At 42.6% G+C, this 124,059-nt stretch overlaps 6 protein-coding genes across 7 annotated transcripts in view; 1 reads left to right on the forward strand and 5 right to left on the reverse strand.

The window, feature by feature from the left end:
* PHC3 (polyhomeotic homolog 3) overlaps positions 1-14,567 on the forward strand; it is a 22,889-nt gene extending 8,322 nt beyond the window's left edge. Inside the window, exons 7-14 of the mRNA XM_080349638.1 lie at positions 1-684; positions 2,127-2,277; positions 3,361-3,614; positions 4,450-4,606; positions 8,460-8,574; positions 9,941-10,091; positions 10,183-10,414; positions 11,823-14,567. The exon at positions 1-684 is cut by the window's left edge and continues 182 nt beyond it. Of these exons, the coding sequence (XP_080205764.1) occupies positions 1-684; positions 2,127-2,277; positions 3,361-3,614; positions 4,450-4,606; positions 8,460-8,574; positions 9,941-10,091; positions 10,183-10,414; positions 11,823-11,977 (1,899 nt within the window). The 3' untranslated portion in view covers positions 11,978-14,567. The remainder of the gene's footprint in view (positions 685-2,126; positions 2,278-3,360; positions 3,615-4,449; positions 4,607-8,459; positions 8,575-9,940; positions 10,092-10,182; positions 10,415-11,822) is intronic.
* Positions 14,568-21,379: 6,812 nt separating this feature from the next.
* GPR160 (G protein-coupled receptor 160) lies at positions 21,380-22,399 on the reverse strand (the record flags this gene model as incomplete). The annotated part of the gene is made up of 1 exon (XM_080349785.1): positions 21,380-22,399. The coding sequence occupies one exon, from the start codon at positions 22,397-22,399 to the stop codon at positions 21,380-21,382; it is 1,020 nt and encodes a 339-aa protein (XP_080205911.1).
* A 13,948-nt stretch (positions 22,400-36,347) lies between these two features.
* On the reverse strand, positions 36,348-38,120 carry CPN2 (carboxypeptidase N subunit 2; the record flags this gene model as incomplete). The annotated part of the gene is made up of 1 exon (XM_080349729.1): positions 36,348-38,120. The coding sequence occupies one exon, from the start codon at positions 38,118-38,120 to the stop codon at positions 36,348-36,350; it is 1,773 nt and encodes a 590-aa protein (XP_080205855.1).
* Positions 38,121-41,743: 3,623 nt separating this feature from the next.
* Positions 41,744-43,462, reverse strand: LRRC15 (leucine rich repeat containing 15; the record flags this gene model as incomplete). Its single annotated transcript, XM_080350034.1, has 1 exon — positions 41,744-43,462. The coding sequence occupies one exon, from the start codon at positions 43,460-43,462 to the stop codon at positions 41,744-41,746; it is 1,719 nt and encodes a 572-aa protein (XP_080206160.1).
* Positions 43,463-54,014: 10,552 nt separating this feature from the next.
* On the reverse strand, positions 54,015-58,335 carry GP5 (glycoprotein V platelet; the record flags this gene model as incomplete). Its single annotated transcript, XM_080350096.1, has 2 exons — positions 58,204-58,335; positions 54,015-55,966 (listed from the first exon to the last, which is right to left on the reverse strand). Exon 2 carries the CDS (start codon positions 55,938-55,940, stop codon positions 54,015-54,017), a length of 1,926 nt encoding a protein of 641 aa, XP_080206222.1. The 5' UTR covers positions 55,941-55,966; positions 58,204-58,335.
* A 4,771-nt stretch (positions 58,336-63,106) lies between these two features.
* On the reverse strand, positions 63,107-118,352 carry ATP13A3 (ATPase 13A3; the record flags this gene model as incomplete). 2 transcript variants are annotated; one of them, XM_080349745.1, is made up of 33 exons in its annotated part: positions 63,107-63,304; positions 64,832-64,921; positions 68,820-68,900; positions 69,099-69,187; positions 69,580-69,767; positions 70,417-70,594; positions 71,358-71,430; positions 72,044-72,140; positions 72,994-73,103; positions 73,199-73,241; positions 73,916-73,995; positions 74,079-74,201; positions 74,658-74,836; positions 75,765-75,889; positions 77,072-77,192; positions 77,279-77,432; positions 77,526-77,543; positions 78,586-78,702; positions 79,187-79,337; positions 79,915-79,976; positions 80,900-81,088; positions 81,689-81,846; positions 84,756-84,935; positions 85,928-86,059; positions 86,783-86,855; positions 87,590-87,724; positions 88,644-88,713; positions 90,470-90,550; positions 93,847-93,917; positions 94,233-94,403; positions 95,158-95,331; positions 97,220-97,313; positions 118,062-118,352. In XM_080349745.1, 33 exons carry the CDS (start codon positions 118,097-118,099, stop codon positions 63,107-63,109), a joined length of 3,843 nt encoding a protein of 1,280 aa, XP_080205871.1. The 2 variants fall into 2 exon arrangements, with proteins under 2 accessions (XP_080205871.1, XP_080205870.1); XM_080349744.1 differs by lacking the exon at positions 118,062-118,352 and adding an exon at positions 101,941-101,987.
* Between the last annotated feature and the right edge of the window lie 5,707 nt (positions 118,353-124,059).

The following is a 124,059-nucleotide window of genomic DNA, read 5'->3' on the forward strand; positions in this document are numbered from 1 at the left end:
GGTCTTCCTCCGGCTCCCAGTGGTGTCCAGTCTCATTGCTCACCTATCCACATCCATCCTCCACCTCTAACACTCTCTCCTACCCCATCCCAGTCAGCTCAGCAGTCTGTAGTGGTGTCCCCTCCACCTTCTCACTCCCCTAGTCACTCACCCACAATAATTATTCATCCTCAAGCACTTATTCAGTCACAGGCCAACTCCCTCGTGCCAACAGCTCTTCAGGCAGAGCAGGCTGCTCCTCAGCAAACTACCAGTCCAGTTCGACCGATTGCACAGCCACTTAATCTTCCGTCGCACCTTCCGCTTCCATCTTCCCCGGCTGTACAGATAGGATCGGTAGATCAGCCCAGCTTAGTTTCCCCAGGCCAACAGATCGTGTCCTCGACACCACACCAGCAATATTCAGCCTTGCAGTCCACACCTATCCCTCTTGCAGCTCCTCCTCAGCTGTCAGCATCTTCAACCCAGATTCAACAACTGCCATTGCAGTCTGTGCCGTCTTTACAAGTGCAGCCTGAAATTCTGTCCCAGGGGCAGGTTTTGGTTCAAAACACTTTGGTTTCTGAGGAAGAACTTCCTGCTGCAGAAGCTTTGGTCCAGCTGCCATTTCAAACTCTTCCACCACCACAGACCGTGGCAGTAAATCTTCAAGTGCAGCCATCGGTACCAATTGAAACTCCAGTGGTAAGTGGTAATATTGAAGTCCTTTATTCTTTATCTTCAGCTGTTCTGAAGATCTGTAAATCTGGCCCATTGGCTTCAGATGGAGCTAAACTAGGTGCTAAGACAGAGGACCAGAAGAAAACTCATTGATTACAGGAATGAGTTTTAAGAAAACAGTAGACATCTTCCTCTGTTTTTTGGGGGCTTTTTGTAATGGATTATCAGTCAAGAATTATCAACCAAGATTCATGAGAGTGTAACTTTTGGACCTAAAATCTTAATCTCTTATTGAAATTGCAGAGTATTTAAAGTTAAAAAAGCAAGTAAATGTATGTCAACGCTTACATCAAAATGAGTGTTGATAAATATACCATATGGACTGTAAGCTTTTACCTCTTTATGTTAATAAAAATACAGGCAATTGAAATTTTGAGTAGAAGAATCATCTCTATAGGTAGAGTGAAGGTGTGTAGCAGATTATTAAGATAATAGAGTTCTGGATAATTAATTTTGTACTAATATTGAAAAGATCCTCTTCAGAAAAAACAGGGGAATTTTTGATGCTATCTCGGTGTTCCCCATCACTGCCGTTTAATTTAGTTCAATGTTAGTCTTGGGCATCTGCAGTTTATAGTTGACTGTTTCAGCTTCACTCACACTGCACTACAATAATCTACAGTGAAATAAAATGATATGCATATAATGCTGACATTTAAGATGGCATTGCTATGCTTTAGTGATAACAAGCTAATGAGATTAATGTGAGCAAAAGAATCAACAGCTCTTGTAGGCTTTTTTCAGGCTGCCAAAAGCTTAAGGAAGAAGATGTGCTGTTAATTTTCAATTTATATTGAGAGGGTAATGATAATCTCAACTCTCTGATATTTTATGTAGAAATTGGACAGAAGAGTAGAAGCCAGGTTTGCTTTTGACAAGGTGTTTTGCATCCTAATCTGATAAACTGGCTGACAAATAATTCAAGTAAATTTACTTTAACAGTTTTGAGGAAAATACCTTATAATCTTTTATAACCACTGATGCTGAGCATTACTTTTCTATAATACTCAGTTTGATTACACTGCTGAATAAGATAGAGAACTATTTGCAGTCTTGTCATTATCTTATGAAGCTTGCATTTTGCAGAAGTGTTTAAATAGGTGTAAATAAATATACAGTAAACAATGTAGATAAGACATTTGAAAAATCAAGTTTTCTGATCCATTTGATAGGAAAATTCTTGATGCTTTGCTATTTGTAACAAAATAATTTTGCTCTCATGGACATTGTGATATGCCCAGAATTCAGATTTTTGTATGCGTTATGGAAACTATTATTTTATTAGGAGATTAGCATATTTAAACATTCTAACTGGTAATTTATTTTAAAAATTATATTTATGCAACTCTTTTAAGGTATTAAGATAGAATGGAAATCTCTCTAAAGCAATAGTTTGTTGGATGCAGATTTACCAAGTGGAGAATGTATGTGAAGAAGAGATGCCTGAGGAATCAGATTGTGTCCATATGGCAAGAACACCTACGCCCCCCACTTTGTCTCCACCAGCTATACCCTTGGGGAATGGAGAGACACTTAATTCAGAAGATCCTTTGTCAGGTGAGAGATGTCCAACTAAGGTAGCTGTTCTGCTTAAAAACATCTACTAGCTATTGACTGTTTAAAATAAAAATCTATTACTTTGATATTTTCTCTAATTTAGCGGTATCACTTTTCAATTAAAATAAACTATATGAAATATATTACAAAGCCATGTGATAGAACACATGATTCAGTCCAGAAGATGTAACTTATATATCTGTTTGGATAACATGTAGCCCAGAAATTGCATATTTGAGCTCTTTAGCATTTACTTTTATAATAAAAACAGGAGCGTCAGACTCCAGTTACTCTTTTAAGTGCTACCTGTGTGATATGGGCAAAATATGCTGGTTGATCTGCTGTGAAGATTGATTTTTCAGGGTAGAGGTCAGCAATCAGAAGTTACCATGAGGACGGTTAACTACATTGTATAGTTCTTTGTGGCACCATTTTCTTTAAATGCTGGAGTAAGGAGCTGTTCTAATGTGAAAGCTACGGATTAATATCTTTTTCTTCAGTGAAATGGAAGATATATATGTGCGTATATCAGTTGTCCTGCAAACTAATGTAACTTCCCCTGATGTGCTGAATATAAAAATATATACTATATATATATGTGTATGCACACACTATACATATAGCTGGGTGCTTAGTGGCTTGATGTTGTACAAAACTGTAGCCTTACAGGTTTCTGAGGCTCAAAGCATCCCTGAAAATAAATTAATCTCTTTAGAAATACCTCAGTTGCTCAGTCTTGAGAATCCAATGTTTGAAAGTACTGGTTTATGCTTTTCAGTTGTGGATTTTTGATCGGTGTAGGTGATTAATGGCCAATTGTGCTTATAATTAATAGGTAGTGAGGAGAAGAAAATGTTTACATGATAACTGTTCATTTGTAGAATAGTCTGTCAAGGAAAACCATCTTGTTTTGAAAGTAAAATCCATAAACTGTAGGGAAAATCCTGTGTTACAGGATGATGGGTGCAGGGATGAGTGGTTTATTGCCTCTTGTTTCTAGAATTCTGTGCCAGTGGTTGGACATAAGTGTTGAAAGCATAATATACTTAATTGTTTGGGGTTTATGTTTGGTTTTTTTTTCAGAACATGGGGGATTACCTTCAGTGACATCATCAGTCAGTGCCTCAGTAATTAAATCTCCATCTGATCCTTCACATGCCTCTATTCCACCACCACCTCTATTGCTTCCAGCAGCAACAACAAGGAGCAACAGCACATCAATGCCCAATAGCATTCCTAGCCTAGAAAATAAACCTCCACAGGCTATTGTTAAACCACAGATCCTGACCCATGTTATTGAAGGCTTTGTGATTCAGGAGGGGTTAGAGCCGTTCCCTGTAAGTTTAAAAGTTGCTGTGAATTTTTTACTACTAATTTTTTAAACAAACTATTTTTAAAGATGATGTTATTTGTGGCCAGTAGCTGTATAGGCCTTGAATAATTTTTCAGATGCTGGTTTTGACCTTTTTTTTTTTTTTTTTCCTGACTGGTAACCTGTTTCTTACAGCACTTCAGTGTACTTGTATACTATTTGTATTATCTTGCATATATAATTGGAATTCATGCTACAGTTTGGCCTGCCACTATCACTGGATGACAAGGTACTAAATTAAAACAGAAACACAGTTGAGTAGAAAGGCTATATCTGGAAATAACTACAGAGTGATTTTTTAGGCTACTGTTTGCAATAAGTTTGTTTTAAGTTTGTCTGTCTCCTAGATTCCTCCACTTAAGTGATAGCTTAATTTAAACCTCTGAAATGAGTCTATGTTAAAATGTTAAAATATTGTTCAAAGTGCTGGCAAGCCCCTTACTGAGCTTGGTGTGATTAGTACTTTGTCTGGTAAGAATTACTGTTGAAAATTTTAAATCCACAGGCTGATGAGCCTGCCTTATTAACTAATTTAATGTGTCTCATTTTCCCATGCCTTCATTTCTCTAGATACAATCTGTTTCTTCTTTTGTAAAATGTAATTGCAAACTCTGCAGAGCAGGAATGTATCTTTGTATTTGAGAACTGGTATTTAAAGCTTTGGTACTTTACAATGACGATTCATTGATACAGAATAGAAACTGTGATTCTAGTCTCAATTACAACCGCTAAGTCTCAAATACTATTCTCAATTACTCATTGTTCAGTTAATCACTGTTGCTTTACTTTTATTGCAATAGGTAAGTCGTTCATCTTTGCTGGTAGAACAGCCTGCAGAAAAAAGATTGCTAGTGGAGGGTCAAATCATGAGTGTTGTGTGTGTTGAATCAGACTTGCAGAATACAAAACACGCAGACAACTCCTCGGACACAGAGATAGAGGATATGATTGCAGAAGGTTTGTAGTTTTTGTTCAAATATCCATTTTTTCCCTTCTGTTCTCTATGTATTACAGAATCCCATCCCATCTGTACTGCTGTAATCTTTCTCCAGTCTTTACGCTATCTCTAGTAGAAACTATTTTCAAATGTTTTTTACTAGCTACACATCATAACAGCAATTGCTGTAGATGCACAGAGATGTCAAGCAACTATGCACTTGTCCTCCTTACAACACAGCAGTCTCCAGCACAACTCATGAGCTAGAAGTGTCAGTAGCGTTACCCATGTGTACCCAACATAATCATCATCATCATCATGGACTTTTTAGGACTCAGCAGTCAACTATTTTGGATGTATTACAACACTTACTGTTCAAGCCCAAATGTAGGATACCTCATGAGCATTATGAAATTGGAATTAAACTATGGCCCAGAAAATCCAAGTTAACTCGCGTTTTGTATAAATTCATCCAAGATTTGAAAGTCCAGAATTTTACAACCACCTCTGGATTTTCTCTTCCACAGCTTGAGCAGTTGCCCAGGAGCTGGTTTTAGTGATCTGTTTAAATTTGTCGTAATGCAACTCTTAGTTTCATTTTCTTAAAATAGTTCTTTTCCCTCTTTCATATCAAACTGTAGTGAGCAGGGTAAGAAGGGTTTATTATGGGAGGTGGCTGGAAAAAGTCTGGACAGTGTGTCCTGAGCAGCGGTAGCAAGCGTCACCATAGCTGTGCTTTGACTACTTCCTACTACGCGCACTGTAAATTGTCTTTTAATTAAAACAGTCCACGCCCCTGATCTTTTCTCATGGGAACTCTGAAGATCGCCACACTGATGGCAGGTGTTTGTTACGGTGGTTTCTGCCTTGGTGAATGGTACTGAAGTGCAGTAGGGAAGTTCGCTGCATCCTATGTGTATCTCAGCAAACAAATTAGCCCAAAATTCAGTCTTCTAGATTAATAGATTCTGATGCATTAGTTTTACCCCAGTGATTTATATCCATTACTGCTCATAAGTGTATTGGATCAGACCCAAGTCAAAGATTGCTTTACAAAGCATTCTGAATTCAAGAAGAGTATTTGTTGGTAGCGAAGTGGATATTGTTGGATTTTTTGCTTCAGGTTGATTTTCTTTACTGCTCAGGCAATATGTATTTGCTTAAAACGAAGAGTGTATTTTTACTTGTAGCATGGATTTTTAGCAAGAGCTGGTTTAGCTCGGAAGCACATCACTGAAGTCAAAAACTCTGGAAACCATGCCTGAAAATGAAATATAAAACAGGATTTCCTAAATTATGCCTGATTATATGATTGCATTTACTGGTATATCTCAGTATGGTCCTGAGCCGTTCTGCATTTTGCAGTAACAGCCTAGTTTAGGCACTGGCAGGTATTTTAAGTGCTTTGCTTTTAAACTGTAACTTTCTTTTGATTGTGTTGTAATGAAGTTGTCTACATGGAAAAATGAAGGAACCATTTTTACGGAGTCCATTTTTAAAATATATTACACAATATTCTACTGTAAAATAATTTCAGGCCCATACCTTATGCACAAACCTTTGCATGGGCATGACAGACTAAATTTTGGAAGGCAAGCGTCTGGCGTATGAATAGTAGAGGGTTGCAGTGTGTCTGGAAGTTTTCTAAATCTTTGTTTCATTTAATTTAAAGTTGCTGTTATTTTTTGGTATCATCTCCTAGTGAGTGCTTCCAATTAAGCAGTTCATTGAGAGGCAAGTCCAGTGACATTAAAGCATCAAGCACAAGAAGCTTTAAGAAAAAATGTCATCCAGTGAACTGTATGACTTGTTTGAGATTTTTTTTTTTGTTCTTTTACAGCTTAATGGAATTATACTGCTTTTTCTACACACAAAGCTCATGACTCTGCTTAGTAAATTGCTATTAACTAAAGTTGGTTGCACGATCAAGAGTACAACTTTTTTTATTTAGCGCCTTATTTCACCCAATATATTTCAAACAAAAGGAACTTTCTGCTGTCTGGTGTATCTTCTAAAATATTTGCAGCTCTGTTTGCAATGGTTATTCCGACTTTAATTTGTTACAGTAGATCTTAATTCCTTTTTCAGTAGCATTCCCTAAGAACTTTTCAGTATTAACACTGCGTTGTTTCTCAGATTTCAGATGGCTTGTCTGTTGTTTTATGGAATTATTCAAAGGTTCATGTTTTTGGTTTTAGTTACCGTTCTTGACAGGTGGTGTTAGGTTTATGTGTACAATTTGCAACTCCTCATTAGGTGAGCTAGGAAACATCCAGCATTGAGACACATCCACATATGCAGAAGTTGAGCAAAGGAGATTTTCTGATTACTAAATTAGGGTCTGGTTGCATTTATGGTAGAAACACCTGATACACAAAAGAAAAGGCATCAATTTTTGCTTCACTCTGTTTTCACATTTTTCCACTTAATGTGACCTGATCTGGGAGTGAGATTATTTTTTTTTTAGAGACAGAATGATTTATTTGAAGGATGCATCTCTGGTATTTATTCAGCTTCAGTTGCAAGGTGGGTCAGATTTGGTATGTTTCCAATTTCCAGTTTTTACTTCCTGTGTGATACCAGTTTATGAAGTTGGAGAGTTGCGACTTGGTAATTTTCAGTCTGACACTGCTGGAGGATTTGTTGGCTTCACTTATGTCATTGAGTCCTGATACCTTGTTATTCAAGTAACCTTTTCAGTATTTTCAGCTCTTTGCTGCACTGTTGCTTTTTTATTTGTTACCTTGTCAGCACAGTAGTTAGTGTTAGCGAGCAGTTTAGTGAGTTAAAATCACTATAACAGACTTTTACAAATTCATAGTTATAATCTTTCAAATAAACTTTGATACCTTCCTTTGCATTAGCTGGTACCAGAGCTTAGCAAAGAGTTTAGGGCAAAAAGCTAGTTTGCAATTTTTGCAACTATGTAAAATTAAAAATATGAATGTGTAGATGAATAGCAAGAGGCAAAGTACATGAAACAGCAACTCGGGTATGTTAGAAATGTTGGAGAAACATGTGTTTTTGAACAACGTGTTTTGTCCATGACTGCGGCCATGTGGCATGCAGTTCTTTTGTGCTCATTCAGGCTAAGTAAATGTTACATTTCAGTTTGTGCCCATTGTGCTCCTTGTGATGTATTTCACGGATGGTGCGTGGGAATAAGGGTGGGTTTTTTCCCATGCCAGAAGTCAAGTTGTTTTGCAGATGTAGTGGCATTCTTCTAAATTGTGTACAAACCATGCTCTACCCATGAAATACACTTCTGGCAGAGGAGAGGACAGACATTCAGCATGTAACCTGTGAGCTGCCTTGTTGCCTTGTACAGCTTCTTTTGGGCTTTTCCACTTTTAGTGGTGCATCTCTCAGTTGGTGTTTTGAGTTCTTCACAGGGAGCAGGGAAAGTCCCTCCTCATCTCACCAATAACATCATAATATTCTGCAACAGCAGACTGCAAATTGGTAGATATGATAATATTTTTCTTTCTTAAATGCAGCTTATCTTTTTCATAGATAATGCCTAGTTCCCTTAATGAGCTCTTTATAAGCAATTTATGAGGACTGTAATACTTCTCTTTAATTATTCGCCATGTTTGAGGGCATACTTGCTCATGGATGGCTTGAAATTTAACAAAAAAAGCTGATTAATTGAATAACTTAACTGAAGGTTCAGTTAGGTTCAGTTTGCTCAAAATTTTCTCTATAGAGAGTGAAATCTATTACTTGCTTAGTTTTGAATCATTTTCTGTTAATCAAAGTATTTAATTAAACATGTGAGATATTTGAAAATCTTCCTGCCTGCTTGTGATGGAAATTTGCACATAAGTTTGTGTCAGTGAAACTGATTTCTTTATGCCTCATTCCTTTCTTTAGAGGGACTGGATGAAATAGAAAATGATCTTCTGAAGTGTGAATTTTGTGGAAAAATGGGATATGCTAATAAGTTTCTACGGTCAAAAAGATTCTGCTCCACATCCTGTGCCAAAAGGTACTCTCTAGTTATTGCTTATCACTATCCGGTTAATGGAATAGCACCCAAATAGTATCTGATGTTGAAAAATAAACAGTAAAACATGGACTGCCTTCTACCCAAATTTGTAGAGTATATGAGTACAAGGGACTATGGTAGATTGTAATAAGTTTCAAGGAGATAGACAGTAGAATTGTGGACCTCTTTCCAGAGGGTGCCATGAATGCTGTTGGGCTTATGGGAAGGTGATGGGGATCATTGAAAAGAAATCCATTAAGAGTTACTAAGTGTTTGGAAATCGGTACAGAGGTTCATAGGTCACAAATAGTTATATATTTCTCATATTTGTATTGCCTTTCCCTTGATGTTGAGAAATGTCAGAGAAAGAATGCTGGGCTGGGTGGGCTTTCTTACAGTTTTGTGTGATGCTGGAGAAAAAAACTCACTGAATTCATCTTGGCATAATTGAAATGCTGCATAGACAAAAAAAAATCTTAAATGTTTTCAGTAACAGTGTAAAAAAACCTTTTTTGCATAGAGTAAAATAGAAATATTCACAAACATAAATAGTTTAGTATGTTCTAAAGGTTCTCCTTTCTTGAAAATAATAAGTGATGCCATTTTCTTGGATGTGGTTGGCAGAGGAAAACGGCTGATTTCTGTTTCTCTTTGGGTTAAGTATGCTGGTTTTTATTTTGTTTTGGTTAAGAGAGGAAGAATTCATTGTCAACATCTGTAAAATCTTCCATCATTGCAGCTGGAAAATTGGTATTTAATCATAGATGTTTTAGAAATGGGGAATAGTTTCTCATTTCCAATCACCACTTAGTTGTTTTTTTGCATCAGTGAGCCTTGAGACCACCTTTCCCTTATGTCTGGTGCTTTTTCAATCCCTACTGTGAGACATTTTCATTTTAAGTAGTGGGAATCTCTGTGTTTGACTTAGTATTTGTTGGGATGCCACCAGTGAAATAATCTTAAGAAGGGATTTGGCTCTTTTGCCTCCTTCTTCCTTTGACTGGGTATCGGCTAAGTAGAGCAAATGGATGCAGAAAATAGGTTGCTTTAGGTTTTTAGTGGACATTCAGGAGAAGCAGGATCAGACTGTGTGATAAAATGCAAAGATATTTCTGTAATGGAAAATTTTTAAGAACAGAAGGATGGACATTTTCCAGGGATGATCTAGATGTACTTGATCTTGCATCAAGACAAGAGATTTGAGTAAATGGCCTTCGAGATACCTTTCTGTTATATTTTTTGTGACATCAGTTGTTGTCTTTGAGTAGGCAGAGTTTCTGTAGACAGCAATGTAATTTTATTGTTACTTGATTGAATGCAGTCCAAAAGCTATTAGTGCATTATTGAATATATCTTACTTCTTTAGGCACAGCCTTAGTTGCACTAAGAAATTTGGGCTGTTTACATCAGACAAGACCAGTCGTTGGAATCGGAAATCAGATAGCCAAAGTCTTGGGCGACGCGGGCGTCGACCGAGTGGCCCTGATGGGGCGTCACGAGATCATTTTCTTAGACAGGTCTGTGGAATATTTGCTTAAAACTATGGCATTGCTTTGGGAATTACAAATAAAATATAATACTGTAGTATATTTGTACTGCATTTTCCAGCTTCCAATTACTTATCCATCTGCAGAAGAAGATATGGCTTCTCATGAAGATGCTGTTCCGGCTGCCATGACCACCCGTCTGCGAAGACAGAGTGAAAGAGAGAGAGAACGTGAACTTAGGGAACTAAGAATTAGGAAAATGCCAGAGAGCATTGACTTGCTACCTGTGGTGCAAGCTGACCCGTCCGTATGGACTGTTGATGAAGTCTGGGCCTTCATACATTCTTTGCCTGGTATGTGCAATAACTTGCCCCAGTTTTTTATAACAGTAAAGCTCCTTTCTTTCTAGCATCAATGTGATGAGGAGGCGGTGTGGCAACAGCACTAATCTACTCATTAGTTGGTGATAAAACTGCAATGTGATTTGTTTCCTCTTGCTTATTCCCTCAGCACAAATCCCATGTTGATAGAACTAGTCCCTCTTCTGCTGTTGCAGCCCAGCTGGTGGGGAATTAGAGCTGTTCCTCCACACTTTTTTCCCTTTATGTTTTTCTTCTCTCCTTACTTGCTGCTTATTCAGTAGAAGAAGCAAGAAGAGAGTTCTTTCCCTTTATACAACTGAAAAATTTGAAAGACCTGTCCTGATATAAGTCACTAAAAAAGAAGCAAGTTTCTTCTATAAAGCTAAACTGCTGGATCTGGGTTTTTTCCTGTATTCTATAAACAAGGTAATCTTGATTTTAAACAAACTTCTCTCTGAGAGAGAAGGAAAGACCACTGGATTGAGAACATAAATATATTTAAACCAGGAAAAACGTGGCTGTGGGGAAAGAAGCTTCAAATAAACAACTGACAATGAGTGCTCTTATTCATGGTGTTAGAAGATGTTTGTCCATGTTACAGAGCTGCCTTACAGCCAGGCATAACTGGCTGTTTCTGCTTAACAGATGTCCAGAACATCTTTTGAGGAACCTTTTGTTTCCACAGTGTTCTTCAGTGGAAAGGGGCCCTCAGTTACCCATAAGAGTTCCCTTTCTTGTGTTGTAGGCCTCAGTAACCTGAGATCATGTTATTTTATGTTCAGGAAAAGAGTTTGCAATTTTAAACACCTCCAACTAGTTAAAGTTGCCCTAGTGAAGTGACTTACTGCTATGTATAGAATATTCACTGTGTAACTGATGATAAATGTCTTCATGAGACAGTTGTGCTAAAGCCCATAAATCAAAATTCTGTTTACTTAACCAAGTGGTGGTAACATACAAATGGAATTAACACCTTTTGGAAATTGTAGCTAAGTGAATTTTCTCACTGAGTTGTACATAGCAGTACAATATGCATATATTTTTATTGATGGAAAGAAGCCACTCAAATTAATGCTCTTACTTGATTCTTATTTCAGTGGTATTTTGCCAGTCTCTTGCAATTGTGAGATTATGATGGTTGTTTGTCTTAATGAAATGAGAAAGCTGTCTTTTCTAGGAATTACCAATGAGTAATTCTCTAATAGTTACAGTGTAATTAGTGGCTGTAGGAAGAATTACTTTCAGATTATCTTGGAAGTTACTGTCCTAATATTGAACTCTTGCATGTACCTAAAGGCGCAAGCACTGGAAATGTATAGCTGAAAAGCTCTAGCGTGGACAGAGTCATTGCACCTAAGAATGCGTATTTCTCACCCAGTAATTCTTTGTTGCCTTGTAGGTTGTCAGGATATCGCAGATGAATTCAGAGCACAAGAAATTGATGGACAAGCTCTCCTCTTGTTGAAGGAGGATCACCTTATGAGTGCAATGAATATTAAGCTTGGACCTGCATTGAAAATCTGTGCACGGATCAATTCATTGAAAGAATCCTAGGGCGTGAACATGAAGGTTTAAACAACAGTTTCTCAGTGACAGAACTGCCAGTAATATGCCAACATCTTCACTGTGGCATGAGTATTACTGTGATGTTTTGTTAAAAATACGGGGGTTTCCCCACATAAAGACTTTAAAATGTTCCTTTGAATTATACCAGGTAGTCCTCTGTAGTTTCCAACAATTATTGGGTTCATGGTAAAGCATAAGTACTTTGAGTTGAAGTGGGAGTTCATGGAAAAACATGAAGTAAAATATGCTGTGATAGGTTAAATATTCCCCAAATTTATAATGTAAATTTAAGGTTAATACCCCAGCACCCACCCAAGTCCAAACACCATTTAAATTGTGTTGCTGTATTCTGAAAGTTTTTTCCCCACATACAGCAGTTTTTGGACTGAAATAACAGAAGTTTCCACAGAGCCTGTGGAAGCACTAGTAACAGTCAAATGCTATGCATTTAGTTGTGCTCTCTGAGTTTCTTTTAGTCTTGAGTAAATTGTTTGTAAGGAGTAGGTTGGCAGCCTGTTTCCCTTGTGTAAGCTTACCCTCATCTCTTCCACTGTAGTATTTTCTTGAAGTCTGGAAATACTGTAAACCACATAGATGTCTCAGCAAAATCCTCATCGTCAGGCTACTGAAATGCAATGGCATGACACTCTTGCCAGAGGTAACAGAAGCACATGTTACTTTACTCTTTGTATGCTGCTATGCACTAAGAGGGCATTAAGTTGTTAGGTATGTAGTTTCGCACGCTGCTAGTTAAACTAGACCAGCAGTTCTCAAATAGGGGTTCAGAGCGGATCCTGAGAAGGTGTGAGAACACTCAGGGTTCAGGTTCCTAAATGCCAAGGCGTAAGGGACTGAAAACTGCAGCCAGGTTGAGACAAGTGTACTTTAAAGACTGAGGGAGAGAAGGGACAGCGTAGCTCAGATGCTCTTTTTCCTGATACCTCTTCTAACTGGTCTTTCCTTGTAGTGCATTCCCATTGCCTCACTGGAAGCTTCCAAGCACCTTTTAGTTGTCCGCTGACTGATGTGAGCTGGGCTTGCTGTAGTCTGAGGAAGGCACATGGTGAGTTGCTCAATGAGCTGCTGTCAGAGCAGGCTGTAGGAGCTGCTGCAGGAGAAGTGCCACCACCAGGCAACTCTGGGACGGATCCCCAGGGGTCCTGCTTTGTCCCTCTGGCAGGAGATTCTGACTTGGATGCTGCGGACCCAGGCAGTGTCTCCTTCCGTCTTCCTTCTCTCGCACTCTGTGTGGAACAAATATGTGTTTCCCTGGTTACTGACACTCTCAGAAGCTGCTTGGGCTCTGAGGCCTTTACATCCCCATCGCCTGTGTACAGATGTTTGTGGATGTATTTTGTACCTTCTGTTCCCTCCCTTTTGCAGCTCTACTCCCCTGATGTACAGACCTAGATCCCTAAGCTCTTGTAGAGGGAAGGAAGGGTATGTGGGCTGATAGAGTGATGTATATTTGAATTAAATATGTGTATGTGTCTGCAAATAATGTATTTTGTCTTTTATGCAAATTAATGCATAATATATGATTGTGTAGGGAAATGTTCAGGGGGCCCCTAAAGTACTCCTGGAAAGAAGAGGAACTGACATAAAGTTTGAGAACTGCTGACCTAGATCTAAAGGAGTCAATGCGCACACACTGGCTGAAAGGAAGGTTTATGACAGGTAGATTAATATGTATATTATTTAACTGAAGATTTAAAGAGTAAATTGGGATTACAGAAAAATCTGTGCTTTATTTTCCTTTAATTAGACTATTGCTTTGTTTCTATTAACAGACTTTCTACCATTATCTTCCAGAGATCATCATTAGAATTATGGTTTTTAGTTACAACTGTTTGAGCTTACTAATAGGAGATGTTATTAATATTTTTATTAACCACTGAAGCTCCAAGTTACGACAACCCATTGCTGTTACGTGCTAGTATGTGGTGAGAGCTCTTATCCAAATGGCACCAAAGGCTTTAAAGGATTAATTGATGTCTGGGATTATTTTGGAGGGAAATTGTTAAGCACTTTCTAATTTGTTTTTTTTCTGTTTTCAGTTATTGTTGTCAAATAAACTTCTTAGTTGGAGGTTCAACATTTGGCAATGCTCATTTGAAAGTTATTCAGATGATGGAGACAGTAGGTTCCCATTTGTAGCATTTCTGTAAGATACACTGTGTAACATATCTATAACATAAGTTCTAAAGGATGCATTCTGTTTTGATGAGCTAACTGAAGACTAAAGATATCTTAGATATTTATACTTTGGCTTTTGTCTTAAAGATTTATTATTTTTTATACAAAAATTTCACTGGCTAATTTTTATTCTGTCTTCTGATTGTATTGTTCTTTGGCAATGTAAAAAGTAGGTATACGTAAATGTGATTTGATAATGGCTTAAGGCATATTTTAAAATGTGGACCTACGTTACAAGTCCTATGTAGACCTACAGTTAATCACAGTGTTGTTACGTGCATGACAACTTCATGGTGGTTTTAATTTTGTTCTGTTAGAGAACTTCTACAACTAGTGTTTATATATGACTCAGACACAATCACTGACAGATGCCGGGAGCTCAGAGTAGACCTGATAAATGCACGTCTGTTCTCGTTCTTCTGGTACGCTACATTTTCTCTGTGGTTTTGGGAGACTCACAGATAGTGAGTTATGCTTTAAATATTCATGAATGCAGCAACTAAGAATGTGGGCCTTATGCATATTGAAAGTTTTTTCTCCTTCACTGATTCTGGCATTAAGCAGGAATTTAAAAGTAGGCACAGCTATACTAACCGATACTGATAGAAATGCACGTGTATTGGAGTCTTTGCCAGTATAGCTGTGTCAATTAAATCTGTTTAAAAAAAAATCACAACTGTACATGAAAGTAGGCCGGAAAACTTCCAAGTGCCACTAAAGTCTACTTCAGAGGTTTTTTAATTCCCTCAAAAAAGCAATATAATACTGAAGAGTAACATTTCCTCTAGAACCATTTTGCATACCAATGGCTTGTTTCTGTTCAAGTGAGGTTTTGCCAGGCTTTTCGTACCATTTTCCATGGATTTCCCCACAAATTAAGCTAGATCCTCTTACAAAAGAGGAAGTATTGCAGGATTTAATTGTCTGGTTTTTAACACTTTCTCCTGCTGGGTGTGTCTAGAATAACTCTTTTTTAATTATCTTTATTTCCTGGGGTTTTGTATTCTGTATTCAGACTGCTGCTGTTGTGGGCTATATCTCATGGTAATCCCTGCAATATTTCAGTTCTTATAGAAAGGAATGTAGGATGCTGTGGGATCTTAGCTCAAAAGGGAGCCAGGTTGGATAGCTTTTTCCCTTCTTTTTTGTCCTTTGATGGCCATCCTACCCTACACCTGAACGCAAACAGCAGCATTAGCTCAGGGCAAAACCTTCTTGCAGAGCACTAGGCTGAATGTGACTGCCACGATTTCTTCCAGTAGATTTGTAACTATTACACTTGCCTCAGCTTCAGAGTTTATTTGGGATTTTAAAGAAATGCAACTGAATGGTCAAAATGGGTATGCAGGCTGCTTTATCGGGCTTATATCACTCAGGAACGCTGATTTGCAGTCAAACCAGAGAACTCCAGCAAAGAAGCTCAGCCAGCTCCACTTATGGAGCTCTCGGCTGCTCCTTGTTCAAAAATAAGCATTGCAAATGAATTGCCTCACATTTGGCACGTTCATACGACTTTATCACCTTGCTTACATAGAGAATGACAAATAACCATCTTGTCAAGTTAAACTGTCAGTTGGCTTGGATCACCAGAGAATGTTTGAAGGGTTTTTTAACAGACTGCATTGTAAATCCATTCTTTGCCCATTAATCCATCATAATTTTTCCAAAAATGAAGTTCTTGATGGAGGCTAAAAGCTTTGCTAGATTCGTGTCAATAAGATATCACAAACAGAATGTTTGTGTCCTGCAAGCATCCATTTCTTCATTCTATCTTGTGAAAGCAGTTTTTTCCCCTAACTTCTTGGACAAATCACAAGTAGGAATCCAGCCTTTTGGACAGAATAGATGGAGTCCATCATAACTGCAGACATGGCAGCAAGAGGAAAGAAACGGGATTAAAAATAAGTATTTGAGTAGGTTTACGATAGCTTTTGAATCACTTCTTTATCTCTATCTTAGCTGTAAGGAAGTGTTCAGGTATAAAACCATTTCTGAACTGTAGCTTGAACACAAGTTTATGTAGTGAGGCTTGGCTGAGTGTAATGTGTCGCTGCCTGGCGTAGTGGTTAAAACTAAGCTGATTTCAGATGACTGCTCTGATTTTAGTGTCACAATATCTGCACAGAAATATACAGCTCAGTAGCTTAAGAAATTCCTTACACATTGACAAATGGATAGCTCTAAGTGATCAGAGAAATCAGTGACAGCTGTACTGCGAGTCCTGCTTTTGCAAATAATTAAGACATCCACAGAACTTATAATATGAGCAGTTATGATTTGTATTGAGACTATTCATATTAAAATTAAGCACATGTGTAGAAGCTTGCAGGGTTATTACCAGTATTGCATAGAGATTTCCTGTTAGCATATATTTAGATATATTGTTGTCACTCACTAGTCAGACTTCTACTCATCAGTTGTTCTAGGCTGCAGATAATGACTCTGCAAAAGAATCAATATAGGATATTTTTTTTTAAACATTCACCAAAATTAGTTCATTAGAGATGGAAACTGACATTTCAATATATTTTGTTTTAAATATACTCTTTCTGTTGAATACTGAGTAGAACAGGTATGAACAGAGCTATAAATGCATAATGTCAATGTAAGGTGTTAATAGTTGCTCATAGTGAATTAATTTTTAAGTCACTCTTATACAGTGAGCTATAGTTTCAGACAGGAAATATTGTGAGGACAAAGAAATTTAAATTCATTTAATGCTTAATGCATTTAAGCTAAGCCTAAATTAAGTTAATTTTAAAAGAATTTGCCTTTAGTCATGAGAATTTATTTAGAACCTGTCAGTTCTATGTAGTTACATCCACTGGATCGCTTTGCATATAGTGACATTTAAGAAAAGAGATGGTAATTGTGATACAGAGAAGTGCCTGATGTGTAGATGCTATATCTACTTTCTTTTTTGAAAAGCTGTCTTTAGTGTAGTCTAAGAGCTGGTGGACAGCCTGTGCCCTGCGATCAGAGCCCTGGACATAGATTGAGTACAAAACCAGGTAGCACATGAATCTGGCTGGTTTGCTTTTACCATCTTCATCACTTCAGAGGGGCTCTATCACATGCCATTTTCTTCTCCATATAGATGTATATATGTTTTTGCCTTGCTGGATGTCAGCTGTGGTGGCTGGAGCATTTTGTGTCCTACTTGTCCCCTGGGTCTCATGGTTGCAACTCCACATATATTCCAGCCTCCATCCTAAACTGCTGTGTAGGTTTGCGTAACCCCTCCATTAAAGCTTACACACAGTTGCTCATTCACTTGAGGGGTGTGTGTATTTTTGGTGATCTCTTACAGCTAAGTGGAAGGAAAAAACCAAAATTCAGAGATGAGAATATGCTTATAACTGAAGGTATATAGGAAGGTATGTAGGAAGCTTTTGTAGCTGTTGATGTAATTTTTTCGAAGCACAGTTCTAGGAGTCAGTGTTATGAACAGTTTTCAAGTTAACAAATTTTAAACTTACAGCATGTATTAGCTTCCTGCTGGATTGTCCAAAATTACTGTGTACAGTAAGGATCTGAAGATACTTTTTTTCTATCTAGGAAGAATTATAATTTGTGCACAATTGTACATTCATAGAATAGTGATCATAAGTATCTTTTAAGTGCAATACATAACACTTGAGCATTTTAATTGTGCGTAAAAAGCACTGTATTGTTATGTAGAGCTGTTGAAAGGTTTATAGGTACTAAAGTTCATGGGTACTAAATCAGGGTATCCTTGCTGATGATGGGATTAGGCGAGAAGCACAAATATCATTGATTCATGAGGCATATCTGTTTTTTGAGGACTTATGATCTCCTCCACTACCTGGGCAGTGTATTGGCAGCCAGGATGTTGCCATCCTGTGGCAGCTTTTTGTAAAGTCGACATTTGAAAGAACAAGAAGATATTCTGTGCACCCAACTCCCTTTTTAAGCAGTTTCTGTGTTACTGTGTTAGCAAACCAGTACAGATGAGGAAAAATTTGTGTAAAAAATGAAGAGGTTTATTAACAAGTGCCAAATACTTCTGTTTAGAGTTGAAAACACATAGAATATCTCTTTTAAATTAATGTTGATTTTTAAGGGATTCTTTATTTGAGGAGAGTACAGAGGTTCCTCATAAAGGGTTAACACTTTAGCTGCTGTTACCATTAATATAAAATAATCCTGTAAAACAGACTGTGAATTATTTGAATGGTATAAAGCCATTAGTTGCCGGCACAGCACGAAGTGATGTCCAGAGTAGACACAGCAGCAGTTGTCTGTAGTTCTTATTATTTCAGATATTAGCACCTTCCTAGCATAGCTTCTCTCCTCTTTCTGTCCAGCAGTGAAGCTGTAATCCTGTTCTGCAGAGTAATAGATTACAGTTACATGGCTGGACTTGAGGCTCAGTGGTAGGGCTTCCCAGAAGCACCAGAGAAAAGAAATTGCACAAAGAGAGGAAAAGAGATCGTCTGTGAGGAGGGTGATAGGATAAAGATCACTTCACAACTGGTAGCTCCCTCCATAAAAAGTCAGGGATAAAAGCAGGCTTACAAAAAGAGCTACTATTCATGTATTATATCTTAAAATAGTTACTTAGCAGCAGGCTTAGACACCACAATGGGTGCTACATGAAGACCTGTAGTGCCACTGTTACCTACTCGGTGGGTGTAGCAACAGCCTAAAGGCTGATGAAGTTTGACACTTTTCCCCAAAGAATATGGAAGAATTAATTTGATAGTAATACAGTGATATAACATCAGTACCTTAATATTTGCTTTGGCTGTGTGTTGTGGCATCCCTGTAAAAAAATTAAAAGTTTAAAAACTTCAAATGGCTTTAGAAGCACTGCAGCAGCTATGGGAATTCTGTCACGTCGGGATAGATGGGGTTGTGTAAACTTTAATTATGGGTTGAGCTGAACCGCACTGATAAATAAAAGACAGCAGCAGCCTTACCCAACTTCTTGCCGTTCCAGTTCTGTGTATGTTAACAAATCAGAACAGAAGCATCTGAAATGTAATTGAAAATAACTTTGCCTTCATCTGGTGTTAAATGGATTTTAAAAGAGGAATTTTCCCTTGCCTGCCGAGTCTGTAGGAATTAGTTATTTCATGATCTTCTGAAATGCCTGGTGCATTGCTATATTTGAGATATTTGCTGGTTTTTAAATGGAATTTGGTTTTGTAAATATTTTGTCAACCTCATTTCAGTGGGGGTCCAGTTTATATAAAACCCGAAGAAATGCTGTGTCAAAAAATGTGTTTAGACATAGTTTATCCTATAGCATCTCAAGTGCTAAATAACAGCAATTACAATTTGAGAGAGGAGGGAGCAATTGCTTAAGGTTGTTTTTTCAAGTTTTGTATGTGCTTTCCTACTTCTAACATGGAAATAGAATTTCCTCAAATAAATTTTCCATTATAAAGGATGAAATAATTTGTGGTGCCAAACACTTCAAACTCTGTTGCTAAGCTTTGCCTCCTCTTATTGCACTAGTTTTAAAATTCAGTTATTATTTACTTCCCTTTTGACAGCCTTTAAAAAATATTTTCCCCAAACCATTTTCTATGGTTTAAAAATGCTCCTGTCCTTTTGATTACATCACTGAAACCTCAAATGAATTTACCATAGACTGTGGCTGAAAAAAGCACTATGTGGGGTGAAGTTATAAATCAGAGTGATAATTGGACTTTGATATATTGCCAAAATGTAAGAATATATGACTGAGGTATGATTGTGTATTCTATGGAGCGATATACTGGAATATTCTTTTATAAGCTATTTTAGCCCATGTAGTGTTAAATTCTGCAATTACATCTATGTCTATAATTGATATATAATGTAAATTATAACCCCGAAATTAAATTTTACAGTTGAAGAGCACACAGTGAACTGTGTAAAAATATGATCTTGACTTTGTGAATCATTTTTTTAAAAAAGCACTTTCCTATTACCAACTAGCATGTGAATGAATTTTAGATTCTCTCATTTGTTATGATCTGTAGAAGTGACATTTCTTTAATCTGTCTGTTAATGGATAAATTCATCATACAACTGCTGAAACAAAGCACCTTATACTATGCTGCTTAAATTTGCTTGTTATTGCACCTTTTGTTATCTGCAGATTTTTCTTAAGGAGTATTCTTGTGCGACATCATTGTTCCCTGTGGGTCTGAGTGAATGATTAACAAACCTACAGCATCATTTACTTACATAGTTTCTATTTCAATACAACATTGTATTGTGAGGTCAGTGCTTCAGAAATAAATGCTACTTCCATTTGTCTGTTTAGTTGTTTATAATTTATTTCTCTTCTACAAGACCTTCATAAAACTGTAAAAATTTGAAAATTAAGTGGTTTTGCTAGAAGCCTAATTCTTCCCCTACTGAAGTAGTCTCACTTCAAATTTAACTATTTTAATTTTAAAGTAATTTTGGCTCCAAAATAAATTTTAATTTAAACCATTCTTTAACCTGGGGCATGTGTATAGCAACTAACCTTATTGCTCTGACTGTAATGATTTAATTTTTAGTATGTACATATATGCATTAGGGAAGCAGTAGCAAAGGATGAAATATCAACACCTTTTCTATAGTTGTGGAAGTTACATATCTTGCCTTATTTTTGTACTACGTAAACAAAGTACATTTCTGTAGGAGTTCTATCTTTATATTAACTAAATTTATTTCTGATTAAACAGACAGCAACCATTAACTTAAATCAAACTGACAAAAGGTTACACTTTAACAAGAAAATATCATGTAAAAAGATGACAGGAGCTGTTTGAACCTTTGACAGTAGGCTAAGGGGTACATAACAGATAAAAGGGCTCCAGCTTTTAAGAAAACTTCATTGCCTTTAATACTATAAAACCTGAGATAATTCCATTTAAAGTGAGTGTAAAATTCTAGTAATGAACATAAGGTTTAACTGAAAACTTGTTTTTTGGAAGTGGTGGTCTTTTCTTAAACCCGTACTTTGTAGTTCAGTTCTCTGAACTGGCAGGTGCGTATTTCCCGCTGGCACCCAGCACAGCAGTGTGCATTGTCCCACACTCTAGTGCAATATGCATTACAATAGTGGTGGACGTTGGACTTTTTTCCACGAGCTTCCTTGTATTATCTGTAAGAACACAGTCACAGAACGTCAGAGTACGCGCTTCTCTTGTGGGGCACTGATGTGCAGTCGTTTCAGTCAGCAGCTCATTAACAGATTACAATTACTGTGCCTGGTTTATCAGCTGGCTCTGTGTTTTCATTGTTAAATGGCATAAAGCAGAATTTCCAGCTGACAAATGGATCTGTAGACCACATCTCGTCTGTCAATTCAACATCGTGACATCGACACCAGTACGCTACTGCAATGAGAAAGCTGTTGATGAAGTACAGCCAGGGGACATTCATCTCCATGTAGGCTGGAATCCGAGCACCAAGAAACAAAACAATAAATTGAAGAAGAACAAAAGGTGCCCAAGTGCCAAGAAAACAAATGAGGAGTCTGGTCAGGAGCTGCCACTTGAAGCAAGTGCCGTTGTTGTTGGACACATAGGAGAACATCAGAACAGGCTGACTGGCAAAGGAAGCCACCCTGACAGACAGCAGCATGGTTAGAACATCCTTCCGACAAGCCAGGAGAGCCATGCCTATGAGAAGCACCATGGCACACGAGACCGAGTAGCTCTGCACACTGGCATACAGAGGACACTGATACGGAGAAAAACGGTTCTGAATTTCTAGTTCTTCATAGACAGCGGGAACTTTCAGAATGAAAAAAAGCCCTGATATCCATATAACAACCACAGCAAATACATAAAGTAATCTTTGACCTCTTTTAGGAAATTGAGAGGTTTGGGCTATAGTCATGTAATAATCCAGACCAGCCAGAAGATACACTGGGTAATGTAAAATGCCGTAGGTCAGAGAAATTATCTGAGTGAACAGGCAAATGTGGTACTTTGTAAATCGCAGGCCCCAGAGTGCAAAGTCCTCAAAGTGGAAAATAAAAGATATACTCATCAACAGTGTGAAATCAAGAAGTGCCAGTGAAACACAGAAGTATCCCATAAAACTAACTTTCACATTTTTTTGCTTAACTTGCAACGTGAAGAAATCAAGGAACACTTTTCCAAACATAATCAGGAGCAACATGCAGTTGATTTCAAGAGGCTGGTTGACCTGGGTGTAGCGGTACTGACCAGAACAGTTTTCACAGAGTACGGCAGCCATCTTCCAAGAGGAAGAACTAGCAAAGTATATATCACATGGCACAGTACTTCATATCTGAAAAGACAAAAAAAAGCCTTGTAAAAATTTATTTCTGGGGTACTTCTACCAATCAGTTAATTATCCGTTAAAGCAACTACCAAATTTATGTCTGAATTTTCCAGGTTCCTTTATTAAGGGTAAATAGCTTCACTAACACATCATTAAATTGTCAAGAAGCACCTAAATTTTATCTTCTTCAAATTACATTCTCCTGAGTGTTGAAAGGTCAAGATAGACCTAAAGTTACCTTTCTAGCTACTTTCCTCAGGAAAAGTTTAGGAAATAAGTTTGACTGTGTTCCTTTCCTTTACAAATCACGCAGGTCTTCCTGTCTGTCTGGTCAGAGGGATGGATGTTTCAGAGCCCTTACATATTTTGAAGAAATTAGATAACCACATAGGATAAAAATCATGCAAGAAACCAGAGTATGGCTTAACAGTTCTTCATGCTCATAAGATCTATATGGAACTGAGCCTGCAGAAATATTGTGAAAGCAGAAAAAGCATCAACCCAACTCGTCCTTTTTAGGCACTACAATCCTGGAAGCCTGAAGCAATCCAAAGCACGCAAGCTTCATTAGTTGACTGAGCATTTTTTTTTTGTCCTTTAGCAATGTGAGTACTGCAGTGATAGACACCTCAGAACAGCTGGTTTTCCCCTTGGACTTGTGTGAGTTTCCTTTTGATAACTCTGTGTGTTAATTCCTAAGGAAAATGCACACAGGACAGCTTCGTGTATGCCACCAAGATGTTATTAGACAAAGCTCTACGTGCTTATCTCTTTCCTAAAGAAGAAGGATGGTGTCAGCATTCTCAGCAACAGCAGCAAAGAGTTGAGAAGCCAAGGCAGCTGTAAGAAGGAATGGCCTCTTAGGATCCCTGTTAACAGTAATTAATTTGTATTTAAATATGCACCTACATTTTATTACTAGCTCACCAGAGTTAATGAACATTTGAGCTAGTGTCTCCTGAAACATAGAATAACTATTGGAAGTACTTGACAGTGAAACTTGATGTGTCCGCTGAAATCAGTTACAAGCCTGCTCGGGCGTGCTGCTTCACTCTCCATCTGCACGAGTACATTTCATCCTCTAAAAGCAAACACATTTTACAGCGCAACTTAAAATATCCTTCCGTCTTCACGTAACAGATGCTGCACCTGTGTATGCAGAAAGGAGGAAACCTGCACGCAAGACACATGTAAGCGATGACCCAAATCCTTTTGTATTGTTATAATGTCAAATCACCTGCGCACAGGTGAGGCCTTTCGTGCCGGGCAGGGCTGCTGAGGCACCCCCGGGGCTGCGCTGCCGTCCCGCCGGCCGGGCTCCCCCGCACCGCCGCCTGCAGCCCCCGGCTGGCGGCGCCTCCAGCTCGCTGGTCCCTGACGGGGCTCCCCGGGCACCCCCCGGCCCTCCCCGCCGGGATCCTGTTCGCCGCAGGGCCCCAGCGGCCGAGGGCAGCTCTAAGGGGACGCCCGTGCTGGGAGCGGCTCCCGCGGTGGGTTCCCGCCCGGGCCGGCCCCTCCTCGCCCGGGAACTCACCTGCTGCGGCCGCCGCCCCTCCGCGCTCCCTCTCGGCGTGTGCTGCGGGACCTTCCCCGGCCTCCCGCGCCGCCGCCGCCACCTCAGGCGGCCGCCATCTCCGCCCCTCCCCATGGCACGGGGACCCGGGCGGGGTGGGGACGGGAAGGGCTCGGCTCGCCGGGTGCGGCCGGTCCTGCCCTGCCCCGCACCGAGCGCAGCGCAGCCGGCCCGGTCGCTCGGCGCCCGCTGAGGAGCGGCCGCCCGTTTCCCGCCGCCTCCGGAGCGCCTCAGAGCGCAGCCCCGGCCGGGCGGTGAGGGGCTGGTGTTGACGGGACGAAAACGCCCTGAGGAAAAGGGTTAAATGTGTTGTGTTTAATCCCTTCCCACACACACTGGCAGGGGGAAGTGAGTCGGCTCCGGGGGCGGGAGGTGAACGCCTGTGGTTACCTGACCGGAGCGGCTCTCCTGGGGACACTGGAATGGTTCGATACGCGATGATCAACATTTTCTGTTCTAAAAATGTGACGTGTGTGGGAAAATCACAAGGGCAGCAGAGCGGTGCCGGGGCACCGAGGGCACCCACGGGTGCGGGTGAGAGCCCGGCCCGCACCGCGGGGATCAGGCACCTCAGCGCTTGTTTTCTTGGCAAAAAGACTTTTTACAAGCGGCTCTCTCAGCTCTGTTTTGCTCAGTCTTAAAAGAGAGACGTTAGGGAATACCCATGATTTGTTTTAAGATGGTGAATTGAAGGAGGTTATACTGAAAGTACATCTAAAACCTTCCAGAGCCCAGTCCTGACACTTCTCTGCCTCCACGGGACCCTCGTTGGGTGAGCAGGAGCTGCTCGTGTGAGTCTCTGGGTGATCTGGGAAAGGTGTCTGACGTCCTGCCTCTCTCAGGTATGAGGTACTGGTGGGAATAAATGACATCTTTTAGATACTTTCTGCAGACTGGATCGCCTGAGAAATTTAGGCAGAACATCTGATTTCTGGGACCTAAGGAGGGGAGCGAAACCTTTGGGAGCTTTTTGGATTTGTTGACTGTTAGTCAATTTAACCTGTCTTTTGTTGGCCCTATACTTCTGTTGTTGATCATAGACCAGCTACATTTTTAGCATGTCTGGTATCCACCAGGAGGGAAACTTCATTGTCTTTCTTGCAGGGTAGATTGCAAATCCATGTTTGATCTATCTGTGTGTACAAAAGTATCAAGTGGCTGGTGGCTCTTCTGAAAGCAACTAACTCTCTGGAATTAACTTAACTTCAGATGTAAGTAGAGCTTTTTTTCTTTTCCTTCACAGTTCATCTCAAGGATTAAATAACTTCAGGGGGAAAAAAAAAAAAGGGTGTTTGGTTTTGTGGTTTGGTTTTGTTGCTTTTTTTGGTTGGTTGGTTTTGGGTTGGGTTGGGTTTTTGTTGGTTTGTTGTTGGTTGGTTGGTTTGCTTTGGGTTTTTTTGTGGAAAACCAAGATGATCCATATTGTATTGTGAAAAAAATGTGACAGCTTAAAGTAATCTCAAGCAGTGTTCACATTGGTGATATTTACTTATCCAAACAGTACTTACTAGGACTGTTGCAGAAATTTCAATATCACAATAAAATGTTTACACCTGAGACAGGTATTTTACATTCTGAACACCCAGTACACAGCATGTGTCAGCATGGTCCCACTCACAAGTATCTGAATGGTGATGCCCTCAATAGTAGCCAGTTTTCTTCTTCTTCTAATCTAAAGTAGAGCAGCTAAAGTGCTTCTCCCAGTGGCAGCTAATGAATTGTTTGGATGGTGTCTTTCTGATGATGTTGTTTGTTTCTGATCATGCCTGTCTTTATATACTGGCCTATGTAGGGAGATACTTGGATGATGGAAATGAGCAACCAGGAGGGGACAGGGACAGTTTAGACATTTTTTTTTCTGCTGATAAAAATCCTATGAAGTGTATGAGCTCCAGGGTATGCAGCGCAGTGTGTCAGCTCCACGGCCTGCAGGAGCACTGTGCTGCCCATTACAGCCTGAGTTAATGCTGGGACTACTTCTTGGCTTCCCTTTCTCTCTACCAGGGCCCTCTGTGGTGCTTATTGGAAAGTTTGCTTATTACTCACTGATTACTCTCAAGTGATTATTTTCTGCTCTTCAGTATTACATCTCATCTTCCTGTTTTTCAGAGAAATGATAGTGCAAGATGGGTTGCCCTGGAAATCAAACAAAGTGCTTGGCATTGGCAGGTCCTTCTCACTGTGTCAGAGCTGCTTACACCAAGTATCAAATCAGGTCAGGCTCCTCTTTAGCAGCGGCTCCGGTTTGCAGCTTTGCAGGAAAATTTGCAGGTACTTGACAAATACCGTGCTCTGTGAATAATGATTTCAGCCCATCCTGCTTGATTAAAGAGGCTGCATTTATGTTCATGTGCAGTAATAGAAAGGCTTAAGAAATTAATTTATAGTTGCATGCAGGCAGCTGGGTGTGAAAATAAGACAGGAGATTGCCTTCTCCAGGAGCAGGGTACGTGAATGATACATCTAATCTCTTGCAAAAGCTGTTTATGTGTTCCTCAGATGACCGTGTTGTGGTTCTATGTCCCCTGTAGTCACAAGATATTTGCATAGACACTTGCTTCCTTCCTTCTTCAAGACTGTTTCCTGCTGCTAGTTGCTTGTATTTGGGGTTCTGTTGTTGAACTTGACTGTAAGAGCAGGAATTTAGGACAAAGGGGAAAGGAACAAGGAAAAAACCAAACCAAACTAACTTGATCAGTTCCTGAAAGAAACAGAGTGACTGAACAAAATTAGTGTCCTCACAGAACAGAGATCGGTCCCTACCCTCTCCTCCCTTGGGTGATGGAGCTCAGCACTGCAGCTCCACAGTTCACTGCGGCTTCTGAAGTCACCTAGAAAGACTAGTGAGGAACTGCACAGCTTCTGTTTGCTGTTTCTGCTTCATCCGCAGTGCTGCCTGATTTAGGGCCAGGAGATTTCCTTCAGACAGGGGTAGGCGTAGATGATAAATACAACTTTTTTACCATTATGCGAAGGAGTATAAGGTATGCTTCCTATGTAGTTAGCTGCAAATCTTTACTTTTCCCCAGTTCTTGCTGTTTGGGACGTGCCGTGCCTCAGAAGCTAGTTGCCATCTGCCCTTTTAGCCAATTGAGCAGGAGGAATAAATTTAAACCTCATCTTTTGTATTTCAAGAAGTCTTCTGTTGATATCTTGGACACCTCAAGTCATGTATGAGCAAGACAGGGCAATCAGATGCATATTTATGCATTTTGATGTCGTGTGCGGACAGCTATACAGTGTGAGCTCCTGGAAAACATGTTATGAAAAATCAATACCCTGAGCAGCAAGGAGCTGGGTTGTGATGAACAGACATTCCATGAGCAGAGCTGGCAGCTGACTGCAGGGCGAGCAGAACGTCGTCCCTGAAACGTATTTGTAGGTGGAGATGAGTGCCAATCTGATACAGCCTTTCCTCAATCCTTTTATTTCTCACAGATGTGCCTTTAATGGGGTGTTGCCAAGCTGAGAACATTTAATGCCCTATTACATTTTATGCCCTGTCAGCACAGGATTAGCAAATGGAGTTTTGCAATGGCTGCTGAGGAAGCGGTGGTGGAGTTGCTGTTCCTGAAAGGCTGGGTGTCTCAGAAAGACAGTATGGTGTTCATGAAGATTTTAAATTTTTAATAATATTTAACTAATAAAATATTTAACTAACTTTATTTTTTTTTAAAGAAGAAAATATTTGACTAGTGTCCCATTTTCAAAAGGTTTTTATTTATTTTTCAGGTATCTTTTAAAAGAACAGACAATGTGCATTTGGATGTTGATTTCAGTCATTCAAGGTGCTCATCTTAAAAGTAAGAGGTTTCTTCTTGGCAAATTCTTGTTGAGAAGAAACTGTAAAAATTTCCATAATAATTTTAATTTGAAGGCATCGTGTTATAGAATTCTAACTCTGCGTATTCAGTGAAAATCTAGTAAATGCAGGACATAGATGATGAATTTTCAGGAGTGTTTCCTTGATTTGTGTAATGGCAGAATGCTTTCATTGTACAAGGTGTGACCTTTCCCGGTGCTCATGATGACACTGCAGTCTTTTTATTTTTTTCTTGTCTTTGAAACAAATAATTTTTCAGGGAACTAGAAGAAAGATGGGAACCACAAGGCTCTGAAAACTACATTACATGAACCAGTAATTTATAAAACCCCATTTATGGCTTACAGGTCACTAAAATCTAAAATGTTAAGCCAACATGGAGTGCAAGGTGTGATTTGACTCCTGTGTTGCTCACAAAAAACCAAAACCTGAGATAGTAATTTTCTACAACCTTTTAGTATATTACTACCTCCTGGTAGACTTCTATTTTAAACAAATTCTGTAGTGACACTTTTATTTAAAGGAAGGTAAAAGAAGGGAAATGTAATTTTATTTGCACCCTCAATCTGAAGAATTAAAAACTCCATATTCTGATTCCCACCCAACAACCTTTCTTAATTATTAGTTGAAGGCTTATATGTCAGAAAGAGAAAATAAGAATTTACTGTTAGGGCTGGTGGGAGTCACTCAGTCCCTGTTCTATAGGACTCTTCCCTGCATTTCATTTATTGACTAGTAAAGGTAAACTGCAACAGTGTCTCGTGAGCACCTGCATCCTTCACTGCATCCAGGCTACAGAGTGCTTTCAGGGATCATAAGCGTGACCTTTTTTGTGTTTGGTTTCTGTTTTACATTATGAGGATTAATGGTGGTTACCACCTGTAGAGAATACTTTGATCAGTATCAAAAGCATGATCAGTGTTTACTGAGTGCTGTTAGCTCTCTCTTTAACTTGCACTGGAACTGTTTGCATAGTGCTGTTACTAACTCTAAACTAATTCCTCTCTCAAAAGTCTTTTATCATAAAATAATTATTTTTCTGAGTGATTATTATTTTCACGTAAAGAAAATACACAGGGTGAAATGAATGCATGCTGTGTCAGCCAGTAATGGACGTTTGTGGACACAATCAGGAAATGTGCCTTTTGTTTCCCTGCACCTGTTGCTGTATGACAAATAAAATAGTCCAATGTTTTATTAAATAAAATGAGAAGCCTTAATGAAATTGTACCAGCCATTACCAGGAAGTCTATTGAAAACATCCAGCAGCTGCTCAGTCTCAGTTCATTTATACTGATCGGATTGTTTTCTCCTTAGACTCCAAGTGAGAAAGCTGCAGTGCCGTGTCAGTGTACAGCAGAGCCTTGGACCATTTCATACCACTCTTCTCGAACTCTTTTCGAATAATTTGATCAGAATCAGTAGCAAATCATGCTCAACAGATAAGTACCTGTGACCTATTGTTAGAAATCAGTGTCCTGGGTCTTCAAGTGTTTTGCAAACACCAGCTGATATCCCCTTGCGGCACAGTGGTAAAGCATGTAAGGATCTACGGCATTACTTTGATTTGATAGAGGGGGATTGATGAGAGAGGTTAAGAATCAAATCAGTCAACCCTTCTTATTCAACAAAACCCCTAAGTAGCCTGAGGAATCCTTTGGAGTGAGCTGGGGATCAACTTTATTTAATATTGTTATATATCACCACTCTTTCTCTAAAGAATTGATCTCTCTGTCTCTTCTGTATTTAAAAGTCAATACAACTATCACATAGCTGTGCTGGCAAGTTGGCAGAGACTCTTTTCATAGACTAGACTAGTTACTAGCAAGAGTTGCCTAATTTAAAAGAAAAGGTAACCCCAGCAGTAATCTCCATGCTAAAAACTGTACAGTAGATCTTACATTAAACCTGCTAAGAAGTTTTATCCTAACCATAGCTGCTTTGGGTGTTGGAAGATGGTTGATAAAGACTTTCTTGTTAAAATAGTATAATGAAAGAATTTTGTTCAAACTTGCATGATTCAAACATTTCTAGGTTTGGTTTTAAAGATGTTTGAGAAAGTTAGATGAAATGTCAGCCAAGCAGTAAGTGATACAGCCCTCCCTTCCCGCAGCAGCCAGGAAATGGGCAGAAGGTGCGGTGTGAGGACGCACAGTCCCTCAGCATCTCCTGCTGCGGCGTTTCTTTCTGTGAGCAGAAACATTCCCGCCAGAGTCTGCCTTCTGTTCCATTTTTGCAATGTTACAAATTTGTGGATCTAATCTGAATTTATCCCAGTGTAACTGCATGAAGAATTTAGACTCAAATGTAAGGGAGCAAGGCACATACAAGCTTTCTAGAACTTAAAGGAATAGTATGTAGAGACTCTATATGTATAGGACCTTTCTATCTGAAGTTAATGTGCTGCAGTGTGACTCATGCAGTTGGTGAATGGCTTTGACATCTGCAGTTTGGCCTGGCATGAATAAAGTCAAGCCAGGGATCCACTAGCTCTTAAAATCAGTGACTGCTCCACTGTGCTTTATTTCACAACTGGTCTTTTTGAGCCCATCCTACTGATGTTTTCAGCCACCTTGAGATGTCCCTTCTCATTTCAAGAACTAACCTGAGAAGTAGTGAAAGAGGGAAGTCATTTGGATGTTAAAATGACTTCACTCTCCCTTAAGACGTAAGTTAAAGCCGGAACATCTTTCATGGGATGTTTAGGGGGTGGTCTTCTGTCCTCACAGTGGCATCTCAATATCCTGATACTGAACTCTTCATAGTGATCTTTTTTTTCTTTTCCAGGTGGTATTTAGGTGTATTTTGTTCTGTAAATTGCTTAGGTTTGTGGCTGGGGTATTTAAACTGTGGCATGGGGTTAGCAAGGGGTAAGCAGCTCAGCAACTGCAGGAGGGAAGAAAAGTGCATGGCACAACTGCAAGGTGGACGAAAAGGATTTATTTTGTAAACTCAGCTCACTTGGGATGAACCTGCCTACAGATTCAAGAGGGATTCTGACTTTTCCTCTTTCTTTGAGTCTGCTTTTCATCCTTTGTATTTGTGTGTGTACAGGGCGCTGAAGGAGTCAATGAATCCCATGTCTGCTGTGAGGTTTGGCAGGAACCAGAAGTGATCCCTTCCTCCAGTAATGAGCCAGATGATAAACAAAAGGATACAGCAAGCTGTATTAAAAAAAAAGGGATTTTTTTTTTTTAATGGTAAACATCCACATTGTACAACTATGGTTTAACAGATATCCACTGCTACCACCCACCCAAAGCTGGGGACAGGGGTGACCTAGGGGCAAAATCTCTCATTCTGCAGCAGCATAATGGAGTAGTTTGTTCTCACCACATCTCCCCCACCCCGTTAACCATATATCTTATCTATGGTTTAGCTCTGCTAAAGAAATACAAGCCAAAAAAAGCTTTAAAATCCTGGTTACACCATTCTTACTACTGAATCTGTACATATATACACTTATTGGTTTTATTTTCTTGGTTGGTTTTGTTTGTTTGTTTGTTTGTTGTTTTCTTTTAATGGAAGCTGTAGACAAATCTCCACGATGCATTAAACACAGGTGACACAAGCTTGTGCTTTCATTCTGTGGCCCAACTCTGACACCCAGTGGGCAGGAGGGAAACAGTCTATGTACAGGGACTCGGTCTGGCTATAGCCAGCAAACAACGTCCTGGAAAGTGAGAGTCACAAACCTCAGACCATGTTTATCAGGTAGCCTGTGTTTTCATCCTGTTAGCGATCGCTGATGGTCACTGCCACCCAGTGCCCAGCTGCCAGACTGGACAGGTCAAACAGCCTTGGTACAACTCATCTGCCCAGCTGGGCTGACCCAGAGGGATTATCTAGATGACACAAACAAGTATCAAGACATATAAGGATTAAAAAAGAAAAAAAAGTTTTATATGTGCTGAATGTTAACTATTTGCAATAATCAGCGGGGGGAAAAAAAATCACCATAAAACAGTAAAACCAAGCATAACAAAGCTGATATTCAGTTTTGAGGCCTGGGATTCAAGAGCAAGATACAAATGTAAAGCAGGTCAAGAAAACATCTGAAACATGAAACAAGAACATGCTCCATACCGTATTCAGTAGGTATTTACTCTTCTGCAAAGCTACACTGACACACAGGCACCAACAGTCTCCCAAAATTCCTTGTTTCACTTGTACATCCTGCAGACTGATTGAAAATAACTGAGGAGTAGAACAAATGTCCTAAAATTAAAAGAAGGGGAGTTAAAGCCAAATCCTGCGTGATAGTTTAAGGAGATGTGTCAGGGCATGGGAGGACTCCAGAAACCTCTCACAAAATCATGCAATTTTTACCCCTGGACTATTTGCTTTTCAGATGCAGCCTAAGCAAGCAATAACAAATTACTGCCTTGTGACTGTTTTTGCAGGTACTTTATGTGATGTAAATCTAGTTCCCACATGGATTTTAGTAAATAAATATCACCACCAGATGCTACCTTAGCAGAGGCACCAATAAGTGAAAGACAACATAATTCATCAGCTCCTTGCCAGACATACGATCAGCTGTGACAGACAGAACTGATGCCATTCACATGGCACTGAACATCCCAAGTTACAAAAAAATCTCCAAATTAGCATATGTATGGGGATATAGCGAAAGATTTGGCAAGGAGATTAGTTAAATGTAAATACGCTCAAGTGACTTGCACCTGTCTGTAGAAAAAGCACATACATCACACTAATTGTTTTACTGACCTTGTGTGCTTGATGAGTAGAACCTCTGTGTTAGATAACACAGGCCTGTGAGAAACTCTGGGCACCTTATCACTGTGTCTGAGATTCCTGCTTTGTTGTGAGAAAGAGTGGGAGGCTGTGCCTGCCTGAGGCCATGAAATACAGGTGAGCTCAGCAGGGCGGTGATCTTCCAACAGGGCTGAACTGACCAGCATCTGCATTCCTGCTGGTGTCACCTGTGCCTGGAGCTCAGGTTTGGCTTTGGAGATCTCCCAGTAGAGAGGTAACTAAAATAAAACGTGCTCTTTGCAATGCATTCATGGCCTCTGGCTCTTCTTGCAACGTGCCTGCATATGTGGACGCAGCATAGGAGAAAACCTTTTCCTAGGGCAAATAAAAAGAGATTACTTGGTAGCAAAACAGCTGATTTCAAACACAAGGTCCTGAACATTTAAACAGATCTCAAAGGCGGTTTTTAAAATGGTTCTTTTCTCACCTGTAAACACTGCAAGAGATGGAAAGTAATTGATCAGCCCTCAGTAGTAATCGAGGTGTAAGGTGCAAAAGCAGAAAGCTGCACACTGGGCCGCCCTAAAGTTATTTGTTTGCAGATTCTACCTGATAACCAATAGCTCTGTCACTGCTCTACAGCCACCCCAGATGCACGGCAGAAAAACAATACCGCTCAGGACAACTTATTTTTTTTCTCCATTACATGTTTATAGCCTTTTTTTTTCCCCTCCACACAAAGGCACAACCATGAATACTTCACTTTAAATAAGTGAAACTTTTTAGCTCTTGCATGGCTTGCTCTGAAACCCAGCTGTAAGTTTAAGAGCAATGCAAGTCATATGACAAGTTATAACCTTTAAAAAAAAAGGTTATTATTTCTTTCTTGTTGTCAAAGAAATCAACTGAAAAAAAGCAGTACCCTTCTGAAAAACTCTAAAAGCCAGTTATTTGTTTTCAAGACAGTTATGCAATATATCTAAAAGTTTGGGAATGACATAATGCTGGTTTTAAACTTGATATAGACACTATTTGCACAATGAAACACATTTAGAACAAAATATCTGGACTTCAACTACTGACATGAAATTCAAAAGTTCTATATCAGGATTTAAATCAAACCTACAAACAAGCACCCAGACTTAAAAACTAGAACACAGGTATTGTTGACACTGACATACATTGGTTTTTATCACTTCTGTATTTCTAAACAATAAAAACACCCAGAAGCAGTCCTTCATTGACAACTACCATTTACTTACCTTAAAGTTCAGTTCTGCTAAAATCACAGTCTTATCTAACTTAAAACTCACCTTAGGCCTCAACCAAGATATCTGGCCTCTGAATGGGGCAGGTGGGGTACAATAATAAAAAAATACAGAGGTATTGCTGGCTGGGAATATGGCGTCTGTGTAAAGGTCTCTTTTCACCATTATGGGCTTTTCCTCTCCCAGCATCTTCAGCACAATCTGCAGTAGCTCTGCCTGCTACTTCCATGACTTTATATTGCCAAGCACCAACCTAGAACAGAAAGTTCCCGAGCACGGGCAGGATTCTGCATCAGGAATTCCATGGAAGAAACGGTTAATTCTCCTGCTCGGAGCTGGAGGAGGAGGGAGGTGCAATGGCCACCTGAACAGCTCTGAGCGGCTGAAGGAAACAAAACCAAACTCTGTTGTCGGGAAGATTCTAACAGAGAGACTGTCAGAGAAATTGTTGATCTTCACAAGGTGATCTCCTGGCAAAAATCACATTTTCAGATATTTTATCACTAAATAGTTGTCCAGCGACCAGAGGTCCTGTAGTGCTGAGCCAACGTTCAGACTCCAGTCCTGCAGGAACTCATCCTCAGTTTTGTGTTTCTGCTGCTGCTGCTGAAGAAGAAGAAGAAGAAGAAAGAAGAAGAAAGAAGAAGAAGAAGGAAGAAGAAGAAGGAATAATAATAATAATAATAATAATACCTGGCTGTTGCTTTTCCTGCTGGTTCCTCAGTTCTTTACAGACATATTGTTGCTACTCTTATTGCTGCTGGGCCAGCTACATCGTGTGAGCTGAATGCATGGAGATGTAAACAAGCTCTTTAGCAGCCAAGTGGAGAAACCTGTGATCTTACAAGCAGGAAGCCAAACTGCTGGTGATCACCAGGTACTCAGGAGGCTCACCAGGGCAGGCCGCTGGGAGCAGACCCCAAACACCACCTGGAAGTGGCTCTGTGTCATAATGCTCTACAGAGACTTGGGGCTCTAGGGTTTGGGTGGTTTTTTGTTTGTTTGGTTGGTTGGTTTGGGTTTTGTTCATTCTGCTTGGTCTTGTTTGTTTGTTTTGTTTTTCCAGTTAACTGACATAGCCATATATTTAAAACCAAAACCAAACCAAACCCAAACCAAACCTCAACAAACAAACCCAAACAAAACAAAACCCAAACCAGTCTTTTTTGCTGTCACTTATTCAGATAATTCAGGCATGGTTGAGGTTGGTAGGACAAATGGTCACTATCAAACTGTGTCATGACTAATTACTCTTATCTTCCATATTTAGATGAGAAGCCTGTTGTAAATATGCCAACCTTTTTGCAACATGTTTTAGAGCACTGAACATTGGTTCTGTTTAATGAATGGAGAAACCCTAAAACACTCTGAGAACAAAGTAAGTGTAAGATAGATAAACATTTAAAAAAAAAACCCACGATAAACATATTTTTCAACCATATTTTTAAAAGGACAGCAAACACAAGAAAACGTTTTTTATATAAATCCAGTGGCTAAAAATATTCCTAGCTGCAGATACTCTTTCTGATCAGCTTACGTACCTAAAAAAATACCAGAAGAATGCAATGCAATGCAATGCAATGCAATGCAATGCAATGCAATGCAATGCAATGCTCGTGTCCCTGCGGCCGCAAGATGGTGCGGCGACACCGCACGGCAGCCCCGGGGCCGCTGGAGAACTGCTCGGGCGGGGGGGGCGGCGACCTGCGCCTGGTACACACACGTACATATGCAACTAAGCAGTGTGCACGCATACACACACATACACACACATAGAGACACACAGACACACACACGCGTAGGCAACCAAGCACGTGTGCGCGCACACACACTCTCGCTCACTTGGGGAAGCACCCACCTTACCTGCCTTAACCGCGATGGGCAGCTCTGCTGGGACTTCGCGATCTCTCCGGGGCACGGCACAGGGTGCCATGGTGGGGCTGAGGGCCAACTAGAGCCCACCCTGCAGCCACATCCCTGGCTGGGCAGGACTTACCCACGTCTCCCCTGGACACCCCAGACCATACCCATGCCCCGGGGGGCGGTGCGAGGCTGCGTCTGAGTGGGTGTCTGCGCTGGCGAGGGGAGCGGGGCGGGCAGCGGGGCTGGAGCGGGCAGCAGGCAGCGATGAGCGCACCAGAGGCAGACACCTACCGACCACCTGCCCACCACCAGGCACCTGCAGCCAGGCCACACCACACACAGCCCCAGCCCAGTGCCTATTGGACCTTAGGGACCCTCACCCCTTCCAAAAGATACACAGGCAGAGGCAGTGGAAAGAGTGTTTCTCCACCACAGGAACTGTTTGCACAGAACTAATATATACATTTTAATGATATTTGAAATACACAGGAAATACAAAGCTGGGAGAATAAATACCTCAAGGCCAGCTCTTGCGGATTGCTCGGTGAGGGCTGCTGACCACAGCAGGGGGAGCAGAACAAGATGAGGTGCTGGTTCCCAGCCTGGTTTGGAGGTAGCCAAAGCAACATCAAAGCAGGAGCATCTGCCCCAGCCCTAGGGCGCAGTGGGGAGTTCTGGCAGTGTGGCCTCATCCCTGGTCCTTGCCATGACGAGGACACTGATCTCCAGCGTGCCACAGCGGGAGCGCAGCACCCAGGCACCCTGGTATGCTGGCCCGGGCCCCTCTGCCTGCCCAGGAGGAAGAGGAGGAGGGAGGTGAAGGCTGAGCCGCTGGCAGCTGGTGGCATTGCAAGCCATACTCACAGTGCCCTCGGGGTTGCTGTAGGTGCACTGCTCCGGAGCATCCTCCCCCAGCACCCCCTCCCAGCCCTCCTCTTTGGGGACACTGGGTGCTCTGGGGCACTCCAGCTGTCCTTGGGAGACCTCCAGCAGGGACCGTCCCTGGAGGGCAGCGGGGCTGGTGCAGGAGGCTTGTGCATGGGTGAGGGGTTCAGCAAAGCCCTGCAGCCAGCCCAGGAGATAGGCCAGGTGGCAGTCGCAGGCCCAGGGGTTGTCAGCCAGCCCCACGCGTGCCAGGTCCTCGTTGGCATCAAAGAGCCCTGGGGGCAGGCGGGCCAGGCGGTTGTGGTCCAGCGCCAGGGCGGTGAGGAGGGGCAGCCCAGCCAGCAGGTCGGCTGGCAGGCTAGAGAGGTTGTTGTGGCTCAGCTGCAGCACCATCAGCCCCGACAGCCCCTGGAAGACCCTGTTGGGGAGGTGGGCCATAGCGTTGTGTGAGAGCACCAGGGTCTGCAGCACCGAGAGGTTGGCGAAGAGCCCCTGGGGCAGCCTCTCCAGCTGGTTGCGGGCCAGGGAGAGCTGGAGGAGGCGAGGGGTGCCAGCAAAGAGGGTGGCAGGCAGGGCAGCTAGGTGGTTGCCCTCCAGGCTGAGGACAGTGAGGTTGGGGAGCCCAGCAAAGATGGCAGGGGCCAGGCTGGCCAGGGCATTGTGCTGCAGCTGCAGCCGCTGCAGCGCTCTCAGCCCCGCAAAGGTGTCAGCCGGCAGCTCCTGCAGATGGTTACCGTCCAAGTGGAGCTCGACCAGCTGGCCCAGCGCCCCAAAAGCGCCAGGGGGCACCTGTGCCAGCAGGTTGTCGCTGAGCTTGAGGAGGCGGAGGGCAGTGAGGGGGGCCAGCAGCCCCGCTGGCAGCTCAGCCAGGACATTCTGTGAGAGGTCCAGGGTCTGGAGACGGCAGAGCGGGTGGAAGATGCTGGGGGGCAGCACCTCGATCTTGTTCCTTGCCAAGCACAGGTCCTGCAGACGGTATGTGGCAGCGAAGAGCCCCGGCTGCAGGGAGCGGATGGCATTGTTGCCCAGGGAGAGCTTGCTGAGGCTGGGCAGCCCCACCAGCACTCCCGGGCTGACTGCCGGCAGGTAGTTACCCGACACCTCTAGCTCAACGAGGTTCGGCAGCCCCAAGAAGGCGCCGGCCTCCAGCTCCTGGATGTCATTGTTGAGGAAGACCAGCTTGGTGAGGGTGGTGCTGGGGCCCAGGTCGCCGCTGTGGATGCTGCTCAGGGCTGTCTCCACGAAGAAGAGGTGGGTGGCGTTCCCTGGCAGACCTGCTGGGATGTCCCGCATCCTCTCCTCGGAGCAGAAGACTTTGGAGGTGTCGTAGCACTGGCAGGCAGGGGGGCAGGACAGGGACAGCCCTCCTGCCAGCAGAGACCCCAGCCCCAGCAGCACACAGACCACCAGCCTGCACTGGAGAAGGAGCCAAGCCTCATACCCTGCCTTGAGAGAGCAGAAGTCTGGACCCGCAAGCAGGTGCTGCCGGGGAAGCAGCTTCTGCTGCCAGAAATGCAGCAAGAGCAACCCGCTGGGACACATAGGCAGCTGCCCTGGCTGTGGGGCACCCCCTCCAGCCCTGGTCCCTGACACCACCCCAGCGCTCCCCTTGCAGGAGCACTGCCCTCCTAAATCTCTCCCCACCTGCCTCATGCTGTGCATCAGGGCTCTTCCCTGCACCCCAGCCCTGCTCCAGCCCATTCTGTGACAACCAGAGCAGTGCCACCCTTGCCAATCATCCCCACGTCCTCCAGAGCGGTGGCCAAGGTGGGAGCTGTGGGGTCCTGTTGGGGTCTTGGGGGAACCCATGGCCTCTTGAGACATCTCTGTGGGCTCAGAGCTGGACTGTGGGCAGGGAAGCACATGAAACACCAGGGTCTGCCACACACACCAGGCAGTGCGGACAACACTGCAGGGCTGCTCTGCGCCCAGTGACAAAAGGAGCGAGCTCCACTGGTTGTATTTCTATTATAATTGCCCATCAAATACTTCTTTCCCTGTGGGTGGCCAGAGCAGCATTAAACCTGCCTGAGGGATCTTCGCCTGGACCAAATGCCTCTTCCTGCACACGGGAGACACTTTTTGAGACAGTTGAGACAGTGACCTCCAGACCTCCACCAGTCCCACCCTACTCAGGACAAATGCTGGTGCTGGCAGGTGATGGAGGGTGCTGCCCACCCCACAGCAATGCCCACCTGCAGACATCCCACGCAAGTGGGGCTACCCTGGACTTATGCCAGTGCTCAAAGCAGCGTTGGGCTTGGCTGTTCCTTCCCACCACCTCACTTGTTTTCACACAGAGCCAACAGCAGCTCCCACCCATCCCAGGCCACCCCAGATTACCTGAGCGGTGTGGCTGTCACTTACCGAGCATGGCATCATGGAGACCACCACCGAGCCTACGGGAGGTTTGCAGGGACCCTGCTCGCTGAGACGGGACAGTGTTTTCTGGAGCGGATGGGAAGGGACAGGCCGTTCCCGCTGGGGCGAAGCTGCCCTCACTGCTTATCGGCAACAACAACCCGTGTCCTTGGAGCGCTTCAAAAAATAACCCAGCCTCAGAGGAACTGGAGGTGAGGCCAGAGGAAGCCATCAGTGAACACCCTGGCAGGGAAGCGGGGTGCCAGCTGCAGACGTCCACTGGCCCTGTGACAGTGGCAGGGGCTGCTGTCACAGTGGCACTGGTCCCAAACTGAGATCAGAATGTTTGCTTCCAAGAGCTCCCCAAGAGCCTCCCTGGACTATATTAAATCTGTGTGGGGAGCAGGGCTAGCAAACATCGCGTGCACAAGAGGAAACCAGGTGCAGCCTAGCAAGGCAAGGCAGGGCAATACTACGGCGGGGGAAACCACCCTGGGACCATCATGCTGAGATGCACCAGGTGCTTTTCAGTGCAGGACGTGCACCCAGCCAATGGTGGGATGGCCAGAGGGACCTGTGGGCCAGCTGGACTCCCTGGGAGCTTGCAGCCTGCCCGGGAGAACAGCACACACCACGTTAAGGACTTCCCTGCAAGGGCCGGTGTTGGAACAGGCTGGGGTAGCAGTGGCCATGGAGACACCCCCGGGGAAGAGGAGAGACACTTACGTGCATTCAGCTGGACCAGCAGAGCAAACCGTGACACATGAAGAAACTCGGCTGACACAAGCCAGTGGCAGCCAGCTCCGAAAAGAGCCACACGAGCTCCCCACCACCCCGGGGTGGCACTGGGTAAACCCTCGGGTCCTGCCCCAGGGAGGAGGACCGCACAGGAGGCCGCTGGCAGCTCTGGCAAGAAGCTGGCTGAGGCTTCAGCTCACTCAGCAGAAGCCATCATGCTGCTGTTGGATAGTCAAGTCCTTCTAAGTCCCTCACCCCAGGCTGGTGCCCAGGCCAGTATGGGCTGTGCAACCACAGCCTGCTAAGCCCGTCTCAGCCCCACCAGCCTGTACAGGCTTTTCCTCAACATGAAAACACCTCTTAGCAGAGGAAATCAAGCGCAGTTCCCATCCCTGCTGGGTCATTCCCTGGCTGTGCACGGCGAATGAGCAAACAAACAGCTCTTGGCGCTGGGGGTGGACAACTGTGCTTTAATAGAGAGGTCACAGAGCAGCACCAAACAGCCCTGCGGCACGGTCCCGCATCTCCCGACATCATGCAGGTGCCAGCCTGGAGGAGCATCCCATCACGTGCAGGAGCATGGGGCTGCGTGTGCCAACACTGGCTCACAGGGTGCCCTGAGCAGCCAGCACCATGGGGTGCACACCAGGTGTGACCCCTGTCCCGTGGCAGCAATCCCCAGGCAGCCTGGGACCACACGCTGGGGTGAGCTGGACTCTTCCACAGCTGGAGAACGCACGGTGGCCACTGGAGAACGGGGCGTGCTGGGGGACAGTGTGTCCACTGCCTGCGATTTGCAGAGCAGCCAGAGCTTGCTGCCCCCCTCCAGCACGCACCACCACCAGCCTGAGGGCTGCGACAGGCAGCAGGCCTGGGCACACACAGGGGGACACTCGGGGTGGGAAGAGTGAGAGGAGAGGATGCAGCTTTGCCAGGTGTAGCAGGGCCAGGCTGCTCACTGCCTGGCGGGGTATGCACAAGGGGGTCGGGGCAGCGAGGACCAGGGGTGGGGGGCAGCAGGGGCAGTTCCATGGGGCAGCAGTCCTGGGGGACCGCAGCCCTAGTATACTCAGCACCGAAGCCGCTCCCATCCCTCGCAGGGGAAAAGGCATTTGCAACGTGCCCCCAGGGAAGCAGCAGCCAGCACAGCCAGGCAGCGAGTCCAGCTGTGTGCATTCTTCGTACCCATCACCTACCTCTCTAATCTGCCTCCAGCAGGGTTGTTGCAAGCCAGGACACTACAGGCAGGGGCACAGTCACGGAGGGTCAGCACCAGCATGAGGTGGGGGCTCAGGGGAGCTGCTGCTGCACCCATACACCAGCTCACGGCTCCGTGGGTGGGAGATGCACAAGGGCAGGGGGAGCAGGAGGCTGCTGGGGGCAGGGGAAGGTGCTGGCTGTGCGCTGGCCGTCCCGCCTGCAGGCAGGGAGGGCAGCTTGGACACAGCCGGGTCACTCGGGGTGTGCCAGCCCAGCCCTGTGAGGATCCCTGTCTGGACACAGGAGAGCTACAAAGCAGCACAAGGACATGCAGCCCTGCTGAGGGCAAAGGTGCTTGGTGCATGATGCACATGTCTGCCTGCCCGGGCAGGGACAGAGGCTGCAGACGTGGGGACGGGAGTGCGGGGGCAGGGGGCAAATTGGGAAGAGGAGCCAGGGGAGAGCAGCAGGCAGTGCAAGGGGAGGCAGTGCTGGAGAGGACAGTGCAAGGGGAAGGAGAGGGAAGACTTGTTGTTTGGAGTAAGCACCATCATGACCAGGCTGTGTCTCCCTGCTTGAGGGGTCCCCTCTCAGCACCCCACACCCTGGGTGCCACCCCCAGGCTGGGAATGGGCGTGGAGGCTGTGCTGGAGGCAGGAGGGGCTGGGGACAGAGAGCAGCTGGGGGGACACCCTGCTGCAGAGCAGGGACAGGGCAAAGCAGAGCAGGACAGGAGGACAGGACGGGGTGATGCTGGTCTGTCCCAATCAGCAAGGGCAGCTGATGCAGAGCTACTGTTTTGTCCTTCAGCCCTGTGGGGAGGGAACACCCTGCCGGCACCGCTCCCCCCAGGGTCTGCCAGGCACTCAGGCTTCGTTGGGTGCCTTCATCCTCATGAGCACAACGTGGCTCTTCCTCCTACAGCCATAGACCACCAGTGCCACGAGAGTAGCGAGCAGGGCCATGCACACCAGCACGATGACCGCCACCACCACCCCACTCTGCGTGCGCGTCAGCCCCCACCAGCCCCTCTCCTCCTCTTCCTCCTCCTCTCGAGGGGAAACCGGCAGCCCCACAGGAGGCTCCGTCCATGTGCCCTCTGGCAATGCCGCCTCCGAGGGGTGAGTGAGGAGTGGGGTGCTGAGATGGGGGGAGGCAGAGGGGGACTGAGGGATGAGGAGTTGGTCTCGCGGTAGCCTGGCAATGGGGATGTCCCGCAGGGCAGGGGGCTGGGCACACAGGGGGGGTGTCTCGCCCACCTTATGGGGGTTGTTCTCCAGCCAGCGCCATAGGGGCAGGATGCCCTCATCACAGCGCCAGGAGTTGTTGTGCAGCTTCACCTCCCGCAGGGTGGCCAGCGGGGTGAAGATGCCAGCAGGCAGGTATTCCAGGGCGTTGGAGTGCAGCTGCAAGTGCCGCAGCATCGGGGTGGCCCCAAAGAGACCCCGTGGCAGCGCCTGCAGCTGGCTGTGGTGCAGAGAGATGTTCTGCAGCTTGGGAAGCCCCTCCAGGGCCCGGGCATCCAGGCGGCGCAAGGCGTTGGAGTGCAGCGACAGCTCCAGCAGCTCCCCCAGGCCCTGGAAAGCCCCTGGCGCCAGTGAGCGCAGCCGGTTCTTGCTGAGGACCAGGAGCTGCAGCTGGGTGAGGTTGCTGAAGACAGCTGTGGGGAGGGTGGAGAGCTCATTCTCGTAGAGCCACAGCTCGCGCAGGTCAGGCATGGGCCCAAAGGCACCGGGGGAGATGTCCCGCAGGCGGTTGACGTGCAGGGTGATCTTGGTGAGGGCGCGCAGGGGCAGGAAGATGCCGCTCGGCAGGGTGGCGAGGAGGTTGTTGGACAGGTAGAGCTTCTGCAGGTTCCCGTTGTGCAGGAAGAGCTCCGGGGACAATGTCTCCAGCTGGTTCTGGTGCAGCCCCAGCTCCTGCAGCTCCGGCAGCCCATCAAAGGCACCCACTGGGATCTGCCGGAGCTGGTTCTCATAGAGCCGCAGCACCTGCAGCCGCGCCAGCCGCTCGAAGGCCCGGGGCGGCAAGCGGTCGATGTTGTTCCTGGCCAGGTTGAGCTTGGTGAGGCTGGTGAGCTGGTCAAACAGACCTTCCTTCAGCTGCTGCAGGTTGTTTCCGTGGAGCTGCAGCTCCCTGAGGTTGCTCAGGTGGGCGAAGTGGGAAGGCTCAACCTGGAGGATCTGGTTGCTGGAGAGAAGCAGCGACTCCAGCTTGTCCAGGGGCTGGAAGACCTGCACGGGAAGCTCCTGCAGCTTGTTGCTCGCCAGGCTGAGGTAGCGCAAGTCAGGCAGGTACTGGAAAGCCCCAGGGCTGATGCGCGACAGGTTGTTCTTCTCAATGCGCAGCCCGATCAGCAGGGAGGCGTTGCCAAAGGATGCGTCACCCAGCTCAGTGATGCGTGTGTTGATGATCTGGAGGGTCATGGCGTTTGCAGGGATGGGGCTGGGGACCATGGTGATGCCGGCACCGGAGCACTCCACCTGGGCAGTGCGGACACACTGGCACTGCTCCGGGCACTGGCCACCGGCCAGCTGGATGCCCACCAGTAGCAGCAGCCACCGCCACCAGCCTCCCTGCTCCATGGGCCTGCAGAAAAAACAGAGGGAGAGGCTCAGCCACTGTGATTTCACAGCCCCCCAGGGCCACTGCTGGGCTGGATGCTGCTGTGTCCCTGGAGAAGCCCCCGAGGCTGCAGCCGCTCTCCTGCCCCAGCGAGGCAGAGCGGGGGACAGGCAGGGCCGGGCACAGCCCAGGCAGCAGCGCAGAGCGGGATGGAGCCAGGGCGCCTGGCTGCCATACCACAGCAATTAGTGGCATCGCTGGCGTCCCCCTCGCTCGGCTCCTGTAGCGGCCAGGAGCACAGCTTCCCATTTTACAGCGAGCATGGCGAGCTGCTACCAGCAGCACTGGCCTCCTGGCACCACCAAACAGCCAAGAGCTTCACCAGAGCTGGCCCACAGCACCCACAGATGAGTGAGTCCCAGGGATGCTCATTGGGGGTAGGAAAAAAGGTGGTCCCCACCCCAGCACCCTCCTGGCTCTGCCTGGCAGCAAGCGGCTCTGAGCTCCTGTCGCTGAGCCAAGAGCAGTCGGTGCTGGTAGTGCTGCCCAGGTGTGTTTGAGATAAACCCTGCAGCAGCCGGGGTCAGTGGGACCCTCTGCCAGCTCTCCAGCCCAAGCTGGGTAGGGGGGTAGCCCTGTCCACACCCCATCCCTTGCAGTAGGTCTCAGCCCTGGCCGATTTTGGCGGTGAGAGCGGGGTGTCTGGTGTGGGCACCTGTGTGCAGGCTGGTCCCAGGGTAGTGCCTGGAGCCCAGGGGATCTCTAGAGCCTGCGGGGAGTGAGGGCTTTACAGGACAGTCCTCCATCACTCCACATGCACAGCCACCACAGACACCCTCATCTCCCTTCTCTGGTTTGGGAGGTTCCTCCGTCTGCAGATCAAAGCCGCAGCCTTGTGCCAGGCTGGCACCGAGCAGCACCCCCCTAACAGGTTGGAGTGGTACAAGGGAGGGAGAAAAACTCCCCTACCCTTGAGCACAGCTCGGCCAGACGGGCAAACCTGGCAGCACAGGGGTCTGGGCATGGCCCCCGGCTCGCACAGCACCCCAGGGTGCTGGGGGCTCAGCCCCCGCCCTCCGCCCCTCCAGGGAATGTGCTTGCTCTCCAGCAGGGAGGGAGGAACCCTCCACAAGCCAGCGCAGTTTATGTTTCCCATATGGAAACAATTTGCATCCAAGAACAGCTTTGTTTATAGCGAGTCATTTATAAACTTCCCCAAATGCTCTGCACATCAAAAGTCCTACTCATGTCACTCCCTGTTAAGGCAGCTCAGAGCGCATCCAAGCTGGAGCAGCAGCTGAGAACAATTTATCTCCTTTTTCTTCTAGGGACAAAAACCTTACAGACCAAGGGGCTAAATATTCCCTACCCCTCAGCATCCCACTGCTCCAAACCTCAGGCCCCCCTAAATGTTACTTTCCACCCCTTGATTTTCTTTCTGGGTTATTATTTAAGATACATCGCCTATGTAACTATTTCGGCACCCACAATGCCTAAGCGGGCTCCGTTAGTTGGAGAACCCTAGCAAGACAAATATCTCCATCAAATCAAAATATGCTGAATAAGCACATCCCGCCGCCACCCCTCAGAGCTGCACTGGGAGTCCCCCAGGCCCAGCGGTGGAGAAGAGACTTACCCGAGTGTCCTGCAGCCGTGAGTGCCGAGCGAGCACAGCTCTGTGCTGGCAAGAGAGACGAGTGTGGTTCACGCTTCCCCTCCCAGTATATAACTCGTCCAAATCAATGAATCAGCGCAGGGGCAGTGTCGGGGTTAGGGAAAGCACAGGAGCAGAGCTGCTTCCAACTCCTGTTTCCTCACCAAACAAAGCAAGCGTCTCAAGGATGGAGTTTTGGGTTTCCCTCTCCTGAACCCCAGTGCTCTTGTTTGAAGACAAGCAGCCAGTTGCACGAACACACCGCTCACATCAGCCAGCGCCCGGGGAGCAGCTTGGCCCCGGCAGCCCCCTGGTCACCAGTGGGATGTGGTTGGGCACCCCAGCCCAATGGGGGCAGCTGAGGCAGAGCCAGGCCCCTGGGCATGATACTGCCCTGTGCTGTCACACGTACACACTGGGGCTGCTCCACAGCATCACCCTGGCCCACGCACAGCACTTGCTGTCCCAGCTACAGCCCCTACAAGCATCAGGACCTCTGGCCATGTCCCCAGTCCACGGCCAGCAGCGCAGGCAGCCCCCCAGCATGCCAGCCCTGCCTGGGGCACAGCTCTCCTTCACTCCCTCCAACAGGAGATGCAAACTGGCGAAGCACCCACGAGCACCCGCTCTGGGGCTCTGCCCTGCAAACACCTCGCCCAGCCTGGCCAAGGAGCAGGCACCAAGCAGGGCTCAGTGGCGTTGCTGGTGCCAGCTCGAGGCCAGGCTGCTTCAGAGAGCCCTCGGCATCCAGAGCGGCTCTGACCAGCACCGCTGCACCTGCGGGCACTGAGGGGCCCCCTCAATGCCAATCGCTGCACATGCCGCCATCTCCCAGGAGCTGCTGTGCAGCCCATACTCTACTCTTTATCCTCTGCAGCCCTGGGACATGGGTGATGGAGCCCAGCACCAGGTGTGTTTGGGAAGCAGGGCACAAGCCCGTCCCATCCATTTGTTCAGAGTCACCTGCTGCCACCTCTCCCCTGCCCCTCCAGCCCGCACAGGTGCACAGGGGTGCCCTTGGTCCCCACCACCCAGCCCAGGTCGCCGCCTCACCCACCTCTCTGGGGCAGCCCCGGTCCAGCAGCCACCGGGAACGGAAATTCAGGAGGAAGCAGCTAAGCGGAGCCAGCTTGTGTGTCCGCTTCAGGCTTCCCGGAGCCGGCGCAGCCCCGTGCTAACCACGGGGCAGCTGGAATTTCCCTGGCCACGTCTAATCCCGTCTCAGCCCACCCATGTTTCCGCCGGCCACAGCAGCCCCTGCTCAGGTCCCAGCCGGCACTAATGAGCTGCTGCAGAAGGAAACAGCATGGGGCTGGCTCCGTCCCCATGTCACAGTGTGCTGCGAGCGGTGGGAGGGCGCAGGGGATAGGGACCCTGTTCAAAGAGGGTACCAGACCAGGATAAACAGCAAACCACAGGGGTAGAGAGGGGAGTTTCCACCCAGACTGAGAGGATGGAGACAGGATCGTGGGAAGTGGGATCTCAGCCGGAGGCAACTGCTGCTGCTGTGTCAGCTTGCTTGGGGGTCCCAGCTGCCGTGGGACATGCTGGTGGCCATGGATCCCTCCTTGGCCAAGGTGCGAGCACTGAGGCTGGGGCTACACCCCCTCCCGCTCCCTGCCTGCCCTGGGGAAAAGACCAGAGAGTTGGGCACAGAGAAGGGGCATTTTGAAAACACCAACCACAAGTGCTTTAGCTGATGCTCTATTGACATAGCAGATTTTCCCAGTGCCGTTGTTCCCGAAATAGCCTCCCCGCTTCCTTGAGAGCGGTGCAGCGGGAGGTCAGGCAGCAGGCTTGGGATCTGCCCACTCCCTGCAGCCCTGGCAGGAGAGCAGGGCTCTCACGGCCTTATCTCTCCCTTATCGCCGGCTCTGTCTGCCCGCTGCCAGCGCCAGCACTGCTGGGCTCCCGCCTGCTCTGACTCACCCCAGAAGCACACAGCTTTTCAGCAAGGCAACATAGAAATTAAACCCCGGCACTTCCGAAAATAAAACACCACCCAAGCCCGGTCTGACAGAGGAATGTCAGACTCAGCTCCCTCCAAGCAGCGTTGCCCCGGAGGACAGCAATGGGGATGCAACGGTGGGTACCCCCAAACAGCCTGCCGCCAGGAACGGGGGCAGTCAGGTTATGGTCCCTACAGCCCAAAGTTTCTGAGGACCCGAGGGAACAGCCCTGCTAAAAACCCTGCTGCCTCTAGCTGGGCCTCGGGAACCTGGCTCCAGCTCCTGGCTGGGAAGGAGGAATCTGTTTTCAAGACATCTCTAAAAATACAGCAAGGCTGAGTAACGGCACAAGCCCGTGCACCGCACCCGCAGCACAGAGAGCAACGCTCGCCGAGGGGCGCGCAGAGGAGCTCGCTCCAGGCCGCGCACAAGGGAGAGGGGCAGGGGCTGTGAGAGCTCGGGACAGCAGCACAGACGCGCTCTGCACATCTGGAGGGGAGAGGCAGTTCCCTGAGACAGCATGCGGATGTCATTGGGGGTGAGATAAGTGTTTTGCAGAGTGAGGCTACTCAGAATAGCTAGGAGCTCACACGGCACCAGAATCAATGGGAAAGTCTCAGGGTCCAGCAGTGCCCTGGGGACCTTCCCCAGCTACAGCCGCACCAGTCAGAGAAAGCCTGAATCCCCCAGACCACACCTGAGAAAGCATGAGGTGTTACTGCCCTGTCCTTACACCTCCAAGGGGACGATGGAGCCCAAGGATGGGTACCTGCCAGCCCCTGTGTCCTCATGAGTTGGGGCTGGGAGAAAAATCCATGATCACAGCTGGGCTGGGGGGGTGGCTCCTTTCCCCAGAGCCCCCATTTTTCCTCAATGTCTGCTGCCTGCACAAACAGCTTTCTGATGCCTCACCAGAGGCCAGACGCCACCATGAAGGGAAAAGCCAAGAGTGTGTGGTGCTGCCCTGCAGCCCAGCCCCTGCCCTTCCACCCGAGAGCCCCCAGCACCCTCTGCAGGCATTTCTCCACGTGCTGCTGATCCCACAGGAGAGCTGGAGGTCCTGGGGCAAGTGGTCCCAGCTAGTGTTACCCCTCACATGTTGACATAACCCTGCCTGGGGCTCCTGGAGACCGGCAGGGCCAGGAGCAGGCAACCCTCAGCCACACTATGCAAGCCACTTGCACTTAACGCAGTCAGGGCTCGCAGCCCCACCAGGGCTCCTGGCTGTCCTGTGACCTGTTGCCCAAGCCACGGTACTGCCTCATGCTGACCACAGCCCTGCCAGGGATGTCCCAGGAGCACCCAAACAGCAGCATCTCCTATTTTAGGGGAGGTTCACCTCACTTCTGGAGAGCAGGACGGTCATGGGTCCATCCATGCTGGCAGGCCTCCAGCACATCCCCACGGCTGGGGTGCAGCAAAGCCGAGCGGCTCTGAATCACCAAGACACTCGAGACTGCTTGGAAAAAATCATGTAATCACTAAAATTAGCAGCTTGTGGGCTTGGCCGGGACAGCGCATTGCTCATCTGCCAAACAGCTGAACACGCTCACCCACGCCGCAGGGCTGCACAGCCCAGCCCCTGCTCCTCGCACACCTCCAGCTCCGGCGGCATTCACCCCCCCGGCAGGGGTGGGACCTCCCCAGGCCCCCACAGTGCAGGGCTGGGACCCCTCTGTTATTTTGCGCTGCTGCAAGCCACCCCCCACGCTATGAGAAACCCTCACTGTGGCCCCTGGTGCTCACAGGGACCGTCTGGCCCAGGGCATCGGGCCAAACTCTTCTCTGCTGAGCAGAGGAGGAGGGTGGAGGGCTGGGGTTAGGGGAGAGGGTCCCCTTGGTGCTCCAGTATAGGGGGTCACCCCTGGGCCTAAGCCATGCAGCAGGACGTGCAGTCTCAAACCACAGCTGAGGGGTGAAGGAAGGTGCATTAAGTCACCTGGGGACTGGTGGTGGGTCCCCCCCCACCCAGAGAGACACCAGCAGTCCCTTCCACACCACACACCCCCTTAACTCTTTGAGGAGCCCAAACTAGACAGCTCCTCCGCAGGGCCAGCAATCCAGCCCTCGTGGTTTGAGGTAAGTCAGGCCAGGGCTGCCTCGCTGCTCACAGCTCCAGGCTGCCCCATCTGCACCTGGGGCAAGGGGTGCGGATGGGTCCTGCCTTCTCCAGGGAAGCACTCGTTCAGAGTGGGAGCTTTGGGGAGGAACAGCAGCCCCAGTCACTCCTGGAAGGGCTGCAGAGCTGGCCAGCAGGCTAACCTGCATCCTCGCACCAGCATGAGACACACCGTAACCCTCTTGGAGCTCAAGGAACTTGGTGTTTAGAAACTTGAGCTCCAGCAAGGCTCGTCTGGCCAGCAGGACCATCTCCTCCAGGCTCAGCCCTGGCCCCAGCCCCGAGCGATAGCAGCAGCACGCAGGGCTTGGCACGGGCTCAGGGCAGCGCTGGGCTGGAAGGAATGTGGGGCCTGTGGCCAAGTCCGCCTGGAGAGATAATCCAAAGCGGAAAGAGCTTGTCCGATGTGTGCTGTGAGAGGGGGGAAGGACCGGCTGGAGCAGGAGTAAACAGCGGTGGGCTGGCCCTGCTCATGCACTGCGGGTGTTTGCCGGACCAGCTTCTCCCTGTTCTCCATCAAGCCATCCCTGGCACCAGGGCGTGCCCCAGGGACCCCTTCCCAGCTCCCCAAAGGGGAAGGGGGCCCACCTCTCCCCAGTGCCTGGGGGGAGCCAGGAGAGGCAGTGGAGCTGCTGCCAGGCCTCACTGGCTCCTCGCCCTGCGGTCTCTTCATCTAGAGACACAAAGGCATGGCTGGAAGTCTGCCACATCATGGCAGCGACTGCACAAGAGGGGCTGAGCCCGCTGTGGGGATGTCTCTGGGTGCCGCTGTAGCAGCACCCCTCACCCCACATTGGAGCAGGACTCACCCACCCTGTCCCAGGCAAGAGGCTTTGCCAGGGCTCATCTGCCCGTGAACACCCAGCAGGGAAAGGGATGCAAACCCAGATGCCAGCTAAGAAAATGGAAGCGTAATACCTCCATAGCTTGCCCATCTCTGCCTGGAACAGGGGCAGAGCAGGGGCAAAGCAGGAGCTTCAGGCTTCCCGATCACTTTTACAGCCTGTAAACACTGGCAACCCCAGCCTTGTCCCACGGGTACGTGCCTTTGGCTGCATCTCCTTCCAGCTATTCTGTCATTCCTAGGAAAGACTGTGCTCTGATATCATGGCTGCTGAATCAGCTTCCTCAGGGAAGTTGTGCTGGTCAGAGGCCTGGGGGAGACATAGCCAATGCTCAGTAACGTCAGGCAGAGGATCCCAGAGCTCCTGCCTCGCAGCCAGCAGTCACACGTGCTCTTGAACCAGAGAATGCTGCTGGGCATCTCCTCCAAGCACATCTGCCACCACCCACCTTCCCTTTGCCGCCAGGAGAGGCAGAATCCGAGGTGCAGGCTCCGATCCTGCTGCTACAGGCTGCGAGGCTGAGCTGCATTTAGTAGGCACCTGCCTGAGCTCACTCCCCTCTGCAAGCAGCAACAAGGGCCCTCCAGCAGCTACTGGCCTCCTGTGGCAGCGGTGACATGGAAAGGGCAGTTGCAGGGGACACAAGTACAGCACATGGGTGCTGGTGGCTTTGAAGGGTACCGCAGCAGCTGGGAAGCAGGCAGAGCTGCCAGCACCTGCAGCAGCAGTTAATTCCCTCCTTGCCACCCTGCTCTTCAGGCTCTTAGGAGGGGACTCCATGCACTCAAGTCCCAACAAGCAAAGGAGAGCAGCAGCTGGGGTGACATCGGGTTGGAAACACGCTGCGTGCTCCCAGGGCCCAGCACAGCAGCCAGAGGGTCCCACTGCTCCAACACAGAGAGAGCAGGAGCAGCTGCTGCAGGAACAAGTGTTTGAGGGAACCAAGTGAGTTACAGGAGTGCCTCAGTGATGCACTCTGAGCACTCCCAAGGCAGCTTCTGGGACTCAGAGGTCTGGTTAACATGCAGGGCGGCCAACCATGGCTCTGCAGCCCAGGCCCATGCAGCAGCCAAGGGCTGATCCCCTCAGCTGCTGCATGTGGACGTGCTTTGCATCCACCCCTCTCCCAGCAGCCAGGATTCTCTGGACCAGGGATTAGATATCCCCAACCTTTTCCAGTCCACTGTCCCCAGGTCCAGCCTGGTGACAGAGGCCAGGCAGCAGTTTGTGAATGTGTGGGCTGCAGGGACTGGGAAAATCCTTGTCAATACACTGGCGATGGCAAGCCATCAGCATCTCCAGACACCAACAAAGCAACGCTGCCTGGAGACAGGGCTCCAAGGGGCACTCCAAGCTGCTTCCCTGCCTGCCACAGCCCTGTCATGCTGACCTGGAATATCACCCCTTCTCTGGGCAAAACAGATGGGATATAAATAAGCATACTCTTAGATTTCCCAGAGCAGGGAGTTTTGGAGGAAGGGCTGAGCAATGCTGGGCAGTGAGTAATGAATGAGAGGCAGCTCAAAACAGGACACCTCAGAGGAAGAATTAGTAAAACACCCCAGGCCCTCATTGCTCCAGCCTTTTGTTGTCTGGTGACTTCACTTCCCCGGCTGGCTCCAGCGGGGAAAGCCCGATGACAGCCTTCACGATGACAGCATGTGAAGACGACTCATCCTCCTCTGAGCACTCGACTGTACGCGGCCGCTGCCAAAGCCCCCACGTGCCAGAGCTCAGCGACTGCTGAGCAAGAGCCAGAGCAGCAGCACGGACCCGGCTGGCCCCGCCGCACGGCTGGGTGGCCAACCGAGGGGTCAGAGGGATGGCAGCTGCCTCCAACCCGCTGCTCGTCCAGAAGTCAGACATCAGGGTCTCATACACCCATATGGTGACCAAATTGGTGCTTTTTCTCAGAAATCAGACAGTGTGCATCCAAGCGCCTGCAGCCACGAGTGCATTTCTTCAGTGCCTCACCCTTGCCAGTCCAGATTACACTTATCTCCTGCCTGCTGGAGCAGATGCTTGCGTGGCACTGGTACGACGGTGCTGGAGCTGGAACAACACTAAGTGGTCATTACAGTTGCCCAATCAAGAACCTAAATTTGTAACAACTGCCTCCTTTTCAGCACTAGCATGTAACTACCCAGAAACACCACCATGAAAGCCTCATGTTGGCTTTGTGTTTCTCTTAAGTGTATTGCAACAAATATTCTGGTGCTTCTGTTTATGAATCTAGTCTGAGTTTGTTTTTCACCAGCTGTAGTGACTTGCAATTCTCCCTCTTCAGAGGTAGCTCTACCTACTACTTAACCAAGCTGGCTGAATTTTGTTAAACCTCACCAGCAAGACAATGGTTATTTAACACCAGAGAAGCACATTGCTTCTTTTCACAGCCCAGAAGAGGAATCACATCCAGCAGCAGAGCACCCTGAAACTAAGCAGTCTGTAGTTTATTTTATTCTGACTGCCTAGAGGAGCACACAGCAGGGAACGAGCCGCAAACCTGCAGCAAACACAAGCTCTCTTCAGCTCAGGCTTGTAGAGTGCCATTTCAAGGCCATGCAGGAAAAACCTCAATAGTCAGAAAGTCAGTCAGACTGTGAAAGGACTCCCAGAGCACAGGTCTGCCCAAGGAGCCAGGGAACCACATCCACAGGCACTTCAGTCCAGCTCCAGGTTTTGAGCACAACACCAGTGCTTTTAAGAACAAGCTAAGTCACATAGTTAAGATAAAAGCTAATAGTGAAATCCAAGAGCTACCAAAGCACATCGTCTGAGAGCTACCCAAGCACATAGTCTGAGAGCTACCCATCTACTTACAAAGAGAGTCCTATCATTCAAAATACTAAAAAATGTTTCAGTATGAAGATGAAAACCCCAGACTATTGCCTCGTTGTCTTTGTATATCAACACTTGAAAGGGCTGGAAGTCAGGCAGTAATACTATGGAACAAGAAAAGGTAACGAGTACTGAGACTGAATATGCTACTGCCTACAACAATGTGATGGAGAGGGGTACGTTCCCCAGTCAACTTCACTAAAGCTGGTGACACTGGAGGGCCCTGAGGTCAGGCAGAGTCCCTGCCACATCACTGCACACCTATGGCCTGGCAGCCAAGCCCAGCAGAGACCGGCCCCTTCTTGCCCAGCTGAGTCCAGACCAGCTTCCAAACCAGCCCCCTCCCCCGCAGCCCCAGCACCGGCCGGCACGCTGGTTTAAACACTCACGGCGTCACGCAGTGAGTTCAGACCACTGGTCAAAGTGTGAGGATGAAAGTGTTTACTTAAAATATGTACTAGTATTAAATGTTACAAAGCTTCCAAAAACAAACAACAAAATACCTCAAGATTATACTTCCAAGCCCGGCATCTTATTTATCTTCCTCTGGCTAAGCTAGAGTAAAGCACTGCTAGCTTTAAATGGTACCCCTTCCTCCTGCCATGCCCTGGGAAGGGGCTGAGGACAGTAAACAAAAACTAACACATTTGCACCGTATCGCTCTGCCCCCACCTCTATTTTGAGAAGGTATTTTCCAGCATCTCCCCTTCAAAACACTATTTCTTTTCTCAACAAGGAGACAAAACACTGCAGGCAGTATAAGGCATTTGGAGTACCACGGCCAACCTTTAAAGCACGGTTGAAGCCATGTTCCTACGCAGATGCCACGTCCCTCTGAGAGCAGGCGGGTGTCTGGCAGGGACAGGCCTGCAACCCACAGCTGGAACCCACAGCTGGAAACCAGCACCACACACAGAGGTGACCACAGATTTTCTTTCAGCTCTCCCTCTGGGTTCGCGCACCGAGCACTGTAGCAATGCACAGTGATTACTTTTGGCAAACCCCGTAAGGTACACAAAAGTACATTTTCATGATGCTGTGAAAACAAGGTCTTTATGGTTCTTGCTATGAAGATTTGTAATCCACATCTGAATCAAGTTTGAACTGCCCAAATACTCAAAACGCATCCAAAACAGTGCTTCTAATCCTCTCTCTGGCTGGTAACCTCTATCTTCTCAAAAATTTTATCAGAACTACAGGCTCAGTAAGAGTATTTCGGGAGTGCAAGAGCTGCCTGGTTTTACCCATCACATACAGACTGAGCACAATGGTTACAGTCTGGAGCACTAAAATCAAAGTGTGAAGGCACAAGAATAGCTGACAATAAGCAATTCTGGTATTAAAATAGGGCTTGGCGCTCCTGCCGGCTGGCAGCTCATCCCACCAGGCAAGAGTCGTTAAATCTGTTCCTCTGACACTGTCAGGCTCTATTACAACACTGGGAGAAGCTCGGGTTGGAACAGCTGAGACATGAAACCAAGGCTGTCCAACATCTTCAACATGTGAGTAGGTAAAACCTGGAGCTGCAAGAGGCGTTGGTGTGGGTGTGCTGGTGTCCACGTCAGACACTGCAGTTACAGCAGTCTCCCCAGATGATGTCAAGTGCTCCGTCACGAGAGAAGTTGAAGCCGGGGAATAAGCTGAGCTGAACACCTGGTCTGTAATGGCTGTGGCTGGCAGGCACTTCAGGTGATCATCTGTTAGAGCCACAAGAGAAACATTCTGCAGGGCCAGCGGGCTGTCACACATCAGAGATGGCACGTTTCTAACTATCTTCCTGCTCTTCTGGAGCCACTCTTGGAAGCCAAGAATTTGGCAATCGCATTTCCAAGGGTTGCCATCAAGGAAAACTTCTTGCAGCTCGGGTAGAGCAGTAAAGATTTCTCCGGGAAGAGACTGCAGCTTAGTGCTATTGAGGTAAACTTTCTGAAGGTGCTTGAGATTGTGGAAGAGGTTTCTGGGAAGAGCCTCAAGCCTGGAATCGAACAGGGAAATGTTCTGCAGTTTCTGAAGGCTCTGGAAGATGCCCTCTGGCAGACTGGAAATATTATTTGTATGCAGAGAAAGGCCCCGCAGTTCATTCAGACCACTGAATACATTCTTAGGAAGAACACTAAGCTCTGGATTAAAACTCAGCACAAGAAGCTCTAAATTTGTCAAGTTACTGAACACAAGATCTGGTATTGTCGAGAGCTTTGTGTGATACAGCCACAGGCTACCAAGATGCCTCATTTCTCCAAACAATACTTCTGGAAGAGACTTGAGGGGGTTCTTGTACAATGTCAATTTAGACAGGTCATGCAAGTGCAGAAAAAGCCCAGGAGGCAAAACCTCAAGCTTGTTTCTGGAGAGCGTAAGGATTCTCAGTTTCTGAAGACAATGAAATGCATCAGGAGCAATGGACTGGATGTTATTGGAATGCAGGAAGAGTTCCAGCAGCTCCTTCAGGCTATCAAACAAACCAGACTCCACTGAAGACAGCCTGTTAAAATACAGCATCAGCTTCTCAAGCCTGGTTAACGCACTAAATATATTTCTAGGCAGCACTGCCAAACAATTTCTCGACAAATTCAGTACTTTGAGTTTGGCAAGTTTCTTCAGGACACCAGTAGGAAGTGCTGAGAGTTGGTTTTTGTTCAAGAAAAGCTCCTCCAAACTAGCCAGTCTGTCAAACAGATTTTCTTCAATGGATTTCAACCTGTTATTTTCAATGATCAATTGCTGAAGCTGTACCATGTCATCAAACACTTCTGGGGGAAGTTCAACCAGCTTATTATCCAGCAGTTTGAGGGCTTTTAGCCTTCTCAAGCCTTTAAAAGCCATTGGTGAAATCAGAGAAATGTTGTTTGAAGACAAGATGAGATGCTGCAGTTCCACCATCCTAGAAAAAACATCCCGCAAGTACGTCACGTTAGTGTCCGTTATGTGAATCGCTGTCATGTTGCAAGGCAGATTTAACAACTCCAGGTCTTTTATGTGGGGACCAGAGCAATGAATTGCAGTTTTCGAAGAGCAGTCACACTTTTCAGGACAAACAGATGCATCCAACTGGAAGAAAAGCTCGATCATCACTGACAAATGAAACACCAACATCCTTGTTGACGTGCCAGAAACATTAGCTGTTACAAGAGATAAGAGAGAATCAGGGTTTGATCACAGGTAGTTGACAATTTAGCAGCCTAAGTTGTGTGAATATATCATAAAGCCTGCAAAAATGTGTGTGAAATCTCTCTTGGCTTGAAAGCCAAATTCAAAATCTCTGTTACTGTTGACTGCAAATATTTCTAAAGTGCTCACCTTACACTGAGAAGTACAGATAAAGCACTTTTGTAAATCAAGTATTCCTTGTTTATATTTGTACTAGTCAACTATAATAAAAGCATATGAAAATCATGATGAAACTCTAAGTAGTCATAAGGCATGTATTTATTTGAACAGAAAAGCACTATATTCAGTTACATGCAGAAAGGCTTAAAAAAAATAAAATCAAAAGGTCCTGCGTCCACAATATTTTTTAATTGTAGGTTACCTGAGGTTTAAAAATAAAGATTAGCCTGCAAAAATAGATAATGGAGGTTAAAAGGGTGTCCTGTATTTTAAGTGGCCAAAAGCAGAACAGCACACAGTTCTGTTGGATCATCTCTCCGCATTTGCAAGAGATCACTTCTTGGAACAGCCCAAGAACACACAAGAAGCAACAGGCTATTTTTGACATAGCCTGAAATAACACACAAGAGCTCAAGCAGCACAGGACAGCAGCGAGCCTCTGATAACCAACCAGTCTCATTTCAATAGCTTAACACAATATTAAGTTATCAGTGGTATTAAAAACACGATGAAATGAGAGGAAAGAAGTGCCAAGCTGTACCAATACAGGTAGATCTGCATGAAACATACCAAGAAGTTGGAAAGTTGTACAGATTTCCAAACAAAAAGAGGAACAGGAAAGCAATCATTGTAGCTATAATGATAATATTTAAAAGAGCAAGTCAAACAGAAATCCACAGTTTAGAAATACTTTCTGAGTGAAATCACCAAGTGTACCAGAAACCTGGAAGTTGAGCGCCCGGCTGAGCAGCAGGAGCAGCAGCAGCTGGGACCAGCTCTGCACACACAACTGGAACAGTCAACACCCCCAAGCTGGGATGGGTCCATCCCAACACACCCGTTTTGGGGGCGAGGATGAAGCTCTCCCACACCAACCCCACAAACAGGCATGGGGACAAGCACCATCACTTAAAAAGAAGTCAGGTGGGACAGCAGAGCTGCTCACATGCCTGAACTGCTGACAAGAACACACCACCACGGATCAGAACCAGCTGCTGCATCAAAAACAAGCAAAATGGAGTACTTTTTAAAGGAAAAAAGAAAATCTTGGTTGGGTTCAGAGTACGGCAGACTGGTAAAATCTGCATCCCTTCCTCGGGAATGGAAGGACACAGTATCTAGTGGTGTCAGCTACCAGCGACGTGGTGCTGCAAAGCAAACCCTCACTGGCCTTCCTACAACTCTTCGAATGAGACTGTAAGTCACCAAAAAAGGCCATGAGATTTCACCTTCCAAACGACTTTTCCATGTCAAACAAGAATCTTTCAGAGAACCTCACCCTTCTAAGTAGCACCCCCACTCGAAAACTGGCCTTCTCTCATACACTAGTGACACCATCACCTCAATACACTCGAACACCAGCCTGTCCCTGAGCGCAGGATGCCGGCACCGAGCGCCTCAGCCCGCAGGCAGAGTGGGGGTGGGTGGTGCTTAACTATGGTGCTTAACTTTTTTACTTTCTTGCAGGTTTCTAAACTCATATGAGCATGAAAAAGGAATTTCAGACTGCACCTTAAAAGTTTATCTGTTTTTTAGAGGAACTTACTAGGAGCATTGCAGGCAATCAGGCTTCACCATGATTCTGCACTTTAAATGGGAAGTAAAACAGCAAAGCGCATCCTCTAGATAACACTTTCACCCGTATTTGCGTAATTACTGTGAAAGGCCAACGAACATTTTAAGCTTCAGAGCAGATTTTGCCTACGTTTAGCTGTGTAAGCAACCCGCTTCCACGGATTGTAGGCAACTCCAAATGTAGAATTTGAGAGCACTCACTGAACAGGAGGAGGCTTGAAGGCACACACGCAACAGCGCAAAACACACTTGTAGCTTGTTCGACAGTGATATTGGAGTATGTGTTTCAAACAACCAATGCAAATCTGGGTAAAGTCAGCAATCTACATTTCAACATAAATTACGGTTAGAAATTTCAAATGTGTTATAGACGGTTTCAGTCTGCTACATAGGTGCATTAGGTTTTAAAGGAGTGGACCCATCTACTTTAAAGAACCAAGTGATTGATACGTACCTTCACAAGGCTGCTCTCACTTCTACTTTCTTGCAGGACTGGAGTCAAAGCAATTTGAGCAAGGAATGAAGAGTCTTTTTACTTAACACTTTGGATAAGCAATCCAGGGTTGACCCATTTGGCTTCTGTTTTTCCTCCAAGTCTTCTGGACTCTCAGGCCAACAAAACCTAAAGCCTGAAAGATTCTGAAGGGAGAAAAGCTTTAAGTTATCAAAATATGAGCTTGGAATTGAAAGATTAAGTTTTTGTAATTAAGTGACTAGGTATTTCAAGTATCTTGTCTTCAAGTTTAAAATAATGTGCTCTGCCAATGAATGCTTAAGCAGAAGGTGAGCTGCAGGATGGAAAAGGTGTCTTCATTTCTGTGTGATGGTCTGAGAAGACTGTGCCAATGGCAACAGCTTACAGCCAGAAACCTTTGCCCAAGAGACTTTCCAATATCATGCCCTCATGTGTCAAAGAACGGAAGGAACAGCTGGATAACGCAAGGTGAAATGAGCTGCTATTGCATGCACAAGGTCTGGCTTTAAAACGTCTCTCAAAGGCAGGAGGCACAAGCATGGTCAGTATCATCCCGCTGCAGCAGAGCCGCACTGCACCTATCCTGCTCCACCCGCCCTCACCAGACACACGCTCTTCAACACGCTTTGGATCTAATTGTATAAATAATTAAAAGTAATTTCATGAAACTAATGAGAAGAGTTAAAATATCTGCTCATTTTAATTTTATTTTCAAAGAGCTTCGGTCACAAAAATGATTTACAAGTCTATTTACAGTTCTATTGTACAGTTATTCATGTATGCCTCTTGACAACAGGGTACCATTCTAGAGCAGCAGTACACATTTTAAATACAAAGACATGGTATAATTTCAGATCTAAAAATAAAAGGAAGCTGAGCTTCTAGAGAGCACTGTAATGAACCTTTTAATCTGTGTTAGGCTTGATGAATTAATGACAAACTGAGTAGTTTCTGGTTCACATAATTATCAAACAAGCTGCAGTTTGTTGAAAATAGCTCTAAAAACCTGAAGCTTTACTGTATAAAATCAACATATTCAAGACTCTAAAAATTGTCAAAACCCCACAGCTTGTCCTTAGACATACAAAAACCTAAGTTTACAATTCAGAATTTCATGGGAGAAATCCTACAGAACTTCAGCTCTCTCATTTTGTGGTGACCAACATAAGCGTTAAAAATTTGCAGCATAAAAAGGACTCCACATCTGCTTAGTATTATACTGTATACACATATACAGTACAGGATTATTGACCCAATTTGGGATGACTGTTCAGCACAACCTTCATGAAGAAAGAAAAAAATAAATAGAATTAAAAATCCAACAACTTTTAAAAGTGCAGCAGTAAGAGTTTCCAATTTAAAGTTACGATGAATATGGACAGTTAGTTCTGGGGGTGTTTTAGCCGCTTCTATTCAAGCATTATTCGCAGCATTTTCTTTTTACAGTAGATTTAGTCCTATAGTATATGAAACTAGAGTTACTGCTAATTGAGTCTGAAGGGAAGAGGAAAAAAAAACAACTTTAAAAAGAACCCTGAGGGATATACAATTTACTGATCTTGCCATTTATTTCTAAAAAGTAACATTTATTATTTAGCAATTGCTTTTCTGGATAGACCAGTCCTTTAAGTATGTGCATAAATAATATTTAAAAATCAGTCATATTTACAAATCCTAATACATCAAAGTAAAATAGGTACAGATTAAAGTCTGCATACACAAATAATTTAATAATAAATCAAACTCCTCGATGTAAGGCCAAAATATACAGCAGGAAGAAAACATCTACCAGGTATCTAGTGGAGCTCACTAAATTGGTCTGTTCACCTGAATTTAGACTTCCAAGACGAACATTACAGAGATTTTTTTCTCTATGCATTGAATTGCATCTTACTTCAAAGCAGAAATTGAATACGCTAGTGCAGATCTAGTTTGCTGCATTTCTGAAAACCAGAAAAACTAAACTGCTCATAAAGAGAAAAATTATAGATGGCCCAGCTCGGCTCTTGGGCAGGAAGGCATAAATCCCAATCATCGCAGAAGATGCAAAAGCTCATTTTGTGGCTGAACTTGCAACAACAAGAAGGATTCTCAGAAAGGCTGATTTATTATTCTTGACCAAGCACCAGAAGCAAATAGGTCAGAGCTCATGCATGCAACCTCAAGAACATTTACTAACTCTGAACACATACCTTGAGGAAACCAGCTTCCACTTGCAAAATATCCCACTTTAATGGGCTCGTGACCCATTAGTCACTCAATCAAGTGGAGACACTTGGCAAATTCAGTTTTAGTAAGAGTTCCCTAAGATGTTCTCCAAAGACAAGCCCACCTCAATAAGCTGTTTCCTCCTCACTTGCTAGATAAGTCTAATAAACCAGAGTAAGACTGAAAGAGTAGCTTCAGAAACCAAAGAGAGAAATTATCAGTTTAGAGAAAGTATTAAGCAAAAGCATGTAAAAGGGAAAGACACAAATATTTTCTTTCATTTCTGATGGAACCCACAAGCTAAAAATGGCCAATGAAATGGAAAGCAAAAGCTTATGAGTTTAAGGATAAGTCACAGCTCCCAGGTCCAAGATGCATAGCTTCACAACAATTTTCAACTAAAATATTATTTTTCTTTAAATTTGAATGTTACTTACGCAGCTAAGAATTATTCTTCATCAATTATTCCATGCTACAAAAATCTTGTAAAATCAACATCGTCAGAAATTAGCCAATGGATTTAAGTTCATGATTAATTGATTTATCCAAGTCCACAGCCTCTTCAAAGCTACATGTTGTTCAATGTTTATGACCATAAGAAGCCACGATAATAAGACTTTTACATTGCTCTGTTGAATGAGTGCTAAGAAAACCACTTCCCCCTTCCTCCTGCTCCACTCCTCAAAACCAACCACCAACAAAATCAGGAAAAGAGCTGACAGCTGGACTGGAGGATAGTACAACATATGCATATTGTTTCTGAGGACCAAGTACTAATAACTTAAACACCCAAGTTCTAGGAAAAAGTCTTCCAAACCATTTAGCACCACTTTTAAATTCCCCGTTGGCACGGTGTGTTCAGCACTGCAGAAACCACAGCCTGAGCAGCGGGGGCCACTGTCGTTCTGCCTCGTAGGACAGCGCAAGGGAATTAGGCCTGACCTGAAAAACTCCCCGTATTAAAACAATGCTGGAATGAAATTGTCTCCACAGGAATTTAAAAAAATAAAAATTGAAAAAAAAAAAACCAACAACCCAACCCACAAACACAAAACCTCAAATTCCATCATCAGAATACACACTCTTCAAAATGACCCCGGCTAACCAGAAAGTTTGAGGCCCTCCTTCCATGACTATTCTAAAGGACTCGTCTTCCTTCTCTAAAGGATCTCTACAGAACTGTGAGTTCTCCAGATCCCCTCCCAAAGCCGGGAGGACTCTGAACCAGTCAGTTGCACCTGGTCAAAACACACTGATCAAGACGCAGTATTTTATCATCTTCCCAAAGGCAACAAAGACGACTCTTCTGAAAGTTTAGCAAGGTGAAGATGGTTTGGAGATACATTTGTTTTGTGTTTTTTTCTTTTAATAAAAGTTTTAAGCTTTGAACATGAAGATGATGCTTGCCTCTACATCTTTGCACACCTATTTTTCTAGTGGTCTTGTGTTTTGCCACCGCCTAATGGCAAAATGATGTATCACTACCCCAAGTGCTTAAGCAGCATTATTGGTGATGCAAGCATTTTTTCTTTTCTTTTTTTTTTCTTCTTCAATAAACAAAATCCACATAAGCCTTATAGTTCTGCAGCAAGACAGATTTTAGCTCGTCTATTTAATCTTAATTTTGTTTCATACAGCTACATATAGTGCTTAAGATACTGGCAGAATCTTTGAAATGCATATGTTCTTAACATGCACAAATCCCAAGCGTGGGCATTTGAAAATATTTGTCCCTCGCGCCCCCATTTCCCTTGCAGCAGTAACTCTGGCCTCACTGCTTCAAGGGATACAGGGAAATTATCTTAAGATTTACAAAAAAAACTGGTGCACAAAGGGATAATCCAACCCTTCTGCTGGAAAAAGCAAGGTCTGTGGAGAAATGCATAGCTAAATGTAATAAAACATGAGTCAGAAGAAAGTGTTAAGATTCCCTAGCCTTCCTTCTCCAAAAACATGAGTGTAGCCAAGTGCCTCCTCCTCTGGAGGCCACCTCAGCCCCTCCTTGGGGTTTAGCTAGAAAAGAAGCAAAGAACCCACTTGAAAGCAACGTGCTTTCTTCTAAAGGACAGAGCATACTGCTTCTACAGCATTCCTAATTCCTGCTGTGGCAGACTAAAGAATTAAACTTAAAACCCAAACATGACACCTGGAAACACTCCTTACTAGCAGGGACAAACTTCAGAGGTACACACACCAAAACTTTAGAGCTGTTCTGAGGCACAAAGCTTTTTGACAGTGAATATCAAAAAAAAGGCATGACAAGGTTAACATGTGCCTCCAGAACGACCATGAAAGCGTCACATCATAGGGTTTACATGAACACGTGCTCGGGTAAGCAGGTTAGAACAATGATTGAGATACTCCAGGCAAAGCAAGTGAACCTGTTTTAACCGCCCTGCAGTTTAAACCTTCAAATACATCTCATTTAGGAATAATGAAATTTGAAAGAAGATGAAAGGAAATGCAATCATTTTTGTTCTGCCTAAGGTAACCTACATTTTTAAAATGTATAGCCATAAGATGTCTGGCTCTGAACTTCGTATTCCGAGAGACAACACAGCTGGAAACATCTGCATTCAAATTTGACATTTTTAGTACACCGTAATTTCAAATGAAGCCTTACAATTACATTCTTCTGAATACGACTAAAGACACACGCCACCAAGATCCACTGCTACGTTACAGTGATGATTTGATATGAACCATTTTCTTGGGATGGTACTTTCGCTTCTGTTGTTGTTCTGGGTTTTGGTGGCCATTCTGGATCAACCAGCAGTTCCTGAGCTAGGTGCATATACTTGGCTTTTGGTGTCCTCTCTCTACAACCAAACAGGAAAGAAAGGAAACAGGCTCCACAGCGAACCACAGACTCCTGCAGAAGTGAAAAGATTTGGAAACTGGATTACCATGAGAACAAATTAATATAACTAACAACACAGCAAATCTCTAGAAGAAAAACTATTATTTTAGTTTCTAATTTATTATTTCCTTGTCACATTGGACCCAGAAAGCATAGTACAGAAAGTCAGCCGTTACACCATTTCTTCTATACTATGGTAGCAATAACATTTTTAAAACATTAAGAAAAAATGAGTTATCTGCATTGTTGTAACATCTAAGGTCCCCAACAGCTTTATTGCATATTTTATAATAGCTTCAATAAACACAGATATAACAGGCAGCATTAAACGATGTTACTATTGAAAAATAAAAGTCCGATCTAGAAAAAGCAGTTAAATTCACAGAGTCTCAAATCACTTTTTAAGCAATGATTCGTTTAACTGAAGGCAGCCAACCAGCCAAAAGTGGCTGAATTTAACATGCTGATACTGTGAAACCTAAGTCCTACACACATTAATAGTTATTAAAACAAACACAAATTATTGAGCTTAAGTCTTCCTTCCTGTTTTTCCTTTCCCAGTCCCAAATGCATGCAACTTAACTAGCTGGATAAGAAAGGCACCATTCCTCGTTCTCAAGACAGAATCAACCCCTCTCGTGTCTCAGAAAGCACCCACAGTCTGCAGGGCTGAAATTTTAATGCAGATCAATTTTATGGTTTTCTTCATGCTCTGAATTTCTATCAGTTGGTGAACTGAACCAAACACGAGCCTTAAGCAGAACTTCCATTCTTCAGTGAACACAAAGCAATTTGTTCTCAAACAGCCTCAAAAGGACAAGTCTAAATCTGAAGTGAATATGTTTAATAAAATTTAGTGCTGAGAAATAAACTATTGTAATTCTAGCAGGAGCAAATGTACAACTAGCTACAAGTAATAAGCTGACAGGCTTAAAGAAAAAGTTTTCATGGAATTTGCATAGATTTCCTTCACATATTAATGACAGAGGGGCAGACCAGACCAAGATTCATGGTCACCCGAACAGTAGAAGCCAAATCCTTCCAACTCTTAAACCATCTGAAGCAGTAATAACGTACTTTTATTTGCCATTTTGTTTCATTTCATTTGTACATGTTAATTACTGCTCTCAGACAATGACCTAAAACTCTAAACCAAAATAATTTCATAAAGAACTGGATTAGAGCCAGCAATTCTGCTTCCAAGCAAATCAAGACGTTTCCAGTCCTAGCATGCTAACTCCTGACATCACAAACAAAATCTGCTAATGTGCAAACTGAAGATGAAGTGAGAAAAGTCTTAAAAGCAATTCTCTGGGTTTGCTTGGCAGTTCTTGTATACAGAGTTAAATTCTTTAAGAGTCAACAAGGAAAAAAAATCTAAAACCAGAAGCCTTTCCTTTTAACATTCTAGTTACAGAAATGTAATTTAAACAGTCCTAAGATTGAGATAAGACAACAGACACTTATAGATCATAAAAAGACAAAACTGAATTCATCTGCATGCACCCAAATGATGACAGCAAAAGACTAGTCTCCAACCTGAGGCGGCTGGGGTATGGTGAGGCGATATTCTCCTTGTTTGTCTCGATTGAACACAACCTTCCAAAGGATCATATCAAGGAGGACATTCTGTGAGACATTGTAGTGAGCGGGAAGAATTAAAGAAACTAATGATCATTAGCGTGTACATTACAAATAAAACCTGAAATACTGTGTTAGGCATAACTAATTCAGTGCCAGGTAAAAAGGAGAATTTACATTACTTTTCAGTACTTAAGTGACAAACACTTTCATTCGTAAAGTGCTCACATGAGATTTAAGAATATGAACATGTACTTTAAATCAACATCAACAATGACCAAAACTGCATCCATAGATACAGGTAAAAATCCTAAATACACATTTTAAATGTGTTTCAATACTCTAAAAAACCTGTGAAGCACCACAGACATGAGCGCTTAAAGCAGTTTCCCCTCAAACCATCTTTAACGTGACAGTGTACTTCATGCTGGAGCTATGCTTTGTTCGTAGGCTGTTTTCAACCAGTGACATTCCCAGAAAACCTCCAGCGGGGTGGCAAAGCTGAGCCACCAGCAGGAAGCCTGAAGGAATTCTGCAGGAGTTGTTCCAGATTTTGGAAAAGAGGGCAGAAGTTGCACAGTATGTTCAGTGCATCTGGTTATTTTCGTACAGCTGTGTGGGCGGACTTGAGAACCTTGAACAAATCCGGCAACACAGGTGTGAACCTGCATCTTCCGTGGCATTGAGCCTACAACTCTGAGCTTTGGTCAGATTCCATTTTGAACAACTGACCAACGCCTGCCATTGAGAAATGGGAGCTGGTTAGCCAGGCTTTTACAAAAGATTTTATAATGCTTATGATTTTATTATATATCCAAATGTTATAGTGCTTTTAGAAAGCATTTGCCAACAAATCTTCAACTTGTTAGATGTTCATTTTTGAAGCCAGTCTGGCTTGAGTATGACTATACAAGGCATCAAGGCTAAGGAGGAACATCTGCTGGGATCTGCCTTTGTTGTGCAATATATTCTATCATCTGGTGGGAAGAATATGCATGTTTGGTGAACCTAGTCTGGCACCTGCATGGAAGGAACAACAGTTTTACACAGCATTTCAGAAAATACATCTGGGACACAGTCAGAAACTATTCTTGTCATGGAAACAATGAAGAAACTACATATGGGTAATAGTGTGACACAAAAGCATCAAACTGGCAAGTGTAACAAAAGAAGATATCCAATCCCTCACATATCCCATAATTACAAGACATTTAAAGAGGCAATTACTGAGGGATTAGTCTCAGCAGCACAAACTCTAGGTGACACACATATAGAGTACCTTGTTAAAAGAAATAAGGAGATGCCACCAGCAGCTTTTCCTAGATACTCAGAACATGACCTGTGGTACCCAGTAACACTGTAGTGAAAAGTGTAGGGAGCAGCAAACCCAGCCAGGCACACAAGGACAGAAAGGCGATGAGCTGTACTGGAACTGAATGATCCCTGTGGTCCCTTCCAACCGGATATTCTATGAACAAAATAGCCTGTGATTTCTACACAATGCACTGGGCCCAATGAGTCAGCACTGCACCAAAAAGCTTCAGGGAGCCTCGGGTCATGCTGCTGGAGTTGGACAAATAGAGTTCAAATGGAAGGACAAAAGCAGGCTGAAGTTACGGAAGGTGAAGTGTGTATCATAAAACACGGTTCGGGATGTGAGATCACTAGCCAATGCTTCTGTTGGACGTGCTGTGCAGCAAGACAACTTATCTCTGTCTAAGCAAAGCATTCAACTAGCAGTGAAAGTGGAAGAAAAAGGTTTTAAGCCAAAGCAGAACGTCCCAAACAATTAATATCAAGAAAACTAAATTCCATAGGTACTTCTGCTCCACTACTAAAGTATGGGCAACGAGATAAATAGTAAAAGCCTGCTTAAAAGGAATGTGACAAATCACCCTACCAGTTTTGGTAATGACAGGTGAATAAAGTGTTCAAAGATGCTAATGCAGACCTGCATAGGAAAAAGAGTGGGGTGGGGTTTGAAATACTGAGTGAAAGCAAATGCTCTACATTAATTATATTGCTTAGGTTATGTTTAGTAGAAATTCAGAAGTTTACAGATTGATGAGGCAACCAACAGGCCCAGGAGTGGAACCTTATGAACATCTAAACCAGAGGAGAACCATCTGTCCTCGAGAGGCATGTGCTGGGACCTGGACTGACACACTGTACAGACTTTCTACCAGATCTCTTACACCTCCCGAACAGAAACATCACCAGGTTGTATAAAAGTTAAAAAGATCACTGGCAGAACAAAGCAATTTTTCAGCAGAAGGGAAGTTTATTTCACTCAGTAACATTTATCACTGGACTGAAAATTGTAACCACCACCTATTTACACTCCACGTATCAATAAAAAGCTCAATTCCAGGGAATACTCTTAGTGCTTAAAAAGAGCTGAATTCCCAGAGGTGGTAATAAAAATGTCAAAACTGACTATAAAAGTAAACAGGAAAAAAATATTTCTATCTAGGTTTGCTTTAAATTTACTGGAAGACAAAAAAGGCACAATTTTACAGCTTCAGCATAACTATTTTGTTTCAGTAGTAAAGATATCAATATACACAAAATTTAACTTTCAACAAAAAGGAGGCAAAATAGAAGGAGGCAAAAAGAAAACTACTAAGAGTTTAGTAGTACAAAGGAACAAAATAATTAAATGGCATAAAGGAAAACATCACAAGCAGCATTAGAGTAAATATAAGACAAGGTAAGAAAGGCACAGGATCTTTAGGAGAGGATAAACTTGTTCACAAGGCAAAAGCCAAAGATATTTGCGTCTACTGCTATGTTTTAGAAAAATCAAATTATTCCCTATCATGTGAAAGCACTGAAAAACATGTTCCACTAGGCAGCAACATAATAGAATATATTGCAAATTCTATTTGGAACAACAGTGTGAACACAAAGCCTTGATAATTTTGGTCAAAGTATAAAAAAAAAAAGTTTGTTTTTATTTTTACTAAGTCACAAATAAAAGGGGAAAAAATCCCTAGTCAACTGGAAAGAATATTAACGGCATAATAATCTTCAAAGGCCAAATGGTATGATCCAAGCAAACATTATGCTGGTTACCTTCATAGCAATCCCTTATACATTAATGGAAATACTGACCAGAAGCTGCAGAGAATGTTATTCAGTAAAAGCAGGTAATTGTAGTGTGCAAGGGCTAGATAATGTTGAAAGGCTTTTTCAACTTGTGGAAAAAAAAGTGACTAATGGCTGCAACCAAAACCTAAATGTATTCAGGTTGGAAAAATGTCATCAGTTTAACAGGGAGAACAACTAACCACAGGAATAAATTACTGCCTTTGGATCCAGACTGCTTCTGGAAAATGCATCTGTCAGACTTTGATTCTTGGTAACAACACGGAGGTACCTGGATGAAAGGAAGGGCCTGTTTCTGCCCACACTAACCCTGGAATCACAGCAGAAGAGGTCAAAATCCAGAGTGAATGACTCTGAACAAGCTCAGGGCTGGAAAAAGCAGATCTGCATGAACATCTGTACTTAGATCAGATTAGACGAACAAGTTATATAGATCTGCATTACTCTGAACAATAAGCTATGCGTATGATCCAACTGAATGAAGATGGGCTCTCCCCAGGATTTTATATAGTTCTTTCATATGTAGTGTCATTCTGAACTGAATTAACACAGCAAATAAATGCTGAGAGTATTGTCCTACGTAACAGCTGAAATAAAGTATGTGTCTTTCAATTTTTTCCACCTTTTTAATTAAAAAAAGTTTTAGAAATTGTTCCTTTCACACAGAAATCCTTGACACCTTTAATCTAGCCTACAAGGACATTTTTAGGAATACAAGCTTAACAGTGGCCACTTACACTGGCATGCTGTGAAGAGAGGCTTTCTAAACAAAAGATAAACACATACCCTGAAAAAACACATTTAACAGACAAGCATTTTTTCCATTTGATTTTCTTACCTCCATCAGCACAGATACAATTGCATTGAGAATAACAATGACCAGAATTCTTAGGCGCCACTCATATGGCACACACACGAGCTGTGAGAAAAAGTTGCCAGAGGTTAGCAACACACACATGAAGTGAACACATGTTCAAGACAGGCTCAGAGTTACAAATTCTCCCTTCCCCTCGGCAGAGATGTGAAGTTAATGCTCTAAAGGGCCCAAGCTTGCCCAAAAGGCAGCCGATCAGTTACCCTAGGAAGTACAGACACCTGCACATCTGCTGAATCTTACCTCAAGAAATGTGTCAATAGATTCAACGGGATGCAACATGATGAAAATTATGAAGACGTAAAGAACTATCACAGATATAACAAACAGAACTGCAAAAGAAGAAAAGGTATTTTAATCAGACCATCTCACAACCAGTTTTAGACAGTTGTCCCATGTATCATGGGATTTTGGCAACACAAGTTGCACTGATTGCCATGAAGAGACAGAAGGCTAGACTCAATTTCTCACTGGCTCACTTGTGGAGCTAAAATGTATACACACATATACTTCTCCAAACAAAGCAACCATTAACACAAATTTATCCATACAGTTTAATACTTTCCTATTTCTCCCTCTGATTATCAGAGAATAATTGTGCTATGTTCTCCCAGCAACACTATTACTGCTGAAGTGGCACAAGGGAATTGTGAGCCATGAATAAACAAGTGTGCAGTCACTTGGAGTTTTACTATAGAACTGTATACAGTAAGAAAGGACTTACAATTTTTGTAGCATGGTTGTCTGAAGGGCTTTCCTTTAGAAAAGACAATTGCCACTATGAGGTACTGAAAACTGGATATAAAAAACAAAGTTGTGTTTTCATAATTTTTAATGTTATGTTCATCATGAAGAGTCTCATTCCCACCACCTGCAGAGCTGGTGTTTGTGGCATCCAATACATTACATGCACTACAACATAAAAAAAGACATTTAACAGTGAGTTAAGGAGAAGACAAAAACAAGGCCTACTTAATAACAAAAGTAATGACAGAACAAATTGATACAGTAGTAAAAAAAGTTCATGCTTGAAAACCTATTGCAAGTAGTAAGAAATAACTCAAAACTGTGGCAGGGGGGCAGCAATTTCTATGAATTCTGAGCTTTGAGTTCTTTTATGCTTCCAGTTTGTCAGTTAACTACATGATTGTTTGGAAACTATCACTGTACATACACTTTAAAGACAGGTAAGAAAATATTGCAATCTAAAACACCTCTTCATTTCCACAACTATGAATTTGATTTACTGGAATTCTAACAGAAAACAAAACTTTATAATATAGAAGAGTCTGAATAGTTAATTTAAAATTTCGATCTCAGTTGTCCCAAGGTTGAAGAGTCTTCAAGACCACACAGTCTGGTTTCGACTTAACTCTGCATTTCAGCCATTGGTAACTCCTGCATATTAGTATGCTTTTCACAAAAAAATCCAGCTAACAAGCTGCCACACAGAAGCTTTATTTACAACGTCCCCAAAGGGGGTCAATAAAAAAGAGAGCAATTATTGCCTCCAGCTCTCCAGTCATCACTGTATCCTGCACGGAGCCACTGAAACACTTACTCAGAGTCCGGGGTCCAAGGCTCATACCAGGATTGCTGTTTAACCCACAAAAACCCGAAGATTTGGAAAGAAAAGCTGATGATGATCTGAGACAAAACGGAACACAGAAGTGGACCTGAGATAAGCCCTGATGGGGGCCTTCGCGCAACAAGCTCCTTCCAAGCAGGGTTCAGACTCACTGCAAAGAGAAAGAAAAGCAAATTACACATTACATCATTATGGTTTTCAAGAATCATCCTGTTCCCATTCTGTGGAATTAGAATGGCTTGCTCATGACATCACTTTAAAAATGAATCCAGAACTGCAAGTATGAAACCACCTTGAAAAGATTATATAACATGCTAGAATAATGTCACAGTGCCTTCTACTGGCTGGTGACCCCAGCAGCACAGGACAGCAGGGAACAATAATAGAGGCCATGAGACTTAAGGAATTAGGGGTGTCTGGCCAAATTCCCTGTGTCTGGCACAAGGACTTATAGCTCGTCTCCTCAGCTTTGGTCTGCCACTGCTTCAAAGAAGCAGCTTCTAATAAACTTGAAAATTCTACTGTTAGACAGTCAACTTAGTGGGAGGTTCATATGTGGAATTAAATATTTCACTAGACAATAGTTTTCAAGTATAACATCTTGTGGACAGAAGTTCAACTACAAATGCAAGAAATCAAAACATATGTGAAAGACGATATTGGGAAAAGTCCTGTTTTGATTCCAAAACCAGTTTCCCCATGTCAATGGATATTTATAACTTCCTGTACTGTTAAGAACTTCTTTTCACAACCTGCATTTCATAGGAGGACATTTCACAAACTTCAGACGAATCTAATTCAGTACACAGTGGTTTGGCTTTTTTAAACAGCATGTAATTAGCTATTAAAGAAAATGTGACCAAGCAAAAACTGCTTTATAAAAGCCAGCAGTGATAATTCAACACAATACTTACTAGTGAAGACAACCACCAAAATGATTGCCAAATCAATGAAGAGAAACTGGAAATCTCCCAAATTGCTCAGGATCTAGACAGAAATCACAACTGAAACATTAGGGTGTTTCTTGGTGTGAAGAAATTACGACAGTGACACTCCTATGGCATTAATTCTTTAAATTTCTCTTTATAAATGAGATAGTCTCTTGTCAAACTGGCTTCTTTCATCTGCAGGAGTCTTGAATACTCTACAGCTCATATAGATGAATTCCTGAAGTATCAAGGTATGAAAAAATTTTGAGTTTCAAGACGCATAAGCTATTAGTAATTGAAATCTGTAATCAAACTTATATTACTGAATCTCACAAACCAATGAAATAATAGCTTAGGCCCAGTTCTCTAAGCACCATAATCTTAATACATATACATACAGTTGTCAAAATTTCCACCTCAAAGGTCCTTTAATACTTTGCATGTTTAACTTACTCAGAATACAAATTAAAATACACACACCATATTGTGCATTAAATCATATTAACAGGAAATACTCCACTTTACTTTTTCCCTCTTCTAACTCAACACTTGCAAGCTGCTCTCTTTTCAATCCTTACATAAAGGAAAAGCATTGCCCTTTAAATAAAGTTAGGTTATTTTAAAATGCTGTCAGTTTTTAAATAATGTTTAAGCACTTACAGAATACTTACAGAATACAGCAGAGTAACACTGATGTACTGGATAATGCTGTATAATGCCATGAACTTAAACACACAGAAAGATGTTATTAAAGCAGCACGGCCTTCCCTGTCAAAACAAATGCCATCAGGTAACTAGAAAGCCTTCTGTGCAAGCAGTTAAATTCTGCTTAGAAAAATGTTAGCTTCAATTAAACACATCAACAAACCCTTTGAGGAACATTAGGCTGAAGACACACAGAGAAAAAAGGGGTCAGAATGGTACATATTCAAGTACATCGAAGCTGTGAGCATTCTTTTTAACTGAGCCACCACCTTACTTCAGTGTTCTTTGGACTTTATGTGGTTTTCCAATAGAGGTTTTAAAATGAAGGTCTGCTTGCAAAAGCTTCTATGAAGTGCTAGTTTACATCTTGGATTGAATGAACATGCAGCCAGCCACAGAGCTGCTGACTTAGAAATGTTTCTGATTGCGCATTACTTCATCAGTTCCACACAGACTTAACTAGATTCTTCTCTGGCTGACCTTTATCCAAAATTATTACCTAACTTCTAATTCCTGAATCAGAAGTTGGTCAAACCCTATTTAGAAAATTTGTTTTCTACTTCATATAGTGCTGAGCAGTTATCCAAAGAATTTTACTGCTTGCAATTACACATAGCCTTTTTGGAAACTAGCATAGTCACTAAGACACCAAATTACATGCTAATGTGTAGAAGCCTGCTCATGCTCTAAAAAATTAACTTTACATGGACAAAACGTTTTATAACAAAATACTGAAGGATGTCATGCTATGGCAAGCCTTTGCTCAGAGTACCTTCAGTAAAGAAAGAACTACTAATTGCTCGTATGGCTTTTTCTTTAATTCAAACTGGCCTCCTACAGCATCACACATATACTAATATAGGGTATGCAAAATGAGTTACACGGACGCATTTAAGCTCACAGTAAGTGGCATTACCTGATCAGCTTTGGCACGCAGGCAATACTAGGTGTCCTGGAAGTGAATGGTGATGCCACAGAAGCCTCAAGTTCAGACAAAGATATACCACCATGTGCCCTCTTTAGTGCCTGACAGGTAACATTGAAATAGAGAACATTTTAAAACTTGCTTTCAGCTGTAAAGTTTAACTGAACAGTTCAGTATGGAAAATAAAAATACTTACACCACAGTCATTTGCTCCATCTCCACACATGCCCACATAGTAACTATAAAAACCAAACAGATGTCAGTATTCTGGACCATTCCCTAATCATAGTCTACTTCGCTCATTTCATTAAATACTTCTATATTATTTGACTTATTCAGGGTTTGCATAATAACAAGTGATCGTTAATGCTAAAAGCAATTACTGTTGCCATTTTACACGTAAGGAAGTAGACAGAAAAGTAACATGCCTTAGCCAGCTGAATCAAACCAATCACGGTTATCAGCCCTTCGTCATTCCAAGATGGTCTAAAGCATCTCTGCTCCAGGCAAAGAGACTTTTGTAGCATTTTGTATGGCTGCAAGGCCTGACACCAACAGTGATGTACTGACCATATGTGAACAGGAGCCATCCCATTAATTCTTGTTTAATACACAAGAGACATTTGACAGATTTGTTTATTAGGCCAAGCAACAAGACTTATAAAACTTGTTAGTCAGTTTAGTTATTAATCATTTGTAGCTCCATGAAAAGCCTGAAACTTTCACAAGCAGCCAGCAGATGGTACTACTCTCACCCCTGATCAGCTAAGAGGCTGATTTACCAACTCAAGGAATTTATATTAGCCCAGTCTCTTCCATTTGGCAAAACAGCTAGCAGTATACATAATTTCTTCCTCCTATCACACCAAACGCTGTCAACCCTCCTGCTTTCTATGCCTAAGTAAATACTTACTCTACATTTTGTAAAGCTTCCACCAACTGCGTTTTCTGATCAGGCGCCATGCGAGCGAACACAGTGCCATGTAACACAAGCTGGAAGACAGAATATTTCTTAATGCTTACAGGGAAAAGTCTGTTCACCATCAAAAGTGCCCATACTCAAGTATAATGCTCACCTTGGGTACCAGGTCCTGAAAATGCTCCAAAATCACTGCAAATGACTTTCCATTCATTGCAAAATGGTATTTGGTCATCTGGAGATCCTCAAGGCTTTCATGGACCAATTTAACTGAAATATCCTACCAAAAATAGTTTAATATTCTAGCTGCAGTGTATTTACACAGATACCTTTTAATTTCAAGCTAATACTCAGAGGCGCACTCCTAGAGATCCTACACCAGAGGAATGTTACTTGAAAGAAAACTTCATACAATGAAAATACTTATTAAACAATAAGAAAATGTGGTTTAACATTTCAAAGACAAGCAGCTAGACCAGTCTTAACAACTTGAAATGTGGGAAAAAACCCGTTCTCCTCCATAACTAAAATGTCAAATGTTTTATCACAGTTGAAAAACTAGCTCCCCCAGCTGTTTTACTACTCTTTGATATTAAGAGATCTGAAAGTTAACTAGCAAATCAATTTTTATTTGACACTTAACAGTAGATTTGCTATTCAACAGAATAAGATAAAAAGAAACTCAACAGTAAAACTAACTGCTTATACTCCAACAGCATAAGAATGCTCATATTACCTCTGAGTTTATGGCTGGTGATGAACTAGTGCATTTTGCGAGGGTATCTGCATAATGCCAGTTGATCCTGGCAGCCTGCCCATCCTTTGGAGGTAGTGCTTCAGCAATAATGACCTTATCCTGAGGTAGAATCATTCCACAGTCTCTGGCCACAGAGATAGCAGTTAACATGTTATCCCCTGTTAAACAATCGCATTTAAAAAGTTTCACTTAGAAAAGGATCGATAGCATACACTGATATTCCACATAAGAGAAAATCTAACAAAGCCAGTTTTAAAGGAGGAAGAGGACTGCCTAATGTACTAGTGACAGTCTCAGGGCAAACCAAGCCTAAAGACAAAATTCAAGGTCTAACCCGTTAAACCCCTCCCCTGCACTAACATCACTAGAAATTTTGTATGCGTCTTTCAGCCATAAATATCTCTTAATTGACCAAATCTTAGTATATATTGAAAATTGGGCAGAAAACATGCGGCCATTTAAAATACTGCTTTTTAAACATGGTCACACAACATGCAAACACTGAGTTGCGTCACTAGCCTATCAAAACATTATTCCAAAGTTGAAATACCTGTGATTTTAAAAACAAACATGCATATTGCATGGGAAATGCTGAGTAGGTACCTAGCCCACTTATGGGGACATAAGTCATTCTTACAAAAAAAATGGAATAGAAAGCAACTTCTAATTCAAAATGGTAAGAACCCTCAGGAGGCCATCTAGTCCAACCTCCTGCTCAAAGCAGGTTCAGTCATAAGATCAGACCAGGACTTGGACCTACTCTGATTTGAAAGACCTCTGAGGTTTTTCATCCTGCAATTCAGTATAAAGTAACTTGTGCGCAGAACTAGGGAGAGGAAGCTACAAAGTAGAATTAATCCTTATACTGGTTTCTGATGTCTGACTTTCCAAAGCAACTTTCACCCCAAAAAGAAACAGACTGGTGTCTGAATACTCTCACAACAGTTTCTGAACTTCCCTATTGCTATAAATACAGTGTAACTCCAAGCTATTGACACTAAAACTTGGCTTAATACACTATAATTAAAAATAAGACCAAAAAGAGATGGATTTTTATCTTTCAAGTATGAAAGTTTACATGCTAACCTGTAACCATGACAGTGCGAATGTTGGCTTTATGCAATTCTTCAAGTACAGCAGGGGTTTCTTGTTTTAGCTTATTTTGCATTATAATCAACCCCAAAAAATCCATGTTACTTTCAATAGCATCTCTGTAGAAAAGAAGGTAATGAAGAGAACATCAGAATCACAAATGTTAGATGGAGATTAAGAGCCTGATTTTCTGTTTATCAAAGTAAAGAGAAATGTTTATTTTTAACGATGAATAGTGAAAAATTTGCTTTATAAAAAGTGACCCAAGAGACATCATCATTCACAATTATTTGTACATATTTCCCCTGGTTCAGTTGAAAACTGGTATGAGAAAATGTTGTTTCCTCAAGCACAATTTTTAATTTCTTCCACAAGAACTCTTCCTAAAAGAAATTCCATTCTCAAAAAGATTCTTACTAGAAGAAATGTTTCGAAGCTAACTGCATTCTCAGTCAAATTTTAAGATTTGTTTAGAATGCATATCTCTAATTTCCATATTGGCTGAACCTTAGCATAAAAGCTACTAAATTATGTTGCCAATGCTAGTAAGATTAATAGACATCAGCTAATTAAGTAAAGCAACTAATTAACTTTGGTTTACATGAAAGTCCATATATTTACAGGTCTTGGGTATTATACTGCTACTGTAGATTTTTACACTTTAAATTGGAAAACCCATTTCTCTGCTTTGCAAAAAGTTCATCTTGTACACAGAGCTGACAGAATAGAGTCAAAGCCAGCACTTTCAGACACTATGGAAAACATGCCATTATCCACAAAACTAGGACCAGCTGAAAAATAATTAACAGGAAATACTACTCTTCCAAGTTAGAAACCTTTCTGCCTTCCAAAACATTCTGACAAGCTTTGCCATGAGAAAACAGACATGCTGCCTATAGCAGATGAAGAAACTAAATCAAACATGCACAGGTTGCCACTATGTGCCATTATCTTTAATAGACACAGATTATATGAGTATGTTGAAAGTAACAATGAAATCAGATGACATTTTCTGCCATACAAGAATAAATTAAAGACCATAAAAAATAATATTACAGTTCATTCCAAGCTTAAGAGTGTTTCTCAGGATTTACATTTATTGCAGAAAAACATCCTTATCTTAAATTTCTAAGTATTGTCCAGGGTACAAATAAAGAATGCAAAGAACTACATACGACAAGACAGAAGAAAGCTAAAGAAGAGTAGTAACTGATTTAACCGTAAATAAACATTACATCATTCATCCAAAACATGCAGCTTTTAAAGCCTTTTACCAATTAAAAAAGTGAAGTCACTCTTACCTATTAATAGTCTGGACTTTGTGCCACGTAAGCTTAGACTCCAGTTTTCTGTGAGCAAGAGCAATAACGCGGAAGCCCTGCTTAGTGTATTCTTCCAGGACACACTCAAAGTCAACAGGAACTTTAAAAAGGCCAAGTTTAGAGTTATTAAAATTATTCATATTACAGCTGAGCTACACAAGAAATAAAAGCAGTTTGTTCCATTACCTGTTTCCTGCTTACACAAGCTGGCAATCACTTCAGGGGCACCTTTCATGTAAGCATCCATTCTCTTCTCCCCTAGAACTCTTGCTATTACACACATCCGTTGCAAAACGGAAGAAAATGGAAACTGGCGCACAATTCCAATCTCGTAACTGGTCTGTGTCATACAGGAAGGAAGGAAGAAAAGGGTTATATCCATGTTCATTCTAAGAAAAGAGGCAGATGCTTAATTGAAAAAAAACATACTTACCGAAAGCTCAAACAATTCCTACAAAAAACCAAAACAAACATTTACTGTAAATATTTTAAAATATTTTTTTCAGTTACAAACTATTTCAACATAAATCAGTAAACAACTCCACATAGCACTCAATATTAAGTATTTGCAATGGATTTCATAGAAGCTGAATATGAATATACTGCATCTGTTTAGTATCCTTTAGGTGAGACACAGTAGAACTTTAGAGCTTGATTTCCTGATTAGAATTTGCAAGACCTTTCGCAGTCCAACCTGTGTCTGTTTAGCCCATGCAAATGATTAAAGTACTATGGTATTTCAGAACAAGACCATGATTATTAAGTATATCCCAAAAACATCATGTAATAAGTTTCAAGAATGTTCACGTCAACTACCACACAGTAATTACTGCTGTGCATGTACACCACGTTCTGAATAAAAAAAGACACTTCTATTTACTATATAATATGACTCATACAGAGGAATCAATTTGCTATACCTGCTCACTACTCTGCTCCGTGATAACCTGGATATACAGTCACATGCTTAAATTTCCTCTCCTGAAGTATTAAAAAAAAATACTTCAACATACAGATAGGAGAAAATTTTAAGTCTGCCAAGTACATTTTATTTTTAACTTGGCACTTAATTAAAGCATATGTCTCTAAGGTACAGCAGTGGCAAGAATTCCATGCTGTGCAGTGATGCGAACGAACAACTGTTTTAACTGAACCTGCAAGGTGAGCACCCCATAGCACTTCATTAGCACAATAAGAATCTGGTAATGATACTCGTATTAAAATGTGTAAGCTCAAAAGGCATTACAGCACTTTAGAACTAGTCCATAAGGGTAATAACGCTGACAAGTCAATCTGCTCATGTTGAAAGTGGCATATACTGAACTATGACCTCCAACAAGAGTTGAAACATGTCTGCTGTATCTTTGCCATCAAAAACCACACAGTTTTGATCCTGTTTGAATTACATCAGCCAGAACACAACATAAGGTAAAATGTATTTGTTTAGCATGAAGGATTACTTTAACTCAAATAATTACTTTGAATTTTTATACCATTTCTTGATTTGCTGCTTGCTTGGACTCTGGGAAAAGTTGTTTGGAAGGTCGAACCACTGTCGGCATGATTCGATTATGAAGGGCTGTTTCCTCTTCAGTTGCTTCTTCTAAAATCTGTATTAAAAATAATCTACTAATGAATACATTCATTAACTTCGATTTTCTCATAATGTAATTTTCAGGAAAAAAAAAAAACAACAACAAAAAACCAGGCTTGGAAGTCAGCCCAAGGTGCAATGATCTTTCTAAACAAGATTTCCTGTGAGAATTAAATGTCTTAATGTAGCAGTTAACTTAAGATCCACTTAGCTATTTCACACATTTATTATATGCATCAAAACCTTGCCACACACATCATCAGAAAGCAGTAAATCATCTCTTCAGATTCTTTCAGTTCTATGAATTGCTGCACACAACACATTCTAGGAACATTTTCATATTAATACTTGCTTTGACACACAGGCATTGTGAAAGCCCACTGGTCTACAGTTACAGCTTGAAACAGAGTTTAATGGCTGCTCTTGTATGTAACAGCATAGGAGATTTCAGATTACTGATGTTAAAAACATTGCTTGTCTTGAAACAAGCAGATACTTACCCATCCTATTGCTTCAAACATCTTCAAATCAAGCGGATCCCCAGAAAGCACCCCTTCAATTTTCGTAAGGGAATGACAAGTTGCCATGCAAGCAACAAACTCAGACTTGAGCAAGCTCTCGCTGCAAGCCCTCTCTTCCGGCAAAAGGAAACTAAAACAATGAAGTAATAACATACTTAGCACTATAATTATTTATTATGAGCCAATTCAAAAGGTTTGTTTAGATTAACAGAAGCAAATTGACTGTACAAATCTCTTCACTTGTATTTTCACACATCACAGAAAACAGATTAAGACTCTGTGCTCAGTAACAAATTCTGTCTCCTTCAAAAACTCTGTGTGAATTCATTGCCTCGTTTGATTCCTCATACAGAGGCCTCTTATCACTTTGTACTTATCTCAATTAGCTAAGCTAATTCATTTTAGCAGTCCAAAAAGTCATCAATTAGGAGCACAGGATTAAGCAAACGTTGTACTTTAACTGCATCACTTCTGCGGTATGAACTTAATGAAGTCTCCGACTCTAACAAATTAAATTCCACCTCAGCCTCGTAAGAGTTTTAACTTCCCTAACACCTAAACCATATTTTCAGTTGCGTTCTTACACCTCATTACAGAAATGCAAACAACATATTTGAGCTCATATTGAATTTTCTATCCTATTCTACTGAAGCTGTTAAAACACAATTAAGTATCACATTTGCTGTCAGCTCTGAGCTTATCCTTACCGAGCATTTTCTACCCGTTGAATTCCCCAAAGATCCAAGCCATCCTCAGTAAGTGTGCCAGTCTGAAAAATGGCAAGAAGAAAAAGCCCTCAGAAACAAGTTATCCTCAGGTAAAGCAAAAATTAACACCTAATTAACCAAATTACACCTGAACAATATATTTTATCTTGTTTTCACTCAAAAATTGAGATTTTGGGACAGGCAATACAATCTGCCCCTTGCTTTTTGCTAGTAACCAAGTTCCAATTCTGTTAAGTAACTTTAAGAAAATTATTCAAAGCAATCGCACCCCTCCTTGGAGAAAGGACAAATGAAACAGACCCTGAAAATCCAAAGATGATAACTCAACATCTCTATATTCAGGAATTGGTGGTGACAGACAAAAAGGTGTGAAACCCTTAGTACTACTGTCTTACATAGCTAAAACAGTAACTGGAATATATTTACAAGGGAAATAATAAATTTAGTGTGGGTACTTAAGACTTTAGACCAAAAAATCTAAGGATGAAAATGAATTTTATCTAAGAACTAGCTAAAAGCAAAGGATTCTGGTCAGTGTCATTACTGCCTTTCACTCATGTTTCTGTTAAAAAATAATAACAAAACACACTGGTTTGGCTTTTCATTGAAACAAATGAAAATGAGAAACAACTCTCATTTCACACTTCAATTTTCCAGAAGCCTGTGTACTACGTACAACTCTTAACAGACCCCCAACTCTCACATTTCGGAGGTGGCAGTAATAAGTTAGGACTTGGGAGTCTCTGAGATAAGAAAGCAGCTCTTGTATTGTAACAAATTTTCAGCACAGACTAAATTAACAGAGTTAACGGGTGGCAAACACTTAATACTTGGAAGCTAACAGGACAAAACCGATGTTATATGAAAGTAATGAATTTTCCTGTAGCTGCTAGTCTATAAAGATTCCTGTTTATAAAACAATACCTCTCCAGGTGGCAACACCAAGTTTCAAAATTCATCTAACCTTATCAAAACACACAAGATTCAGCTGGCCACAAATATTTATCCTTTGCGGGCTGATGCAGAAGATGCCAATTTTTTTCAGCCTCCTTTGTGCATAAACGATACCAGCAGTCATGGCAGCAGGGAGCGCTGGAGGCACCGTGATAGTGATAATGTCAAGAGACTCAATGATGATGGTATGAGCTGGAACCTGCAATAAAGGTCAGAGTTAATGAACAAGAACTCACTACTTAAAGATTCACTATCCCACTGGAACATTACACCACTGTTATCAAATCCAAAATCCACACATTGTTTTCCCCACTACAGCATGTTCTGGATTGCCCAGAAACCCAGCACAATCTTCACTCATCAGCAGCAGCCATGATGATCCAGTCCTAAATTATCCACAACCCATAACTTCACATTTTCACTTTTCATCCTGCAAATATATTACTTTAAAACAACAACTGAATAATGCAAACCTTTTGGAGAGAAAAAATTTCTTGGTTAAGATTTATTTCTTCCAAGTTGATAACAGCCAGGTGGTAATCTTGAATATAATCAAGATAAAAGTCTAGCAACTGGGTCAGTAGAAATTGAGGTAAACTTGAATTTCACTGTAATATATTCAAATCCTTTGTTGAATTTTGTTCCCAGTAAGTTTGCCTTTCTAGTTCCATCAATACAAAATAAAGCAAAGAAATTTTCACTTAAAATCAAATTGTTTCTCATCATCTGAAGTGTGTTTGAAATCATGATCAACCCTTTACTAAAATAAGGCAATTCTGGTCAAGAAATGAAAACATACCTCCTTTAAGATGCTATTGACAACCGTGTAAAGAAACCCAATGCCTGCCACCACTACCAGAGACAGGAGAAACAAATAGGCATCTCTGTAGAGTTTAAAATCAGTTGGCTTTGGATATAGTATGGAACGAACAAGCTGTCCTTTAGCAGTACTAAAGCCTGTAAATAATAAAGAGCAAGTTATTGAAAGTATGAACAAGAGCAAAGCTATTAAAATACATTAAAAGACTCAATGAAACCCTTAAGCTACTGATTTCATTACGACTCTTTCTCAATATACAGTAACAGATGTTTTGCAACAGTGTAATTAAGGTGTATCAAAAATGTATGTGCACATCACACTAAGTGTTTCTCTCCCAGGGCAATGACCTGCAGCTGCTGCAAACACTCTTCTAGAGCACCAGTAAACCCTCAAACGGTTTGGCCTGGACAGGTCTGTTGTAGAGCATGCTGTTCCTCACAGCGCAGAGCTAGTGGGTATATTAATTAGTTGTCTAATTAAGCCAGTCCTCACAAAAAGCAAATGAACTCGCTCACAGAGTCCAACCTTAAATACTTAAATGGCAAGTCCCTGTAAGCTCCCTTGACAGTCAGAAAGATTCAGAAAAAACCTGCAGTGCACAGAATCATCTTTTGGAGAAACCCACTTCTTGATCACATGTTGACATCTGAGCAGTAGACTAGACTTCTACAGGTCTTAGAATCAGAGAACCAGCACATAGCCTGAGATCCTCTTTGAACCCTTGTCTCAACACGTGAAGAAGTCAACACCGCTGCCCCATTTTGTAAGCCTGAAACATCTTGTATCTGCCTAGACTTCAAAGTCTTATTATTACAATCTCAAAATCAATGTCAGGTCTGCTGGTAGCTCCTTGACAGCTTCTCAGCCTGCACATCATCCCAGCAAAGGCTCAGCCCTCCACACCGATACTTGGATTACAAGATTCCACCCGAAGGAAGCAGCTATTGCACCATTCTTATAGACCATGAGTCCATCACAAGAGGAACAAGGTATGAAGCCTCCAGGCTTTGTATTTGCTACTTAAGAATACAACTATGGGCCTGTTCAGAGAAGTTCAACACGTCGGTAGGTACTTAAGTATTTAGTCACAAATGCTTTGTAATTTGACACAGCAGTCAAAAAAAAAAAAAAAATCAGAACTATTTTTATGATTTTTAAAATGGTTTTGCATTAGGTTCTGCAGCCACAGAAGCTAGGATGCACCATGCTAAAACAAGAAATGGAAACCTCATGTGGTGTCTTGAGAACACACTGGACAGACAGCTTCAGCGAACTGTTCTCTAGAAAAGTTACCAGGTTTGAACTCTTTATAATTACAATAGGAGCCAAAATGACACACACATTAACATATCCATGAACTGAGCTTCAGAAGCAAATTTAGTTCACTGGTATTTTATGTATATTTCACCTGTAACATCAAACATCTCATGTTAAAGGCTTAACTCTGAAGAGTCTGTGAGTACAGCCCCAGCAGATCAATCGTATATCCTGATTTACAAAAAAGACCTGTCTTTGCATACTAACCATATGCAATTTTGCTCTCATAGAATCATTTTGAGAAACAGATTTTCTAGTATCTTCAATTTCGTGGCATCCCCCTCCCGCAGATAAAGAGATTTTTACTTGTATCTCACTAGGTAAGAATTACTTTAGTTCTTAGTACCAGACACCTTAGGAGTGACAAGCTGCAAGCACTGTGACATCTGTCCGCTTCTGTAGAGTGGGAAATTCCCTGCTTGCCTAAAAGCCAACCCTGCAAACCAAACACGAAAACAGAGAGGAGTTTGTATCCCTTGGCTCCTCTCTCTATATATAGTCGTAGCAGGAAAAGTGTTCTTGTCCATATGTGAAACCTGAACAAGGTCCACAGACCCAAATTCATGCTGTTTCCAACACAGGAGCTAACTCTGACCTGCCATGGGCAAGGAGCAGATTAAAAAAATGACCTCAAATGTCATGGCAGTAAGACTCTGTGTGTTGGAAGCAATTGCAGTTTTCCTTGTAAGAGTTCCAGACCATGGTTTCAGACTAGAATAAAAGCGTTATCCTTCCCAAGGAGTAGAAGAAATAAGTCTTCAGCAGTTAATTTCTGTTGCGGTTTGGGCCACCTATCTGTATAGACACATCAGGCTGTGCACATGAAATTGATTTTTTAAGAAACAAAAGAAGTTGAGATGGATATTATTAAAGGACAGTTGTGTCCAAGGGAAGGGAAATATTTTTCTTTGAAAGTTAATAAAAGCCCCTAGAAAGACATTAATGAATTTAACTAACAAGTCAGAACACTTACTGCTACAACAGACTAACAGAAGGTGAAGAGAAGACACTACAGAAAGAAGAGGCTAATTAGCATGAAGTTACTTGTTGGAAAACTTGCTTTAAGTAGTATTCTAGCCAATGCAGCCAAATGTATTCTATTCAATTCTGTTGTAGCGTGCATTATAGCTTACATTTGTCTATTTTGTGGTGGTTTTCTTCAGACCATATTTGTAAAGCAGAATCCCACAACTACAGTCTGCAATTGTTTTTAATACAACACCTCTATCACTTAAACCAAACCTCTACCATATTAGCATGGGTAAGCACTTCTGTAGAAAGGGCTAGATTTAACACATTTTTTAAAGCAAATGTTATGTGCTTTGGCAAAACTACGGGCAAAGAACATCTGCCATTGACAATGACTCCACTAAAACAAGCCATTCTCCACTATCCGCACAATCTAACAGGATGCCAAACCTTTTCAGAGAGGGATATGTAATTCAACCAACATGCCGCAAAACACACCTCAGAGACCTGAATATGCATTCAGGTAAGTTTATATTGATGCTAAAGACTGATTCACTTCCTTGGTTGCCAGTTTTCCAGGCCATTAGCTAGTTCTATTATTGTTGTAAGACATTTATCAAACTATTTGGAGTATACTCATTTATACAAGTGCAGCAACACTGAACACAATATTCAAAGTAACAGTTGATATGCACCTACAAAAATGAGTAGTATGTAAACAAAGTGATGTTAGCAAAGTGATAAACTTAACAATCGATACCTGTTCTCACTACTAGAGCTTTGACCAATTCTCCAGTATAAAAACGGGTTTGAATGACATTGGTTCCACAGAACAGAGTATGCCGTTTGTGCACTTCTGGACTGTATATTTCATCTCCTGTTGCTTTTGGATCTTCTGAAGGATTTGGTAGATTAATCTTTGTGACAGGAACACTTTCACCTTAAAAGGAAAAAGAGTCTCTAAGCAAGATCCAATAAGAACAGACATTTTTTCCTTCACAATTGCAAGTACAATAGAACAATATAATCACACTTCTTCAGCACAGAAGCAGACTTACGGAAGAAGTCATATTCCTTTTGGCATGTTATTAGGTACTCTCACTCATTAGCCTCAGCTCACCAGCTTCCTTAGCCAAATCCTATTAAAGTCTATTCGTTATTCATCAATACAGCTTTTGTGCCTCTTACAGCAAATCAGATAGGTGTAAAAAACAGTTCATAGAAAGAAAACAGGACAAGCTTCCTTCTCCTGCTGCAAGACATCACTCCATCTTTAATCAGAAAAACTAGAAGCTGAAGAAAATTATTCTCAGCTTCTTTGGTGATGGAGGGCATTCAAGCTGGGGCTGCAATCAGTTTTTATCAGTTGCTAGCAGCAGCAAGAGGCTCAAGCATATGCAAAGAATTGAATATGACAAAACACAACCTCCAAACTACAATTTTCTAAATGCTGCCAGTCTGGACAGATTATCCTACAAGTAACAAAACATCCATCCTATTTACTGAAGCTGTCCTTCAAATACATCAAGTCCCTAGTTTCAGAGGATGCAGACACAACCTGAGATAATAATTCCTGTTTTTCAATACAGTAGCTAAAAAGTTTGGCCAAAAATTTTCTGAAGAAACATACTGCAGAACTCAATCTGCACTGAGAACACCAAGTCAAGAGGCAAAAAAAACTACCAAGAAGAAAGCTTTTCGATAAAAAACCATCACTCATTTCTGGAGTTGCCAAGCAGTACCAGGCAGCTGTTGCAGACAGGCAGGACATAAGTATGTAAGTACTTCAGAGCATGTGTAATTGCAAAAACGAACACACTTCAAGCAAAAACAAACATATCCACTTCAGCTAGAACATACTACAAGTTATGAACGCACACAGGTATAAACTAACACATTTAGCCATGTAAAACGGTATCAAGTTTACTTTACCTGTTAACATACTTTCATTTACAATGCAAGTACCACTGAGAAGTACTGCATCACAGGGCATAATTGTCCCATTAGATGGAATCAACATAATATCTCCAGGCACAAGGTCGGTGGAAAGGATTTCTTCTATTTCTGAGTGTTAAAATACAAACAAGTTTATCAGAAAATAGCCACCATCTACAAAACCCAATAAAGATCCTCATGGCCAAGATCATACGCTGTTTTATTAATGGCATTATGAGAAGTTTTTAGGAGACATAGAAAAAAAGCCACTGATAAACCAAATTCCATCAGAGATTAAACTCTAGAGTACATGGACATAGTTCAGCAGAACTAAAGAAATAAATCAAGCTTGTACAAAAGATATTAACAATTAACTACAGTATAACTTCAGTATAAAGACACAAGCAAAACACAAACGCATGTCTTACAAAACACTACCACGCACCACAACCTGCCTTCAACTACTGTATTATCTAAATGAGCAGACGCCCAGAAATTGATTTGCAGCCTCTGCTGGGTACTAAATTGTAATGAAAATGCACCACAGGCACGTCTTTAAGCCAAGAAAGAAACTACAATGACAGTTACATATGTGGAGTGGTAGATAATGAGAAACAGGAATAGAACAAGCACTTAATCCAGAACAAACCTGATACTCAGTAAAAATACCATCTAGAAGGGTAATCCTGAGCAGATTATTCATCTACATTCCACTTTTCCTTTTCCCCTGCACTTTTGCTAAGAAAGGCAAGCCTTTCAAGCTGATCAAAACAAGAACTGGTGAACACCAACTTTGCACTAAACTTAATGAATGATTTCAACTCAAACTGTCAAACAGCCTGCAAAATTTACCTTGGTTTCCTCTGCAGACAGAAACCCTGACAATGCTGTGAGCTGCTACCATGTCATGTAACATAACATATTGCTGCAAAGGGGAGAGAACAGTTTGTTATTTAAAAGCACATATTTTCTTCTAAATACACTCTATCTATACAAGTAGAAAGGATGAGATTCCTTACTAGCATTCTTTTACAATAAAATGTTACTCAAAACATTCTCTTGAACTTTCAGGAAACTTTCGGGCAAAAAAAGTTTTAGTGCATCAACCCGTAGAGGTTCCTATTTTCAGCGTTATGGAAGCAAATATACACTGCTACGCAAAACGTTACAAAAACATTTGGTCATTACACGCAAGTAAAAATCGCAGTAGTTATATCAACTTAGATTGAGCTTAAGAGGGTTTTTTTGTCTCAGGTCTGAATTCAGAGACTGTAGCTTAAGGATAATTACTACTTTGATTTCCATCAGCTAAGTTTTCAGAGAAAAAGGCATCACTGATTTAACAATCCAGCAGGACATAATGCAAGATGAAATCACTACTGTCAATACAACTCGGTACACAGACTTGTGTCCAGGTTTTATTTAAGGGAGGTTTCTGTCATGTGAGGTCAACCTACTGATTCAACAGCACAGAAAGTCAACAGAGAACAGTCTCAAAGAGAACCATAAACTGAAATTCTTTGAGGTCAAAGAGGGAAATCCATAACTATTGCATCTGTATACCTCTCAAATATTTCTTAAAGATTTGTAGGCAACTTCACACCAAAATAAACCAATCAGTAAAATCTGAAAAGATGCACCTGTTTTCTTTGAACTTACCTTTCTAATGGTGTAGAGTGAGCTAACAATGGATATTACAGACATGATCACAATTGCTAATGCATAGTAGAGATATTCATCAGTGATCCACAATATCACACTGAACAACTGAAAAATGTAAAAAGGGTTGAGAACCTAGAAGAATGACAAAACACTGAAGTTACACCAAAGTTACAAGCATTCTGTGTCAGAAGTCAGAATCATCCTCCTCCATAAAGGAGATAAATCTTTCAGTTCTTCATACATGATTTTTGTCTGTTTGGCAAACTGATCCCTCTTTTTCACTACTTCCTCAACCTCTTCAAAGCACCATTCTCACTAGAATAATGCACAAACTAAGACTGCATGCATTTTCCCCTACAGCTCAAAGCAAAATGAAAGGAACATCTCATGCACCGTCAGTTACGGCTCTGACATTAATTTGGATGTTATTAGCTATTTCATAATTATAATTATTGCTTATTAACTAATAATAAATTGATATTAATATAAGTGCACTAACATCTCAAGTTCTTACTCTGTTAGTTCAGGTTGGAGAGTTTCTATGTTCAAAAGTTTCTACCATGCATGACTCCAGCAAATTGATAAAAAGTCAGTTATTCAAATCAACCTCATACAAGGAAAATGGAACAAATCCAACACAAGAATATGCAAGAACACATTTGATTTGATGTGTATGTTGTAATGTATAAACCCTGGGCAGATACTGGAGAAAACTATTGGTTGTTTTGTGTTTGAATTTAACACCAAAATTAAATAAGATGCATACCCTTCCGAAGAATCCTGACACTTTTTCTAATGTCCTTGGTAAGGTACCAGCTTGTGAACTCTTTGAAGAGGTCACAGCTGAGGCTTCTTAAGTCTGGAGAGCTCAAAAAACTAAAGGTCCATATAATTTTGCTTTACAGTGCTGGGCTTTGGGGGATGGTTTCTGTTTCACATTATTGAAGACCAGTCTAATAGTCATTGTATTTAAAGTCACTTTTTTGGTTGTTGCTGTGGGTGGTTTTTTGTTTTATTCTGTTTCTTTAGTTTGTTAAGGAAAAGATCTTACCTCCTTAATCAGAAGCTTAAAAATGGAAGGCACTTTCACAGCAATTTCATTTACTCCATAGAAAGCTTTTCTGCATTAAAAAAAAAATAATAATTAAAAAAAAAAAAATCAAGACAGTTAAAGTTTGTATTAGAAATGTTAGTTCAAAGTAATCCCATTAATTTGAGAAGGGGTAAGATATTAATGTGTGGCCCACTCAATCATATTGTTTCAAAATGTGTTTAGTAGAAAACATTTACCCAGTGAGATGTTCCAATACAAAGATAATTACTTTATAGTTCAATTTAAACAATTCTTTCATAATAAGATTACCCTGTAACCTGTGTATAGATCCAATGTTATTAAACATGCCATTCTCATTAACTTAAAATCAAACAAGTATTAACTCATACCCTGCAGTAACACTGTTTTCATGGTTCTGCATGTTAATTTTACTCTTAGCATGAAGGCAAATCAAGAATGGGGGAGCAAGAAATTAACCTCTGATGGGATCTGAGCTGGTTAAATGACAGTAACATAACAAGGCACTTAAAGGATGTTCTCAAGGAAAAAGTTTGTATTGTAGGAAAAGACACAGATTGACAGAAAATGGAATGATGAGCAAGCAGATGCTTCCACATTTTAAACTCAAAGAAGGTCTCATTTGGAAAAAAAAAAGAGGCAGGAATGCAACAAAACCCAAACTAGAATAGTTTAGTGTATCAACAAATTAGGATACCAGTCATTAAGTACTTATCTACATTTTCATGTTATATATTCCACCTTGCTGTTCACATGCGCGAACTAAGAAATCCCTCAACTATGTATCATTTAAGTTGTATTTAAAGGTTTTTTTCTAGACTAAGTTCTTACCTACTTGTGCACTTCAGATGAGTCCCTTGAAAGACATATTTACTCCATTAGTCTAAAGTAGCATGTTAAAGAATTAGTATTTTTCCCCCGTTATTTCTTGCCAACCAGAGTTAAAACAAAAGGTGAGGAATGCGTTTAGCCTCAATCAACCACAGACCAATCCATAGAAGCTATGGGATACAATCACGATACTAACTAAGCTTTTAATATTAATGCCAAAGCATAAGACTTGGGAAGTTTCAGCATGATCTTCCCAAAATAAGAAATTAGTTGTGGTTTAGGCCGGGTTTGCTGCTTCCTGACATTAAATATTCCTTATTAGCCATGTAGCACACTATCCCCTCGCTCACAATGACCACCAACAAGGTCAGGAAAGAAACAAGCAGCAGAGTGATCTCCCTGAGCATGCCCCTCCAGCCTTCAACAATCTGCAGCTTGAGATAAAGCATCTTTCCAGCTAAAGAACTCCTGATGGCCTTTTACACCGAGAATCAGTTTGACTCTGAACCCATACACACTCTTCAACAACGACAGTATGTTATGAGAACATTTATGTCAATTAGAGGTGAGTTATATGGAAAAAATACCTCCTTTGCTTTACCATCAACGGCCAAATTTCACTGTATACCTGCCAATGTGGTTGAAAACTGCTTGTTATTCTTTTTGTACACATTGTATTTAAAAATGTTTAGTAAACACAATTTCAGAAACATTTTTAAGTGCTTTAAGCAATAGTTCCAATTCCCATGGTCAGTGTCATTTGAGAAAAGTCAGTCAACACAATATCAGTCTAGTTTCTAATCAACATATAGGTAAGAAAAACAAGAATTACATACATCTAACAGCCTTCTTTGAAGCAAGTGTGAGAGCCTGCCTGTAAACACCAATCACCCAATTGTCTTCTGCTTTTGTTAACAGTTTGAACACAAATAATGGAATGAAAACAATTCTTCCCTCAAATACTGTAACATTACCTGTAATCATGCATTCCCTTTGCCAGTCCTGTGCTGTGTTCCTTATGAATTGAAGAACAGAGTGTAGATTCATCTAGACCTCTAGGTAAACGAAAAAGTCAATGAGTTATTCAAGAAACCTGATATTTAAAATTAAGTATTCAGTAACCCAAAAGAGTTAGGTCTCTGCCAAGAATTACACTGTATTATACAAGAAGAAAGTCTACGGGTTAACTTTTTTCTAGCTATTTTTGTGACAACCGCACATACCAATGGGATGCTAAAAACACTCCTCTCGTTCACATGTCTTACTCTGTAGGACAGTCACATCTCAGTCAAAACGGAGATACACTTAAATGAAGTAAAATACTAACGTAACTAGTATTCAAAGGCCTCCAAATTAAAAAATGAGCATGTTTTATAAAACTTAAAATCAATATAGACTAATATTTCTTTGTCATTTAAGGGTTCCTAAAACTAAATGCTGTATGGGTCACAACAACCCCAGGCAGCACTACAGGCTCAGGGAAGAATGGCTGGAAAGCTGCCTGGCAGAAAAGGACCTGTGGGTGCTGATGGACAGATGGCTGAACATGAGCCAGCAGTGTGCCCAGGTGGCCAAAAAGGCCAACAGCATCCTGGCTTCTCTCAGGAATAGTGTGACCAGCAGGAGTAGAGAAGTGACTGTGCCACTGTACTTGACACTGGTGAGGCCCCACCTTGACTCCTGTGCTCAGTTTTGGGCACTTCACTACAGGAAAGACCTTGAGGTGCTGGAGAGAGTCCAGAGAAGGGCAACAAAGCTGGTGAGGGGCTTGGAGCACAAGTCTGATGAGGGGCACTTGAGGGAACTGAGGCTGTTTAGTCTGGAGAAAAGGAGGCTGAGGGGAGACCTTATCACTGTCTACAACTACCTGAAAGGAGGTTGTAGCATGGAGGGTGTTGGTCTCTTCTCTGGAGCAGCAAGTGTCAGGACAAGAGGAAATGGTCTCAAGTTGCACCAGGGAAGGTTTAGATTGGATATTAGGAAAAGTGTCTTCACAGAAAGGGTTATCAGGCATTGGAACAGGCTGCCCAGGGCAGTGGTGGAGTCACCATCCCTGGAGGTGTTTAAAAGACCTTCAGACAAGGCTCATAGGGACACGGTTTAGTGCCAGAGTTAGGTTATGTTATAGTTGGACTCAGTGATCCTGAGAGTCTCTTCCAACTGAAATGATTCTATATGCAAATATGCATATCTATGTGTGTAATGTCCATGCAAAGACAAAGCTTCTAGCAGTATGTTATCTGCTTTTTACAGTACTGTTACAGTGCTGAATTCCCAGGGCATTTAAAAAAAATCTGCGTGTGCAGAGTTTATTACATAAAGCACTCATCAATTCAGATTTAGTTGACACTAGCTAAAACAAAACAGAAATACGAGGTCAAAGTTGCATCCCCTTTGGCTATGTGACCAAGTCTGATTTAGTTGAAGAACAATTACACTTGCATTTCCTGTGTTTAAAACAGTGATCTTTATATTACGCTATTATAAAAAGAACAATGATATGAAACTCAAGCTCTCATAACTAAATTAGTTGCCCAACAAATCTCAATTTGCTTCTCTTTTATATTGTGCTAAGGCTTTAATTACATGACCAAACTGTTCTGTCTCTGGATACTTGCACAATTGCACAGAGCGAATCTATCCTCACGACGCAGTCTTGTGCTTAGAGCACAACTACAACTGCCTTGCTTGCCTTATGGATTTTACTATAAAGCCCTCAGTCTCATAATCCATCTCTTTACAAGTATTAACCTGAGTCTCTGTCATGTTATTAGGTCATACCAATTTCTGTTTTTTATATAAGCTGCAGAGCAGATTAAGAAAAAGTATCTTGATGAAGGCCAAACATTTAAGACTTCTTTTGAGAATACTTATTGTTCAAAAGTTCAGCTGTTATTTCAGAGGTGGTATTTAATACTCCACTACATTATCATACCTAATTCACTTGAGAGAAAAGTTACAGTAAACTCTCATTCTCATTTAGCCTTGTGCAAAAATGACTTTGTACTCTGCCATTGTCGGATATGTCTCAGATCCAGCTGTTTCTCCTCTTTACTATCCAATTGCTAAATATTGGTGTCCAGCTCAGCTACAGTACCTGACTAAACAAGTGGTCAGGCTCAGTCATTGCTAATACATCAAACAAACGAAAGTTTGGCCTATCAGCAAGAATGTGATTGAATAAATGCTCACATAACTTCACAGGCATATCTGAGATTTTTTCCAGGGCTTATAAATTGGCTGAGTTATCACAAGAACATCAAAAGGCACAGTCAAAGAGCCAACAAATGCCAAGTTTCAAGTCACTGCTTTAATGCTAAGGAATAAAACTTTTTTCTAAATATGTAGAATCACATGATTTTTTTTTTTCCCATCCGTGTCCTAAGCACAGAAGTATAGTTCTAATTTGAGGGTATTTTTTTACATCTCATCTGTGGGAAATACTCCCTTTGAACAGTTTAAATTAGCAACACTATAGGCATGAAAACAGGAGCCTCCAATGCAAAATGACAAGCATCACTACCTGCACCACTGTGACTCATGAGAGGTTTAACATAAAAAATGCATTTAAAGCTCTTAATTACTTACACATGAACTGAGACATTTCCAGTCTCCTAAAAGAGGAGATCTCACTTTTCTAACTGCTCAGATTGTGATTATTTCTTTAAATTTTTGTAATTTCTGGTAACTTGCCATACTACTTGCATATTTTTGGGGGAAACATAAGAAATTATTGCAAAGTATGTTTCTTCTTACAGAAATTTTGGCTATTTTTCCTTCCTTCAGTCACTGGTCATTAATTTTTTCTGCTTCAACTTTTCTACACGATGGTTCAATGCAGTGAACATTCATTTGAGTTTTAAAAAGGTTGTATTTCTGATCTGAAGTTCTTATTTTAACAAGCAGTTGTCAAAACCAGAGAAGTTTGTGTTCATTTAACTTGTTAGCACTATGAGAAGGCCTTATCAGTAGCAACAACGCATTTGGTGAATTCCCCTCTTCCTAGATACTCCTTTTGGGTCTAGCTCAACAGCAATGCAAAAAAAAAAAAAGAAAGCTTTTAAGAGTTTATAGAAGAACTACTGTCTATAAAACAGGGATTCCGATTCTCAAATAATACTCCAACAACAGGCAAAACGCTTGCAGAGGCATGCAGCCTGCCACCCTGTACAAATCATGCTTGATAAAGGTAGATTAAACAAATACATTCCTTCCAAAGTCACACCAAGTTAAAATCCCCCTGCCCTAACTATCGTTCAAAAAACCCCATTTTCACTATGTTCTTAACCATGCTATTGTATTTTTAAAAAATGCAGTTTGAAACACAACACTAAAGAAAAAGCATTCTTACCGTACAACATCAAAACTTTGAACCAAATCATTCCAGAAATACTTCACGCTGTGATGTGTGAAATAACGAATCTGGAAGGGCAGACATAGATATTAAACTAGCACCACGTAACACCTCTCACTGACTTTATTATGAACAGTGATAGAAAGTAAATTCAGAGAAACTTCACTGAAAAATGAAGAGTTTTCTTTCAAAATAATCATTCAAGCATTCCACAACTTCCAGTAACAGGCTATTGAGGAAAAGATTTGTGCTCCACCCAAAGAATGAGTTAGCCTTTCAGACAAAAGAAGTAGCTCACATGCACTGTATTGTGTGTGTTTGCTCTAGATACTACTTGAGATACTTGTGATGATTAGCCAGCGTAGTATTGCACATTTACTTACAGGCAAATATTTTTTCAAATCATTTTTATTCTCTTCTGCAGCAGATTCACAGAGATGAGCAGCATGGCCATTTGAAACCTTGTGTACAATAGGGTTCCGATTCTGTAAAGGATTGGCTCCCAAAGAAGGCATAATGTGAACCTTTGCACAAAACCATATCTTGAATTCATCCTTAAAAGGAGGGGGGAAAAAAAAACAGAGTTGGTTGATACAGCATTTAAACAGCATTTTACTACAGTAGCCATAGCAAAATGTGTCCACAATTGCCAGATTAGCAGACCCCATACATAACTACAGAAGATATCCCCAAGTTAATATCAGCTATCTTAAGAATACGCTTTATTTCAACAATTCTAAAAGCATATTTTTTGCACCGATTTATTTATTTTTAAGCAATGAGTCTTGGTACTTGAATTTTGACATCTTAAGCCCATCACAATTTAATGCAGTTGTTCAGTAGTAGGAGGAACTATGAGATTCCTGTGCATTCAGCTGCACCCACCCTGCAACTTCAAATAACTGAGGACTTAACACAGGATCATATCCAAGGACTGTACACAGCAATGGCGGAGGAAGAAATCAAACCAAGCTTGGGTCCACAGTTACACCTTAATTCAACAAATGTATCTTGCAGAACAAGGGGAAAGAAAACCTGAAAACCATGTTATCAAGCTCTACAAACAAGGTATCTGTTCTGTAACTTTTGATGACAACAGCATTTGTGTGTTTAATTCTTAAAATCCAAAATCAAAGACAGCAAGCAGCTGTCAGTCTTCCCATACCGGTGGCAAAGCTGTGTACAGTACCAAGCAGCACAGCTCTGCGGTGCTGTAAAACAAAATCATGTCTACATTGCAGGGAAGGATTTCTGTATTTTAACAAGCAGCAGGAGGGATGTGAAACAACCACCCTCCTATAGACTTACAGTTGTTCTCAGCAGAACCACTTCACAGTCTTTAAGTGTAGACCTTCTGCATGTTGCTTTCACACGCCACTGAGGCATCCAGTAGAGGAGGAGGAGGAGAAAGCCACCAGAACAGATCACTCCTACAGTAACTAGCACCAACTTCCAGCGACACAGATCATAGCCATAGATCTCCTGCATGGAAACAGAGAAACAAATAACAAACCATGACCCTCTTAGTTACTCTGGCTTGGAAAGCCCACATTAATTTTTCATGAAGTGCAGTATTTAAAGCAAATCAAATTTCAAAGCCACTTTCACCTTTTACTTTTCTGGGAGAAAGAAAGACTTTTTAAAACTTAATATACAATGGAGTGACAACAAAAAGGAACACTGGTTTGCTTGGTCAGAAATACAAATGTCAGTAAAAGCCTGACAAAGGCTGAACATCCACACCATTTACAACATTTCATTGCAGGACCTGCCTCCTCTCTGCATTGCTCCCTGAGGACTGAGGTTGCAACACAACCTGCCTTAACGCTCAGTGAACCATCAAATTTTTGACCATGACACAGCACAAGCCAGCTAAGCATTTAAAAGCAAAAGCACATGTGGTTTTGTCAAATGCTGATGTTACCACATTATAATTTTATTAGTTAGCACACGTAATTTTGAATTACTGGTGCGAGCAGAAATGCATACTTTCTAAAGAAGCACATGAATATAATTGTCAAATAGTACTTTTTAGTAGACAAACTGGCTTATTTTGCCTGCCATTTAACAAGAAATGCTACTGTGAAACATTAGAAACTGCAAGCCACACTGTCAAAGGTTCTGTAACTCGCACCTCTTCTCCCATTAAAAATCCACAAAGTATTAAATGTGCCTCGGTCAAAGGCAAGTACCAACTTAACCTGATGACAGCAGGAACAAAATAATTCAGTGACTTACTAGATGCTGTGTTACATTCCTGAGTTTCACATTACATCATTAGATTATATTTCCTGCTGCAAAAGGGCAATGAAGTTTCCCTTTGAGTCCCACCCACATTGTTCATAATGACACCAACTTCTTGCAAATTTTTTTGTACTTGTCATTAAACAGTATTAGGAAAAGGGTTTAAACAATTTCTAAGAAAAGGCTTTTCAACAAGTTTGGTATGCAGCCTTCTCAGCTGACACAAAGCAGAGACAAAACCCATTCTGTTACCCCCAAAAGACTGGAGCCAGTATTCACTCCTTACCAATAAAAACAGGTGGGTGAAAGATAGTGGGAGAGGTTAATGCTGCTTTTGGAAAAAAAAAAACAACCAAAATTATTTCCTCCAGAAAATGTTTATTTTAGTGATCAGACCATAAGCATCTCAGTTTCATTTTTGGTGCAAGGTGTATTTGCCTGCTCTCCATGTTAGAGCTTTTCCTAGCAGTGTGCACAAAGACGGAACAAGGACTTCAATTCACAGGATCACACCATTATTAAAAACAAAAATCCCTGTATACCTCAAATAGTTTCTGCTTTCTCTAGAATGGGCTAGAAACTTAAAGATCAGATGCCACTGTTTTCCTGTCAAAACTAACTGCTGTGTCTTCCAGGACATCATTGCTCTAGTAGAAAGCAAAGCTCACCATGCTTTAGGGAGTGGGTCTTCTCTGCATAAATATGAATACGCAAGAGTATGCAGAGTACAGTCAGATTATGGAGCATTAATCTGTTTTAAATGACAAGAAAAAAGCTGCAGGATTGGAAGGGGAAAAAAAAAAAGACCAAACTCACTTTGCTTCCATTTTCTTTAAAAAAAACCAAAACAAAACAAAAGCTAAGTACCAAAATGTGTTATGTATTGGTCTACTGAGCTCAGTGTAGCCAATCCAGCACCTTTGCAAAGCCTTTCAAAAGAAACATCCCCTATCCCAAGACTTGATTTGTTAATACCAAAAAAGATTATCAAGGATAACCTTATAAAAATCGTAAACTGATTAAACCTAGACAGTCCACTTCCTGATGTAATATGCCCCATTTAGAGAGAAAACAATGAAAATGTGTTCCTTTCACTGTATAAAAATAGACAAACAGTATTCCTTACCATCTCATCTTCCTCTGCTTTATTGACAAATTTATTTTCTTCTTTTTCCATGTTTAGTATGATATGGAACTTCTCAACTTGAGATATGGAAGACCTTTAACAACATAAGAATTAAAAATTGAAGCATGATTTCTGATTTTATAACTAAGTATTAGGTTGTTTTGAATTATTTCCTGTAAGTACATACCCATAAACCACACTGACAACATATTAATACAGATCTTAAATTTGCACTGTTACTAGTTTCCCGTGGTAACAACCCAAGGAGCTTTAGTAAAGCTTTAAAAGACTGAACACTGGATGAATACAGGTGAAATATTGCAGCAACAGCAGGCTTTGAGGGAAGGAAAAGAGCCTGTACCAATTTAACTTGGTTACATGCAGCAAGCAGTTTTTGGTACATTCTACAAACTTCATGATGGAAATGTGAATTAAACCTGTAAAAAAAAAGCTTAAAAGTAGGTCAAGACGATACGTTTCTATCATTCTACACATAAAAGCTCCAATCAGATACTTTCAGAAGCCAGGCTATCCTGCAAGAGGAAAGGTGTCGTACTGCCAAGATGTTCATTTCTCATCTGAGCAGTTTAATATTTCTAAGTCAAGACATGCTTAATGGTCTGTTAGTCTTCTTTCCAACTCTTTTACCATTCAATTGGTATCAATGAGTTAATTTCTTACTGTAAATCTCTCATAGCTGCAAATCTTGAGGGGTGTTTTGAGGACAGATTCCGATCACAAGTTTCACAAATGGTAACAGGCATGAAAATATATGAAGCTGTCTACAAGCTGAACATACTGCACACAGATCCCTATTCCAAAAGGAAGAACTATAAACAAAAGACTACAACATACTATGAGGCTCACCAGAAGTTTCAACATGACATAAACAAAGAAAATCAAAAGGTACCAAGTCAAAAAGTTCATATTTTGAAATTAAAACTGCATCTAGCCTTCATTTCGGCACCCCTGTAGATGCTAATTGTGCACAGTTTACAATTAATGCACCTGTATCATATTTCCACAGGACCACCTACCATAGTTAAAACCATTGAAAAGCCAATGCTCATCTGCCAAGGCTCAGTCTCAGTGTCAGTCTCTGCACTGACACTGTACAGCCTTCGATTTTGTATACTGCACACAGATTAATCTCTCAAAAGACAGCATATAAGCAGTCCTCAAGTATTAAGAATTCACTGTCATAGTATTATTGTAATTGTGATTTTTCAGACAGAAAGATGTTAAAAAGAAAAAAAGATGAAAGCCTTCCACTTCATCTCAGCTGTCCATTGAAGACTAGGATGCCACTATTTAAAATACTTAGTATTAAGTAGTATTGTGATAAAACCACAACCATTACCAAGTTCTTTTTGTCATTAACTCCCCACCGTTTTCACAAATCAAATCCCTGGACTCCAAGTCAGATCCTCTCAGCGCCAGCCCCTGGATCCAGCACTCACATGCAGCAGCAGCGCCAACTTCCAAAGGTCCTTCCTTACTCCCGACTCCTGCAGTTTATCAGCATCATCACATGCCCCCGTGGTTTCTGCAAGTGTCCACCTCCTTTCCAACTAAGTCAACAACTGAAGCAGGAACCCAACAGAAAAGATTTCTGGGTCTCCCAGAAATCTATGCCCTATGCTGGACAAGGTCCTGGTGGAACAAACACAGGGGGGAAGCACAGAACTGCATCCCAGCCCAGGGGCTCAGCCACAGGCCAAAAACTCAGCACCCCATAAACCAAATCTTAGTCTGCATGAAGGAAGCTCATCAGTAACAACTGTGTCCTCTGATAGAAAGATCAGCTCACATGCTCCTTGCCTCGTTAAACTGAAAATTTTCTATTACTATCCAATACTGAACTATGAATACCTTTCTTACCGCAGATTAATTTGGAAATCAAGCCAGAAGATGTGCACCACTGATACCTCCTTATCCATTAAACAAGTCATATAAATTCTAAAACACATTTTTGTTTAAACTGCCATTTGTCTTCACTAAACAGCTTTTTATCCTGGGAAACACATATATATATGAAACCAGTTAAAATCTGTCCTAAACCTATAGAGGATTTCTAAGAAAGCTCCTGAGAACAATCTTCAAATTATTAATGTCAAACACCTCTATGTACACTGTGCAAATAGCATTTTCAATCAAGTCATGCAGCTAGAAAAAGTTTTGTGAATTTACAGATTTACACTTCTAATGGAGTTCACAGCTCCATAAGAGAATGATTCAATTTATCATGCTTGAAATAGTCTGCTCTTAAACAAACATGCATTCCCCTGCTAAAGTATATTGCAACGTCAAAAACAGTGCCTTGCAGGCAAAACTCCAATCTTGACAAATACATCTAACAACTGTACTTGATACAGGAAAGCACCAGGTGGCAAAATAAATGCAAACAGCCTCAAGATCAATAAACCTCAACCGAGATTTCCATATGGCCAACACATCAGTACAGGCACCTTATGGGACACCGCAGCAGCAAGAGAGAGAAGTGCAATTGCTTTAGTTTAGGGCTGTTCCACAGCTGGGAAGAAGCGCCGAGCTTCGGTCTGCAGAAGCGTGAAGGGAAATCTCAGCACTGAGAGCACCGGCAATAATTCCTGCAATTCAATGAGTTCTTGGAACAGCTGGGTAGAATCACACAGGGAATACACAAAGAGCATTAGGAGGCTATTTCTGACTCACATCATTAGCTCCATCTGCATTATTTTATACAGACTTATTTACTGAGCAACCTTCAACTAACACACGCATTCTCAGTATTTCACATACTGCCTGTAATTTTCCATATTAAACTTAAATTCAAATATCTAAAGTCAGAACATTAGAGATCTTTTCTTAGTTGACAGGCCATGAAAATCATTACTATTCATCAATGAAGAACAGCACACTTTCCCCAATCTTTTCCCTTTGGCACATCATCAGCCTGAGCTCATCATCAAGAGTTCAAATGCCTAAGTGCTTTGGGTTTGTTTCTCAGGGCTCAGCTGCAACCTGGGGTTCCCCACCACCCCCCAGGGCTTCACAGGTGACCTCAGCCTGCCGGGGCAGACTGAAGAAAGAAGTAGCAGCATTTCACTGGGTCAGAAGAGATTTCACCAATCTGCATTTGATCTTTATGTCTTTCTATAATATAGTGGGAAATTAAACATTTCAATACTTTAAATATTTAATATTTAAATATAAGCCATGGACTTTTCAGACAAGGGAGTACGACATTTTACTAGAGCTCAAACTGAAGCAAGGTTGAAATGCACTCACAAGAAGCAACGTGGGCTCAGTCACATTGAAATATAAAGTTCCTCTGATACAAGAGCTGCCACCCGACCTCTCTCCAGCACAAGTTCTCTGGAGTGAACAGCTAGAGAAGTCCTCTCCTCCTTTAACAAACTGAAAACAGCAACCAAAGAGCACTATTTATTCCTTTAAAAGAAAGAGGCCAAAAACAATGGAAATGGTGAAAGTTACTGTTGCTCCACTTACATAATTTTTACTCATTGAGCTACTATTGTATAGCTAAGCATATTCTAGAGTCAGAAAAGTAGGAAGTATCAAAAAGGTCCATAAAAGAAATGCTGTTTGCCACTGAGACTACGAGAATGAAATAGCTTGCATCATCCTAGACCACAGATATATAGACAGTTCAGACCCTGTTCAGTGTAAGTATTTCTAAGAGCAAACATTTGATCCAAAAGCCTAAACAGTAAATCTGCAACTTTGAAGGAAAAACAAAAAGTATATCAAAATTAAGTTAAACTGCATTTGCTATTTGCCTCTGTCCTGAAGAATATGTAGCTCTGAGGAGGAAAACACCTGCAGTTTCAGATTTAAGTTGATATTATTTTGGAGCTAAAGTAGATCACAAATTGGATCACTGGAGAAATTACAGCAGTCTACAGACCTTAAAACTACATGCATTCCCCACAGTGAAGAATAGGCTGCGCCTTCTTTTAATTACTACACCAGTATCTATTTGTTGATCTACCCTGACTAAACAACCAGGATACCAAGCAGTTCTACCAAAATATTTATAGGCAACAAACATTTGTTGCCAACAGTATAAAAGGTGCAAGTGAACTCATGGCGTATTTATTAAGGAAAATGTTGTTAAAGAACTACACTAAGTCTCAATTACTATGCCTGAGGAGTTCTGCAAGCCACACTTCCAAAGGACTGCAAGCTCATCTGAAGCCAGTTTTCTAATAGTGAGCATAATTAACAAACTACTTCAGCACAGATTTTCCCCTTCAACTTTGATTTATGGGGCAGGAAGCAAACAGATTTTCCCTCTGGTCTCCTCGACATTTGTCCCAAGTCCATAATCCTTAAAAACTAATTCTGCTTTAGCATACATACACTGTTGTCAACAGCTTATTCTTTCAGTCGTCCAATTAAACTGGAAGTTTCATAATTTCAAGAGAAAAATTTCAAGGTCTGGAAATAAACTTCTGATACCTCCTGCAGTCACTGGGTAATTTAAATATCAGGTTTCTCAGATGAAAACAATTTTGACAGCTCAAGTCTTTAGTAAAATTCATGTATGGATATGCATTAAAAATTAACAAGTTGTTACATACGCTTATGCTCTGTCATCATTTGTCTGCTTAAAATATGCAAGTAAATAAACTTACAAACTTGTATCTTAAACATTCCCTATTTTATTCCTTTCAGATATTCACAAAAATCCAGAGATAACAAAGAGTTTCTCTTACCAACAAGCAGTCCAGCAGCTGTCCCCTGCACTTGCTTTTGTTATCATCAGTTAGTGAGGCAGTTCTTAATAACCAAGACCCTATCTACAGGGGAAGTCCTGACAAATGAACTATTTTGTCTAAAATCTAAAAAAAGTCTCCAAGGGCTTTTCAAACTGTTATCAAAAGATTAACATATCAAAGAAAATTTGGCACTGCTTGGAATGCCTTTTTTTTCCCTCTTCCCTCCAGTGTGGCTGAACAATTACAGGACTGTGGCCGGGCTGGCGCGGAGGCTGCGCTTCCAGCATCAGCCGCCCGGTCCAGCTCCTTCTATTCAAACCACAAATGCCTCCCCGGGAGCCTGCCGGCAAATTCAGGTCTGTGCACGAGTCCTGATATTATCTGCCCGGCTAAAAGCATATATGCTTCTGGCCAAACCCTTCCTTGTATTTACAGCTGTTGCAAGTGAAGACAACAACATTCATTTTGAGGAGCTAACTGATGATAAAGGTGCCAGTTAAGAAATACATTTATTTCTCACTCTCAGCATTTTACAGTTTAGCACAGATCATAATGAAGCAATCACATATACCAAATCAGATCACATTTAGAGATCAAGTGCTACAAAGCTAAGAAAGGGACTTGGTCACTATTGAACACTGCAGAAACAAGGTACTTTCCTGTACAAGGATCCATCAGTGCTGCTTTGTTGGGAACACAAAGGGGCAAATGAAAAGATTTAGCAAGGCAGACAGGAAAAGTGAGAGACATGCATGAAAGAAGCCAAATTTAAAAGCCACCAACATGCAGACATGAATACGAGTCAATCTTCTCAGCTCCCTATGTCATCACTGCCATTAAATAAACCACGCACTGTAAAATTCTAGAGGAAGACAATAAGACAAAAAACCCCCAAATCTAAGTGACCTATCTAGAAAAAGATCATGATATAGATCAAATATGTATCACATTCCTGAAATCTGATCTAGTGTCTCACTAACTGACCAGTCTGGCTTTCCTGTGTCCAAAAGGATCCAATACATATCCTTCAAGGGCTACTGAAAGACTAAAAATCCTTATTTACAACAAATACATCCTCCATTAAGAAACAATTTACTGCTCTGCAGTTGGAAATCAAGTTTCTAAATAGTTTGATGTCATTACAAGTCTTCCAGATTTCTGAATTAAAAAATTTCTGGAACAGCCATTAACTGCAGATAGTGTCTGACGTATAGCCAATATCATCATCACCAGTATCCTGACTAGCTGTCAAAACACAGAAAAACCCTGGCTTGTTTTCAAACTAGAAAGTCAAACATTCTTTCAGTCACTCAGAAATTAAACACTTCTGCCCTTTAGAGCTGTACTTGCAATCTGTGACCACACCACAGAATCAGCCTCGCAAGGTACAGCTCCTCACACAGGCCACGTTCACCACAAGGTCATTCTTGTTCCAGTCTCACACCAGTCCCACACACAGATACCAGTCACCAAACAGTCCATTTTTTCCACACATTATGGTAAAGGTTTTTGGCATTTGTGCAATGGACCTACAGGAGGTAAGCAATCGCTTTACATACACAAAACACCAATTGATGCTCAATCTCCGCCACACCGTCAGCTATGACATTAAAAATTAAATACTCAAATTAGAAGAGCAGTAACAAGCCAGGAAGGGATATGAATGCATCTTCTCAGAAAGATGTTCTAGGTATAACTTAAGCAAATGTATTCTAGAAGAAACATACTGTTAAGTGGAGCTATAAAAATTGAAGGAAAAGTCTTATCAGCTATTACTACCTGAGCTTGCAGCTCCTGCCCATGCAAGCTGCCAATGAGTTCCACATACAATACCTGAAAAGCTGAATCTAAAACACTGACTTCATTTAAAATGTGCTGCACCAATAAATAAATGGACGAGGACACAAAGCTAAGAAGATGTAAGGATCAGAAAAAATAAAGATCAAAAATATTCAGGAGCACACTCTTCTCAAACAGTACCACATAACATGCTGCATTCTTTAAAAATCAATCACCAAAATAAAAGTAAACAGAATATTTCAAGCTTTCACGAGCTGAAATCAAAGCTTCTGCCTACAGTGCCTTGGACATAAGTCTCATATTTACTTTTCAGTTCTCCTCCTTTATGTAAGAGATCCTACTTCAGCAACTATAAAATTAATGTTCTGCTTCCTAAAATCTCTCCACTGGCCACTTTTGAGAAGATTGGCAGAACCTGCAGCCACTGAAAATGAAAAAAAGACCATTTTTAAATAGACTTGCAATTTGAAAAGCTAGGAGTTGATTTTAAATGCTATAAGAATGCCTTGCTAAAATCCACATTATGACATCTTGTCTTCAGTCTGTTATCAGGATTCGTCATCCCTCACTCATTAGTCTTAGTATCTCCTCAAACAAAAGAGTTTCCAAAGTTTCTTTTTATCAATTCTCACAGTCTTCAAGGACCTTCTGAACACATGAACACAAGTGTGCTTGTACTCAGCATTTTTACCACTGCAAGAGCGGTGAATGTCAGAGATGCAATTTCCACTTAGTCCCTAGCACCACAGCCAGGATTTGGGTGAGACGGGATAACGCTGCACCCTGGACTCAGAGGGATCCCTGTATCTGCAGCACAAGGCTGGAGGCTCCTTGCAGCACCTGGCAAGCCCGACACCATGCACAAGATGCCATCTTCACCTGTCCCCAAAACATAAAAGCCACCTCACTCAAAGTCCACTTCAAAACTGAAACAGATCACTTAATAGCCGATATAAAACTTAGCCAAAAGTCTGGGGATATCACACTTTTATGATAAAAAAAACCCAAAGGTTATAGCATTTTACTCCAACATACACTATCATGAGCTTACGTGTGTCCATTTAAATGTATTTGTAATGCTTCAGTATTATTTTAGCATACTAATATTTATTATAAATAAACATAAAAGATACTCTCCTTGAGAAGCACCTTCAATCTGAGATGCACCTTACGTGAATGGAAGTCATTGCCATTTACAGTTCTCCAGTAGCTTGCAGCTGAACCCTTAAATGCAAAGTTATCCACATAATGTACAATAAATGTTTGGATTAGACATACAAGCTGTAGGAACTATGGAAGTTCAAAAACCCTCCAGCTATATTTTTAAGGGAGTTAAGGTTATAATTTGTACCACAAACAAAGCTTAACACTTTAGTCAACTAACCAAGCTCTAACAATAAGAATGACATAATAGTTTAATGAATACATGGAAATTTTACAAGTACACGAGCTAAATTTTAACAAAGCCCTCTACTCAATACCTATTTTATCACTTCCCATCTTGGGCTTTCTGTTATAATACAAGCTTTTGTTTCTGTGTTTAGGCTTAAGGAAGACCATTGTATCCAACAATCACCAAACCAAAATTGTATTTACATTTGTAGAGTGTATTCTTTGTAAAGTATACTTTTTGCAGGCTGCAATAGCAATTGCAATGTTTATAGAAAACATGCTACATTAAGGAAAGATAATTCTACATCTAACAATAAACTCAGTATCACAATTCATCATGATAACAAAGTATTATAGCCAATACTATACTCAAAAACTACTTTCTAAGTGATCTTCAGATCATTATTTTCAGATCACTTAAATATTTGATATTAATGTAACAGCACATACACAAATTGAAGATGTGTCACAAGAGAATTTAGGAAAGCAGTCACTTGTATCAAGGACAACCAGTCAAGCGCTTCACCACCTAACATTCCTGGAGTCTCATTTATCTTACTTCAAGCAGCACAGATTTACGCTAATGAAAATTTGGAACTGATAATCAAGTGCCAAAAGTCAAAATTGCCCAAAGCTCATTCCCACTCTCTCAGGCACACAGAAACACAGTCTTTCCTTGTTTCCATTTTAGATTTCTGGATCTCCTACCTGGCTGCCATGAGGGAAAGGTCTGTTCCACAGTCAGGGAATCCAATACAGCATACATTTATTTTAGGTGCTTATTGTTTCTTTCCTCTCTTGGAAGAGTATACTAGACGTTTGGGTTAGAATTCACAGACTTTGACAAGAGGGACAATGAAATGTTTTATTTGTTGTTGGAAGAGAAAGTTGAACTGTTTCAAATACCTTGGGTACGGCGTGGTGCCATTACACCCAGCGCGAGGTTTCAATAGCTGAGCACTGAAGCTGTTTCCAAAAAGACATTCCTTTCTCACATGGGGCACGAACTTTACTCAGTCCTTCTATTTGATTAAATAACCAAGACTATTATGGTCAGATAATGGAGATGGCAAAGATGCCCCATCCCAGCACCAAGAAAACCGCCAGTACCCCAGTGGGGAACTGGGAGTCTGAAGACCCAGATCCAGCAACAATGGGTCCTTTCAAGGAAGCATTTCCCCTCAGGGGCCGTGCCAAGAGCCCAACCTTTCCTGTGTGGCTGCAGCCTTATTGTGTGATGTAGAGTATCTGCTTCCTGGGATATATTGGCTTTTGTAGTATGGATGCTCAGTGAAGGAGGCAATGACTTTTTTTCCTCTTCCTCTAAATTCTTGGAAAAATATTTTTGAGGTTAACATAAGAACATCTGAATCAAATTTCTCATTGCCTACAAGAAGATCAACAAGGACAACCAGACTAATCACAAGAGATGAACTTTCCTCTAAAGTTTAGACATTTAACTTATGTTTCCTCAAAAGCACGTATAGTTGGCATACAGCTGTCACTACAGCATAGTTAAGAGAACCAGTCATACTCATCATAAGTCAATCTGCTTTAGTGCCTTTACCTTCTTTCCCAGCATATGACTTAGTACCTTTTGTTGCTTTCAGCTGAACATCCTGAGATAAAGCAGCAGTATTTCTTCATGCTTCCTGAAGTCCTGATGTAAAACTCAGAATTTTCTTATAGTTTAACTATGTGACTGCTAAATACACACACATAGCACATCTTCCAGATTAACATCACCAAATTGTAATCACTTCTGAAAGTTTATTCTGTAAGATTAATACATGTAAACAGGTTAAATTTCAGCACTTAAACTTGGGTTTTCTAATGTTTACTAAAAGTATATTTATTAAGAAAGTTATGATAAATTGATACAGAGCCTTAAGTATGTAACACATTCACTTAAATCAGAAACACTTCAAGGAAAGAGCTCTTCTTGCATGCAACCAAACCACCAGTCAGCAGAAATACTATATATGACAGAAACTGCTAAAACTCTAAGTATCACGTAACAATGCTAAAAACTGAAGTTAAAAGGTTGCACAAAGGATTTAACACCATTTAAGATTTCAAGGAGGACAATTTATTTGCCCCAATCAAGTTCTAATATCTGAAACATCTGCAAACAAGTTCCATTCAGAGATTAGAATGCTGTGCAAGACTTTCTTCTTATGCACAGGAATTTATACAACCTGACAACTTAGCTCCTGAAAATTATTCATTTACTCTTGGAACTTCCATATGAGGTGAGACAAGAAAACCAAGGGGAAAAAGTTGCACTCTATGTAACACTCTACACAAACTGAAGTTTGACAAAGACAAGAGACCAGACATACCGGACTGTAACATTTAACTCAATTCCTCCATGCCTGTAATGTAAACTTTGGCCCATGTCCATCTAGTCACTATGTCCCAGTCATTCAGAAGTGTCCTATAAACCCAGAAGAGCTTTTGCAATTGGCAAATGGTTATCCCTCAGAGAAGGACTTGTGCAATCTGTGAAATTAAACAAACTCACAGCAGCCTGCTACAATACTTTCCATCACTGCCTTAAGCAGCTCATTCTAAACGATACTTTGCAGCACTTGTGTATCTCTTGGGAATGATCTCCAAAGCATCAACAGTGAGAGACATCTTCCGCGTGAGAGATTTGACTGCAAAAATCTGACACACGATCTTCTTTTAACTGCTGCAATCTTCTCAGCACTGCTGACAGTCAGTAAAGGTCTTCAAACTTGCTTCTTCCAATTAGCATTCTCTTTTGGCTATCACTCTATTTATAGTTAATTGTTATCCTGCACACTTCTCTAAAAGGAGTTCTCCTTTAATATATGTCTACAGCAATATTTATGACTGCATTTTAGCTAACATTTTTATTTTTTTTTCTTTCCTAGCCTATAAACTTTTTTATACCTGTACTAAGAGCATCTGTCTTCTCTGCCTTGAGGAAAGCTACTTTTCTTAAAACCAAGACTAAAATGTTGCAAGTGCATTAAAGTATCAAGGAAGACTCTTTCCTGAAGCATTGACCTCACTAACTGAAACATCAGGACTATCTAGCCAAATATTCAGACGTAGCCTCTTCTTAGATACCTCTTCTCCAGATGCTCCACTCAGATTTCCCCCTCCTGACTTTTTTTTACATAAATATTAGGTGAAAACAGAGCACTGATAAGGACTGCCAAGATCCTCCACATACATTAAATGCTTAAGTAGCTTTTACTCTGTACCCTTTCAATGAAAATAACCAAAGAATAGAAAGCCTGGCTGAAGGCTAATAGAGCAACAAAATAACAGTCCCCAAAAGGTCAGACGAAATGTGCACTGGCCCAGCATCCAGAAGAGCAGCTGTCAAGGAGCCATCATGAGTAGAGTTGTACAACGATACTGCCCAGTAGACTCTCTCCAATCCCCCTGACCTGCAGTTCAAGAGCTTTGTTGGCCAAATACCATATCGTCTTATTTAATACTAAATGGATTTTATTTTTATTATTATTTTGGGGCACATTTTAAGTATGCCAAAATCCTGCAGCAAAGAATTCCTGAGTTCACAGGGAAGGATGCTTTTTTCCTTATTTTTACCCTCCATCTACTAGTTGCAGCTGAAGTTTCCTACTTCTTGTATTTGAAGGGGCAGAGAAGTCATACCTTATTTACTCCCTCCCTGTCACCTGTGACTCTTTTATAAACTGTTTTATCTTCCACCTTCCATTCTCCATGCAGAAATGACCAACAGCTTCCCTTACAGAGGTCATTCCATACTCCTGAACATCTATGTCAACATCTTTCACGGATCTGCAATGCACCTTTCTTACAATGTCTCATCCGCCATAAGAATTTACACACAGCCAACTAACACTACAAATAAATCAGAAAACAGTACAGTACACAATAGCTAATTAAGATTGGTTAGAAACCATTTTTCAAGAACACAAGTGTCTGTTTGCTCTCATACATACTCAGTCTCTACAGGTAAGGAGAAGTCACATGTTCCAATAAACACCTGCCGGTTACACAAAGTGCTGATGTTAAAAAAGTCATATATGAAATAGAAGCATTAAATATCATTATGTATGTTCCAAAAAAAAATATATTCTATGTGGACATGGTTCTGGACAACTGGCTCTAGGTGGCTCTGCTTGAGTAGGGGAGCTGGTGCCTTCCAACCTCAATGATCCTGCAATTCCACTTACCACACCCAGGACATTTTCATAAAAGAAGATCCAAGCAATGATGGCTCACAAGATTTAAAACGAAGATTTGAATGACTTTCATAAATAATCAAGGAATTGAACTGGCCATTACATAGGCACTAAATTCCTCATCAAGTCCCAGATCACTGAAACATCTCTGGAAGATGAGAAGATGATGAGCATGAGTCTTTCTGGATTTCTGCTTCCCAGGATGAAATTAACACTGCTATTCCAGATGGTGTCACAGCATCCAAATCCCCACCCCTGACTGACACTTCAACCCCACAGTAAAGGGAACAAGCGCAGAGCACAGAATATATCTGAGAACATTTCAAACACTAAGTAAGATGCCGTTTTTTTTTAGCCGGACTTTCTACATAAAGGGGATGGACATTCACAGTTTATGTAGAAGTGACCACAGGGCAGCTCTGTCAAAGTTCACACCTCACGCTGAAGTTTTAGCTGGATCATAAGGCTTAAGCATAAACCAAACCCCTTGTAGAGGCCCTACAGAGTCCTTAGATTTGGATGCTTCTTACAGAAACTACAGCAGAGCAGCCTGATTCCATGTGCAGTAGGCTTTATTCAAGATACCTAACAAACCATTGTGATTAATACAGTTAGAAATCCACACGTGCAACTTTCTGACAGACATTAACTTAACTCTCATCTTACCTGCAAAAACACCAGCCACCTCAGAGTTCTTAAAAATGCCTTTATCTATGAAGGTAGTACAAAAGAACTTGGGAAAGACCCAATTTAAATGCTGTTAAAACTCACTGTATGAATATGCGATTTTTTTTCTCCTTGGCCACAGCACTCAGGAAGGGAAATCTACAAGCAACTGCTTTATCTGAATAAAAGCTAAACAATCAAAAAGGTTTTGAAACAGACTGAAGCTCTGAACACCAGCTTATTTCTATGAAACATTAAGAAGAGAATCAGCCAGAAGTTACTGTACTTTTACTATCTTTCAGGTTGATGTCACAGGTATCAATCCCATTTTCATAACTGTATTTAATAAATACATTACCAGACTTTAAAAATTAAGAAATATTAATTTAGCTAAAATCAAAATTAGCATCTAAGGAACAAGGAAGTTCCCTGATGGAGGAAAACAGATATGAAACACACACTTCAGCAATCTAGCAGAGATAAGATGGGAGGATACAGTGAAACACCATGCAGATGATTCACCACCAAATACTGCCCCTTGAACTTACCAAACTCAGCTGCCTAGGTATAGCTCAATGTCCACAATATCAAAAATTTCAGTCTCCAAGACAAATGAGCTTTACAAAAGGTGAACTACTTCCACTTAGCAGTAAGTCGACAGAAAGCATTTTCCCAGGGCGCACACCAAAGTATGCACAACCTCATACAGCTTCATAGCAGCACAATTACTGTCCAACTACAGGCTGCGTAGGTTCTCCTTACACACCTAGCAACATTCCAGGTAACTACTGCTACCTGACTTCAGCTGGACAGACAATTACGGCAGTTAACATACTATTGCTTCCCAGAAATTAATGCCATAGGAGGATAACAGCACATAGAAGAAAATGCGGCACTCTACATTTGTTGCACATGTGAGATGCAGACTAGGCAAATCCTAATCACTTGCACTGAAACATGAACAAAACACTCTGATCATTCTACCAATGGAGTTATGTGGGCCAATCTCCAGCAAAGAGACAGCAGCAGTTAAACACACCAGATCATCACTACTGAAATGACTACAGGCTAAGAACTGGTGTTACAAATGCTACTAGCATACTAGCACCAGCTCGAGGCACAAGCAACCTTTGTAACACACACTCAGAACGTAATTACATCAACAGTCTCACTACTGACAAAAGCAGTGTCCCTGGGGAAGGGATGTTGCTGGAAAAAAGGAAGGGTGACACAGGGAAGAGTGCTACAAGGATACCTACACTTGCATGCTACACAGTAAGGACTGTCAAGCTGACAAGATTATAAGTCATTTTTACTGTGCTCCCCGGATACAAAAGGTGTACAATTTGTGTCGTAAAACACTAAGTGTGTTCCTACATTTTCGCCTGTTCATTACTTTTGCAAAGGTATTTCTGCTGGAAAAGACATGCATGGTCATAAGTAAATGCAATTTATTTTGTAAACAAAAAAATAAAATTTGTAGATGAATTAACGAAACTTAGGATATCACGAGCCTGAGCACACCTTCAATCAATAGTGGCTGCACAACAGTGGTTTTCCAAGCACTTCTGATTGCTCGGAGACATGACATCTGCCTCTGCTCCAGACACGCACCCTTCACCCATGGCTTGATCTCAGCCAAGCACCAGATAACTGCTGCAGCAATACAACTGTACAGAATGACAAACAGGCAGAAGCTGTGTTTCATGCATACACTGCTGGCAGTTAAAGTCTGGCTATCCAAACCAGAGTCAAAACCATTACTCTTTTTCACACCACAGGTCTTCCATACTGCCAGTATTAATGCTCAGCGGATTGCCTCCTGCAATAAAGCATGGCTATGATGCAGGTGAGTAATGTCAAAACCCTCTCTTGAAATACTACTTAACTTTTTTGAGGTCCTTACCAAAGGGACCAACTGAAGACAGAGTTAATCCAAAGAATGCACTCTGCAAGACTGCACATTTGACAGCCCTTTCATGTTCCTGTTTGAATTACCAGTTGGTGTGAAAATAACTTCTTGCTGGCTTGTCAGATCTGGAGTACTACTATATTGACAGAAGCACCAGCTTTAGACAGCAGCACCCTCAGTCAAAGACTGCTCAAGCCAGTGGAACAACCCTTTAAATTCACTGGGCTTTGGATGAAGTCTTTACCACTTAGTGATGATGGCAGATATGCTAAGATTCCTCCACTCCTTTAAGATAAAAAAGTTCCTCTGTTTGAGAAACAGGGGTAAGAAAAACACTCTCTCTGCTCAGACAAAAGAATTATCTAGCAATTCAGCAGCAATAGGACTTTTGGGAAATTCATCTGTTCCCGGAAGCTACACAGTCCCATAAATACTGTTATGGGTTGGAGGCAAAGACAGGGAGGTAACGCAACATAACTGCCACCACACCATAAAATCTCAATATTGAAGGTCAACCCTTACCTGTATCACTGAATTTTCAGCTCCTGCTATCTACTACTGCATTAAACGTATCCTCCAGAAGATAAGCTCTTGCCAGCATTGTATCTAAACACTGTGGCAGATCTAAAAGGCCACAGTTCATAAGGGAAACTGTACTTTTCTTCATTGATTTGGAGACATGGTATGACAGCAAAATTACACAGGATTAATTGCAATGTTTCCACACATTCCAGTTATCTTACAAATCAATCACTGAAACAGAAGGAATAGTTGAATCCTTTGTTTTGTCCTGCAGTCTACTGCAGACAATCAAAAGCAATTACAAGAGTGCCAGATAATGATAAAATAGCAAAATACAATTGCAAATGGCTAAATTCAGAGTTGGACTTTCCACTTTGAAATCTGTCCATCTCACTTAGATTCCTTGTACTGGTGAATATACCAAAGTATGTGTCCTTCAAAAAGATCTTCAAAGACAAAGGTGGACCTTTCTAAGTATGGACTAGAAGCATTAGGATTACCATCTCAGTCTAAAGTACTAATTTGAAGCTACTAAAACTAGTAAAATGACTGAAAATTCCTCAGTGCTCTGCTACACTGAAGTTACACATGCATTATCGAACGTCCACCATGGAAGTTTCCAACATCTCAACAGCACAAGAAAATTTGTTCCATTTGCAGGAATCAGCATCCCAGAGAAGCAATTAACATCTGGACCACATGTTTCCAGACCAATACAAGCACCACAGTCTGGCCATTTGAACCTGTGCAAGGTCTGAACTCACATGAAGTGACCCAGTGAAGAATCCTGTGTACTTCCCCCTCCTTGGCCCAAACTTGACACAAACTAAAACTAGAACCCTATAAAATGGGATAAAAGGAACATCAATAGCAGTCCTTCTCAACACATGAACTTGTTCTTAATGGCCATCAATAACAGACTTCCTTAAGTACCATTTGTACTGTGAGAAAGTTAAAAGCCTAATCGGTGTTTTCCTTGAGGAAACTTAATCCCATTTAAAACTGCCCATCATGGTCATTGAAAACAGCACTTCCTTCTTGCAAATCTTTTAAATACTTGAAATTTCTTACAGTTGCCTTAACCTCTTCATCTCTTGCCAAAATAACTCTGATTTTCTTCCACCTTTATGAAGTTGTTTCCTCGAACTGTGATCATTTGCATTTCTCTCCTCTGAACTCTTTCCAAGTGGTCCAAATTCTTCTTGAATTCTGGCACCCAAAACAGATGCTGTCTCCACACTGACAGCAAATAACACTGATGGATTAAAACTTCACATCTCACAGACAACACTCCCATTTAAACATCCCAACAAGATAGTTGCCTTTTCTGCAGACGGCATGACACTGACTCACGTTCAACTTGTGATCCAGCACACCCCCAGGTCCTTTTTCTAGTACCTAACCACTTACTCCTCACACTGCATTTGCACAGCTGACAATTCCTGCCTAAGTACAGTCCTCTGCATTTGTCCCTACTGAATGTCATCCTATTTGCAGGTCATTTTGAACTCTCATCATGTCCTCCAACACAAAGTCCCTGAGAATTTAATAAGCTCATTTAATCAGCCAGTTGACTGACGCTTTCATTAAAGGCAACTGTGCCCAGGACAGAACCCTTCAACATAACCTCTCATTTCAACACTGAATCATTAATTACTGTTCTCCGAATAGAACCATCTACCCAATTTTGTATGCTTCCTAGACTACTTTCCCAGATGATGTCTCCATTTACTTCTGAGGCCATTAAAATGTGGGAAATCTTATTAAATAAATCAATCAATCACCAGGAGACAAAACCTCCACTGCTTCTGCCACAGCCACAATGTCTTCTGCTCTGCGGTAAAACGGTATTTGACTTTGGACAAAATTAGTTTTCCCACAAATCAGTTCATGCTGTTATTCTTCTTGTAGTTATCTTCCAAGCGCTTGAAAATAGAATGTTTGCTTATTAGCCTCAGCTGATGGAAAAAACTGAGATAAAGGGATCTGTCAGACTTCAACTCTTCTTCCTTAGCTTTCTTCCATTACAACTCTCTGAAGACTCATCCTTTGGCAGTCTTCTAGTACTTCTGAGTATTTCTAGATAATGATTTTGCATTTTTGAGCTGTTTTGAGAATCACACAGTGAAGCTTATCAGGACCAGCTGACACAGGAATATTTAGCAGAAGCATGCTCTGGTGTAATACACTACCTTGTCACAAGTATTAATAAGATAAAGCACTTGCATGACACTATGTTAGAGAAGCAAAACAGGCTTTAAGGACTTTAAATGTTCCACACCTTCTGTAGACATACATGTTCTCCACTGAATCAAGAGAGACACGTCCCAATCTTCCTCCTGCTATTAACATTCTTCCGCAGGAACCTTGCTTTTATGCCTCCTGCTAGTTGCAATTCCGTTTGCACTTCGGCCTTTCCATTATCTGCCTCCATTATTCTTTTATACGTGTTCTTCGTAATGTCACTTACTTTCACGCTTTACATATATTTTTTCTTGCATCCATAGTCAGTAAAAGCTTGTAATATAAGCTGGTCTTAGTTACTTTATTTCTCAAAAGCCTTCCCATTTTGCTGTTCTGTCTCCCACCTTGTACAAGGACCACAAGCTCTGATTTCACAGCCACTAACATTTATCACCTTTCATTTTGAAATCCTCTAGCTAAAACAAAATTATAAAAAGAAGAATAAAAGAAGTTGCCATTTTTCTTGCTGTATGTACCTTCTAAGCTGAAAATGTCACCATCACTTAACTTTGATAAAGGTCAAAAAAGAAAGAGTTGAAGATTTTGAAGGATGGTCTTTTAGTCTTAAATACCACATAAAATCTCAATCCAACTAAAGAAGTAATAGACTTGCTATCATTTCCAGCACCTCTTCCAAAGAGCAGCTTTAAGATGAATGATGCAATGCCACAATTCTAATAAACCAAAACCACAAAAAAAAGGGCTAAATTCTTTCAAAGAAAAAATAAACAATGAAGAGAAAGATAATAGAGGACAAATGAAAAATACAGCTAATTCTGGTAGGATTGACGGGACTACTAACACTACGATTCCCCACTCTTCAGAGCAAGCAGCTGGACTCCATGACCACGGAGACCCCTTCCAAATCCCACCCCATGCACAGCACTCCATGCAGATGGTGCTGAAAATACAGATTTTAGAAAAGGAGCAGCAACATACAGCACTTCAGACTTTTGTGCAGACCACATCCATAACTCCTGAACAGTAACTATGAACCACCTATCCTTTTTTATTTTAGTCTGCCTTTCAGCTACAAAGATGAAAGTTTACACTGTATTTCAATCAGGAATAAAAGTGTCAGACTTGAAGTCTAACTACAGTTTACTATAAACTGAACTTTTGTTCTCTGCTAAGTAGATTATTTAACAAAGGAAGTAGCTTTTTTATGAATGAAAACTATTTTTAGCTCACTGTCTACCAGTGAAAGGGACTAACACTTTAGCATTACTGTTATCTAGAATATTTTTTAAATCTCTAATTGGGAAATTAGGATTTTTGACCTAGATTTGTTTTGTACAAACTCTCCCATGCTGAACAACACCAGATTCAAGCACTAGTCAGAATGGTGGGGGTTTTCATCCACTGAAAGAACACAAAACCTACTAATTTGCACAATACCATGCCTACAGACCAGAAGTACTTAACCATACCAGATGCCATGCTGTGGAGACCAGTAACGCCTGCCCAAAAAAGCATACACTTACATACACACTCAGTTCTCCAACACAAGTCTTTAAGCCATTCAAAATATGAGTCTAAATGTACACTGAAGAAGCACATATTTTTATGTTACGCTGATAATGTTTGGGCACTGATAAACCAAAATCGAAAGATTCTTAAAATTCCCAAAACTCAGGGATCTGGAAGAATTAACTTTATTTCACAAGGTATTAAAGGAATGCAAGCTCCTCCTTCCACACCAGCTACCTTCAGGTTCACAATAGACAGGCATTTAGGGAAGAAAGCATCAGAATAGTTCTCCTTGGCCCCTCTTAAAGATGATTAAGTGTACAACTCAGATGGTTTTCACACCAGAAGTAATAATTCCTACAACAGACCTTGCACAAGCTAAGTCACTGTTTTTATTTTACAGAAATAAAGCAAATAGTTCCTTTCCAGAAAAAGGAGTGCAATGGTCAAGATGCTTAACAAAAACCTGGCCTTTCCACATCAGCTCCCAGTACAGATTTCCTCTATGACCTGGGCAACCCACTTGAACTTGGCTGTAACAACAGAAAGGTATTTTACTCCCACAGAATAAATGGAATTTGTCTCCATAACACTGAAAACCTGTGTCTTGTCAACTGTTTTATACTCCACACAGAAGACAGTGGGAATACTACCTCCTTGAAGCAAATGAGAAAAATTAATCTTAGGGCTTCGTGTCAATACCATTTTTAAATTTCTTTTTTAAAATAATTTATTAGGATGACGGCAAAACAGCTTGTCTGAAGCACTATGCCTGTCACATGGCACACTAGCAGAAAAAGACTGAATCACAATGTTTCTCAATCACACTCCACCATGACGCAACTTCCCTCCCTGCTGGGCAATCCCCACACTCCCCCACCAGGCCCAGCACGCTGCCTGAGCAGGCAGCTGGGACCTCTCATCCCTCTCTCTGCAGATTTGGGATGAATTAGTGCCTGTCCAAGTCATGAAGACCTTCACAGAGGAGAAAGAAATGAATGAAATACAATTACAGGACCAGACACTTGATTCTAGAAGACAACTAACAAGAAAATTAAGGGGTGAGAGCATAATGAGCTCCAAGTCTAGAAAGCACCACTGGGAATGTAGCAAGTGGAGCACTCTGAGCTTCTGGAAGGTGCACAGGAAGGCGGCACCTGTTGCCCACTGGTTCCACTGGAGACAGTGCCTGCAGAACTGCTCAGATCCCCTGTGCTGTTTTCTCCTCCTTGTAGCACCGACAGTCAGCTTTGGCCAAAACCAAAGTTAACAAGATCTCTCTTACCCGTTTTCTGAAGTACTTCAAAAGCTGAGTACTCTGGAGCGCATCAGTCTCCCCTAGCTGACCTAGGCACTCACACTTGGACCACTCCACACTGCCAGACATCAGTGTTTTTCCTCACAGGTGACTACACCAACAACACACAGCATTTTTATTTCACCAAGTCATCTCAATGATAACTTCCTGACTTCCAAGAAGTGTAAGTCAGTACCCAAAAATTTCCAAGTCAATTACACAGTTCAAAGTTTACATAGTACATCTTCTTTAGATTTAGACTTCCTGAAGTTATATTTGCAATCAGCCAACAAGAAAAAGCAGCTTACAAAACTAGCAGTATGTAGCCCTTACTGTCACACTACATATCAATACAAACACTTCCACAGTGTACCTGCAGTCAAGATCTATTGCTGTCATCAGTGACAGTAAGTTGATGGCCTGACTTACACGACAGAGTATATTTAAACAATGCCCAAAAAAAGCTGTTTCTCCACAGGTTCAAGAAAAGCAATATTCTCCAGCAGATAATACAGCATTGTACAAAAGCCAGTTTTACTTTAATAAAAGGCAAATATAGAAACTCTTTCAGATACAAAGGAACTGATGGCAGAAAAATATAGCTAACCTGTCTGAAGAGCCAGTGTGTGGACAAATCTCATACATACAACGGCTGAATCACCTACAATTAAAAAAAAAATACAGTCACAAGAAAGAATAGGCTAAATGAAACTTAATCTTAACTGCTCCAACTAAAAAAAATACCATACAGTTCCAGGGAGTGCACCCAGCAAAGAAAACACATGAGCAAATTCTAAAACTGAAAGAAGTTTCTCAGCAAGCTCAGATGAAGAGGAAGCAGTTGGTGCAGTCAGGCAACTATGAGCGCTCACATTAGAGCAGTTTGGAGTTAACCATCTCCCGCTGCTGCAGGCTACACTATCTCTGCTGAGGGAGGCAGCAACTTCTTGAACAGCTCCAGAAGCTGCCTCCAACCACAGCACCTGCAGGGAGGGACACACAGCTCCCCCTGGGCAAGCCACTGCAAGCTCTTAGAGCCAGCACTGCAGATACCCAAGTTCCTCAAACATCACTTCAGTTTCAACCCTGTGCCTAATTCACCTAGCAGTTGTTTAGCCCCGAGGAAGCACAAACAGGCCTGCTCTCTGGGATGAAGCCGTGGCTGTCAGAGGTGCCTGCAGTGCAACCACCATCTTCGCAGCTCAGCTGACAGACAAGTGCTCTGCAGCCTCTGCCCGGCTGACAAGCACGAGGCGCATTGAGTCCTCGCCTTGTACTTTGGTACAGGGTCACTGACACGTCCCGCTGACCCCACCGCTACCGAACACCCTGGCATGTGCTCAGCAGCGAGACGCTTTATGCACCGCGTCTGGTAACCGCGTCCCGCGGACAGAACCAGAAGCTGGGCGGAGCACACGGAAGCAGCCGCACTGCTGCTGGAGGTGCCGCCGGGAGCCCCGGGGCCGGACCGGCGATGCTGGCGCCAACGCGGGTGCGGGGCAGGGGGAGCCCCGGGCCGCGAGGAACGCGCCGCGCTCGCCCCGAGCTCCGGGCGGCCGCGCTCGCTCCGGACACGCCCGCCCCTGCCCGGCCGCGGGGCTCGCTCCGAGGAGCGGGGGCGCCGCTACTCGCGGCAGCGGCCCCGCCACGACCCCCGCGCCCGAGCCGGGCCGCCCCGCGGGGGCTGCTGCCGGCACAGGAGAGGCCGGCGCGGCTGAAGGGCGAGGGGACCCGGGCCCGAGGCAGCCGCGGGCGGCGCTGGAAGCCCGGCCGGGCCCGCGGCCCCTCCCTCACCTGCCGGGCCGGCCTGCCGCCCCGCGGCCCCACTCACCGGCGGCGCCCTCAGCTGAGCCCCATGCCGGCGGGGCGGGCGCGGGCCCGGAGCGGGACCGGCTCTCCCCCGCCCCGCCCCACCCCGCCCGGCGGCGCGCGCCCGCGGCTGCCTCGTGAGGCTCGACCGGATCCGCCGCCAACCGGCTCCACGCGCCTCCGCGCTGGGCGGGGGCAGGGAGGGGGGCGCGGAAGTGACGTCGCCGCGACACCCTCCCCGCACCGTGTGTCACGCGCCGGAAGACCGGGGTGCCGCGCGGCGCCGGGGGGGGCGGGGCCTCGGCGGGGGTGGGGCCGGGGCGGTGTCCCGGGGGCGCTCGGGGTGACCCGGGGGCTCTGGGGTCCATGGGGTTCGGGGTCCCCCGGCCGGCGGGGCTGCTGTGCCGTGTCCTGCGGGCGCCGCACGGTGCCCCCAGGAGCTGCGGGGCAGACCCCCCGTGGAGTCACCCCCTGTCCTCAGCCACCCTAAACCTGGCAGCAGCGCCCCGGCAGAGTCACACAGGGACACTGAAACGGGCGCCGCTCTGCCGGGAGACTGATGGGCAGAGAGAAACAAAGGCAAACCCGTAAGCGGGAGCAGCAGCCAGCCGTGCAGACCTAGAGACAGGACCAGATGAGGAGAAGCCGAGGAGCGGGTTTTTTCTGGGCTGAGTATTGACTAGTTCAGAGAGCTTGCCATAGGACTTAAAGGAAAAATATTACTAAGTTATTAGTGCTATTAAACAGAAACTCTTATTCTGTCACTCCCTATTAGCAGTAAGAGTTAAGAGATTTGCTTTGATACATCCATTTTACGTTCATCAAAATTCCTTTAGTCATTTTCAGCTAAAGATTAATTTCTCATCACATTTTTCAACCCATTGCATGTTCTAATGTATTATCTTTATCCTCATTAGCAGGTTTGCCTTAACACCTAATTGCTCTTCTTTTTCAGTCACTGGCAAATTCAAACTCGTTTATTGTTTCCCAAACCTCAAGCCGTGCAGGCTTTTATTAATTCAGAGATAATTTTGTGGTTGGCACGTTCCCTCCACCCATCTCCTTGAGCTGTTTCTCAGCTGCTTTCCAGCTCTGGTGGCGTCACACGGGTTTGTGCAGCGCCTGGCGAGCTCCGCTCTCCACAGCGTTGCTGGCGGCAGCTGCTCTGGGGAAGGGATGGGTCACAGGGCATCACACAGTTATTTCTAGGTGTTCAGTGCTTTAAAAGCATCAGGTGTTCAAACTGGTAGAAACTGGGGGGAGAATACAAAAGAAACAACAATTTTCCGCTGTGCAGTTCACCTCAGTGCGAGTGGATAAGAGGAGGATGCGAGGCAGAGCTTGCGCTCCAGCACTGCCAGTGCTTCGGGAAACGCCACAGCCGTGCCCAGCCAGTGCAGCTCCTCCAGGCTTCACTCAGCCGTGTAGGAGCAGACAAGCAGCAGCCTGAGGCTTGAGGGCAGGAGGAGCAGTGAGTCCTGCAGCCTTTTTAATGGGCTTCCCGTGACTACTTGGATTTCATAGTTACATATATTCCACCTGAACCTGCACTGGGTACAAGTCCCACAGTAAAACTTACCAGCTCCTTTACAACTTCCTGCAAGTAGAAAATTTTCCACAGGTGATGTTTCTCAACTGCTTCCTCCCACCTTTTCCCCAGTGTTGAGGGCATACACTGTTTTCTGTGTTGGGCTTTGCCCCACCAAACCCAGGTGAGGCACAGATGTGCTGAACGATGCTCATCAGGTGTATGGCATTTAGTGAGTCTCAGGCTAACTATTCACGTTTTATGTTCTTTCTGAGTCTGACTGTGCCCACTGTTATCTCTCATCTTAAACTGTAAACCCTCCAGAGCAGAGATCATCAGCTTTGTTACCTGTTATATATTACCTAGCTGACAGAGGCCAAGGGATTTACATGCTTCAGCGATACATGGCGTAAATATAATCTTGCTTTAAGAATACTTGCAAAGTATTTTTCATTTGCACATGATTTCTAAATCAGCCAGGACAAGAACCTATCTGGAGACCACGTTTGTGTATGAAATCTATCTCATGCCAAAACTAAGATATCCAAGTAGCAGATAAAATAAATCAAAACCTACTGTTTATTTATTCAGTCTCTGTAATGTGTATATCTTAGCGTGTTCCACCCTGCCTTTTCTGGTAGTGCTGTATAAATACATACCTTAGCTCAGAGTAGATTGTGGGACCCATCTCCACAGTGCACAGGCGCACAGCTGGCCACATCTGGTGCCAGATGCTGCGAGCACACCTCTGCTTGCCCTGTGCCCACAGCTGGGGGGCCTCCCTCAGGACACCTCTGGGCTTGCTTTTTGGCTTTCCTGGCAAGGGAGTTATATGCACAGGGGTGAAGTGCCCTTGGCCCAGTCTTTCTAATCCCCACACATCCCTAGGCAAATAAAAAGAGCCTCATGAGAGTGGCCAAGGCTCCACACCTTCCTCTGGGCACAGAGGGGAAGGAATTAGCTGGGGGTGGACATGGCATTCCTCCTCCTACCTTTATTTGTTTTCCCTGACCTCAGCTGCTCACAGGCTCTGCCAGCTGAGGTTTTCAAGTTCAGTAGGTTGGCAACAGTGGTGTCATCACTGCCACGCTGGGCTCTCAGACATAGACGTGGGATCTGCACAGGAATATCTGACTCTTGAACTGAGTGCCAGAGCTCGTGAATGCGCGGATGGGTGTATGGTGACCCATGAAACAGTGGTTAGCAATCCACAATTGCAGCTTTGCTCTTCAAGATGATGAGTCACACTCAGTTGAAAGCCGTAAGTTTTAAAGTCTCGTTTGAAAGCTCCTTCAACTACTTTGGCAAGCCTAAGTTTTTAAACAATTTATTATCACTTCTCTGCCAGAAGAGCTTGTGAAACTGCCTGAAGAACAGATTGTACAAAGTGCCCGAGATTGTCACAGAAGTATACTCTATCTTCTCTTGTGCCACCCAATCTTTTTTCCCCCCTCTCTCCAGACATCCAGTTCTTCTTCGTTTAAAATAGCCTGGCTAGTTATTTCCATTACAACAGCAGCATATCTAATAAGTCCCATGCCTCCAGCTGCAGTCAGAGTGAAAGGGGAATTCCTTACTCCATTTTCTAGAAGTCACTTTTTATAGTAGATGGAATAAATAACACTGTGTTTCGCCATTCCGCTTGCCAGCCCCATGACTGTCGTGGAAGCAGTAAAGAAGGTCATGCCTGTCTCCAGGTTACTTCTCAGGCCCTTTGAAGGCAATTCCATCCCCAGAAGTTACCATCTCCTCCCCTGGCTCCCTGGTGCCACAAAGCTGTAACTGAATCACTGTGCAGCTACTTGGCACAGCCTTTTTGTTGATAATTGTCCCTTTCCCCTCTCCTCTATCTTAAATAATGCAGAAGTCTTTCAGTCACTGCGGACTGTCAGACTCTGCCTAACCTGTATCACACCTAAAGAAAGGTGGGATCTGAGTGCCTCTACCTGCTTTCACACCTTTACCATATTATTTCTTAACTCTGCCGTGTAGTGTGCACCCAAAAGCTCGCTGGTGGATTGTCTCCACCAAGGACATCGGTCTCCTGATGGCTTGTACAGGGCTTGTCACGTCCAGCCCCGAGGCTGGGCTGAAATCCTTGGGCATCACATCAGCACTGGCGATGGTGACAGTAGAGCAAAGGTTGTTGCACTATGAAGGAGGGTTTGAGTGTGGAGCAGTTGTCCCAACCAGAGGGAAAAATTTCCAAGGGGACACAGCAGGTACCAGCAAAGCTACTGACTTCACTGGGAAGTATTCCAGTAAATGCAAGCTCCACCCACACCAGCATAAATACAATACTAGGTAACCTGTTTACAGGTAAACTACCCCAGCACAGCTAAGAAAAATAAAGCTACTATCTGAACAGAGTTTAAAAAAAAAATGCAGGCAAACCTCAAATGCAAGATTCTTGAGAAGTTATCACTTTTACCTAGCAGAGAAGAATCAGCAAAAGACAAGTGCTTGTGCATTTACTATTTGGCTGCAAGTAATTGAACTGTGAAATAAATCTGCCTCTCTATACCCACCCAGCACAGAGGACAGATTCAAACCCTCTGGCAGCTTTCCTAGCTGGAAAAGGAGATATCCTCTCCAGCTGAAGAATGCACGCACGCCACTAATGGACCTTGCCATCTAGTTGCATGATGTTTTGATTTCATATTAGAATTGCTTGAAAATAGGGCCTGTAATACCTCTATTGTTTTACATTTCTCCCTCAAAATATGTTTAAAGGACTTAATCAGACTCATTTCCCTAATTTCAAGCATATCTCTGAAAAGATATTATCCCAGGCTGATGGCATCAAAGAGTGAATTAGGAATAAAGCCAAGTGAATAAAAACAAAGATATTTCCTTTCAGTTACTGTGGAGCCTTTACAGGCTGCAGAGCATTAGCTGCTGAAATATCACTGGCACATTCTTCAAGATCTGCAAATTAGTGCCTGGCTTTTATACCCTTGGTGGGAAGCGAGGACGCGATCCCTGTTACCCTTAGCCTGAGAAGGGCTATGCTGTGATGAGCTGCTTTAGATTTGCAGCACCAGAAAAATGTCTTTGAACTATTGCTGTTTGGATTCCCAGCTTCTGAGACATATTTATCTCAGCAACATTCCCCTATTGAAGCAAAAAACTCACAAAAAAAAAAGGATTTGACTTTTGTGCAGTGCTTGCTTTCACCTTCTGTCCTTCAACATCAGTTGCAGAGAAGCAGCAGATCATGTGGCCACCCTGGGCCAGGCTGAAGGTCCATGCACAGCACCGACCTGTC

This window comes from Nesoenas mayeri (assembly GCF_963082525.1).
Source record: "Nesoenas mayeri genome assembly, chromosome: 9".
Lineage (NCBI taxonomy): Eukaryota > Metazoa > Chordata > Aves > Columbiformes > Columbidae > Nesoenas > Nesoenas mayeri.